At 40.7% G+C, this 105,000-nt stretch overlaps 2 protein-coding genes and 1 pseudogene across 3 annotated transcripts; all 3 read left to right on the forward strand.

Moving 5' to 3' along the window:
* Positions 1-16,911: 16,911 nt before the first annotated feature.
* Positions 16,912-59,218, forward strand: LOC143023022 (uncharacterized). The gene is made up of 8 exons (XM_076181470.1): positions 16,912-16,981; positions 17,445-17,490; positions 31,044-31,228; positions 36,608-37,511; positions 39,807-39,916; positions 47,485-47,576; positions 52,820-52,963; positions 59,085-59,218. The coding sequence occupies exons 1-8, from the start codon at positions 16,912-16,914 to the stop codon at positions 59,166-59,168; spliced, it is 1,635 nt and encodes a 544-aa protein (XP_076037585.1). The 3' UTR covers positions 59,169-59,218.
* LOC143023021 (uncharacterized) lies at positions 53,605-54,587 on the forward strand (annotated as a pseudogene).
* A 10,403-nt stretch (positions 59,219-69,621) lies between the features above and the next one.
* Positions 69,622-97,093, forward strand: RpL23A (ribosomal protein L23A). Of its 2 annotated transcripts, XM_076181469.1 has the most exons (6): positions 69,622-69,759; positions 80,389-80,534; positions 81,188-81,315; positions 92,152-92,287; positions 92,380-92,508; positions 96,885-97,093. In XM_076181469.1, the coding sequence occupies exons 1-5, from the start codon at positions 69,702-69,704 to the stop codon at positions 92,503-92,505; spliced, it is 594 nt and encodes a 197-aa protein (XP_076037584.1). In that variant the 5' UTR covers positions 69,622-69,701; the 3' UTR covers positions 92,506-92,508; positions 96,885-97,093. The 2 variants fall into 2 exon arrangements, with proteins under 2 accessions (XP_076037584.1, XP_076037583.1); XM_076181468.1 differs by lacking the exon at positions 96,885-97,093 and having other exon boundaries at positions 92,380-92,545.
* Positions 97,094-105,000: the final 7,907 nt, after the last annotated feature.

Here is a 105,000-nt window from a genome sequence, read left to right on the forward strand (position 1 = left end):
AGCAGCAACAAAAATGGCATCTGCACTTGCAAACCTAATCATATGAAGGAGAGATTGGCTAAACTAGAGTTTTACCGACACTGGAGCAAAGAAGAGAGAGAGGTGACCTATTGACCATCTACAGGAATCATGAAAGGCACAGAGATAACTCGTGACTAGAGAGGACTTACCTAAACTGGGACAAGAGAAACACAAGAGGACATGGAAACGAAAATAATAAAACATAGCTACAGAAGAGAACTGAAAGAAAAATAACCAGTTGTCCACATAGAGTAGTGGATACTTGAAACAAACTGGTAATGAAATAGTAATGCGCCAAATAAAAACCATTCATGACTTTTAAAAAAGTATAAAACTAGACACTGCAAGATGCAAAAGGTTGGGGACACCATGAGCATAGCTCCCCTTCATGCAAAATACACATTAGGTAAAATACTTCCAAACTCAAAATTTTGCCCTCTTCCCCTCTCAACTTAGTTTCACTCAATACTAACACATCCATCATTCTTCCTCACAAACACACTGCCTATCTCTTCCCGTAAACCTTTTCAACTCTGGTGGCACAGTTCGCAACCGTCTGCAACCACTAGGGACGAGATCTGGCAGAAAAAAATAAAAAAAAAAACATTAGCTGCCCGGACAGTGTGATGTTTGCGTCATAATAACCGCATTATAAAAAATATAAGTCCAGTTGACTCAATCGTTCGTTCTCTTCACACCCGTGTATTTTGATAACCTTTAGAAAATTGATGAAGCCAGATTTAGAGAGGAAATGGAAATTAACGGTAGGTACGACTACATATAAATATAATTACAAGATTGGCGACGTCACCATTATCAAGTAACCCACTTGCTCCTCATGCTGCCCTACGTCGGCGTCACCATAGTGGATGTGGTTAAAAAAAATGAGGGTGGATTCTAATACACCCAAATGGTTTTGACAGGTTGAAAAAATACGTACAAACCAAAGGCTTTTGTCCCCTCTTAACAAGGGAGGTAGCTAAAAAACAAAGGTCTTAAAAAATCCACTCCCACCCATTCCATCCCTGCATACTCCCACTGCCCATTCACCCCTCCACCCCATCCATCCCTTTTATCTTGGCTCCTTCCTGGATGACAGCTCATCCCTGCATCGTGCCCACTGTTCCTGGGTCAAGAAGTAGTGTTGCAAGACATGCTCAAATCCCACAGCAAGGCCAACTTTATTTAATTGGCGACCCCTCTCTCCATTCCCTCGTGCAGAAAAAGAGATGGGGAGAAATACCCTTTGGGCTGCATCAAATTATTTTTCACTACATACTCCCTCACCCCCACCCCCCCATCCCTTCCACCCATCTCCCTTTACATGCATCACAGCATCATCTGTACACAACCATTCTCTCCATTCACCTCCCCTATCTTCTTGTCTTCTCCCATCCTTCCTCAACAAGACATTCCCACTCTTTCCCAGTGCCCCTTTTACCTCATCCATCCATATTCATCCCATGGTTGCCCCCTCATGCTTACTCCTTTCCATCTCTGCCTTCCATACCTCTTGTACTAGTCTTTCTTCACTGATTCTTTCCATGTGTCCCAAACCATCTCAATCCTCTTTTGTCATCAATCCTATCCCACAACTCCCTTTCCACCCCTCAGTCTCCTCCTCACTTCATTTCTCACTCTTATCACAGCCTCAGAACCCCATATCATACTTCTCAGGCACCTCATCTCAAACACAATTCAGGGGACACCTCACTTCCTTTCATTGTGGGTCCAGACACAAATTTTTCTGAGAGTGCTTAGAGTGTAATAAGTCAAGTAGAGCTTTGGTTTTGTGTTTATTGCTTGGGGGCATGGCAAATGTTTGTTCAAAAAAGGGAGATAAAATTTGTCTATATGCAACTACAGGCCAGTTCAGTTTGACATCAGTTATAGGTACAAATATGCTTGAATATCAATAATAGTTAATAGACTCAGAGCAAACATATTGAGAGAGAAATTTGATAATCAATGACACACAAGCATGATTTTCTCCAAGGTGTAAGTCACCATGTGTGGACTAATACTTTTATTATCCTTTTACACTAAAGTACATAAGGCATCACAGGATAACAATGAGAGTTATGAAATGTTATTTACCTTGACTTTAGCAAAAATGTTTGACAAGCGTGCTCCCCACCAGAGACTTTTTTTTTTATACTAAATAAAATTCAATAAGGCCATGGGCATAGGGAGGGAAGGTGCTAGAGATGGATTAGAGCTTGTATCAATAACAGAAAAACAGCAGGTCACCATAAACTGGTGTAAAAATTCAGGTGGGGGAGTGTTTCTATGTGAGGTCCCCCCAGGACTCAGTTTTGGGTCTCTTCATTGTTCTTAGTGTATTTTCAACCTCTGAGGGAAAGCAAATAAGATTGTAAAGGGACTGATTTGCATGATTCTTTTGATTTCAAAAGTACATCTCTCATTAAACAAGCTATATAAATCATTAGTTTGGTCCCACATTTGGGAATAATTACTGTCTCCATCATGGTCACCGAATCTCATTAAAGACATTGGATAGATTGGAAAAAGTGCAACGACGAGCCACAAAATTGATTCCAGAATATTAAAAAATAACATTCATTGAAAAATTGACTAAAACATATGAATCTCTTTTCCCTTAAAAAAGTTGTATTTAGACTTTTAGTATTCTAAAGGGAATTGACATCAAAAGTGACAAAATTTTTCACATTGAATGAGGAGTCCAACAAGAAATAATGGTTCTCAAACCTGTCAGGAAATAGATTTAAATTTGGAAGTGAGTAGAAAGAACTTCACCAACCTGTGTAGTTAATGAATGTGAACAACTTCTTGCAGATGCAGATGCAATGTAGTTCAGTTTTGAAAGCTTTAAGATTTTGTTTAGTGTTAAGCCACCTAAGATGCTGTAATTTACCTGACCATTTTAATTTATATTATTTGTTTATTTGTTTTGTTATTATTTTGTTTTGTTTATTATTTGCTTGATTATTCAATTTATTATTATTTATCTGTCCAATTTATTTTATATATTTACTATATACATGTTTGTTTATTATTTATTTATTAATCATTTATATTATAATTTTTATTTATCTTATTTTATTTATTATTTATGTTTTTTTTCCCCATCTGACATAATGTTATGAACCAAAAGGTTCTCACTGTTTGGCATGCTCCTCCCTTTGTGATTATGATCCTTTGAAATTATGTACATAAAAGACTTGGACAATGGGTATTAACAGTGATGGTTAGTAAGTTTGTGGACAACAACTAAAATAGGGATGTCAAATTAATGTCAGGAGAAGGCACTGAGATTCTGCCATTATTGCAATTCTATTTCAATAATTCCTCCCATCTAACTCACCTTGTATGCTTGCTCTCCACCCTCTTTACTTCTATTGGCCTTTCTTTATATATATACTTCCCCATTTCTTCTTTGTTGCAACTATTTCCTCAAATCTTTTTTGCCACTGCAGTCCTCACTGTCTCTCCTGTTCCCTCTCATCCTTTTCATCCCACACATAATTTTTGTGCCAATTCAGCACTTCCTCCTTTGGAAAATTACCCACTTTTCTTCATCTGCTCTTGTTTTGCCTTTGTCTTTTAATTCACTCTTACTTTGTTTTCCAGAAAAGAAACAGACCAAGGAGGCTCAATGTGTTTTATCCCTGTCCAGCTTGTAGAAAAACGTAGAAAATCGCCTTGCACAATGAATTTAGTAAAGTAAAGGGGCTTAAGATAATTATATGTGGAATCCTATGTACTTTAAACTTGTAGGATATGGATGGTTGTGAACTGAATCCATATGATTTTATTTTCTTAAGTTCTGTTATCAGATATAAATGTGTTAAACATTAAGATAATCTGTTTTATGTGCAGCTACAATTATCAACTTTTTCATTGAGGAAAAAAGGAATGGCTGCATGCTAATAAAAATATGGCACATGGAAGACTGAGAATGAGATGGATAGGAGTGAAGGGGTCTTGGGTGCAAAGGGGAATGTTTGTTGAGCAAAGAAGGGAGAGAGTAACAGGATCATCTTTAACTGTATTTCTTACACTTTTTCATTTATGGAGAGTTGAGAACCAGTAACTGCTCTCCTTACCACTTTGAGCTGGTGACATAGAACAGTAACTATATTTGGGTTGGTTATACCTGGACCTAGGAAAGAGAGCTGTTTGGCAAGGATGCTTCCCCCCCAACAAAAAAAAATAATATGGAAGTTGGAAAAAATGTAAGGAGGACTTGAAAATGAATGGGTAAAACGATTTACAATGCAATGATAGGTACATGTGAACTGAAGGGAGAGAGGTGGAACTGGTGGGGTTCTCATGGGATTGGGACTGGCAACTAATATTTTTTTATTTGCATATCAATAATATTGGAATGGAATAAGTTACAAGATAGAGTAAAAATCTGAAAGGGTGTTGTGAACCAAATGAACAAATGAGGGTTTGTTAATATTGGGTGATGAAAGGACAACAAGGAGGTTCCATGGCAAAATATTAAAGAAAGACAGATTAACTAAAAGAGGTTAGGAAGCAGTAGCTTTCCAACATCTATGTATCAAGTTTGTGGGAATCAGTTAGAACAGTAAGTCTTAACATTTTTCAGCCCCTGATACCCCCAGAAAGCTAAACTCCCAGGTCAACCTGATATACCTCTCACAATATTAAGCCTATTGACTCCTGAAGTTTTAAACTTTTAATTTACTGTAAACAAGAGAAACCAGGACAGCAATGAACAAAACAACCTGATTATCTAGACTCTCATTTTTATTTAATATTAAATATTTTCCAGGATGCCTTTTTTTCAAGTACCCCAAAGGAAATCTGGTTTCAATGCTTCCCTAGGGGTATTGAGGCATTACTTTAAGAAGCACCTGAGTTAGAATAAGAAATAATTCAGGCCAACAACACAAATTTTAGGAATAGTATTTGAGAAGTGGGAGAAAGAGATGAGGCTCCATAAGCAGAGCTCTAACCCCTTTTTTTACCCTACAGGTTTTAGGTTAGAATACATTTGCTTCATGTCTTGGGCCTCCCATACCGTCTTTGCATTTTGCTTTCACCCCCTTTTTCTCTATACCTTCTCAGAATGATTCCTTCCTCATTTCTTATTTCCCCAGCTATTTTTTCATATGCTTTCTTTCCTGCCCACCACTGCATTTCACTTCAACCTCTTCATTTCTACCCATTTACTACATTTCCCTTTGTTCCTTCAACTCACACAAACCACATCCTCTCTTGAAACTTAGTCCCATTCTTCCTATACTTCCGCACTTCTTCAATTTTGACTGGTATGCTTTCTCTTTCTCCTTTTCATTCAACTTACAGGGAGCTCCAAAAAAGATGTAACTAGTTTGACTTGGTCTTTATTCAGATAGACTTTGAATAACAAGCTTAATATGCTAGATATCATAAAGTCAATAAGGTTGGATTATGTTCTTGAAAGTTCAAAACAAACTTCTGGTAGTCCACATGCTCAAGTATGGAGCCCTCATTTCTGTTGAAAACATGCTTTCATGGTGGACGCAGAAATTCTGGCCATCCTCTTTTTCCATGTTTCAGTGGAAACTTCCAGCTTACATAAGCTGCCACATTCTGCTCTTTAGATCAGGCCTGTTTGTTTGGAGGTACTGTTGGCATAGACCTTCCCCTTTGCTACTACCCCAAGACACCAGAAATTTCCAAGTGGATTTAAGTCAGGGGCTAGTGGGGGGCCCACTCATGATCTGTGTTGAGTGCTGATGAGACGATTCCTGGGAAGAGTCCCCCAAGATGATCCAATGATGCGTGGGACTGTATGAGGTTCTTGCACCATCCTGCATGAATCCAAGCAAGCCCTTAACCCCTTCCATACGGTGCTGCAACACTTAGGCACGGGCATGAGGAGCACGTGGAATACGCGAGGCTGCCATATCGGCCGTCATTAATTATATTTATTGTAGTTGCCCCTATGTAATGACATACTCTCTAAACTGTCTTCAATCACATTTTCTATGGTTATCAAGATTCACAGGGTGGTAAGTAGAGAACGATCGATATAGAGCCGGTAGGTTGACTATATTTTATGATGTGAGTAATATTGCGTACACACCGACTCGTAGGTTCTGACAGCTAAATGCTGCCCGCGAGATTTTGAACAGTACTGAAGAGTTTAACTGTCCTTGGGGTTAGCTTCTGATGTCAGGTCACCGATGAAACTGATCAAGAATGGCGATGTATAACATTCACTGTTGATGGTAACGGTGTGCCCCATTTATCCTCGAAAACAGTAAGGTCCCAAGGCAGACCATAGCTTTGCATTGAACGCCACAAATGCAGTGGACCTTCGGACCTTTGAGGCGCTTCCTCACTGATTTCTTCATGGCTTCCCTTGCTCCCCAAAACCACATTGTTGTGGTTATTCAACAGCTCCATTAAGATGACAGTGTGCTTCATCAACTAAACCAATTGTATTGAGCCAGTTGGGAGTTTTGGCTCGAACTTTTTTCATTTTCAGGTGCCAGATCGCACATCTTCGATTCTCTTCATTTTTGTCCTGTTGCTGCCAAGCAACATGGTGAGTGTTGAATAATTCTAAATTGGAACAGCTTCAGGTCCTTCCTCATTAACTCTCAAAAGTGTAGTTGGAGAGAGAGCCAGCTCTTTGAGCGCGGATTCGGTAAGATTTTCTTCGGACTGCATAACCACTGACTCACGGACTTGCTCCCTCTTCTCAGAAGTGATGATCAGTTGCCGGCCACTTCTTCCCTTGTGGACGTGATCCAGGGGTTTTCCCCTTTCTCCTTTTCAAAATGCTGCGTAACAAATCCTCTGTATTTTCAAATTTGTAAGTGTTGTAAGCTCTAGACTTAGATTTGTGACCCTGGTGTGTAAATGTGTTGAATCCGATGGCGGACCACTTCTGCAGGTGACTTGGTTTCATACCAGAGGTTGGACGATTTTTTTTTTTCAACTTCTGCTCTGAGCGTGTACTCTTTGACATACAATCTGGAATAACCAAGAAAAACAAAGACCATGTTAACAAATCCAAATCCTAGTTGAACTATGTAACCTGAAAAGGAAAAATCCGTGCATGCCCCAACAGATTTAGTTATAGCCACTCAAAGTAGTTTACAATCCTTTTTTGGAGCTCCCTGTATCACTCAGTCACCTCTACCTCCCTCAGTTTTCTTATTCTGCTCCATTTTAAATCTATAGAATAGGCTCCTTCCACATATATAATGTAATTTTTGTATGCACTTATTTTAGATGGATGCTATGAAGGAAGGGAACCTGTACTCAAGCATGCTGATTGGAATATGAGGAGGTCACAAGAATCTTTAAACCACCTGGGATGGAGTAAGGAAACTTTATTCTTCAAGGGACTTATCTTGTATAATATTTGTGATTGTATATTGTTGGTGGAGCATGAAAATAGCTGTGGACACAATAATATTTTAATATATTTTTTAGGGCAGAGTTGGTAGTTTCAACCTATGCTAGAATTTTGATATTCCAGGTAACTTTTGAATGAGTAATATATTAATCAATTAATTTTTGCCTTGAGGTTTTTCATTTGATGGAAAACTCAACAGCCCCACAGTGGCTGGAAACAGTCCTCAGGTCCTCCCACAGATCTCTCTGAAAAGAAACGTTGGACTGTTTTCCTGTCATGTTTCCTGTTGACACTGGCTGAAAGTAGTAGAAGGACAGGAGCAGCTTTTGGTTGTTACTTTTTCATGTAAGAAAGAGTTGTAAGAAAATACAGATGGAAGTTGGATAGAGATCTTGGGCCTAGTCAAGAGTCTAAATGTGAGCCCCCTCAAAAGTACCCCTTGATTGGGAGGTGAAGGGAAAAAAAATTTGAATGGAGTTTTGAAATATCATACTTGAGAGTTTCCAATTTATAGGAGCTATATCACCTTCTGGGCTATTCCAAGTGGTTTTTATACTTCTATATAGAAATTTTATTTGAAATTTTTTGAGAGATTGAGAAGAGAAATTTGGTGGAAAGCTGTTTAAGAGCAGTCTTAAATTTTATTTATGAGCATAAGTAAGAGCCTGTGTTTAGAATTGGGAATTGAGAAAGTGGTCTAAGGAAAAAAGGTGGGGCTGCATCAGGACTGTTTCATCGTTGCCATGGCTGTTCAATGTGTACAATGTGCCAGTCCCCTGCCTATAAACAATGGTGGCAAGTTGTAATAGGCATGGGGACTGGAGATGGTTAAAGAAATGTGTGAGGTGGGCCAGTTGTTTGCTGACAAACACTGCACTTGTGGCAGGGTTAGAGGGGCGGGATTAAGGGAGTTAGTGATGGAGTTAGGGAAGTTATATGATAGGAGAAAGTTGAAGATAAATGTGGGTAAAAATAACGGTGATGAGATGTACAAGAGGAGAACTGGATGACAGTTTGGAAGTAAGTCTACCTAAAAGGAGAAGAGGCTGGAGGAAGTGAGATAGTTTTAGGTATTTGGGGTTTGTATGTGGTGAGTGGAGGAGGAGGTAAACTGTAGATTGAGAGAAGCAAATAAATGCTTTTGGGGAATTAAAAGTGTCACTAGAAATAGGTATCTACGGAATGAATGTAAAAAGTAATGTTGTATAAAGGGGTGAATTGTGTCTGACAACAATGTTATGGAGTAGAGACCTGGAATTTTAATAGAGGTGGAGAGAAGTTTACAATGTTATTTTGAGATGAAATGTCCTGAGAAGTAATGGTAGGATTTACCAAGGTTGGATAGTATGAGAAATAAGGAGGGAGAATGGGGTGGGAAAAGAAGATGGCAGGTTAGGGCTGATGAAAGATTAATGGGATGGTTTTGAACACATGGAAAGAATGAGTGAAGAAAGATTTAGTAAAAGGGTGTGGAAGAGCAGATGTGGATGGCGGCGTGAACTTTAGGGGGATGACTGAAGTTTGAGATGGATTTTGATGGGAGAGAAAGGGACTTTGAGCAAGCAGGAATGTCTGTTGAGCAAGGAAGGGAGAGGGGCAGGATATAAGGGGTGAGGTGGAGAATGGCTGTGTATAGATGATTAATTTTTGATGCAAGGAAAAGGGAGTAGGCAGGGGATATCGGGGGGGAGTAGGGAGTGATTGTGTGTGAAATGATATTGTGATGCAGTCTGAAGGGATTCTCCTTGTCGTCTCCTTATTTTCCACATGAGGGAATGGATGAAGAATGGAGAGTGGAGGGGTAGTCACCAATTAAGGTGAACCAGCCTCAAATGTGGATGCAATGTCTTGCTTGCATTGCTTCTGACCCAGGGCAGTGGGCGGCAGGATACCACAGGGATGACCCTTCATCTCAACGAGGAGCCTAAAATGAGAGGGAGGAAAGGAGTGGTGGTGGAGGGGAGTGGAAAGGGTGGTAATGGGCTATGTCCGCCCCCCTCCCCCCCTTTTTGAACTCTCCCCCCCCCCCCCCCTCCCCCCCCCCCCCCCCCCCCCCCCCCCCCCCCCCCCCCCCCGGTACACTTCCCTTGTAAAAAGGGAAAAAGCCCTTGCTATATAGATAGAAATACTATTTCTTCTTCATCCTTTAGGCATTTAGTCCTAACAACTTGTTCTTTATAACCTTATGAAGCCCTCCCATCCTTAATCAAGAGATATTCTTCTGTGAATTGTAGTCCACTCCCATTTAGCAACTGGGACCATAAGATATCAGCATACACTGCATTCTCTTTGCGCTCTTCACCATTTTAGTCTCTCCTTATATTACTTATCTGACAGGTTGAGAATCAGTTTGGTTATTGTCAGTAGTATCCCTCAGTGGGCACTATACCACTGATGCATAGTCTTTTATTTTTCACTGTCAGAGAGGACCATATTTCAGTGATAGAAGGATTAGGGTTACTATGAGTTTTTTCATCATTTTTTCATCCATGTAGTGGAAAAGTCACCTTAATTGTTTTCAACAGTCCATGTCTCCTTCACATTCTTACTGATGTCTGTTGAGTGACAGCTTGTCTTTTATTAATATTCTTAGATTTACCTAGTTGTATTTACCTAGTTGTAATATACGAGAAGGGAGCTATGCTTGTGGTGACCAGTCTTTGTATCTCTCCGTATCAAGTTTTATCTTAAAATCTTGGATAGTGTTTGCACACACTGTTTCGTTGTCTAATTTGTTCCATGTATTTATCGCTCTGTGCGGGAAGCTGTTCCTTTTCAAGTTTTTTCTTTAACTGTCCTTTTTCAGTTTTTTCTGTGTCCTCTCATTTTACCGTTGTCCCACACTAACAAGTCATTCCTGTCTAAAACTTCCATTCTTTTCATTATTCTGTAGATAGTCAGCAAATCTCTTTCTCTTCTCTGTTCCAAAGTGGGTAGATTCAATTTGGACATTCTTTACTCGTATGTTAGTTCGGCGAGAGTTGGTGCTAGTTTGGTTGTCGCTCTTTGTATTCTTTCTAGTTTCTTAATATTCTTTTTGGTACTGGGTGTCCGAAGTGATGCTGCGTACTCAATTTTTGGTCTCATTAGTGTAGTTAGTATTTTCTTTATCATTTCTTCATCCAAATAAGCAAATGCCACTTTGATTGACCTCAATAAATTGTAGGTTTCTCCGAATATATTCTATTTATATGCTTATCTGGTTTCATGTCCTTCCCAATCATCACTCCAAGATCTTTTTCCGAGTTTGCTTTCTTTATTTTTTCTTCCCCAACTTTGTAATCTTTTGATATTCTGTTTTTACTCTTTCAAATTCCATTATACTGCATTCCTTTATATTAAATTTTACTTCCCATTTTTGAGTCCAATTCCAGATTGTGTCCTCTTCCGTTTTTACCTTTAGTAATTTTGCGTCATCTGCAAAGAAATTCATATAGCACTCCACACCTTCATTCATGTCATTAATGTATACGGCAAACATGATCGGGGCCAGTACTGATCCTTGCAGGACACCACTCTTTACTTCTTCTCAGTGGGAGAATTTTTCTCTAATTACAACTCTCATTTTCCTCCCAATCAGGAAGTCTTTCATCCATTCCAATAAATTTCCTCTGATGTATCTTCTTTATAAGTTTCCTATGTGGTACCTTATCGAATGCCTTTTGCAGGTCCAGAAAAGCACAGTCTGCCCACCCATCTCTTTCTTGTATTATGTCTATTAATCTTGAGTAGAAGCAGATCAAATTTATTGTACATGATCTCCCTTGTCTGAATTCAAATTGATTTGGATTCAGTACAGATTTTTCTTCCAGGTACTTAACCCATCTGTTTTTGACAACTCTTTCACAAATATTTGCTATTGTGCTTGTTAGTGAGACAGGTCTGTAGTTAGATGGATCTTCCTTATTACCTCCCTTATAAATTGGTACAATCTTTGCCTTCTTCCAGTCCAATGGCACTTTTCCTTCTTTAAGTGAGAATTTAATTATATCATATATTTTGTCAGTTAATTCTTCCATACATTCCTTCAGTATCCAGTTTGCAATACCGTCTGGGCCATGTGATTTTCTTACATCAAGGGTTTTTATTTGGTCACTGATTTCTTTTTGTGTTACGTTTATTTCTTTCATTGCTGGCAGGGTTCCCACGGTCCTTGAAACTTCTGGAAAGTCCTGGAAAAAAAAGTGATCCTGGAAAGTCATGGAAAAGTCCTAAAATTCTGCCAAAAATCAAGTGGTCCTGGAATTAGGACTACCAGCTAAAACAGTAATTGAAAGTCCTTGAATTCAGTGTTGCATGGATGTTGGTTGTGCTCAAAGCTGCCTGTGAGGACCCACTCTCCATCGTAAAGCTACAATTCTTCATCTCTGTAGCTAAACAACTCCACCCATTCCTTCAGAGGTTTCAAACAGATGCACTCATGGCACCGTTCTTGGGACAGAAGCGAAAGGAAGTGGTTGTTGCGATCATTGGACGTTTCATCAAAAAAGAAGTTCTGGACAAAGCAGACACCATGCAGAAACTGGCCAACCTGGACCCCAAGGACCAGAAGAACCAGATGCTGCCAAAACTTGGAGATCTGGGATTTGCTGCTCGAGAGTCTGTGAAGAAAGCTGAGAAGAAACTGGTCAGTGATTTGAAGGTCCTGGCATTCAAGAATGAGTGTGTTGACAAGAGTCCCTTGAAACTGTCCCTGGTTCGATATCTCTCTGCACTGGCTCCAGATAAACTAGTTGCTCCTTCTACAGATGCGGCGACGAAGTTCCAGAAAATCCTCCAGATGCTTCTGAATGCCAACAGGCTGTCCGTGCGATGTGCTCCTTGCTCAGTACAAGGCGTTTGGTAGTGAGATGAGGCAGGAACATGCATCAGATTTCAAGAACTTCACCCCAGATAGTGAGAGGCTGGACATATTTCTGGGCCAGTACTTTAAAGACCACAAGTACAGCAAGCTCTGGTCTGTTTTCAAGATGCTTCTCACAGTCTCCCATGGTCAGGCATCAGTAGGAAGGGGTTTATTCTGTGAACAAGGACCTCCTGGTTCAGAACATGCAGGAGAAGACTATTGTAACTCTTCGTACAGTCTATGACAGTACCCAAGCCACGGGCCAGCACTTCACTGAGTTACCCTTCAATCCCAGACTGGAAAGGCATGTCAGGGCATCGAGGATGAGATACCAACAGGATCAGAAGAAGTCACAGACAGATAATGAGAAATCCTCAAAGAGAAAGGCACTACAAGAGGATATCCAGTCAGCAGAGAAAAAGAGGAAGCTCTTGATAGATAGTATGGAGTCAATAACCAAGGAAGCAGACCAGCTGGCAAAGAAGGCAGAAACAGAGCATGACTTCACTTTGCTGTCTAAGTCCAATGCTTTCAGACTGAAAGTTTCTGAGAAGGCAGATGAAAATCTCAAACTGGAAAAGAAAACTACAAGACCTCAAGCAGAAACTGAAATCAATGGAGTGACTATTTTCAAGAAAGAGCAAAGAATGAATTATACCTGATACTCTTATATATATATATAAATATATATATATATATATATATATATATATATATATATATATTGTAATCTAACAGAGGAAGACTGCATAGTGTAATAAAGTGGGTGGAATCGGCTGGCTGTAAGGGGTGGAGGAGGCCAGAAAGGTCAGTTTGTATTTGAAAATTGTTTCAGATATTCCGCTCAAAGTCCTGGAAATTTGATGATTTTTATCCTGGAATATCCTGGAAAAGTCCTGGAATTTAGTTTTCAATTTTCTGTGGGAACCCTGTGCTGGGGATAATTCTCTCTCTTTTTCTACACAGTTAGGCGAGTTTTCTGTTGTGAATACTGATTTGAAGTGGTTCATAATTTCAGCCATTTCCATTTCTTCTGTATATTCCTTTTTGTCTTGGTGCAGTTTTTCTATTTCTTGTTTGTGTTTCATTTTTCAATTTACATATTTGTAAAATATTTTGGTTTCTTACTTACAGTTATCTATTATCTTTTTTTCATGGTTTATCTTTTCATATCTTTGTATTTTTACATATTTGTTTCGTAGTTTTATTTATGTTTGCAATTTGCTTGTTTTATTATCTCTTGTCCATTTTTTCCTAGCTTTGTCTCTTTTGTCCTTAGCTTCACTACATCTTTTGTTGTACCAGCTTTTTATGTATGTTTTTTTTAATTTTTTGTTGTACATGTTTATTTACTCCTTCATTATAAATTTCTTTTAGTGTGTTCCATTTTTCTTCTATCCCTGTATCTTCATTTTGGATTTTTTCCCAGTTTGTATTGCGAAAGAATGTTTTTAGTTTCTCAAAGTTTGTTCTGTTATACATTGGTCTTCCTATTCTATGTTTATCATTTTTGCTTTGATCCATTTGTTCTTTCAATTCCATATCTATTAGTACGTGGTCACTTTTTCCTATTGGAGTTTTGTAATAAAAAAATTTCGACAATCTCAGGTTCTGTCGTAAGTATTAAGTCTAATTTTGAAGGTTCTTCATTTCCTCTATATCTAGTATTTTCTTTAATCCACTGGGTCATTGTGTATTCAATGGTCAAGTCAAGGAGGGCAGTGCCCCAGTGTTCCTCTCCCCCCCTTCACTGTCATTTCTTCCCAACATATTTCTTTTGAATTAAAGTCACTCCGTCTTTCAGTATTTCAATTAATTCATCTTTTGCATCTTCGAGTAACTTGGAATGATCCCTTTCTGTCCAGGCTTATGTTTTTGGGGGGACATATACCACTGCAAAATTTTCTTTTCTTCAGTTGTTTGCCTTCGACTTGTATCATAAATGATTCTTCATTATTTTTTCCTTCAGTTATTTTTGTTACATTTAAATCTTTCTTGATCAAAATTAGAACTCCTCTGCCCTGTTTGTTCTTTCTATTCTTTGTCCAACAGTTGTATAAGTCTTGTCCCACAGTGTAAGGAGTTAGGGTATACTTCAATTTAGTTTCCACTATTCCCATTATGTCTGGTTCTTCTAAGACTACATAATTGTTTAATTTGTTCATTCCTGAGATTATTCCATCTATATTAGTATAAGCTATTTTTAGTTTCTTTTCTCCTCTTTTTTTTCAGTTTTCTTTGTTTCCATTTTCCTTATATATCTTTTTCTCAGCCTCATATCTATCATTTGGGAATGGATGCTAAGAGGAGACTGTATGAAGGAGTGATTGTGCCAACAGCACTGTATGGAGCAGAAACATGCAACATAAGAGAGGAAGAGAGAAGGAGTTTGAATGTGTTTGAGATGAGGTGTCTGAGAAGTATGATGGGAATTACTAGGCTAGATAGAGTGAGAAATGAGGAGGTGAGGAGGAGAACAGGGGTGGAAAGGGAGATGGGAGATAGGGTTGATGAAAGAGTATTAGAATGGTTTGGACACATGGAAATAATGAGTGAAGAAAGATTGGTAAAAGAGGTATGGAAGGCAGATGTGGAGGGAGTAAACATGAGGGGATGTCCTAGGATGAGATGGATGGATGGGGTGAAGGGGGCTTTGGGGAACAGGGAAATGTCTGTTGAGGAAGGACGGGAGAGGACAGAAGACAGGGGAGTATGAAGAATGGTTGTATATGGTTGATGTCGTGATGCATGAGGTGGAATGGGTGGGGGGATGGGGGGTGAGGTAGTATGTGTGAGTAAATTTTGACGCGGCCTGAAGGGATTTCTCCGTCTTCTCCTTTTATGCAATGGGGGGATGGAGAGGGGGGTCGCCGACTTAATGAAGCGGCCGTGCTGTGGATGTGCTTCGTCTTGCGACATTGCTTCTGACCCAGGGCAGTGGACAAGGTGCAGGGATGACCCGTTATCCAGGAGGTGCTAAGATGAGAGGGAGGGTGGAGGGGTGTGGAGTGTATTCAGGGATGGAATGGGTGTTAATGGTTGTATGCCTTTTCCTTTTTGGCTACCTCCCTTGTAAGGGGGAAAAAGCCTTGGTATATGTATGTATGATGCATATATAACACTCCAAAAAAACTGTTTTTTTTTCTTTTCAGTTTCTTTTCTCATTCTTTTTGTTCACCTCATTCCTAAGTTCTTTTTCTTTCTCTTTTTCTTCCTCACTCATTTCTTTTTTTTATCCACATATTTTTGTACTGTCCGCTATTTGCTAATCTTACTGTTCTAGATAATATTTCTTCTGCACTTGTTTGCGATCTAAGTTTAACTTTTAGTGGTCTACACTGTTTTTCTTTGGAGTACCTGCCCATTTTATAGGTTTCCTCAATTTCCCGGTCCCAGCCTAACTCATCTGTTTGTAATTCTTTTAGTATTTCTTTGGCAATCTCTTTTTCTTCCTTTTCCCTCTGATATCTAGGTACATCGAGCTTTTCTTTAATACCATAGATTACTATACATCAATGGCGCAGCGGACTGGCTTGTTATACACAGGAACGTGGCACTGGTTGACCTGTTATGAAATTACGTAAGATCATTTCACACGGGAGGGCAAGAATGCACTGTTACTTGGTGCCACGTTTATTTGACGATAGAAAAGAGAGGGGGGTTGCCCCTTTACAAGAGGCATTTTCCTCTTCCCATTAGAGGTGCTGCCATTGAAACTTTGGGGGCAGAAGGGTGATAGGAGGAGATGAAAACTGCAAAACATGGAACGGCACTAGTTACTAACACAGCTACAAGCCAAACGTAAAAATATAAAAAAAATTACAAAGAATCTGAACATAAAATATGAGCAGCTTAAGACTAATTCATTATGAACATACGGATAATGTAATATAACAGATTTTCTCAAACTAAATTTGGCTCAAAAAACTTACTGAGTTGGCCGCGAAAAGAGGGTGTTAGCACCTTGGGTTTCAGACCTAAACTAAAGCCTAGACGTGAGTCGTGACGTCACAAACGGCAACAGGTCTTTACACAGTTTGCTTATTCCTAATTTTAAAGCAAACATTGTACAAATAATGGGATGTTATCTTGCAACACAGCTTGCAGACAACTTACAAAGGTAGAGATTCAAACAGAAGTGGTCTCTGTTCGAAATACACTTAAAATTATAACATTACAGAAAACAAAACTGATACCCTTTCCATGGGGAAACGGGCTTAAGACAAAATATATGTAAAAATGGAGATACACAGCATTATAAAAAGGCCCCGTTACTGCTCGTAACGGCACAACATCTTTTTCTATCCACTGTGTCCCTAACTAGGTTACTTTTCTCTTAATAATCTGAATCACAGTTTCTTTGGTATTATCTTTTACTTGTTGTTCTATTATTTTCTTTAGGGATATTTCTTGACTTTACTGTTAAATTTTCTACTGTTTTTTTTTATTTCCTGTAGGTCATTCTCCTTGATTTTTTGTTCCACCTTTTCAGTTACTTCTTTTATTTGACTTTTAATTTTGCATCTCAAAGCCTTGTTCCTATTATTATCCTCACTTTTTAACCTCTCATTATCACCCTTAAGCTGTTTTAATTCCTTTTTCAACTCGTCTATCTCCCTATTGTTTTCTTCATTAGCTTTTCTTAGGATCGCTTTTAAACTCTAATAATTCATCTACAATGTCATTTATATCTCTATTCCTCATTATATTCCTGTACCTAGGCTCTCTATCCATCTCTATTCCTCTAAGTATGCCATTGTTCTCTTTCAAATCCAGAAAATCTACTTACGTCTAGCCTGTGATACTCTCTTGTATTTTCTATTTTAGTCTTTTTGTAATGGATGTGCTTTCCAAGAAATAGTTCAATGTTTATCTTTTTTAGCTATTGCCTATTCTCAATATTTTCCATTTTTTTAGTATTGAGGCTCCATGCAAATATAGTGTTTAGATTATTGTGCAAAAGCATATATTCCTCCTTATTCTTTACTCATCCTATGGTCTGCATCATCTGTAAACATGGCTATATCACCTTTTATCATGTCATTAACATAGATAAGAAACATTGTAATACTAGCACTGAACCTTGTGGGACTCCTTTATTATTAAAATTAGGTATTGTATAGCCCCCATCTCCCTGTTGCATAACTGCATTCAGTTTTGATTTATGCTGCTTAGGATTCAGAGATCAAATTCTTTCTTTTATTTTTTCAGGTTATGGAGAGGATATTACTGAGGAATTGTTTGACATTCGAAGAAGGTTTGAATATAAGATGCTTCTCTACCTGTATTTTCCTAACCAGAGGTCTAAAAGTCTCATAATACTAAGTATTACCAATTGTCTTGAGAACAGTAGAGCTTGTGTTGAAATTGGAAATGGGGAGAGCAAGTGGATTGAGGTAAAGGTGGGACTGCATCAGGGCTGTGTCATATTGCCATGGCTGTTCATTGTGTACATGGATGGAGTGGCTCAGGAGATGGTTAAAGAAAATGGAGAAAAATGGGAGGTGAGCCAGTTGTTTGCTGACAACTCTGCACTTGTGGCAGGGTCAGAGGGGGTGTTAAGGAAATTAATGACAGTGGTTGGGAAGGTATGCAATAGGAGAAAGTTGAAGGTAAATGTGGGTAAAAGTAAGGTGATGAGATGTACAATGGGAGAGGATGGTAGCGAGTTGGATGTAAGTTTTAAAGGTGAGAGAAGCTGGAGGAAGTGGATACTTTTGAGTACTTGGAATTACATGTGGCAGGAAAAGGAGTAGGGATGGAGGTGAAATGTAGATTGAGAGAAGCAATTAAGTGCCTTGGGGGATTAAAAAGTGTCATGAGAAATATGCATCTAGGAATGGATGCAAAAAGAATATAAGAAGAGGTGATTCTGCCGATAACACTGCACAGGCTGAAAACTTTGAATTTAAGAGAGGGAGAGAGAAGTTTAAATGTGTTTGAGATGAAATGTCTGTGAAAGTTAGGGGTTTATAAGGTTGGGTAGAGTGAGAAATGAGGAGGAGAGAAGGGGTGGAAATGGAGATAGCAGATACGGCTGATGAAAGAGTATTGGGATGGTTTGGACATAAGGAAAGAATGAGTGAAGAAAGATTAGTAAAAGAGGTGTGGAAGGCAGAGGTGGATGGAGTGATTTTGAGTGATTTTGAGGGGACAACTAAGGATGAGATGGATTGATGGGTTGAAAGGGGCTTTGAGCAAGAGGGGGTCTTTTGGGCAAGGAAGGGAAGAGGCAGGAGATAATGATGACTGGAGAATGGCTGTGTATAGATGATACATTTATACATGAAGGGAGGAGGCAGGGTATGAGGGCAGGGGTGGTTGTGTGGATGATATTTTGATGCAGCCTGATGGGATTTCTCACTATTTTCTCTGTTTTCCACACTAGGGATGGAGAGGGGGGTTGCTGATTAAGTAAAGCAGCCTTGTGGATGTACTGTGTCTTGCTGCATTGCTTCTGACCCAGGGCAGTGGGCATAAGATGAGGATGACGCTTCATTTATGAGGATCTAAAGGGAGAGGGAAACAATGGTGGTGGATGGGAGTGGATACATGCCTTTTGACATGACTATTTCCCTTATAAGGAAGAATATATACTTGGATTTCCAAAAAGCATTTGATAGAGTCCTGCATAATTGGCTACTCATTAAAGGGATGGATGGGCAGAAACTGTGCCTTCTTGGATTTGCAGAAAGCATTTGACAAGGTACCACAAAAAAATTAATAAGTAAAATTGAAAAAATAGGAGGAATTCAAGGCAAACTGTTGGAATGGGTGAGGGATTTCTTAACTGGGAGAAAAATAAGAGTGGTACTTAGAGACAAAAATTTGAAATGGGAAGATGTAAAAAGTGGCATCCCCCAAGGCTCTGTTTTTACTCCTACTCCTACTTACTCCGCTGGTCTTCGGGCCACTTAGTGATCCATAACCGCTTTTGAAGCGTCTCGCCATGTCACTGTCCTGTGTCACCTCCTTCCATTCTCTTGGTTCTATTCTACAAATCTGCACATCTTTTTCAATGCATCTCCTCCAGTCTTTTCTAGGTCGACCAAGTGGTCGTCGTCCACGCACTCCACTATTGAGCACTGTCTTTGGCCATCTATCTTCTTTCAACCTTGTGACATGTCCTGCCCATTTCAATCTTTTTAATCTTATTACATTTTTAATATGGGGTTGATATGTTTGTTCTCGAATTTCCCAGGTGTGTCTTATCCTCCATTCTTGCATTTGTTTGTCATACACAGGTCCGTAAATTCTCCGTAAAATCTTATTTTCAAGAATTTCAAACTTCTTCTCCATAGCTTTCGTAAGGGCCCATGTTTCGCAGCCATACAATATGACTGGTCTCACTATTGAGTTGTGCAGTCTCAGTTTTGTTGCTCTTGATCTTGACCTTTTTTTTTAAACAATTCTATTAGGCTGTAGTAACATCGATTATCTGCTCCGATTCTGGCTTCCACTTCCTGTTTCATTCTTCCGTCACTGGTCACCTTTACTCTTGAGTATTTAAAATCTTTAACAACATCTATGTCCATCCCCGTAATCTGTACCCTTTCTGGCAAGTTAGACTCTGTTGCTATCTTTATTATCTTTGTCTCTCATTGATCATGAGTCCAACACTTTCTGCAGCTTCTTTAAAGAGCGACGCCAGGTTTTCAATTTCTGCTTGATTCTCTATCATGATGTCAATGTCGTCAGCATATGCTAATAGTTTGGTTATATCTTCCAATTTTATTCCTTCGTCTCTCCTATTCATACTAACTCTGATTACTTTTTCCATTGCCAGATTAAATAACAGTGGTGAGAGTATGCATCCTTGTTTTAAGCCATATCCTATCTGAAAAGGTGATGTAGTTTTATTCCCACATCTCACTACACTATTTGTGTTTTCATAGCATGCTCTTGTGAATCTGATGTACTTGTGTGGTATTCCTAATTCTTCCATTTTCCATAGAGATGTTCTGCTCTCACTCTGTTATAAGCCTTTTAAAAATCGAACAGGTGTAGTTGTTCCCTATTATATGCCCAATATTTTTCTATAAGTGGTCTTACAACAAAAATTTGATCTTTTGGTGACCTCCCTCTTCTAAAGCCGCATTGGTACTCTCCTACTATACTGCTCCATGTATTCTTCCATTCTGATTATACAATCTCTTGGTGAAAACTTTATATGCAGATGATAGTAGGCTTATTCCTCTGTAGTTTGTTGCACTCTAACTTATCGCATTTTTTGTGTATTGGGAACGATTATTCCCTCCAGCTATCTGGTATGCTTTCTTTTGCCCAAATTATTATCATCAGTCGGTGTAGTCTTTTCGTTAAAAAATCTCCCCCTCCTTTTCCATATTTCTGATGGTATTCCATCTTTGTTAGGGCTTTTATTGTTTCTTAAATGTTTAACTGCTCGTTTAACTTCCTCGAAAGATATTTCGGGCATCTTTTTTTCTGGTCCTTGGATATTTCGATTATCATTGTTGTTTGGTTGTTTTCCATTGTCGGATTTGATAATTTCTTCAAGGTGTTCCTTCCATATATCCATCACTTCTGACTCTCCTGCTATTATTTCTCCATTCTTATTTTTTATCATTCTCTCTCTAGCTTGGTACCCAGTTCTTATTTTTTTTATTCCCTGATAAAATTGTCTTATTTTTCCTCCATGCCTATTTCTTTCGATATTCTCTACTTCCTTATGAAAAGCTTGTCTCTTTTTTTTTTTAATATCCTATTTGCCTCTATTTTCTTTAGTCTGTAAATTCTCTCTCTGTACCTCTTTACTATATGTTGTCCTATTACCTGTTGCCTTGCTCTATTCCTTTCTTCTAGTGCTACCTTACATTCATTATCAAACCAATGATTCCTTCTTTCTTTAGGTGCGAAACCAATTTCCTGCTGGGCCACTTCTCTTACTATATTTGACATGTCTTCCCAGGTCTGATTTACACTTTTCTCTTCTGTTTCTTCTTCTAAAATATCCAATATTCTGAACCTATTGATTAATTTCAGCTGAAAATTATCCTTTACTTCTGGTTCCTTCAGTCTTTCTAAATCAAATATTTTCCTCTTTTCCCCTGGTGTCGATTTCTTTATTGATAGTTTAGCTCTAATCCTTCCCAGAACCAGGAAGTGATCTGTGTTGCAATCTGCTCCTCTGTAGCTTCTTACATCCTGCAATGCATTTCTGTGTTTTCTATTGATTATTATATGGTCAATTTGGTTTCTAGTATGTCCATCTGGTGATACCCAAGTCTCTTTATGTATGTTCTTATGTTGAAAGTATGTTCCTCCTATGACTAGATTATTACTTAAGGCAAGTGATGCTAGCCTTGTCTCATTATCATTGGTTTCTTCATGGAGGCTTTCTTTTCCTATTGATGGTCCGAAAGCCTCAACTTCCTGTCCTACTCTGTTTTGGCTCCTTTAATGTTTGCCATATACATAAATGATATGGATGAAGGAGTAAATTGTTACATAAACTTTTATGCTGACGATGCCAAATTACTCAAGAGAGTGAAAATAGAAGAAGATTGCAGATCGCTGCAAGATGACCTGGATAAAGTATGGGAATGGAGCCGGAGACACAAGATGAACTTCAACATCAAGAAATGTAGCATAATGGAATTTGGAAGAGGTAAAAATAGAGTTTTGGGAAAATATACAATTGGAAACAAATAAGTCAAGAAAGTAAACTCTGAGAGGGACCTAGGAGTAATCATCTCTAGTGACTTGACACCTGACAAACATGTAAATAAATTATTTGGAGACTTCAACTTATCAAGATTAGTGAAAGTGGCCTTTGATTACATGGATAGAGGAGATGGTTAAGAAAATATTTGTTACACTGATAAGAGAGAAATTAGAATATGCTGTACCAATGTGGGCACAAATAACAACAAAAAACATAAGAAAAATTAGAAAGAATCTAAAGAGCAGCTACAAAAATGTCACCCACACATCCACTTGTTGTGGATGTGATGTGTCTTGGGACACTGCATATTACCCAGGGAGGTGGGCAAGGTGCAGTGATGACCCGACATCCAGGAGGTGCTCAGATGAGAGGGAGGGTGGGAGGGGTGTGGAGTGTATTTAGGGATGAAATGGGTGGGAGTGTTTTTATGCCTTTCCCTTTTTGGCTACCTCCCTTGGAAGGGGGGAAAAGCCTTGGTATATGTATGTAAGTACACTATCTAATCTGATATATGAACAAAGATTGGAGAAATTACAGCTGTCAACACTAGAGCAAGAAGGGAAAAAGGCGATTTGTTGACCATTTTCAGAATTATGAAAGGGATGGAAGTTCTCGATAGAGACAACCTATTAAAATGAGACAAAAGAGAAACAAGAGGTACACGAAAAGAAACTAAAGAAAGACAGTTACAGAGAGACCTGAAAAAAATAGCTTCCCACACAGAGTGATTGATGTCTGGAACAAACTGAATAGAGATACAGTGAATGCCAGAACCATACATGATTTCAAGAATAACTGGATGTGGAGAGATATAAAAACGGGTCACTACAAGCATCGCTCCCATCCCGTAAAAATACAACTAGGTAAATTACATGGCATCGGGTTGAAGATTGGCTGATAGAGAACAACGGGTTATATTCAATGGAAATTCATCTGACTGGTGTGATGTAGTGAGTGGTGTTCCTCAGGGATTTGTGCTTGGTCCAGTTCTCTTTTGATGTATGTAAATGGTGTGGATAGGTTGTCTGGTTTTCTAAAATATAAAAAATTATGAATGACACTTAAAATTGTTAGTAAAATCAGTAGTGCAGCAAATAGGGATCAACCACAGCCTTACATAGATTGTTTAGTTAAGTGGTACAACAAATGTAAAATTTTGTGTATAGGCAACAAAAACAACTCCAACAATTATTCCATGAATGGTAATCAGCTTCAGAATTCAGATCAAGAAAAAGAAAAAGGTGTCATAATATCTAAGGATCTAAAACCAACACAACACTGTACAAAAGCTGCAAAAACTGCCTAGCAAATTGTAGGATTTACAGGAAGAACATTTGAACATTTGTACACAGTGATACCTCTCATTAACGGACGTTTAATTAGCTGTGTTTGTGGTGTTTTCGCTGTGTTTTCGGTGTTTTGGAGTGGTTTTTGGGTGGTATAGTGATTGCACATACTAAAGAACAACACCAAAAACACCGAAAACACAGCAAAAACACCCCAAACACAGCTAATTAATGTCCCCTTAATAAGAGGTCTCACTGTACCAAGGGCTTTATTCCCCATTATAAGGGAGGTACATACATATGAGTGAACGTGAGGGGATGTCCTAGGATGAGATGGATGGATGGGGGAAAGAGGGGAATGTCTGTTGAGGAAGGATGGGAGAGGACAGAAGACGGGTGAATGGAGAATGGTTGTATATGGATGATGCTGTGATGCATGAGGTGGAATGGGCAGGGGGATGGGGGTTGTGAGCAAAATTTGACGCAGCCCAAAGGGATTTCTCCCCATCTTCTCCTTTTATGCATGGGGGGATGGAGAGTGGGGGTCGCCGATTTAATGAAGCAGCCTTGCTGTGGATGTGCTGTGTCTTTGCGACCACCGCCTTTGACCCAGGGCAGCGGACACGGTGCAGGGATTACACGTCATCCAGGAGGTGCTAAGATAATAAGAGGGTGGAGGGGTGTGGAGTGTAATTTAGGGATGGAATGGGTGGGAGTGGTTTATATGCCTTTTCCTTTTTTGGCTACCTCCCTTGTAAGGGGGAAAAAGCCTTGGTATGTGTATGTGTGTACATACAGATACCAAAGCCTTTTTTTACCCCTTACAAGGGAGGTAGCTAAAAAAAGAAAGGCATAAAAACCACTCCCACCCATTCCATCCCCATCATACAAAGGATTACAAAGGTGGAGCATGCTAACAGGAGACCTTTTGGTCCATATCTAGGTCGGATGCAAAAAAAAAAAAAATAATAATAAAATAAAAACTATGATAATGTAAATAACAAATAAAATAAATAAATGCATAGGTATAGTTAAATAATAAACAAACAGGTAAATAGTAAATAATAATAAATTGACATATAACTAATAATAAATGAAAATCAAACAGACAAATGATAACAAAACAAAAACAAATAATATAAGATAAATTATAATCATTACAGCATCTTGCTTAGGTGTTTATCGAAATGATTCTTAAAGCTTAGAACTGAACTACATTGCACTACATGTGCAGGAAGTTTATTCCATTTATTAACTACACGGTTGGCAACAGTTGTTACTCTACCTACTTCCAAATTGAATCTATTTCCGGACAGTTTGAGACCATTGTTTCTTGTCTGATTCTCATTCAATGTGAAAATTTTGTCCACTTTTGATGTTGTCAATTCCTTTTAGAATTTTAAAGACCTGTATCAAGTCACCTCTGAATCTATGCTTTTTTAGGGAAAAGAGATAGTATGTTTTAGTTGATTTTCATATGATTTATTTTTCATATTTGGAATCAGTTTTGTAGTTCACTGTTGTACTTTTTCCAATCTGTCAATGTCTCTAATGAGATTCAGTGACCATATGGAAAAAGCATATTCCAAATGTGGACGAACTAACGATTTACATAGCTTGTTAATGAGTGGATGGACTTTTGAATCAAAAGATCGCGCAATCAGTCCTAGAGTCTTATTTGCTTTGTCAGAGGCTTAAATACACTGCTTAGATGATTTGAGATTCATTGCTGATAAGTACACCGACATCTTTTTCACTATCCACTTTTGTTAACGAATTTCCAAATAACTTGTAATTGTACATACATACATCTACCAAGGCTTTTTCCCCTTCCAAGGGAGGTAGCCAAAAAGGGAAAGGCATAAAAAACACTCCCCACCCATTTCAATCCCTAAATACACTCCACACCCCTCCCACCCTTCCTCTCATCTGAGCACCTCCTGTGATGACGGGTCATCCCTGCACCCTGCCCACCGCCCTGGGTCAGAAAACAGTGTCGCAAGACACTGTAAATCCACAGCAAGGCCGCTTCATTTAATCGGCGACCCCCCTTCTCCGTTCCCCTTTGCATATAAGGCGAGGACGGGGAGAAATCCCTTCGGGCTGCCGTCAAAATTTACTCACACATACTACCCCACCCCCACCCCCCCGCCCATTCCTCCTCATGCAGTCACAACATCATCCATATACAACCATTCTCCACTCACCTCTGTCTTCCGTCCTCTCCCTTCCTTCCTCAACAGACATTCCCCTCTTCCCCAAAGCCCCCATCACCCCATCCATCCACCTCATCCTAGGACGTCCCCACAAGTTCACACCCTCCACAACTGCCATCCATACCTCTTTTACTAGTCTTTCTTCACTCATTCTTTCCATGTGTCCAAACCATCCAAATATTCTTTCATCAACCCTATCTCCAAAATCCTTTTACACCAATGTTCTCCTCCTCACCTCCTCATTTCTCACCCTATCCAGCCCCCACCATACTTCTCAGACACCTCATCTCAAACACATTCAAACTCCTTCTCTCTTCTTCTCTTATGTTCCACGTTTCTGCCCCATACAGTGCTGTTGGCACAATCACTCCTTCATACAGTCTCCTCTTCGCATCCATTCCCAAATGTCTATTCCTCATTACACTCTTTAAACCACCAAGGCATTTACTCGCTTCTCTCAATCTACATTCTACCTCCACCTTCACTCCACCTTTTCCTTCTACACTTGCACCCAAGTATCTAAAACTATCCACTTCCTCCAGTCGCTCTCCCTTAATGTTCACTTCCAGTCTACTGCCACTTTCACCCCTTGTACATCTCATCACCTTACTTTTACCCACATTTATCTTTAGCTTTCTTCTATCACATACTCTCCCAAACTCTGCCACCAGCTTCCTCAATCCCTCCTCAGACCCTGCCACAAGTGCAGTGTCGTCCGCAAACAAGAGCTGGCTCACCTCCCACTTTTTCTCCATTTTCTTTAAACCATCTCCAATCCCTGACTCACTACCCTAGCATTCACCTCTCGCACCACCCCATCCACGTATAAGTTGAACAGCCAGGGCGACAATAATGCATCCTTGACGAAGTCCCACCTTTACTTCAAACCACTCACTCTCTCCATTTCTAATCCTAACACATGCTCTACTACTCTCATAAAAACTCTTAGCTCCCAAAAGCTTTCCTCCTATCCCATAAATCTGCATAACCTCCCACAGTGCCTTTCTGTCTACCCTATCATAAGCCTTTTCCAGATCCATAAAAGCCCAAAAAACATCCTTCCCCTTTCCTATAGCTTTCTCACATATCTGTCTTACCACAAAGATCTGATCTACACAACCTCTACCCGTCCTAAATCCACACTGTTCCTCACCAATTACTCCTTCTGTTCCTCTCCTAATCCTCTCAATTAAGATCCTCCCATAAGCCTTCCCTACTACACTCAACAGGCTAATCCCTCTGAAATTACTACATTCACACTTGTCCCCCTTTCCCTTGTAAAGAGGAACTATACAGGCACTACTCCAGTCCTCCGGTACTCTACCCTCTCTCCAGCAAACATTAAATAACCTCACCAACCAGTCCACCATCACTGAACCTCCCTTTTTCAGACATTCTGCATGACATCCATCCAGACCAGGTGCCTTACCTCTTTCATCATCTTTACAACTGCCTTCACCTCATCCTTCCTTATTTCTCCTCCATTCTCCTCACTCATCACTCTCATTTTCTTCACATTTCCCACTGCAGCTATCTTTCCTTCCCTATCCTCCTTCACATTCAGCAACTCCCTAAAATATTCTGCCCATCTTCCCCTCACTGCCATCTCTTCCATTATCAACTCTCCATCTGTACCTTTTACCTTTTCTTCCCTACTTGATTTGCCTCCTCTTCCTCTCTTAATTTCTTTCCAAAACATCTTTTTATTACTTTCAAAATTTTCTTTCATACTCTTTCCCCATTTCACATCTGCTCTCCTCTTTTGCCTCCTTTACCTTTTGCTTTACTTCTCTTTTCTTTTCTTTGTACGTCTCATATGACTCCCCTGTCCTCTTTTGTAACCAATCTGTGAATGCTCGCTTCTTCTCTTCTACAACCTTCTTTGTTTCCTCATCCCACCATTCACTACCCTTTCTTCTATTTTCCCCTGTCCTTCTTGTTCCACACACCATCCTTGCACACTCTAAGACTCCTCCTTGAACCATCCCCATTCCTCCTCCACACCCATCTCTGCTCTATCCTTTACTCCCTCCCACTCCTCCTTCAGCTTCTTTTTGTACTCCTTCTCCTTTTCCTTTTCATTCAAGGAGTTCACTCTAAGAACCTCCCTACCTTTTGTCCCTTTACTCCTTCTCCATCTATCCTCCACTCTCAGCTTACCTTCCACCAAAAAATGATCTGATATTCCCCCACCCTCTCCCCTTAGCACATGTACATCCTTAACTCTTCCTATCATAATCCTATTTACCACTACATAATCCATTAGCGCTCTATCTACCACCCTTCCCTCCACCACCCTCTCCCATGTGTACTTATGCTTGACTTTCTTCCGAAACACTGTATTTGCTATCATCAACTCTCTTTCTAGACACATTTCCACCATCAACTCTCCACTACGATTCTTTCCTGGAACTCCACACTTCCCAACCACTCCATCGATTGGACCATTTCCCACCCTAGCATTAAGGTCTCCCAGTACTATTACATTGACATTTCTTCCTAAACCCTCTATGCACTCATTTAAAATCTATCCAAAAGGCCTCCCTTTCTTCCATGCTCTTCTCACTGCCCGGCCCATATGCACATACACAGACCAACATCACCTTTCCCAGTATCACATACATCAACATTATCCAAGAGGAAACCTCAGTCCACTCCACAACCCCTTTTACCTATCTCCTCACTTACTTGAATAGCCACCCCTTCCCTCCCTCGCCCTCTCTTCACTCCTGATAACCTCCTACTTACACTCCCAAACTTACACTCACCCTTCCCTTTCAACTTAGTTTCACTCAAAGCCAACACATCCAACTTTCTTCTCACAAACATACTACCTATCTCTTCCCTTTTACTCTCATCTGTACCACATCCACGCACATTAAAAGACCCAAACCTTAGGGTGCTGGCCCGAGGCCCTCCAGCACCCCTTATGCCTTTCCTTTGCTTTTTAGGAATCTGCCCCTTGGGGCTACAGGGAGAAGGATGCCTAGTCCCTCTCCCCGTCCCTTTCTTCTCGCCTCTTACGATCCAAGTGGGAAACTTGGTGGCAGTATTCGTTTCCCCCACCACATTGCTGTAATTTATCTAAATCTTCTTGAATATCTAATTGGTTTAAGTGATCATTTGCCATTCCGCACAGTTTTGTATCATCAGCATATTTGGAAACAGTAGATTTTAGTCCATGGTCTGTATTATTTATATATACTATGAATAGAAGTGGCCCAAGAACGGAAGCCTGAGGAACTCCACTTGTAACATTTTTTCATCTAGAAGTTTTTCCATTTAAAACAACTCTCTGTTTTCAATTATTCAACCAATTACTAGTCCAACTTAATAGGCTACCATTTATTCCGTGCGAAGCTAATTTAGTAAGTAGTCTTTCGTGTGGGACGGTATCAAAAGCTTTTGCAAAGTCTAGATATATTAAATCTATATTGTTTCTTTTGTCATAATTCGAGATAACTGTGTTGTAGAATTCGAGTAAGTTAGTCACGCAAGAATTTTTCTGTCTGAAACCATGCTGGCTATCATTTATCAAACGGTTACTTTCTAAATGATGTTCGATAGCATCTCTGATGATAGTTTCCATTATTTTTCCTACAATTGAAGTCAAACTTATAGGCCTATAGTTATTTGGATTCTTTTTGTCACCTTTTTTGAATATGGGAGTAATGTTAGCTATCTTCCATTCTCTTGGGACATCTCCGGATTTCTTGAAAATAATCTTTAATGGAACAGCAATCTTATTTTTCATTTCCTTTAAGATTCTATGATGCCAACTGTCAGGCCCTGGTGTTTTATTAACTTTGAGTGTCTATACACCTTTTAATTTTTTCTTTTGTTATATTTACTGTAGTAAGTTTACCCTAGCCTTTCCACAGGTGTTTTGTTTACGAATACCGAGCTAAAATAATTGTTTAAAATATTACCGAGTAGGTCGTTAAACGAGGAGTGCCTGTATGTAGTTAACCCCTTCCATACGGTGCCGCATACGTAGGCGGCATGAGGAGCAAGTGGATACGCGAGGCTGCCATATCGGCATCTTGATTATATTTATTGTAGTTGCCCCTGCGTAATGACATACTCTTAAAACTGTCTTCATCACATTTTCTACGGTTATCAAAATTCACGGGTGAAAGAGAGAATGATCGATATAAGCGGTGACTATATTTTATGATGCGAGTATTATTAAGACACATTGTATGTCTGGCAGCTAATGCTGCCCACGAGATTTTGGCCCGTACTGAAGAGGTTAAACCAAGAGGTACTTGTGTCAGTAATTTCAGTACATTAAGACAAAAGAAGGTATGAAAACATATGAAGGATGATGATACCCAAAAAGTATGTATGATACATATATCTTTCAGTATCATACATATTCAGCTGTAACACTCATTCTTGTACCATACTTGTATCAATAAGGTTTATTTTCTCTATATTTATTGTTTCCTTTCAAGAAATTTGCCTAAACTTCTTTTATTAAGTATTTTAATTTTTTGTATGTGCAAAACTATATACTGTATGTAAAAAAAAATCTTCCATTATATTTTTTTTATTATTAGGTTTGTTATAAAGTACAGTATTTTTGTTTTTGAAATGTACTTATCACATATTTGCAAAGATATATATTATTCCAAATGTCTTACATTATAGAATATTTTTTTACTGAATTTTCTTCAATATCCTTTCAAAAATCTGTCTCTACTTCAGTTTTAAAGTATATATGAAGAGGTCAAACATAGGAAAGCCACACTATAACATATATCTTTATTCTTTGATATAAACCAGTTATAATAATACAAGTCTACTCAAGATTGGAGTGTATGTGTGTTGTATAGGCTTTATAAAATATGTAGGCCATAATCAGTTAATTACATGAAGAGGAGGCTGAGTTGGAGTTGGAGTCAGTGGTGCCAAAAATAGAGGAGTCGGAGGTTTTGTGTTCCGACTCCACAGTCCTGGGGTCAGAGGAGGGATTGGGGAAGTGATGGAGTTTGGGAATGTGTGCAGAAGAAGAAAGTTGAAGATAAATGTGAGTAAAAGTAAGGTGATGGGATGTGCAGGGGGAGAATGTGGCAGCAAATTGGAAGCGAGTATTAAGGGAGAGAGACTGGAGGAAGTGAATAACTTTAGATACTTTACTCAGATCACTAAAGAAGCCCTTCAAGAAAGGCCACCCATTTCAATACTCCACCAACAAACCCCCACAGACACCACAAGCATAGCTTCCCTTCCCGCAAAATACAACTAGGTAAATAAGCCCCACATCTGGTAAGAACCACACTTGCATGCATGCATTCAGGACACCATCTAGCACTGAAATGGTACCAATACAGAGTAGGCCTGACCACAGATTCAAATCACCCCAGATACAACCACCACACAGAGAACACAAAACACCTCATACTACAATGATTCACATTAATAATCCCTACATAACACAATATATCTTTCCTGAGTGACTTGTGTACCCACCCAGAGGCTGTTGTTGGTTACCTGAAGGAAACCAGGCTAACACATTTATTGATACTACAATGTAATTTTGACATCCTTTTACAAATCACTCCTTTATTTATTCATTTTATTTTATCTATTTATTTTTAATTTTTTCTTTCTTTTCCAGCCACTGGGATTCAGGTTCTCCATCTGGCAAAAGTCAAATTACAAGATACCTCAGAGAAATACAGGAAGGTGAAGGAATGGTAGAGATGATAAAAGAAGTCAAGATGAAAGGGAAGTGCAAGAAAGAATGTGAGAGAAAAGAAAAGCAAGAGAAAAATGATGTAGAAGATCATTCACATCAGTGTTGTAAGTTTTTTAAATGATTGGTTTCTCTGAAATACATTCAAGAATATTTATTTATCTATAAAGGAGGCAAAGAGTATGAAATTTTTTTGAAAGTAATAAAAATATGTTTTGGAAGGAAATTAGAAGAAAGGGAGGTGAGTCAAGTGGAGAGGATAGGTGGAGGTGACAGTGGTAGGAGGAAAATGGGCAGAGTATTTTAGGGAAGGAAAGGTAGTTGCAGTGGGAAATGCTTAGAAAATTACATTGATGAATGAGGAAACTGGAGAAGAAATAAGGAAAGATGAGATGACTAACAATTATTAAAATTATGAGAACAGGTAAGGCACCTGAGTTGGATGGGTGTCATGTGGATTATCTAATAAAGAGATGTACAGTGATGGTGGACTGGCTGATGAGGTTGTTTAATGTTTGTCTAAAAGAGGGTAGAGTGCTGGAGGACTAGAGTGCCTGTATAATCCCACTTTACAAAGTGCCTGTATAATCCCTCTTTACAAAGGAAAAAGGGACAGGTGTGAGTGTAGTAGTTTCAGTTTGTTAAGTGTAGTTGGGAAGGCTTATGGGAGGATTTTGATTAAGAGGATTAGGAGAGGAACATAGTAATTGGTGAAGAACAGTGTGGGTTTAGGACAGGTATGGATTGTGTGGATCAGATTTTTGTGGTAAGGCAGATGTGTGAGGAAGCTTAAGGAAAAGACAAGGAGGTTTTTTGGACTTTTATGGATTTGGAAAAGGCTTATGACAAGGTGGACTGTTAAGAACAGTCAAGAATTTTTACAAGAATTAGAAATGGAGAGAGTGAGTGGTTTGAGGAAAAGGTGGGACTTCACTAGGGATGTGTTATGTCACCTTGGCTGTTCAATTTATATATGGATGGGGTGGTATGAGAGGTGAATGCAGGGGTAATGGGCCAGGGATTGGAGGTGGTTAAGGAAGGTGGAGTAAGATGGTAGATAAGCCAGTTGTTTGCTGATGACACTGCTCTCATGGCAGGGTCAGAGGAGGGATTGGGGAAGTAAGTGATGGAGTTTGGGAAAGTGTGCAAAAGAAGAAAGTTGAAGATAAATGTGAGTAAAAGTAAGGTGATGGGATGTGCAGGGGGAGAATGTGGCAGCAAATTGGAAGTGATTATTAAGAGAGAGAGAGTGGAGGAAGTGAATAACTTTAGATACTTGGGTGTGAGTGGGGGGTAGGGGTGGGGGTGGAGGTAGAATGTAGATTGAGAGAAGCGAGTAAATGCCTTGGTGGATTAAAGAGTGTAATGAGAAATAGACATTTGGGAATGGATGCTAAGAGGAGACTTTATGAAGGAGTGATTGTGCCAACAGCACTGTATGGGGCAGAAACATGGAACATAAGAGAAGAAGAGAGAAGGAGTTTGAATGTGTTTGAGATGAGGTGTCTGAGAAGTATGATGGGGGTTACTAGGCTAGATAGAGTGAGAAATGAGGAGGTGAGGAGGAGAACAGGGGTGGAAAAGGAGTTGGGAGGTAGGGTTGATGAAAGAATATTAGGATGGTTTGGACACATGGAAAGAATGAGTGAAGAAATACTAGTAAAAGAGGTATGGAAGGCAGATGTGGAGGGAATGAACATGAGAGACGTCCTAGGATGAGATGGATGGATAGGGTGAAGGGGGATTTGGCGAAGAGGGGAATGTCTGTTGAGGAAGGACGGGAGAGGACAGAAGATGGGTGAATGGAGAATGGTTGTATATGGATAATGTTGTGATTGCATGAGGTGGAATGGGCATGGGGGTGGGGGGTGGGGTAGTGTGTGTGAGCAAAATTTGACGCAGCCCGAAGGGATTTCTCCCCGTCCTCTCCTTTTATGCAATGGGGGGACGGAGAGGGGTGATCGCCGTGGATGTGCTGTGTCTTGCGACACTGCTTCTGACCCAGGGCAGCGGACAAGGTGCAGGGATGACCCGTCATCCAAGAGGTGCTCAGATAAGAGGGAGGGTGGAGGGGTGTGGAGTGTATTCAGGGATGGAATAGGTGGAAATGATTTTATGCCTTTCCCTTTTTGGCTACCTCCCTTGTAAGGGGGAAAAAGCCTTGGTATATGTATGTACTTGGGTGTGAATGTGGCAGAAAAGGGAGGAGTGGAGGTGGAGAAGGAATGTAGATTGAGAGAGGCAAGTGGGTGCCATGGGGATTAAAAAGTGTAATGAGAGGTGGACATTTGGCAGTGGATACTGAGATAAGATTGTTTGAAGGTGTGGTTGTGCAGACGGCACTGTATGGGGCAGAGACATGGAACTTAAGGGAAGTGGAGTTTGAGTGTGTTTGAGATGAAATGCCTGTGAAGCATGGTAGGGGTTACTAAGCTGGATAGAGTGAGAAACAAGGAGGTGAGGAGGAGAGCAGGGGTGGAAAGGCAGTTAGGAGTTAGGGTTGATGGAAGAGTATTGGGATGGTTTGGATACATAGAGAGAATAAGTGAAAAAAGATTAGTGGGAGAGGTGTGGAAGGCAGAGGTGGAAGGAGTGGGATGGATGGGATTGTCTGTTGAGGGATGAAGGGAGGGGACAGAGGGTGATGGGTGAGGGATGTGTGAATGATATTTTGACATGGCCTGAAGGGCTCCACATCTTCTCTTTTTCTGTATGAGGGGACAGAGAAGGGGTGGTCGCCAATTAAATAAAGCGGCCTTGCCATGGATGTGCTGTGTCTTGCTACATTGCTTCTGACCCAGGGCAGTGGGTACGATGCAGGGATAACCCATCATCCAGGAAGAGCCAAGATAAGAGGGAGGGAGGGGGGTTAATGGGAGTGGAGTATGTGGGGATGAAATGGATGGGAGTGTATTTTATGCCTTTGTTTTTTGTCTACTTCCCTTGTTGCAGAGTGTCTTAAAAAGGGAGGTACAGTGATGGTGGACTGGCTGGTGAGGTTGTTTAATGTTTGTCTAATAGAGGGTAGTACCAGAGGACTGGAAGAGTGCCTGTATAGTTCTGTTTTACAGGTGGAAAAGGGGACAAATGTGAGTGTAGTAGTTTCAGAGGGATCAATTTGTTGAGTGTAGTTGGGAAGGCTTATGGGAAAGTTTGATTGAGAGGATTAGGAGAGGAATAGAGAGAGTAATTGGGGAGGAATAGTGTAGGTTTAGGGCAGGTAGGGATTGTGTAGATCAGATTTTTTTGGTAAGGCAGATATGTGAGAAAGCTTTCGGAAAAGGTAAAGATGTTTTTTTGGACCTTTATGGATTTGGAAAAGGCTTTTGACAAGATATTGCAGATATATGGGATAGGAGGAAAACAGCCAAGAATTTTTACAAGAGTAGTAGAGTGGTTTGAGGTAAAGGTGAGACTTCATCAGGGATGTGTCATGTGACCATGGCTGTTCAAGGGTAATGGGCTGGGGATTGGAGATGGTTAAAGAAAATGGAGAAAAATGGGAGATAAGCCAGTTGTTGTTTACTGATGACACTGCACTTGTAGCAGGATCAGAGGGATTAAGGAAGTTAGTGACAGAGTTTGGGAAGGTTTGTGAAGGAAGGAAGTTAAAGATAAATGTAAGGTGATGAGATGTACAAGGGAAAGGATGGCAGCAAATTGGAAGTGATTATTAAGGGAGAGAGACTGGAGGAAGTGGATAGTTTTTGATACTTGGGGGTGAATGTGGTGGGAAAGTGAGGAGTGGAGGTGGAGGTAGAATGTAGATTGAGAGAAGCAAGTAAATGCCTTGGTGGATTAAAAAGTAATGAGAAATAGACATTTGGGAATGAATGCTAAGAGGAGATTGTATGAAGGGATGATTGTACTGACAACACTATATGGGGTAGAAACATGGAACATAGGGATGAAGAGTTTGAATGTGTTTGAAATGAAATGCTTGAGAAGTATGGTAGGTTTACTAGGCTGGATAGAGTGAGATCAGAAGAGGAGAGCAGAGGTGGAAAGGGAGTTGGGAGATAGTGTTGATGAAAGAATATTGGGATAGTTTGGACACATGGAAAGAATGAGTGAAGAAAGATTAGTAAAAGAGGTGTGGAAGGTAGAGGTGGAAGGAGTGAACATGAGGGGGGTGAACGTGAGGGGCCAACTGAGGATGAGATGGATGGATAGGTTAAAAGGGGGATTGAGAAAGAGGGGGATGTCTGTTGAGTAAGGAAGGGAGAAGATGGAAGATAGGGGTGAGTGGAGAATAGTTGTGTATGCATGATGCTGTGATGCATGGAAGGGAGCGAGTGGGAGATGGGGTGGGGTGAGGGAGTATGTGTGAATGACGTTTTGATGCAGCCTAAAGGGATTTCTCCCCATTTTCTCTTTTTCTGCATGAGGGGACAGAGGGAGGGGGTTGCCAATGAAATGTAGATGTGCTGTGTCTTATCAGATTGATTCTGACCTAGGGCATTGGGTGAGATGCATGGATGATCCATCATCCAGGAAGAGCCAAGAAAAGAGGGAGGGAGGAGTGGTGAATGGGAATGGAGTATGTGGGAATGAAATAGGTGGGAGTGGATTTATGCTTTTGACTTTGGCTACCTCCCTTGTAGGAGGGAAAAAAACCCTTGGTATATGTATGTATTTGTCTTATTTTATTTGGGAATGGATGCTGGGGGAGATCGTATAAAAGGGTGATTTAGCCAACAGCACTGTGTGGGGCATAAACATGGAGCATGGGAGAGGAAGAGAAGAGGAATTTGAATGTATTTGAGATGAGGTGCCTGAGAAGTATGATAGGGGTTGCTAGGCTGGATAGAGTGAGAGACAAGGAGGTGAGGAGGGGAGTTGGGAGATGGGGTGGTTTGGACATATGGAAAGAGTGAGTGAAGAAAGATTAGTGAAAGAGGTGTAGAAGGCAGAGGTGGAAGAAGTGAACATGGGGGAGGGTGACCGGGGATGGGATGGATGGATGGGGTAGGGGAGGGGGGCATTGGGAGGGAGGGGAGTGTCTGTTGGGGAAGGACGGAAGAAGACAGAAGGTGGGGGTGAGTGGAGGGTGGTTGTGTGTGGATGGTGCTGTGATGTATGAAAGGGGGTGGGTGGGGGATGGGGGGTGAGGGAGTATGTGTGAAGAATAATTTGATGCAGCCCAAAGGGATTTCTTCCTGTCTTCTCTTTTTCTGGATGAGGGGACGGGAAGGTGGGGGTTGCCAATTTAATGAAGCAGCCTTTCTATGGTGCTGCTTCTGACCCAGAGCAATGGATGAGATGCAGGGATGGCCTGTCCTCTGGGAGGACCCGAGGTGGGAGGGAGGAAGGGAGTGAATGGGGGTGGAGTATGTGGGGATGGAATGGGTGGGAGTGTATTTTATGCCTTTGCTTTTTGGCTCGTAAAAGGGAAAAAATCTTTTATAGATGTATTTATTCTTATTAAGTCATTATTTATTATTTTATTTTACTTTATTTTTTCTCTCTCTCTCTCTCTACAACAGTCACTGATAGCAATGAAAGAAATAACTTCCACTCAGACCCACACCTAACCAAAACTCCAAAGACTTCAAGACTGCTGGAACCAATATGTCCAAGAACACTGATAATTGATCCATTGTCTTTCTTAAGGAAGTGTGAGGAACACAAAATGAATCACAAACTTCAGAGCACTGAATCAGGTGGAGCAGTGCCCCATACTCCACAACAAGAAATTAAAGATTTAAAGAAAAATAATTCAAAGACAGTTGTAATAAACCCATTAGAATATCTAAAAAGGTGTGAGAAAAATCCAGTTGGTGATAAAGAGAACAATACTTTCTCAACAGTCTTTGATAAAGACTTTTTGTCAAATTCACAGACAAGTAAAGATGTAAATGAAAGCTGTCAAAGTAAATTAAGTGACGTTGACAATGTGTTGCAAAATCATAATACAAATAATGTGAACTCATTTATTAAGGCCAAATGTGAACCTGAGGTCAAAATGAATATAGACTCAACTCAGGAAGTGTGGTTACCTTCTCTTGTAACCCAGCCTTTATACTATGTTGATGTACCCAATCTTCATCACAAAGCTGAGAAAAGAAAATGGCAAGATATGAGAACATTTTATCCCCAGAACCCAGAAATTACTAACTTTCCTCAAAATGTTATATATAATGCACCATCCCCTAGCAACCCATCCTCACATAATAGTTTTTATGAAGCCAATGCTCAACATCCATCAAGATCGTCTACAGGCAGAAGTTTTCTCCTTGTTCCAAATCATCCAGCCAGTTGTAGGAGAGTCTGTCCTTCTGAATCACTTCAGCCTGTGACTTTAATCCCAAGATACCAGACTGGCCATCTGTCTACTGTAGGACCACAAACTGAAATTTCAGAAGCAACAAATTTTCAGTTCTATATCAGGTATGAAGAATAAGTTGTAAAATATTTACTAATTCCTTAATAGGGAAACTGCATTCCATTTTTGTCTTCTGTTAACTGCACACACCTTTTAAATTGAGACCTAGCCTCTTATGTTTATATTATTCCCTTAATTGTAATACCTGTCAAGACAAATATATAGCTAGTAAGGTGTTTGATGTGTATCCCACTCCTACCCATCTCCACCTTCCCTGTCCAGTTTTATGCCCCCCCCCCCTCATCTTTCTTTCAGAGAGAGATAGGGTGGGGGGACATGGAGTTGAGCCTCTGGGAGCTGATGTAGTAGGTGGTATGTAAATATTTGTAATATTGTTTTTTTATGTTTGAATTGAGACTATTTTTTAAATAGTGTATGCTTTTGTTTGTTTGGGCATGTGTATGGGCTTGGGTTGGTTATTGTGTCCTTGTTATTAGGTGTGGGAGGGAAGGCATCAGGGTACTGACCTTATGTGAAAAAACAGGATTAAGAGGGAGAGAAGTGATAATGTGAATAGTGTGAGTTTTTGGACCAGATCTGGAGACAAAGTACTGGCCCATCCAGGGCTGCTGCTTCTTGCAATAGTGGGGTTCTTGTCTTGTTTTACATTTTGGATTTGGCAGTAGTTTCATCGAAGATCACAGGGTTTTCCTTCCATCAAAGAACAACAACCAAATATTGTTCCCAGACTAAATATATGAAGGAAGGAAACAAAAACTGGGAGGAAGAGAAAATGGAGGATGTATTTACCTAGTTGTACCTTATGGGAAGGGGAGCTATGATCGTGGTGTCCCATCTCTGTATTTTGCCATGTCTTATTTGCTCTTAAGTTTGTGTATTGTTTTTGCACATACTATTGTTTCGTCTAGTATGTTCCAGACATCATCCACCACTCTGTGGGGAAAGCTGTTCTTTTTCAGGTCTCTTCTATAACATTCCTTTTTAAGGTTCCTTCCATATCCTCTTGTGTTTCTCCTATCCCAATTTAGTCTTCTCTATCAAGGACCATAGCTTTAGATGCATGGGAGTGAATATGGTGGGAAAGGGAGGAATGGAGGTGGTGGTAGAATAAAGAGTGAGGGAAGCAAGTAAATCCCTTAGGGGATTAAAAAGTTTAATGAGAAATAGACATTTGGGAATGGATGCTAAGAGGAGATTGTATAAAGGAGCAATTGTGCAGACAGTGCTATAGGGCAGAAACATGGAACATAAGAGAGGAAAAGTTTAAATGTGTTTGAGATGAAATGCCTGGCTGGATAGAGTCAGAAATGAGGAGATAAGGAGGAGAGTAGAGGTGGAAAGGGAGTTGGGAGATAGGTTTGATGAAGAGTATTGGGATGGTTTGGACACATGGAAAGAAAGAAAGTGAAAAAGACTAATAAAGGAGGTGTGGAAGGCAGAGGTGGGGGGAGTGAATATGAGGGGCAGACCAAGGATGAGATGGATGGATGGGCTAAAAGAGGCATTGGGAAAGGGTAATGTTTGTTGAGGAGGGTAGGGAGAAGGGGTGAATGGAGAATGGTTGTATATGGATGATATTGTGATGCATGGAAGGGAGGTGGGGGGGGGGATGGGAGAAATATATGTGAATGATGTTTTGATGCAACCCAAAGGGATTTCTCCCCATATTCTTTTTCTGCATGAGGGGACAGAGAGGGAGGGTTGCTGATTAAATAAAGTGGCCTTGGTATGGATGTGCAGTGTTTTATCACATTGTTTCTGACCCAGTGCAGTGGGCAAGATGCAGGGATGACCCATCATCCAGGAGGAGCCAAGAAAAGAAGGAGGGGAGTGGTGGCGATTGGGAGTGGAGTATGTGAGGATGAAATGGGTGGGAGTGGATTTATGCATTTGACTTTAGCTCCCTCCCTTGTAAGGGGGAAAAAGCCTTTGGTAATGATATGTATGTACAAAAACTGGATCTCCCCTCATTAAAAGAAAAACGAAAATATGACAATATTGTTGTGTTCAGAATAATAAAAGGAGTGAAGATGTATTAACTTCTGGAATAACTTAATAGAGGAAGTAGTCTAATAAAAATTATGAATTTAGAGCCATATATGGGGGATAGAAATGAGGAGATCAAAATCTGTGAGTGGAGTTCTGTTCCTGTAAATGATGAGATAAATATTTGTCTCAATCCCATCTCTACTATAAACCATTCATTATCTTTTCAGTATTTTCTGGCACACAGCTTAGCAACCTAACATGTGCTGTTTATACTCCCTTCAACAAAATATATGTATAAATACTTAACATTGTAACTTTGCTTGGTATTGATTTTTACATTTCTCTTGAAGTCGAGATAATGAACTGAGCAGTCAGAGTAGTGGTCATCAGTCTGGTGGATCGCAGCCAAATTCACATGACATGATTTTGCATATGTCACCAGCCCAACAACTTGGCCAAGGTATAGGATGTTGCATCTTATTTAATTAATGATTAAGAATGTGTGAGGGTGGAAGTTGTAATTTGCTTATATTAGTGAATTTGATTGTGCATTAGCAGTAACTGTATGGATTGGATAGTACATATACAGTACTTAACATACATAGCAGACTTCATCTGTCCTCTTTTCATTCCTATCCTTGGCTTTTACAAGTTTCCATGTCTTTGCAAGTTCATCCTCAGTGGCATTTCTCCCAACTCAAATGTCTTTAAACATGTCATTACCCACCTCCAAAACCTGGTGATTATCTTATTTGCTGTGGCTTATGATTTGAATTCAATTTTAAATGGACAAGAGGCATCCCTTTGACCTCATCTGTCAATTTCAAGTTATTTCTAGTAATTGTGAAAATAACTTTTTTTTTTAGCATTTTGCGACTCATGTTCCTGATGTTCCCTCTGGAACATAATGTGATCCTCTTTCTTGCTAACATCAGTGACACTTTTGACCTTGATTACTACATCCCTAACAAGATTTATTTATGAATTTCTTTTCTTTTATTTATTTGTTATCTTATTTATTTTTTATTTTTATTTATCTATTATTATTATTATTATATTTAATTTTTGTTTCTTTATTTTTTATTTTTATTTATCTATTATTATTATTATTATTATATATAATTTTTTTCTTCACCATATCTTCTTCTACTCTCACATAATCTTTTCTGCCACTTCATGATCTCTGCATCCTTCTGTTGTATAGAAAACCAATCTTCAATTTTTTTTTCATTTGACTTGATCCTGATGTTGTTTTCCTTTATTGTACTGAGAAGTTGATGCTTCTTGTCTTGGTGTGATTTTTCTTGTTTAAGTTTGCTCTCCAAATTATAAAACTGAATTTCAAAAGATGAGATTACTTTGTTCTATATTTGCATTTCAACTGAAAATATGCAAACCTTAGATAAATCCTCAAAGTGTGGGAGACAGTATCACCAATTTTTACCAGCTTCAGCCTCATCCTGGATTTAACCAATACATCATACCCTGCCTTTCTCAAGGAGGTGGAGCCATGAGGCTGTTGCAGGTTACCTTAGAGCCATGGGTCTTCTGCAAGAGAGACCAGGGGCAATGGATTGATTGATTGACCAATAATGAGATATCTGAAATCTTCAGGTTGGAACCTATGAAGTTCAAGTGTAAATATAATCAACCTCTTCCAGTCAATCAATCAGTCCTTGGTCTGTCTTGCAGAAGACCTGCAGCCTTCAGGAGGTGGGGTGGGTATTTAGTGCCTGTGGCAGAGCTTGGATAACTACTGTCTATTTTCTTGGGGGTGGTGCTATCCTCTCTTCATCATCTTTACACACAGTCCAGCTGCTTGTAAGCTGGACACTGCAGCACCAGCTCTTTCTCTTCTGTGCTCTTTTATTTTTAGAGGCAATAAACATAGCCTCCCTGTTTTTCCTCCTATTCCTCTTTACACACCTTTACACATTTTGTGCTGTAAGAATAACCTGTTAAACAAACTACTTATATCCTGTGAACCCAGTGGGTGAAATGCATTCTTCAAAGGCAAGTAAACAGCTTAGATTGTTCATCACCACTATAACCAATATTAGCACCCACTTCTTTCTTAGGTTTTGAGAATAGCATTAAAGGTTATTTCTTACAGCCTTTTTCATGTAGCTTAAAAACAATGTTAGTACCCACTTCTTTCTTAGATGTTGAGAATAGCATAAAAAATTATTTCTTTCAGCATTTTTCATGTAGCTTAAAAAAAACACTGAGACCTAGTCAGTGGTTGGGAAGTGTAGAATACATGTATACATACATACACCAAAGGCTTTTTTCCCCCATATAAGGGAGGTAGCCAAAAAAAGAAAGGCATAAAAACCACTCACAACCATTCCATCCCTATCAGACTCCACTCCCCTCCACCCTCTCCCTTCATTCTTATTTTGGCACCTCCTGGATGACGGGTCATCCTTGCATCTTGTCCACTACCCTGGGTCAGAAACAGTGTTGCAAGACACAACACATCCACAGCAAGGCCACTTCATTAAATCGGCAAAAAAAATAAAAAAAAAAAAAAAAAAAACCTCTGTCCCCTCACACAGAAAAGGAGATAGGGAGAAATCCCTTCGGGCTGTGTCAAAATTTTCTCATACATACTCCCTCACCCCCCATCCCCCACCCATTCCACCTCATGCATCACAACATCATCCATATACAACCATTCTCCATTCACCCCTGTCTTCTGTCCTCTCCTGTCCTTCCTCAACAGACATTCCCCTCTTCCCCAAAGCCCTTTTTACTCCATCCATCTCATTCTAGGTCGCCCCCTCATGTTCACTCCCTCCACATTTGCCTTCCACACCTCTTTTACTAGTCTTTCTTCACTCATTCTTTCCATGTGTCCAAACCATCCCAATACTCGTTTCATCTACCCTATCTCCCAACTCCCTTTCCACCACCATTCTCCTCCTCACCTCCTCATTTCTCATCTATTCAGCCTAGTAACCCCTATCATACTTCTCTGACACCTCATCTCAAACACATTCAAACTCTTTTCTTCCCTTTCTGAAGTTCCATGTTTCTGCCCCATACAGTGCTGTTGGCACAATCACTCCTTCGTATAATCTCCTCTTAGCCTCCATTCCCAAATGTCTATTTCTAATTACACTTTTCAATCCACCAAGCCATTTACTCGCTTTTCTCAATCTACACTCTACCTCCACCTCCACTCCTCCCTTTCCTGCCACATTCGCACCCAAATATCTAAAACTATCCATTTCCACCAGTCCCTCTCCCTTAATACTCACTTCCAGTCTGCTGCCACTTGTATGTCTCATCACCTTACTTTTACCCACATTTATCTTCAACTTCCTTCTTTCACACACTTTCCCAAACTCTGTCACTAACTTCCTCAACCTCTCCTCTGATCCTGCTACAAGTGCAGTGTTGTCCGCAAACAACAGCTGGTTTATCTCCCACTTTTCTCCATTTTCTTTAACCATCTCCAACCCCTGACCCACCACCCTTGCATTTACCTCTCACACCTCCCCATCCATGTATAAATTGAACAGCCAGGGTGACATAACACATAACAGGAAAAAATTGTAGTAGAGATGTGTCTAGAGAGTTAATGATAGGAAACACTGTTTAGGAAGAAAGTCAAGCATAAGTACACATGGGAGAGGGTGGTGGACAGAAGGGTTGTAGATAGGGGTTTAATGGACTATATAGTGGTAACCAAGAGAAGAGAAGGAAGAGTATTGGATGTTCATGTTCTTAGAAGAGAGAATGGGGGAATATCAGATAAATTTTTGGTGGAATGTAAGTTGAGAGTGAAGGATAGATGGAGAAAGAGGAAAAGGACAGGAGTACAAGAAGAAGATGAGAGAGGAATGGGAGAGAGTGAAGGATAGAGTAGAACTAGGAGTGGAGGAGGAATGTAGATAGTTCAAGATAAAACTAAGATCACAAATGGTAGTAGGAGACATATTTGAAAAAGTAGGTAAGTTGGCAAGGAGTGAACATTATAATAAGATATGGATAAAAATAGATATGAGTATTGAGGAATTAGAAAAAGAGAAGACACTAAGAGATGAAGCCAAGGGAAAAAAATGCGAAGAGAACGGAGACCGAAAGCAAGGAATTCTATTGGAGAGTAATCAACATGAGACTGAGAAAATGGTACATCAGAATGGGCAAACCAAAGACAGAAAAAAAGATATATACATACATATACCAAAGGCTTTTTCCCCCTTACAAGGGAGGTAGCCAAAAAACAAAGGCATAAAAACCATTCCCACCCATTCCATTCCTAATACACTCCACTCCCCTCCATCCTCTACCCTCCCTCTTATCTTGGGACCTCCTGGATGAAAAAAGATTGAGAAAGGAAAAAATCAAAAGTGGCCTATATTAACTTCTACAGATTAATTTCAGAACTGAATGAACTTAATGATTACCTGTTAGAAGAAAAACCAGACATAATGGGAATTGTGGAGACTAAACTAAGGGGTGCAATACCATCAATGTTGGACATGGACTATACAATTACTGGATTAAAAACAGAGACAAGAAACAGGGAGGAGGAATAATGTTCTTAGCCAAGAAAAACTTGAATGTGGCAAAAATTGAAGAGGGTAAAGGTAATGTAGAACTGATCATGATAAAAGTCACATAAGTTTGTGGTAACTTATGTGACCCCAAAAACGAATGCTTGGAAAGAGAACGAGCATATGAAAATGCTAGAAGATACAAGGCATTCATTGAATGAGATACTAATGGGTGGAAGTAAACTGATAATTATGGGGGACTTTAACTGCAGGGAAATTTGTTGGGAGGACATGATAGTGAAAGGCAAAGAAGACTTGTGGAGTAATATGTTACTGGACATGACCATGGAATATACAATGACACAGTGGGTCAGTGAAAACACCAGATACAGAAATAATGAGGAGCCATGGAGGCTAGATTTGATATTTACAACAGAACCTGAAATTGTAGACAAAATCCAATGTAAGACACCAATTGGAAAGAGCGACCATATGCTTATTGAGACTAAACTAAAGGAAGAAATATACATGGAGAGAAATGAAAAACATAGGAAAGGAAGATTGATGTACAGCAAAACAGACTTTGTAAAACTAAAGAAATTCCTTCCGAATGCAAATTGGGAAAAATAATACGTGGAAGAGACAAAGTGGAAGAGAAATGGGATATCTTGATGGAAAATTACAATGAAGGGGTGAATAGGCATGTACCAAGACAGAAGCTAGATAGAGTTTACATTAAATGCTGGCTCAACAGAAGATGCAGTGAGGCAAAAGATAGAAGGGACAGAGCTTGGAAAAGATGGAGAAAGGATAAAAAAAAATTGGAAAATGGCAAGTATATATGAACTATAGAAATGAGTATGTAAAAGTGTGAAGAGAGGAAAAAAGGAACTATGAAGAAGACATTATAGATAAATGCAAAGAGCAACCCAAGCCATTCTATTGATATGTGAATGGTAAACTTAAAAATAAACAGGAAATGGTGAAACTATGCCAAGGAAATATAGAATACACAGAAGATTGAGAAATGGCTGAAGTCATGAATAATCACTTCAAGTCTGTTTTCACTAGAGAAAAAGCACAATATTGGGATGAAGGAAATGAAGTGTGATTTCCCCCCATGAGTGAAAAAAAAAAAAAAAAAAAAAAAAAATGGAACATCTATCAAACTTTGATGTCAGGAAATCACATGTCCCGGACATAATTGCAAATTAGATTCAAAAAGAATGCAAAGAAGAACTAATGGACAAAATACATAACATAATAAGTTGCTCATGTAAAGAAGGAAAAATACCAAAAGACTGGGAAAATGCTAACATTGTACCAATATATAAAGGAAGAAACAAGGAAGTACCAACTAACTATAGACCAGTCTCACTAACAAGCACTATAGCCAAAATTTGTGAGAAAATCATAAAGAATAAATGGGTAAAGCACCTGGAAGCAAATGATATAATAAACCCAAGACAATTTGGGTTCAGACAAAGATCATGTACCTCAAAATTAATATGTTTTTTCTCAAGATTAATAGACATAGTGCAAGAAAGGAATGGATGGACTCATTGTGCCTTCCTGGACCTACAAAAAGTTTTTGACAAGGTACCACAGAAAAAAAAAAAAAAAAAAAAAAAAACCTGGAACATATAGGAGGGATACAAGGGAACCTACTAAAATGTATGGAGGACTTCCTGATTGGTAGAAAGATGAGAGTGGTACTCAGAGAAAAATATTCAGGTTGGAAAGAGGTGATCAGTGGAGTTCCGCAAGGATCTGTATTGGCTCCAGTAATGTTTGCTATTTATGTGAATGACATGGATGACGATGTGCAATGTTACATGAGCTTCTTTGCAGACAATGCTAAATTGTTAAGGAAAGTAAAAACTGAAATGGATTGCAAATCACTACAGGAAGACCTGAGTCAGAAATGGGAACTGGACTTCAGCATTAAGTGTAGTATAATGGAGTTTGGAAAAAGTAAAAACAAGAATATCAGGACAATATAAAATTGGAACTAAGGAGGTAAAGAAAGTGGGATCTGAAAAAGATTTGGGTGTAATTATCTCAAACGACTTGTCCTATGATAAACAGATAAACAAAATTGTCGGAGAATCCTAAAACTTGCTAAGATCAATAAAAGTGGCATTTACATATTTGGATAAAGAATTTATTAAAAAAATATTGGTCACACTGATAAGGCCTAGACTAGAATATGTGGTGACATTGTGGTCACCCAGACTGGCTAAACTGGAGTTACCGACTCTGGAGCAAAGAAGAAAGAGAGGCGACCTACTCACCATCTACAGAATCATGAAGGGCACAGAATTACTCGATAGAGAGGACTTGTTAAACTGGGACAAGAGAAACACAAGAGGACATGGAAAGAAAAAAAAAACATAGTTATAGAAGAGATCAGAAGAAAAACAGTTTTCCACATAGAGTGGTGGACACTTGGAACAAACTGAAAAAAAAAAATAGTGTGCGCAAAAACCATTCATAAATTTAAGAGCAAACTAGATATTGCAAGATACAAAGGCAGGACACCATGAGTGTAGCTCCCCATCCCATAAAATACAACTAGGTAAATACAAGGTGTGCAAAGATGGTGTGTGAAACAAGGAGGACAGGAGGAAATTAAAGGAAAGGTAGTGATGATGGGATGATGAATGATGCATGGAAGGGAGTGGGTGGGGGGATGAGGGAGTGGGTGTGAATGATATTCTGATGCAGCCTGAAGGGATTCCTCCCTGTCTTCTCTTTTTCTGCATGAGGGGAGGTCACTAATTAAATGAAGCGGCCTTGCTGTGGATGTGCTGTGTCTTGCTTCAATGCTTATGACCCAGGGCAGTGGGTAAGATGCAGGGATGACCTGTCATCCAGGAGGAGCCAAGAAAAGAGGGAGGGTGGGGTTGTGAAGTGGGGAAAAGCTGGAGCTATTCTGTCTCTATTCCAAAGTCTTCTTCCCCCATATAAGGGAAGTAGTCAACTGGAGCTATGATTATTTTGTCAACTGCTCACAGTGTAGACACCTCTTCCACTATTGCACACTTCACACTTCTGTTTTGAGAGATTATTCCTTCTAGTCCTTTTTACATAGCATGGAACTGTGATTTAATGATCTAAGAATAACCCCTTATCCTAACACCTCTCTTCCTGGAAACCTATGTGGTGGTTTCTATCCTATGCAAGCAGAGTAACTGTTTATTTTCAAAGACCAATAATGCCCACAATTTCAAAGTTTGACAATCCCTGCCCACTTGCTGACAAGTCATCCATGACCCACACTCCCAGATCCTTTTCTTGTGCCTTTATAATTGTCTCATTTTTCATTGAGTTGTTCACAGCATGTTGCCTAATGGTAGTGATGGCATAGATTTTGGTCACTTAAAAGTGCAAGTGAGCTGGTAATGGTGATAGTGTAAATTTAAAGTAGTGATGATGGTGAGGAAGAACAACACATAAACCAATAGTGAGGATAGTATAGAATTAGCATTGGCATGAATAAAATGTGATTATGTTTTATCAGGACAGCAAGAGATATGTAAGTTGGCTGTACCACCTTTGTGGTCATCTACACAACCTGCAGGAGTGCCTCCATATGTCCCTAACAGCCAGCAGGTTTGTTATGATAAAGTTTTGTAATTGTTTAATCTATCAATCTATATACCAAAAGTTTGTTCTCTCTTACAAATGGGGTGGCCAGCCAAGACATGCACTCATCCTCACCCATCCCATTCCCATCTGTCACCCAACTGTTTCCCTTTTATTTTAGCTCTTCATGGATGAAAGATCCCAGTGTCCTACATTGTGTATTTACCTAGTTGCATTTTATGGGAAGGGGAGCTATGCTTGTGGTGTCCCTTCTTCACATCTCATTTTATCTAGACTGTTTTTAAATACTTGTATTAATTTTGCACACACAATTTTCTCATCTGACTTGTTCCAAACATCTATTACCCTGTGGGGAAAGCTGTTCTTTTTCAGGTCTCTTCTATAACTGTCTTTCTTGATTTTCTCTCTGTGTCCTCTTGTATTTCTACTATCTCATTTTATTATATCCTTTTTATCAATAGTTTCTATTCCTTTCATGATTCTATAAATAGTTATCAAGTCTCCTCTCTCTCTTCTTTGCTCTAATGTCTGTAGCTCAAGTTTTGCTAGTCTCTCTTCATATGATAGTTCTGAAAGTGTTGGTGCCAATTTCGTAATTGCTCTTTGTATTTTTTCAAGTTTTGTTATACATTTTTTGTACTTGGTGACAACATCATCGCTGCATATTCCAATCTTGGTCTTATCAAAGTGACTAGTATTTTCTTCACCATTTCTTCATCCAGGTATGTAAAAGCCACTTTGATTGTTCTTATTAAATTATAAGTTTTGCCAAAAAAATTATTTATATGTTTCTCATGAGACATATTATTCATAATAATGACTCCCAGGTCCTTCTCATTTTCTACGTTTTTATTCCTTCTTCTCCCAATTTATATGATCCCACTATTGTTTTTTTTGCTTCTTCCAAATTCCATTATACTATACTTCTTAATATTGAATTCCATCTCCCACTTCTTACTCCATTCCCATACTTTATTGAGATAATTCTGTAGTGACTCACAATCTTCTTCAGTGTTCACTTTTTTCAATAATTTTGCATCATCCGCAAAGAAGCTCATATAACTTTCACTTCCTTTATCCAAATCATTAATATATATAGCAAACATTATTAGGGCCAGAACTGTTCCTTGTGGAACTCTACTTATCACTTCATCCTTATTAGAGTGTTTGACTCTTATTACCACTCTCATTTTTCTTTCATGAAAGAAGTCTTCTATCCACTTCAGTTGTTTGCCCTGTATTCCTCAGTTTCCAATTTCTTAAGCAACTTCTTATGTGGCACCTTATCAAAAGTTTTTTTCAGGTCTAGAAATGCACAGTCAGCCTATCTATCTATTAGCCTTGAATAGAAACACATTAAGTTTATGATGCATGATCATCCTTGTCTAAATCCAAATTGCCTTGGATTTAGTATGTTGTTTTTTTCCAAATGCCTTACCCATCTACTTTTGATCATTCTTTCACAAATTTTAGCTATCATACTTGTAAGAGAGACTGGTCTATAGTTAGTAGGGTTTTCCTTGTTTCCCCCTTTATATATTATCATATGAAGAGAGACTAGCAAAACTCGAGCTACAGACACTAGAGCAGATAAGAGAGAGAGGAGATTTGATAACTATTTACAGAATCATGAAAGGCATAGAAATTATTGATAGAGAGGATCTAATAAAATGGGATGAAAGAAATACAAGAGGACACGTAAAGAAAATCAAGAAAGACAGCTATAGAAGAGATCTGAAAAAGAATAGCTTTCCTCACAGAGTAATAGACATTTGGAACAAGTTAGATGAGAAAGTGGTGTGTGCAAAAACAATACATGAATTTAGAAATAGTTTAGATAAAATGAGATATAAAGACGGGACACCACGAGCATAGCTCCCCTTCCCGTAAAATACAACTAGGTAAATACACACACACGCACGTACACATACATACAGTTTTCGGTATTTAATATGGAAAGTCAGCATACACAGATTTGGTCATATGTGGTAATTTCAGGAACCTAACCCCCGCGTTATTTGAGGGACTCCTGTATAGGAAATGGAATTGGTGGGAGTGGTTTCTATGCCTTTTTCTTTTTGGCTACCCCCCGTGTAGAGGGAAAAAGCCTTTGGTATATGTATGTATTATACGGGAAGGGGAGCTATACTCATAATGACCCGTCTTTGTATCTCATAACATCTAATTTATTTTTAAATTCTTGTGTGGTGTTTGTACACACTATTATTTCAACCAATTTGTTCCAGACATCCACCACTCTGTGTAAAAAACTTTTTTCTTCAGATGTCTTCTATAGCTATTATTTTGAGTTTCTTTTCATGTCCCTTTGTTTTTCTTTTATCCCACTTTAATAAGTCTTCTCTATTAAGGACCTCCATGCCTTTCATGATTCTGTAAATGACCAATAGATCTCTTTCTCTTCTTTGTTCCAGGGTTGGTAGTTCCAGTTTAGACAATCTTTGCTCAAATGTCAATTTTGAGTGTTGGTGCCATCTTTGTCATTGCTCTTTGGATTCTTACATTCTTTTTTGTACTGTATGTATATACAGAGTCAAATAATTCTGACTGTCATCCCCGGATTTGAACTGGTCTCGTGAAATCATGATGCCATCGCCCTCCTGACTGAGCTATTGAGCCTATAAAGTTCTCTAACCTGAAAGTTAATCTAATCCCAAGGAACTAAGTTGACTGCTAACTGCCATCTGCCATCAGAGAACCTGGCCAACTATTAGTTAAGCTGGTACATTTTCTTAATGGACTTATCGTCATTGTCATGCCTGAATAGAATCATTAGTGACGGTGATGTCGATCAAGTAATTCCAACTGTCGTCCCCAGATTCGAACCGGGCTTGTGAAATCACGATGCCATCACCCTCCCAACTGAGCTATTGAGCCTATAAAATTCTCTAATCTGAAAGTTAATCTATTCCCAAGGAACTAAGTCGACTGCTAACTGCCATCCGTACGTATTTTTACAGAGAACCAGGCTAGTGGTTAAGCTGGTACATTTCCTTGATGGAATTATCGTCGTTGTCATACTTGAAAAGAATCACTAGTGATGATGTCGATCAAATAATTCTGAGTGTTGTCCCCTGATTCGAACCGGGCTTGTGAGCCTATAAAATTCTCTAACCTGGAAGTTCACCTACTTCTGAGGAACTAAGTCAGCTGCTAACTGCCATCTGTACTTATTTTTACAGAGAACCAAGCAAACTGTCAGGTATGACAACGACGATAATTCCATCAAGGAAACGTACCAGCTTAACCACTAGCTACAAGATGGCCTGGTTCTCGTAAAAATAAGTACGGACAGCAGTTAGCAGTCGACTTAGTTCCTCGGGAGTAGATTAAATTCCAGTTTAGAGAATTTTATAGACTTGATAGCTCAGGAGGGCGATGGCATTGTGATTTCACAAGACTGGTTTGAATCTGGGGACAACAGTCAGAATTATTTGATCGACATCACCGTCACTGGTAACATGACAATGATGATAAGTACATCAAGGAAACGTACCAGCTTAACCACTAGCTACAAGTTGGCCTGGTTTTCTGTAAAAATAAGTATGGACAGCAGTTAGTAGTTGGCCTAGTTCCTTGGGAGAAAAACTTTCAGTTTAGAGAATTTTATAGGCTCGATAGCTCAGTCGGGAGGGCGATGGCATCATGATTTCATGAGCCTGGTTCGAATCTGGGGACAACAGTCGGAATTATTTGATTGACATCACCATCACTGGTGATTCTATTCATGTATATACAGTGTTTGGGATGAATTTGACACTTTTTTGGAAAGGAAATAAAAACATATTGTGGCAAAAAATTTATGTTTTCTCAAAATTCAAAGTGCATCTCTTAGAGGATCTTTTTGCCAAAAACAGCTCACTCAAAGAAGCTGCCCTGAGCCTCCACATGGCCTCCAGGTGGGACCTGAACCTGCTGCATGTGGCCTTCACAGTGTCCTTTGAGAGATGCCTGAATACAAGTTTGATCCTGGCAATCAGCTCGTCCTTGGTGTTGCAGGTGTTATAATTGGTGTCTTTTTTAACTGTGACCCACACATAATAGTCCATGGGGTTGCAATCAGGCGAGTTGGGGAGTCAGATGTTGAGACTAGTGAAGTCAAAGTTCTCAGACAGCCACTTCTGGGTTTTCCCTGAGGTGTGAGTCCTGCTGCCACACATATGGTCTTCCTGTAGCCACCCTTTCCACCCATTCAACACCTTCATCCATGTCATTTATATATATGGCAAACATTATTGGAGTTAGTACAGAACCTTGTGGGACTCCACTTATCATTTCTTCCCAGTTTGAGTTTTTGTCTCTAACTACCCCCCTCATTTTTCTCCCATTCAAGAAATCTTCCATCCATTTCATTAACTTTAATTGTACACCTGTTGTTTCAAGTTTTCTTATTAGTATTTTGTGTATTGGCTGCATGTTACTGTGGCAAAGTAGCATGCAGCTGATATTTTAGGGTCTGTGTGGAGTGCTGCTATGGACTAGAGCTACACATTATTTTGTCTGTGGTAGAGGAAATAGCTGTTCATAGAGAAATGATGACACTTTTATTATACTGTGACTGTCCCTCCATTATGCTGTCCCCCCACCCATTGTTACTGTCCTGTACCATTTCTCTGAATATTCATTTCCTTTTTTTGCCTAACCCTGTGGTGGGAGAAAAGAATGTTACCACAAAGTCTTCCCAGTTGAGTCACTTGAGGTGACAAAAAATGGGATAGGGATAGGACTAGGAATCCTGCTACTTGTAGCCCCAAAGGGGACATTCCTAAAAAAAAAAAAAAAAAAAGTACAATCAGCCCATCTGCCCTTTTCTTGTATTATATCTATTAGCCTTGAATAAAAACAAATCAAGTTGGTGGCACAAGATCTTCCTTGTCGAAAACCAAATTGTTTTGGGTTCAATATCTTATTTTCTTCCAGATGTTTAATCCTTCTACTTTTTATAACTTCTTCAAATATTTTATCAAAAGTAGATGGATTAAAATCTGGAAGAAAATAAGATACTGAAACCAAAACAATTTGGCTTTAGACAAGGAAGATCTTGTGCCACCAAATTGATTTGCATTTATTTTGTGTCTATGCATGTAAGTAAAGATACAAATTATGTAGAAATAGAATTTAGGTATTGAGATTAGTTGGAAAAATCTGCTAGTATACATCCAACCTCGAAATAATTTTAATTATAAATGTAAACAGGGTTGAGTCTTGAAATTAAAAAATTTGTACCACAGACTGCTCACAGTTTTACCAATATGGTAGAATGTACAGCACCTAGGACATTGTGGGTGTCAAGCCATCAAGATCTTATTGACACCCTTGACCAGGAACAGACTCAGCCTTCAGTTCCATTTGATGCCACCAGAAAGCCACTATGTGTAAGTTGTAACTAGTAACATATCAATCTATGCTATGTAAATAGCTATATACTTCATGGGTACCAAATAATTTTACCTTGTCAAATCACCTTCTGCCACATGGAGCGTTTCACATGAGATGTCGCTGTAGCGCTCCAACTGTCAGTTGTTGGAATGCCCCTGTGCTGTTTGGACGTCTTTCTCATCAAGCTTTCAGAGGTTGTTTCACCAGATTCGGCAATTGTCACACAGGTACATTGCCTTATACTCATGTGGATCTATGGTAAGGATGGGCCTACCATAGGGCATTGGTATGGGTTGGGCCTGCCAATTTGCCAATAAATGTGAATAATTTTGAGTTAATAGGGCTTGTTTACTGCAGGTCGGCAGTCATGTCTGGCTCTGAGAATCGCAAAGCCCTTCCACATGAGGTTTCTTGTCCTGGCCCCAGTTGGAGGAGTACCAGCAGATCCTCATGAGATAGAGTGAGGTCTAATTCCCGGGGTAGAACTGGTAGCTCCAGTGAATCCCCGGTGAGGCAGGGAAGGCGGCATGTGGGTCATGAATGCCGCCATATTGTAAATAAATCACCCCGGCGCATCGAGTCCGGGGGGGCCAGAGGCAGCCAAGCTAGGCCCCAAGCAAACCCTATTCAGGATGCTATGCCTGAACCTTCCTGGAAATTAGTATTGGAAGAAGTGGCACTCTTGAAGGCTAATGTAGCAAAACTGACTGCTAGCAGGACCCTTTCCCCACAGCTTCATCAAGTGAATTTCCAGGCAAGCACTTCAGGCATTCAATCACCAGCTTTGGCTGCTGCATTTTCAGGGTTTGTGGACTCCAGTAGTGAGGACGGAGAAATCAGAGGTATTACTCCTAGGGGTAGTGTCCTGTTGCAGGCTGCAAAGGCCTTGGAGCCCCCTGACAATGCAGGTGGCTGCTATGGTTAACTGCTTTTTTGAAAAACGTCTGCAGGAGGACGACTACAAGGCAATTTCAGAGGACCCAATCACCAGGTGTCCCAACAATTGCCCTGCACTGGCACCAGTGGAATGCAACCCACAGATCTTGGGAGCTTTGAAAACGGATGCAAGGAAAGCAGACTACAGGTTAAAGGAAGTAAGCAATGATATTATTTCTGCATGATCCATTATTGCTAAGTCACTGTTAGCTTTAGATAGGGTGGCGCAGGATGACAGTAACCCAGTGGTTATGCCAGAAGTGAGCAGGATTAACAGTGCCTTGGCGATGATTGGTCATGCTAATCACAGGACCAACTTGGCAAGATGCTTCATTATGAAACATGATGTCAACCAAAAATACTTGCATTTGTGTTCGGATAAGGTGCCTATGTCCAGTTTTCTGTTCGGCGATGACGTCTCTCAGTCAGCCAAACAGATTGAGGAAACGGAAAAGCTGAAAAATAAGTTTGGAAACAAGAAGTCTATTTTCCCATGGAAATCCACCAGTGGCAGGTCTAGAAGCTTCTGGGGGAAAAACAAGTTTAGGAACCACACAGAGAGGTTCCAGCCCTACGGACTGCAGAGGTGGGGCTTCCGGGGGGGGCCAGTGGCAGCAATCGTCACGCCAGGACACAGACCCAAAAAACGCCAAGGGTCGGGGTTATCAAAAGCCCCGACAATAAGCCAGGTTAGTAACACATTTGTAGCAGGTAAGCTACACTATTTTTTACATGAGTGTCAGAAAATTACCAAAGATCCAGTAATTTTGGACATGGTGGAGCACTCATCTGGACATAAATTTTGATAATGTAGGACACTTATTTTTACGTGAAGTAACATATAAGTTTAATTGTGTGAAGAACAAGCAATTGTTAATGATGAGATTACGAAACTTTTGGAGCTCGGAGTCATTATTAATACACCAGAGGAGGAAGTGTCAAATTATTTCCCCCATATTTGTGAGACCGAAAAAGGATGGTGGATATAGGATGGTGCTCAACTTAAAAGAACTCAACAAACATATTCCTTATAAACATTTTAAGATGGAGAACTTTGAGCAAGCCATTAGACTGGTCAATGCAGAGGACTACCTTGCCTCAGTGGACCTTAAATATGCTTATTACATAATGAAAATTGCAGAAGAAGAACAACAAAAAATTTTGTCTTAAATGGGAGGACAACATTTATCAGTTCACTTGTCTTCCCAATGGTATTTCAGAAGGTCCTAGAATTTTCACCGAGTTGATGAAACCAGTTTTTGCTTCCCTGAGAAAAAAAGGGCTTCTCTTACCAGTTTTATTGATGATACTCTGATATGTAATAAGTCCAGGACAGGCTGTCTTGCTTGTATAAATGATACTATGGAATTATTGCAGAGATTAGGTTTTTGCATTAATGTAGAAAAGTCAGTGTTGAAGCCCACAAAGTCCATTGAATACTTGGGAAACATTATTGACACTAATGATATGACCATTTCTTTACCTGAATGCAGGATTCTGAAAACCATTCAAGCCTGTAAAAAACTTAGGAGTAAAAGTAGAGATAAAATTAGAGAGGTAGCCAGGGTTACTGTTCTTGGTGGCTGCCATTCCAGCAGTAGAGCTGGGGTAAACTGCATTATACAGTTAGAAGCAGAAAAAATTGCAGCCTTGCAGGTTGAAAAAAGGAACTTTAATAGTTATATGACAATTACAGAAGGAATGAAGTCAGACCTTCAATGGTGGATTGATAACATCTCAACACAAGATAAGAAAATTTTTAGAACTGGCACTGACATTGACATCTACACTGATGCTTCCAACATAGGTTGGGGGGCCATATTAACAGTCAGTCTGCTTCTGGTAATTGGTCCATGGCAATTAATACACATTAATGCTATAGAGCTTAAAGCCATTTTATTAGTGTTGCAAGTGTTTACACCAGTATTGAAAGGGAAACATATTAAAGTACATTGTGATAACACCACTGCAATGACTTATGTAAATGAAATGGGTGATACAAAGTCTATTGCTTGCAATGAGATTGCCACCAAAATCTGGGATTGGTGCCTCACTTACATTGCCTGGATCACGTGTTCCCATGTCCCAGGCAAGATTAACATGCTGGCAGACATGGCATCATGCTTAGTTAATGATAGGCATGAATAGAAACTTAATGTATATATTTTCCACCAGTTGTGTGAGGTTTTTGGTACCCCAGTTATAGACTTGTTTGCTTCAAGGCTTATTAGGCAATTACCTTGATTGCTAGGTGCCTGCAAAAGATAAAAGTGGAGGGGCGAAAGTGTGGATGGTTGTTCCACTATGGTTATCACAACCATGGATGGGCACATTGCTTGGGATGCTGATCGATCACCCTAGCGCCATTACGCAGAAGAGGGGGGTGATAATGCACTCATCTTCAGGGGAGGAGCATCCAATCATGCGCCACACACAAATGATGGCGTGCCTACTATCAGGCACCACTTGCGAGAGAAAGGAATTTCTAAGGCGGGTGCGGACATCATCCTGGCCTCTTGGAAACCAAGTACAGGGAAACAATACCGACTGCACCTTAAGAGATGGACACAATTTTGAGATAGATGGAACGTTAATCCCTTTAATCCCACTGTTTCAAACATTATAATTATTTTGTCTGAAACTTTTGACAGGAACGTGGGTTATGAAACCATCAATACAGCAAGAAGTGCTATCTCGTCTCTAGGCATTGTTGTGGATGGCTGCAGAGCTGGTAATCACCCATTGGTCATCAGATTCATGAAAGGGATATTTAATCTGAGACCACCCTTACCTAGATACACGGAAACATGGAACGTTCAGCCAGTTCTAAAGAAATTGAAATCTATGTACCCGTTGCACACTCTGACCCTTAAGGATTTGACGTTTAAACTCGTTATGTTAATGGGACTGACCCATGCTGCTAGAGTTCAAACATTGCATCTGTTGGTTACATATGGAATTCACATGGAGCAAGATTATATTTTAGTTCAATTACAGGGTAACATTAAGCAGTGCAGGCCCAAGTTTAATGTCCGTGCAGTGAAGTTTCAAGCTTACTCCAAGGATGCTAGTTTATGTGTATGTGTAACATTACAGCATTACCTAACAAGAATGGAGGAACTTAGATGGGGCCTTTCCCAAGATAAGGATAGATTACTACTTAGCTACATTAAGCCACACAAGTCTGTCATGAAGGACACCATTGCATGGTGGATTAAGACAATGCTTAGTAGGTCAGGAGTGGACACAACAATATTTACAGCAGGTAGTGTTAGGCCAGCAGCAGTATCAAAGGCCAAGGCTATGGCAGTACTTATCACTTGTATTATGGCAAAAGCAGGATGGACACAGGAGAGTACTTTTGCAAAATTTTATGACAAACACATTGTTTCAGAAGTAGACCCTTTTCAGGAGGCAGTACTAGTGTAGGTACTGTTACTTTTCTAAGATTATGTTACATCTTAATTTGTGATGTAAAATGATTAGCATGCAGTGTGGATATAGTAAGGAAATCAAGGCCACTTATGCAGGATTATGCATATTTGGATAAAAGTTGGTTTTGATTATGCATATTATGCAAATTGGAGGAAATGTTTAAGTTGTAATGGGTATTGCATATCATGTGTTAAATGAAACTATATGTACAATAATGATTACAGTTGTGGAATCATTGGTTTTTCGACCCATTATTACAGTTCTTATGCAAGGTCAAAGTGTACAGGCACAACACCCACTGGCTTCAAAGCCTCATGTGAAATGCTCCACGTGGCAGAAGGTGATTTGACGAGGTAAAATTAAGAAGTACATGAGACTTAGTTGTGGTCAAGTTGACGTGTAATTGTGATTTTGGGAGTCAAATCACCTCTGCCATAGTGGAAATTTCACATCCCCTCCACTTCCCACCCCTTTTCTTTTTATTTTGTGTATATAACTTAGTTATGATTGGTTAATTGTTAGTTTGGGTCATGTGGGTGTTCATTGCTACAAAGTCTGATGGCTGGAGCACCACAGCAACATCTCATGTAAAATCTCCACTACGGCAGAGATGATTTCACTTCCAAAATCACAAGTAAATGTCTACTTGACCACAGGTTAGTCTCGTGTACTTCTTAATTTGTATGAAAGTGGCAGTTGCCAACAAGTCTACTGAAATAAACACCACAAGTGAGGACAGAGCCTTTATTAGTATGACATTTTGCTTGTTACAGCTTTTTCAACAACATAGTAGTTATTTACATGACTGAGACTAAATAAGAAGAACTAGGGGAATGGGGGAGGGAGGGAGGGAGAGAGGAAGAGAGGTAGAAGGGAGGGGGGTCACTGAAGGAAAGGTTAAGGTGGACCAAATGTCTGGGAACAGGAAAGGTTAAGGATACGATGGAACAGTTGGCTGGGTGAAAGACATTAGCTCACAACTGAGGAACAAAAGAAAGAAGAAAATAAGATGGGTGGCAGGGAAATGTTTGCTGGGGGGGGGGTTTGGAGGGCAACTAGGGATAGCTTAGAATTTTGGTGGCAATGTTGGTTCCTTGTATGATGGCTGCTTCCAAACATTTTCTATGGATCTATGAAAAATAAATTGATGCAGCCTGAAGGGATTTCCCCCCATCTTCTTTTCTGCATGAGGGGATGGAGGTGGGGGTTTGCTGATTTAATGAAGTGGCCTTGCTGTGGATGTGTTGTGTCTTACTACACTGCTTCTGACTCAGGGCAGTGGACAAGATGCAGAGATGACCCGTCATCCAGGAGATGCCAAGATAAGAGGGAGGGAAGAGGGTAGAGGGGAGTGGAGTACGTAATGTAGGGGATGGAATGGGTGGGAGTGGTATTCATACCTTTGTTTTTTGGCTATCTCCCGTGTAAAGGGGAAAAATCCTTTGGTATATGTATGATGTATACACATATACCAAAGGCTCTTTTCTCCCTTACATGGGAAGTAGCCAAAAGACAAAGGCATAGAAACCACTCCCACCCATTCCATCCCCTACATACTCCACTCCCCTCTACCCTCTTCCCTCCCTCTTATCTTGGCACCTCCTGGATGACGGGTCATCCCTGCATCTTGTCCACTGCTCTGGGTCAGAAGCAGTGTTGCACGACACAGCACATCCATGTGTATGTATTGTGGTATATATATACTTGCATAAAATAACTAAGTTTTATTTTCATTCTTTTTTCTAGTTTGTAGAACTGCCTCTCTCTAGAATGAGTCAAGCTGATGTTTGTTTGCAACTATCAGATGCTGTGAACAGAAAGCTTTTTTAATTATTTTCACCAAATTTGAGGCACTGGTTGGAATAAAAAGGAGCTTTCATTTTGTATGTCATGTTTTTCTTTATTAAAATATAATTGAACTTACAATTTTTATTTTCCTTCTATTCTGAGTATGGAAATCTGTAATGAGTGGAGTGAGCTTAAGAGGAAAACTTAAACTGAGATGGCCAAATGAAGTGAGAGTACCTGGTTGTAGTAGTCCTGTAAGATGGATAGTAGATAGAAGTATCACACTGCTGTCCATTTTCATAACCCCAAGGACTGACACTCAATTCCTTGATTGGGCCCAAGATCTGTTAGCTTGAACTGTATTATTTCTTACATTTTTCCATATTTGGAGAGCTGACAACCAGTGACTACTCCCCTATTCAGACTATTTTCACTCAGTGACACAGTAAAAGTCCCACACTGATACACCATAGCATTCCAAAGGTTCTGGAGAGATCAATGAAAGGACCCAAGAACCAGTGCCAACTGTGGGTTAGGGGAGGCTTGTATTTGCCTTGTTGTATTTTATGGGACAAGAGCTATGCTTGTAGTGACCCGCTTTTGTATCTCTCTGCATCCAGTTTGTTCTTAAAATCTTGTATAGTTTTGGCACTCACTGTTTCCCATTTAGTTTGTTCCAGACATCAATCACTTTGTGTGGGAAGCTATTCTTTTTCAAATCTCCTCTGTAACTGCCCTTCTTTAGCTTCTCGTGTCCTCTTGTTAATCGTCTATCCCATTTTAATAGGTCATCTCTATCAAGAACTTCCATCCCTTTCATAATTCTGCAGATAGTGAGCAAATCACCTCTTTCTCTTATCTGTTCCAGTGTTGATAGATGTAATTTATCCAATCTTTGTTCGTATGTCAAATTTGAGAGTGTAGTTGCCATTTTTGTCACTGCTGTTTGAATTCTTTCTATTTTTTTTATTTATTTATTTATTAATTTTTTTTTTACTAGGTGCCCATAGTGTTGCAGCATACTCCAATTTAGGTCTTATCAATGTAGTTAATATTTTCTTTACCATTTCTTCATCCACGTAGCTGAAGGCCACTTTCCATGATCTTAATAAGTTAAAAGTATCTCCAACTAGTTTGTTGACATGTTTGTCAGGTGTCAAGTCACTTGAGATAATTACTCCAAGGTCCCTTTCTGAGCAGATTTTTTGACTTCCTTGGTCCCAATTTTATTATGACCTCTTATTCTATTTTTGCTTTTTCCAAAGTCCATTATACTGCTTTTCTTAATGTTAAAGTTCACTTCACACTTCTGACTCCATTTCCATATTTTGTCTACGTCGTCTTGTAGCGATCTGCAGTCTTCTTCAATGCTTACTCTCTTAAGTAGTTTGGCATCATCAGTAAAGAAGTTCATGTAACATTTCACTCCATCCATATCATTTATATATATATATATATATATATGGCAAACATTAAAAGAGCCAATACAGAGCCCTGTGGGACGCCACTTATCATATCTTCCCTGTTCGAGTTCTTGTCTCTAAGTACCACTCTCATTTTTTTCCCACTCAAGAAATCTTTCATCCATTCCAGTAGCTTACCTTGTATTCCTTCTATTATTTCAATTTTTCTTATTAGCTTTTTATGTGGTACTTTGTCAAACGCCTTCTGCAAATCCAAGAAGGCGCCATCTGCCCAGCCATCTCTTTCTTTATTTCTATTATTCTTAAATAAAAACATATTAAAGTTGTGGTACATGATCTTCCAGAGTGCATCCTGAGTAGGGCTGCTCAGTAGTGTAAGCTGCCGTGAATAAAACCACCAGAATCAAAATGCCATGAATAAAACCACCAGAATCAAAATCGACGTGTTTAGAAAAATCACGGAAAACCAGTTGTCAGTGTGACTTAGTGTAGAATAACAATCTGATGAGGACCACAATGGAAATAAGTGTATATGCTTTTGTGTTATCCTCGGCAATTTGCATTTATTATTCCGAACTATGTGTTCTTGTCATTATTTGCACTTCATGTACATTATTTAATTGCCAAATAAAGTCTATCTATCTATCTTATTGATCACATGGTTTCACTTTATAATGACAAGAACACATAGTTCGGAATAATGCAAATTGCCGAGGATAACACAAAAAGCATGTACGCTTATTTCCATTGTGGTCCTCATCAGATTGTCACACTGACAACATACGTAGGGGGTTAAGGGGACCAGAGACAATTATGAGTAATACCAGTCAGAACACATATGGCACATAAACATTGTTACAGTTTAGCTAATATTACTAAAATGATTGTACACACTGTTATAGTTTAGCTAATATTACTAAAATGTTTGTACACATAGGAATATTGAGACCAAAAATTTGAGCACCATCACAAAAAAGAACATTGCAATAAGCAAAGGAACAACAAAATAATATTAAACTGTAACAAAACAGTATGAGTGAGTACTATATCAGAGTAGTACCATTAATGATATACTGCATTATTCTACAGCTGTATCAACATGTATGAGTGAGTACTATATCAGAGTAGTACCATTAATGATATGCTACGATATTCTACATCAGTAACAACATGTAGTTATAGTGAATGCTACACTGCAGCTAGGGTCACCTATTAATTAAATCTAACATTTAACCTGAATCTCAGGACGGAGTAGGCAATTAGTATGAGCACTAGGGAGTAGTACATTATAACCGGAGGCATCAGGGGTAGGTTACAGGGGACCAGTACTCGAATGAGTAAAATAACAAGGAGAACAAGGAAAAAGGTCAGATCATAACTGTTCTCGAACCCTGCCTGAGACATATACCATATTATGACTGGTAAGACAAAGGTGAAAACCAATTTGTAAACATCAATCATTGTTATACTAAACTAAACTTCTGAAGACCAAAAAAATAAGGGGTGGAGGTCAGAACAGTTATGAGTGAACACAGAATTAGATGGTATTACTCATAGAATCAGGTATCCCTTACTAAGTTAGTAGTAACCCTTGACTTTTTTCTTGAAGGTAACCTTGCTATTTGACTTTTTAATGGACACAGGTAGTGAGTTCCATAGTTGAGCACCTGTGAAGTGAAAACTGTTTTTGGTGAAGGGACCTGCATGAGGGACAATAAGAGACTCTTGACTGTTCCGGGTTCGGTTCTCAGCCGATAATGTAAAATTACAGTTGAGGGAGCGGAATTATGAACCACATTGTAAACCTGGTTTAGTTTCAACTGCTGGACACGATATTTTACAGGTAACATTCCTACCTTGCTAAATTCTTCAATACCAATATGACTACGTTGAGGTAAATTTAGTATGAATCTAATTATCTTATTTTGTGTAACCTGTAGCTGGGACTGGTTTTTTCTGCTCAGACTACTGTACCAAGAGCTACAAGCGTAATCAAAGTGATGTTGTAACAAGGCTGAGACCAGGAGCTTCTTTGTTTCCAGATCAAAATTTCTGGCTTTTCTGTACAAAAATTTGACTTAATGTGAACACTTGGATACAATCTTATCCGTTATGGCATTCCCTGAGAGGGACTGATCTAAGGGTATTCCAAGATAGGTTACCTCTTGTTTTGACTCCAAGACATTAACTCCACATCTGACCTGTACATCACTGTGTTTCCTGAGGTTGGGTTTTGATGCGAAGACAATACTTTCTGTTTTACTGAGGTGTAAAGACAGCCTATTTTCTATGAGCCAGTCCTGGACCGATGACAGTTCGACACTCAGTTTCTTCTCTACTTCAACTGGGTCCCTACCAGAGGCAATTAGAGCGGAGTCGTCTGCAAATAGCAGTAACTTACAGTTCACCGCACCTGGCATGTCGTTAATATAGACCAGGAACAGTAGCGGTCCTAGAATTGAACCTTGTGGTACACCACAAGTTATCTCTCTGTCATCTGAGCAGGCTTCATTTACCTGTAGTAGTTGTTTGGGACCTGTAAGGTAGGACTTGAACCAGCCAATATTCGCCACTCCTAATGCCTGAAGTTTTTTTAATAAAATATCATGGTCCACTGTATCCAGTGGCGGATCCAGGATAAAAATTTGGGGGGGGCTAACCTGAATTCCTTCCTCTGAGTAGTCTGATGTATCAGAAATCTGAGGTATACTTAACTTAATGATGTTTTTTCAGATTTTTCTGTATTTTGACATATATAATAGAATGTATATTCATTTTATATTGTTACACGCTTGTGCTAGTCAGTAATAAGGCACTGGCACGCATATACTCTCGCATAGAGAGAAATTATTGCAGGATCCGTGTGTAATGTTAGTGCACATGGACTCATGGAAGTAATAAAAAATAAAAGTAGCTTTAAAAAACAGAAATACAAACAAAAAAGTATCTAAATTACATTAATAACACACAGTATTGTTCATGGGATCTCAAACGAACATCAACTTCCTGTTGTTGTTTTTTTTGGGGGGGCAAATACATTGATTACACTGTCTATATCAATATTGATTTCATTGTGAACGCCGAGTAGCGCCAGGCCGTTGAGGCGATCTTGACCCATAGTATTCCTTAGGTAGGCCTTTAGTCGCTTCAGGGTTGAAAATGAACGCTCGGCCTCTGCGTTCGAGACTGGGAGCGTGATCAAAACTCGGAGGAGCTGGGCCAGGTTCGGATACATTCGGGTCTGGGCGTGGGCAAGGGCATCTCCAATGGATTCGAACTTCATTGTTGTTGAATACCAGCGCTCTGCTTCCGCCTTCACGAGGCTCAAGGTCTCGATGCCAGCCTCATAAACCTTTGCCGCTTCCAGTATAGCAGCAACATCTCCGTCAGCGCTGCTGAGCAGATTCTTGATCTTGAAGCCAACAGGACTAGTATCATTCCCAAACCGGGTCTGCAGCTCAGTCAATACATGGTCGAGGAATGGGACATATACAGATCTTCGGCAATATTCCTCAGCTGTCTGGAAGGGTAAATTCGCTCGCTGCGTTTGGCGCTTGCAAACTCGAGGTACAGGAATGGTGTCGTGTGATGAACCGATCTCCTGGAGGAGCCCCTCTGCCTTCTTGAAGATGTCCTGGAAGCTGGTCAGTGGACCTTCCCGGGTCTTGTTTAGATGCGTCATCACATCACCAATCGTAGCGTACGCTGAGACTAGATCGACCATAGAGGACTGCAGGGCTCGGCTCCACAGTGTGAGCTAGCACAGACTCAGAGACGGCGAGACCAATCAGAAAGCGCGGCTCTCGGATTGCTATTCTGGATTCTGGATTCCTAGGAAAGACCACTCGCTTGCGCGGGATCGTTTTTTTTTTGTGGGAGGGGAACAATGTCTGTACGAAAATGAAAAGACAGTAGCGTATAAAAGAGGGCTATTGCCACCGGGCTCGGGAGAACTGGACTGGGAGCTTGGACGGCGGCGTCAACGCCGGGAGGAAGAGCAGATTATATCACCAGAAGTTCAGAAAATGGTAGGAGGCGTAGTTGGAGAGAAAGGTGGAAAAACGGAAAAATCTTTAGTGGGAGGTAAACTGAAATGAGAAGATGTAGTATAAGAGAAAGTTAGAAAGGAAGCGAATTTTAGTCGAAGAAAAAGTAAGTGTAGATGTTTGTGCGTGGGACGTGGCTATGTTCGTGAGAGGTGTGTGTGTGTAACTTACGGGAAGTGAGTAGATTTCACTTCCCGCGTGTAGAGGGCGTTCCTGATTAGCCCCAGGTAAGGCATGAGAACTCCTGTATTACCCCAGGTTGGGTTTGAGTTGTTTGTATATTCTTGTAGCCTGTCAGTTAATGGGCTACATGCGATATTATTATTATTATTATTATTATCATTATTATTACTATTATTACATCATTATGGCTATCACCAGTCAAACTGGTGAAGGGGTGTATTATTGGTAGGTACGGTTATACACGTCTTATCGTGTACACCGCACGTGGGACGGGCGCAGCTGACAGATAGTCTGTACGGTGTGGTCTAGGTGTAATGTGTTGTATCAGATGTTTGTGTTTGTCGTGTAGTTTTTCTAGGTGTCTTGAGTGAAGTTTGTGTTTGTGTTGGTTGAGTGGACGGATGTTGGAAATTTGGTGTAGAGACTCAGTGGTTCTGAAGTCGCTCCATCGCGAACCCGTGATGAACTGGACAGCGGCATTCTGAACCTTCTGATGCTCGTAGTTATTAGTGGGACATGTCAGCTGGTTTAGTCCCGGGGACTGGCACAGAATCGGTCTGACGAGGGCTAGGTACAATCGACGTTTGGTTCTCAGTGTTGCAGTTTTGAAGTGTCTTAGCTTACCCAGCACAACCCTAGCCTTTGCTCCCTGCTTGCGGAAGTGTGGGGTCCAGGTAAGGCCACTATCAAGTGTGCTACCCAGCACACGGGTATGGTCCTTCACTGGGATGTTTGTGCTGTTTATTTTAAGAGGAGTGTTTGTGATTGTACTGTTGGTTCGTTTGCAGCAGAAGTATACAGCATTGCATTTCGACGCGTTGGTCTTAATGCGCCACTGTTGCTCCCACGCGTGTTCCCCGTCTAGGATGTTTTGCATTACGTGTAACGCTCCCTGCAGCGTTTTGTGTCTGCTTATGTGGTTTGTGTCGTCCGCATACGAAAGAGTTATAACCTGGTTTCGTGGATAAGCTGGCTCTGGCAGGTCATTCGTATATAGATTGTACAGAGTGGGGGCAAGGACTGACCCTTGCGGTACTCCAGCCTTCGGCACAAAAGGTTGGGACAGACAGCCCCGCCACTTTATTCTTATTGTCCTGTCGTCCAGGTAGTTGCAGAGCAACCTTGTGAACGGCAGGGCAAAGTCGAAGTTGTGGTACAATTTGTACTTAAGGTCTTTATGCCAGACAGTATCGAATGCCTTCTCCACATCCTTACAAACCAAAATGGCCTTACCAGGGCGACCGTCTGGCGGTCTTTGAACCCATTGAGTGATCATGGATATTACGTCGTCTGCACCGCGCCCCGGCCGAAAACCAAATTGGCAATCCCTCAGCACATTCTCCGTCTCTAGGTACACGGTCAGGCGGCGGCATAGGACGTGCTCAAACACCTTACCAAAGTACTCCAGAAGGGAGATGGGCCGGTATGAAAGGGGGGCGGAGGCGGGTTTCTGGGGTTTAGGAATGAGGATGGTGTGGGAGGCCTTGAATAGTTGTGGGAAGTACCCAGAGGCTAGTGAGCTATTATATAGCTATTAGTAGTAGTCCCGCCGTCGCGTCCGAGTTGCTCTCGTTCTCCAGAAAGACGGCAATAACTGGCAGGAATTCCATAAACACAAGATTGAGTCGTGTCGCTCAACCCATCTAGTAGCGAGGAGGGTGACCAGCTTCTTCCGCTTCGTGGACGTGTGGTCTTTTACGAGCGCATGTTTGAGGAATAGATGTAGTTATACACCTCGCTGAGAGTCTGGAGAGCGAGCTTTACCTCCTTGGTGTCACAGGCCTTGGTCAAGACGAGGTTGAGACGATGACTGAAACAATGAATCGTCTTTGCGAGCGGGTATTCTCGCACTACCACAGCTGCGCACCCGCGAAACTTTCCCATCATGGCACTGGCACCATCAAAACAGAGGCCACGGCAGTTGCCCATGTTGAGGCCGACACTCTTTACTGTGCTAAGTAGGAGGCGAGCCAGGCCTTCCCCAGTCAGCTCCTTGGCGTGAACAAAGCCAAGGAAGTCCTCCCTTAACTGACTTCCGCAGATGACACTTCTTGATTGATTGCTTCAACAACACAAAACAATCATATAGGTGACAATACAGGTATGTTAAACGGCCAACGAACGTGGTATATCTCCTTTCTATCCCTTTTCAGCGCAACTGAGACACAACCCTGGCAACCCTACAACACGCGCAGCACAAAACAGATAAATGGAATTAAACAAATGCCAAACACAGCACAATTCCGCCCAAATACCGCACACATGCTGTCAGTTTATTTAACCCCCGGACCTGGCAAAACATCAGAAAGTACTAAAATCGATTAAATGACATCCTTACAATGATTCATGGAAGAACAAATTTGGGGGGGTGGGCTTCAGCCCCCTCAGCCCCCCCCCCCCCCCCTGGATCCGCGCCTGACTGTATCAAATGCCTTTTGTAGATCCAACAAGACTAAACCTGTGTAATTACCTCTGTCGCATTCCTGTTTTATCAGATCGTACATACATATACCAAGGCTTTTTCCCCCTTCCAAGGGAGGTAGCCAAAAAGGGAAAGGCATAAAAACACTCCCACCCATTTCATCCCTAAATACACTCCACACCCCTCCCACCCTCCCTCTCATCTGAGCACCTCCTGGATGACGGGTCATCCCTGCACCTTGCCCACCGCCCTGGGTCAGAAGCAGTGTCGCAAGACACAGCACATCCACAGCAAGGCCGCTTCATTTAATCGGCGACCCCCCCTCTCCGTCCCCCCTTGCATATAAGGAGAGGACGGTGAGAAATCCCTTCGGGCTGCGTCAAAATTTACTCACACATACTACCCCCCCCCCCCCCCGCCCATTCCTCCTCATGCAATCACAACATCATCCATATACAACCATTCTCCACTCACCTCTGTCTTCCGTCCTCTCCCTTCCTTCCTCAACAGACATTCCCCTCTTCCCCAAAGCCCCCTTCACCCCATCCATCCACCTCATCCTAGGACGTCCCCTCATGTTCACTCCCTCCACATCTGCCTTCCATACCTCTTTTACTAGTCTTCACTCATTCTTTCCATGTGTCCAAACCATCCTAATATTTTTTCATCAACCCTATCTCCCAAATCCTTTTTCACCCCTGTTCTCCTCCTCACCTCCTCATTTCTCACTCTATCCAGCCTAGTAACCCCCATCATACTTCTCAGACACCTCATCTCAAACACATTCAAACTCCTTCTCTCTTCTTCTCTTATGTTCCACGTTTCTGCCCCATACAGTGCTGTTGGCACAATCACTCCTTCATACAGTCTCCTCTTAGCATCCATTCCCAAATGTCTATTCCTCATTACACTCTTTAATCCACCAAGGCATTTACTCGCTTCTCTCAATCTACATTCTACCTCCACCTTCACTCCACCTTTTCCTGCTACACTTGCACCCAAGTATCTAAAACTATCCACTTCCTCCAGTCGCTCTCCCTTAATGTTCACTTCCAGTCTACTGCCACTTTCACCCCTTGTACATCTCATCACCTTACTTTTACCCACATTTATCTTTAGCTTTCTTCTATCACATACTCTCCCAAACTCTGCCACCAGAGATCGTAAATGTATATTAAGCTGGTGTCTGTTGAGTAATTCGTTCTAAAACCAGATTGCATACCGTATAGTAGATTACGTTCCCTGAGGTAGGTATCTAACTGAATGTATACGGTACATTCCAAAACTTTGGAAATAATACCTAGAATTGAAACAGGCCTGTAGTACCTGCCTCAGTTTTTGCGTTTTTCTTATAAAGAGGTGTCACCCGAGCCCTTTTCATGTCGCTTGGGATAGATCCTGAACCAATGGACAGGTTTATTATGTGGGTTATTGGGGGAGTAAGAATTTTGGCTCCATCCTTAACAAACCTCGCAGGAATGTCATCTAACCCTGTAGCCTTATTGGCACTTATGCTAGCCAATAATTTGAGCACTTCTTTTTGAGTGGTCTTATGTAGTTTGAAACACTTTGTGGACTTGTCTTTATAGTACTCCTGAACGTACCCCTGCCTAAACTTCCCAGAACCCGTTGGGAGGGATTTAACTAGTTTTGTGGCTATGGTTGTGAAAAAGGTGTTGAAGTGGTTGGCTATGGTGTTCCTATCAGAGTTAAGTTCGCCGTTTATCATGAGTCCTATCCTGTCTACTTTGTTACTAGGCTTTGTGTGAACTTCTAGGGTCTTCAGATGGAGATGGTGAAGTTGCGTATTGACTACTGGAAGAAACGCCAGTCGCAAAATGTGTTCTACAAGAGGCAACCCGAAAAAACACGTGAAAGGGCGTAAAAAATGACACACAATTATAACTAAGGACTGGAAGTAACTATCATAACAGATGGAGCCAGTGAGCAGAAACAGGACTGGAGGAAATTAGTTGTGAGGCAAGACCGCCGTGTTCACAAGCACGAAGTGTGTCATAGAGATGCACTTGGCCTTCTAGAATATTCATAAAATGTATGCGAAACAAAGTTTATGAATGTACCATGTTTATCAGGATTAAAAATCTCAACAAACCGCAGAAATACAAGAAAGATGCTATTCCAGTTATCTTTCAGGAAAATTAGTACATCGCTTTGGTCTAGGGTAAATTTCCAATCTATCACATTGCACATTCACATCTCCACAGGTAGAATTTTTGCAATTTGTGTTCCATAACTATCTAATGTACTTTCATTTATTTTTAGGAATATATATATTTAAATACGTAATAAATCGCGATATAGAATAACCGTGAATCATGAATGAAAGTAATTGGTTATGTCAAGACATAAAATTAAGGAAGTCCGTTTGAAAATGATACATATATACTGAAAAAGGACCGCAACAAATCTCTAAAATATAACATTCAGTACATTTAATTTGCGCTCTTTGGTAATTCATTTGTTTGTTGAGTTTACGCGCATGCGCTCTGGCGTTCCTAGGTCCTTTGGAAAGACAACAGTGAACATGGCACCGAAGGGTGAGTGCGCTCTACGAAAAAGTAAAATATAAATGTTTTCCAAATAGACTAGTAGGGGTTGGTTTTGTCAAGTGGTACCTAAGAATCGAATGAGATGAGTGGAAAAAAATTGAAATGCCAATACCTTAGCAGTACACCACAAATTACATTATTTTGATACTGCCCTGCTCCACGTGAAGTGTCAGCTTGTTGGTAGTATGTATTACCGACATTCAAAACACCAACTGAACAAAAATGATATAAGGCGATTAATCGGATTGTACGCCTTTTCAGTGAATATTTTCCTTGTTTTTTTCAATACTGTCGTTCTCTTGTGAGAATCATGTATTTACCTGTTGTATATTACGGGAAGGGGAGCGCTCGTGTACCTTTGTAACTCGCAGTGTCTAGTTTGCTCATACATTACATTCGTGTATGGCTTTTGCACACAATTGTTTTGTCCAGTTTATTCCAAGTGTCCACAACTGTGTGCAATGTGGTTTTTCTTCAGATCTCTTCAATAACTATCCTTATTAATTTTTTCCCATGTCCTTTACCGTTTCTCTTGTCCCAATTTAATAAGTCCTCTACCAAGTATTTCCATGCCACTCTCCTTTGTTCCAAAGTTGGTAACTTCAATTTAACCAGTTTCTCTTCATATGAGAAGTTTGAAAGTGCTGGGGCAATTTATGTTGTTGCTCTCTGGATTCTTTCAATGTTCTTTATATTCAATTTTGATACTGGGTGGCCATGAATCATGATAATGTTGCAGCATACTCCAGTCAAGGCCTTATAAATGTGACTAATATTTTAATAATTTCTTTGATTTAATAGGGAAACACCACTTTTATTTAAGTTACAGGATTCTCCGATAACTTTGTTTGATTATTAGGGGACAAGTTGTTTGAGATAATTACTCCCAGGTCTTTTTCAGGTCCCACTTTCTTTACTTTGTTCGGTAAATATTTAGTTTTGACCATGGGAGGAGTATAGCAATAGAAAATTAAATATTAATTTGGAAATTAAAATGTATCAACGTAATATGCAATTTTGTGTGCAGAAAGAAAATAAAAATACCTTGCTGCAAACTAAATATGCTAATGAATGAAGTTGGTAGCATAGGATTGGGACGCTATGTTATGGTAGATGCCGACGTTGAAGAAATGAAAGGATGATGAATTCATCTAAGGTAAACTAAACTAACCTAACCTAACCGGCAAACCTTTAGTTTCCACCATGGGAGGAATATAGTAATAGAAAATTAAATATTAATTTGTATACTCCGGAAGCTGAGAGAGTGGTTGAAAAGCCCGCCAACGTCTCACGACGACGAGCCGGATGACATCTAATTTGCAGGTAATGATTTATTAAACACAGGTTTGGTTGGTTTAGTTTACCTTAGAAGAATTTATTGTCCTTTCATTTCTTTGTCGGCATCTACCATAACAAACATGGCGTACCATTCGTCGTACATGACTTCGTTACTTAAGAAATGTGTTTTAGCACTTTGTTTTTCATTTCCGCACATAAAATGCATATTACGATACATTTTAATTTACAAAATTATTTAATTTTCTATTGCTATATTCCTCCCATGGTTGAAACTAAATATTTACCATTTGTTCCAATTTTATATTGTCCTGATATTATTTTTGTTTACTTTTTCCAAACTTCATCATGGATGTGAAAGTCTACCTCCTCCTTTCGACTCCATTTCCAAACCTCTGTAGTAATTCACAATCCATTTCGGTTTTCACTTTCCTCAATTCAGCATTGTCTGCAAAGCTTGTGTAACATTCCACACCTTCATCCGTCATTCACAGAAATAGTGAATGTTATTGTAGATATATAGGACTACATCATTATTATCATTATTGTTAGGATCTGGTTAAATGAAAATGTGTAGTGGGAAGAAGAGGGGTCATTTTGGTATTAATTTAGTTGTGTGCACCTACGCAATATACCAATAGAAAATTAAATATTAATTTTGTAAAGTATAATGCATGAACATAATATGCAATTTTCTTGGTGGAAAAAAAATGGTCAATTTATAGTTTCACCCTACCATAGAATTTGATATGTGGTTAATGTGTTTCTGGTGAGAAATGTTATGATATGAACGATGGTGTACATTGTTTCCGTCACAAATGCGTACTTTTGAAGTAATTAAGTATTGAAGTTATGCACTTAAGCCTACATCTCGTGAACGATGTGAGGGCATGTGTGGGAAATCGGTGTTTTTGGGTGGGGAAGACTAATAAATGGAGTAATGCGCGTTGCAAAACAGGTATTAAATGAAGAAGAAGACTAAAGAAAAAAATCCCATTTCAGCGGGTACCGTGCGTGGTAACTGTAAACTAAACTAACCTAACCTAACCTAACATAAGTAAAGTTAGTTTACGGTTAGGAAGTTTTGTGCGGTTGGAGTGGACTTCGCTAAATATAGCTGATCTAGCGAGACATTTTTCAAATCGATGGGAAAAACAAACAAGGCTACCGCTCGTGTTAGGCGGGACTCTGGCCCAAAGATGTGATTTTTTTTAAGTGTTTTTTTTTTTTCATTTTATACCTGTTTTGCAACACACATTACTCCATTTATTAGTGTTCCCCACCCAAAAACCCTGATTTCCCACATGTCCCTCCCAGATCAATAATTAATTACTTGAAAAGTATGCATTTGCGACAGAAATTATGTACACCATCATTCATATCACAACATTTCTCACCAGAAACACATAAGCCACATATCAAATTCTATGGTTGGGTGAAACTATAAATTGACCAAAAAGAAAAAAAAACTTGCTACAAGTAAATTTACTAATGAACGAAGCTGCTAAGATATGGTACAGACACCATGCCAGTCCAGTCAGTATCAGACAACGGCTTTCACGTTGTGGACTGGGTGTTCTCCAACTCAGGGTTACATTAATAAGTGCTATGAGAAAACATGGGGTTTATTGTCATCTGTTAATTGCCGTAGGTACAAAAATACTCAGGTTGTCAGTATCCGTGACAACCCGGATGATCTGCAGAATTTGAGGTGAATTGCTAAACATTGGTTAGGTTATGTAGGTTAGAATAGACTAATTTATCCTTTCATTTCTTTGACATCGGCACCTATCAGAACAAAAAAGTGTATCATTCAACTGCTGAGACTGTTAGAAAATGGTTTTTAGCAACTTTTTTATTATTGATTTCTGCCATGAAAATTGCATATTATGTTGATCTATTATAATCATATGAGTAATATTCTATTATTATCACGTATGTGCACACTAAAATTTTACCATTGTTTTTCATGTCTATTTGCTTGTTGGTCAGCTCGGCCCATGGGCCAACTTGGTTGCTAAATAATTTTTGCTGTATTTTGCACCAAAAAGTTTGGGAAAGAAATGTACAGTGGTCACTGTAAGTGCCGGTTTACGTGGTATACTTACTTTCTGTATACTTTCGGTAATTTTGTCTGTTAATGACACAGCTGAAGTCTGCTTCTGCACATTCCAATTGGTCCTACTATCTTCTCTCTCTCTTGGTTCTGTATTGCTTCTGGCAGGGTGTTGTGGTGGCTGTAGGGGTAGCTTGGTATCCGTGGATGGTCTGATAGCCCATCCAGCCATTTGTCCAACTTTCTCTCGAAGGTTTCCGGGCTAGTATCAGTCTGGTCTCGGAGATCTCTGGGGAGGCAGTTGAACAAATGGGGTCCATTGTGAGTGAAGGAGTTCTGTTTTAGTGTCCTCACTCATTGTATGGAGCCTACAGTACCCATTATGAAGCAGAGTACTGTATTCCTTTTCTAGGATGATAGTTTGATATGATGATTGGTAAAATAGGTGGTACTTGAGATGTTTCTTTTGGGGGAATAAGTAGCTATTTATCATTTTATCATGTATGATGCTTTATGTACTATTGTTGTTTGTGATTATGTAATTTATAAAAAGAAATTAAGGTAAAATATGGGTAAATTTTTAGAAATTCACACCTACACGATGTAGCGATAGAAAATTATCAATTTTGTAAATTATATTACATCATCATAATATGCGATTTTCTTGGCAGAAATCAATAACAAAAAAGTTGCTAAAACAAGATTTATTAAATGAAGTTGCAGCAGTTGAATGATACACCATGTTTGTTTTGATAGATGCCGTGGTCAAAGAAAGGAAAGAATGATATATTTGTCTATTTCAATCTAACCTATATTTAGTAATTCTATACCTTAAACTCTAGAGATTATCTGGATAATCATTGTCGTCATGGATGCTGATGGCCTGATTATTATTGTACCTTGGGCAATTAATAGACAGTGGGAGAACCCTTTGTTCTCTCGGAAAGGCCAAGGAAGCCCTGTTTTCTTTGTAACAGTGCTTATTAGGATCATCTGGAGTTGGAGAACACCCGGCCGGTCCACAAAGTGAAAGCCATCGTCTGACAGTGACTGAGCTAGACAGATTGCAACATGGCGTCTGGAGCTTTGTTCGTTAGTAGATTTGCTTGTAGCAAGTGTTTTATATTTGCCAAGAAAATTGCATATTATGTATGTATTATAATTTACAAAATTAATGTTTAATTTTCTAATGCGTAGGTGTGCACAACAAAAATAACCTTTACGTGTTAAAAAAAATTGAACTTCTAAATATGTATAATAACCAAGAACCCAAAATCAGAATAAAGGGAATAATATGGAGTAAACAAGATTGATTGTGGACTTTGCAGCAATGTATGGGCCCAATGTACCCAGGGAGGACCTGATAGACTTGTCATATGGTGTTATTATTGTTGTTTTTTAATTGGTAAACCCGAGTGGGGGCAATACATCCTGAATCTAGGACGTTTGGGCCATGGATGTCCCAGCCATGTGCCTCCAACCTAGGATGTTTGGAAAATATAATACATGGGCCTTCACGTAGCTACAAAGTGGGAAATCTATAAATTTGTCCTCTACAAATTTATAAGTTCAAATTTTCATGGTCAATTCAAATTGGTAAGAAATAATAAATGTGTATAAGCCAAAATATATTTAATAAGAATAGGATAAACAGTATATTGTGATTGGGCTTTTGTATAGCTGCGAAGTAGGAAATAGATTACAATTTTGTTCACTTAATATTTAATTTTTTTTTTTAGAAATTCAATACATATTCAACAATCAAAAACAACAATGAAAGTATATAAACAATAATACATCTGATAACATATATACATTGGGTCTTCACATAGCTGCAAAGTCCACCTTCTTATATATATATATATATATATATATATATATATATATATATATATATATATATATATATATATATAATTTATGAAATCTGTACATGTTAATCAATTGGAAGCAACATGATAAATAGGTACATCAGGTCCCCCCAAGAAATGCCCAATGGACCAGGATTTTCATATAGCTACAAAGTAGGCAATTGATCAATTATGTTTGCTACATATTTATAAGTTGAATTTCTTAAAAAATAAATACATGTGTATCAGTCAGAAGCAACAATAAGCATATATGAGGCATAAAACATAACATTATAAATAGCTACACAGGGTCCCCCAAAAGAAACACCCCCAAGTACCACCAGTTTTACCAGGTAAACCAGTCATTTTATGGTAACCCTCCAGACAGGCCCTACAGGATGGTGGGCACCAGGAGTATAGTGGTCCTGGCCATCAGCATAGGTTGCTCCCCCACCCCATTATTTCTTAACCCCTTCCATACGGTGCCGCACACGTAGGCGTCATGGACTTAGATCTCGGTGGCAGCAACCAATGCCAGCCGTACGACGTGTCGTAATAATACTCGCATCATAAAATATAGTCACCGCTTATATCGATCGTTCTCTCTTCACTCGTGAATTTTGATAACCATAGAAAATGCGATTACAAAAGAATTAGAAAGAATGTCATTATGGAGGGGCGACTACAATAAATATAATCAAGACGCCGATATGGCAGCCTCGCGAATACACTCACTCCCCATGACGCCTACGTGTGCGGCACCGTATGGAAGGGGTTAATATGGCAAAATAAAAGGTGAAGTTCCAGAACTACACAAATATTGCATTGTCCTATAGCTCCTAATCTAACTTAACCTAACTTGACCTAATGGAACCATTCCTTAGAAAAATATATTTTTTAAATGCATTAAAGATAGAAATGAAAAATACATTTGTGAGATCCATAATTTTTATACACTATATGGAAACCTGCAGAAATCCACTCGCATAGCATGATGTGTACACTGAGTGGGGAACTTTAAGGTTAGGAACAAAATGGTTGGGTTAAGGGTGAAAACGGAGAAGATCCACATTTGAACAACAAGGGTGTGGGAGGTGTAAATTTGTTCCCATTTTGTCTACATGCATTAACACCACTTCCTGTTGACTTTTTTTCTTTTTCTCGCATATTTATATATATAATAGATACTGGAGTTGACAATATAAGGGATAATGGACTTTTTATTGTTATTGTCAACAATAATATATATATATTGTGCTGGTAACCACCAAGGAAGTCAGAAGAAAACGGTAATTCCCAAGCGCTTTCGTGTAATTCACATCTTCAGGGGAATACAGTATTCCCCTGAAGATGTGAATTACATGAAAGTGCTTGGGAATTATTTTTTTTTCCCTTGGTGGTTACCAGGAAAATTTATGGATCATGTGTTTTTAGTGATCTTTCTGCAATATACAGTAGAAGCCCGATTTAACGAATCTCAATTTAGCGGAAGCTCAAATTAGCGAACTGCAAATACCAATAATGAAAATGCTCAACTTAGCAGAAATGGTCCGTTAAGTTGACCATTTTCCGCTAGCTGGCCAGACGCGCGTCTGCGTAAATAGCTCAATTTAGCGGGAACGGTAAGCTAAGTTGAGCATTTTCCGTCAACTGGCCACATGGGTGTCTCAGAGTACAATGTTACCAGATGTTACCAGATTGTGGTGGTGGAGTCTAGGAAAAATTTATAATTTAGTACTTTGGAGGTATATAAATATACAGACGCTACTCTACTTACGTTCATTCGTTTTACGTTTTTTCAATTTTACATTTGAACTGACTTTAAAAGAAATTGTATTTTTTTTTTCTTTTTTTTGAGTGAATTTTTTAGTTTAGTGCGCGCTCTGTAGTTCAAACGATACTTAAGGGGGTTAACTCTCCTTTCGGTGATTCGCTCGATCGGATTATGCATTTCTGGTCCTCCCAACCTTATTTTGTTATGTATGACAGTGGAAATTTAACACAATGTGCAGGAAAATGGGATGCATCTGTGACAGAAATTTCATTGAAATCCATTAAGAAATTTTTACACAACAGACAATTTACTTGCAATTTTGAGTTATTTTTGAAAGAACGTTTATTTTTCCAAAAGTATGAGGAGAATAATGATTTCCTTTGGTGTACAGTTAGTAGACATCCAGATGTTTCATTATTTTGTTTTCCTACTATACCGTCTATTTCTACTTGAATATATTTCTGCTACAATTATACTTTATATATATATATATATATACATACATACAGACGCTCCTCTACTTACGTTTTAGTTACATTCCGAACGGCCGAATGTAAGTTGAAAATTAACGTTTTTTGTTACTGTACTATACATCCGTAAATTCTATTACCGTATCTTATAAAACACCCCTAAATCATTAATTATACACATAACATTGTAAAATAATAACATTAATTTCAAATAAATTAAAATCAAGCAACATAAATTGAGATGGGGGAGAGGGAGGAGGAGGTGGATGAGGCAAGGCATGTTCAGTTTGTCGTTTGTGCAATGTAAACAATGGAGGCAGCGTCATGTGCAAGTATCGTTTGAACTATGGAGAGTGCGCTAAACTAAAAAATTCACTCGAATTTTTTTTTTTTTTACAATTTTTTTTAAAGTCGGTTCAAACGTAAAATCGAAAAATCATAAAACGAATGAATGTAAGTAGAGGAGCGTCTGTATATACAAACACCAATTACTGAAATTACACATTACAAGCCATACAAGACAGATCAGAAAGTTTGCAATGGATAGTCGACAGTATAAAATTAACGGACAATTTTTTAATTAATAAGAAATATCTGCTTTGCCCTCTCTTGTCTAGGTACCAGTGCCCTAGTACAGTTAAAGATATTTAACTATCAGGTACTGTATGCCAACAGTTTGAACTTTTTATCTGTTTTGTAATTATCATTTCTTATAATAGATATTTGTATTTTTATAAACTTGTATTTAGGGCAAATTGGGAGTAGACCAATTGGGAATTTTACTGTAGATGAAATAGAAATATTGGAGTAGACCAAATAGGAAGGATCTAGGGATAGGGTGATGGTGTGGGATCAAATTGTAGACCACTAAACTGCAGTTTGCTTTGTAGAAATTTGCCAGTTTCAGGTACAGGTGAAGTTGGCCTCTCTTGATTTCAGAATGTTCACATTTGAACAAATACTAGAGTACCATGTTTTTCACATGCTATGTTGTGGGTGTTGTGGTAAAATTCTGGAATTATGCAAGCATGGATATTTAACATGAAACTTTCATTGTCCAATAGCTCCTAACATGACCATTCCACACAAAAATGTATCTTTGAAATGCAATAAAGAAAAGTGAAAAATGTGTGCATGATTTGGAATAAAACCAGTATTGGAGTTGGAGTATGCTGGTGTTGTTAGCTCATCTGGTATTTCATATTTCACAACATTTGTCAAGTGCTCTTTTGAAGTTATGGAGGTGTCTGTGTGTTCTTGGGATATCTCGGGAGGGAAAATGTGAAGATGGAAGTACCATAGTATGTGAAGGAATTGTACCAATGTGCATGTCTTAAATTTTCAAAAGTACTTGAGTTTAATGTTAGTCTTCTGCTTGTTATTAGGGATAGTCATCTCAACATGAAATGTACCAAATCTTGTTCATCTCCTCACTATTTGTGTCTTGTATCATGTAAATGAAGAGTTCTACTTTATGCCTTGTACACTATTCATTGCTAGGTGGTCGTGTATCTGATCCTCAGTTTTCATATTCTATATTTGTAGGCATTTATTCAGTTTTCCTTGATCTTTGGACATGCATTATGCTATCTTGTAGATTTTATTTTACTTTCCTCATACTAATGGAATGTCCAATTTATACAGCAGGTGGCCATGATTGATAGATCAAAGTTCATTGCATAATAGAAGCTTTGAAACAGATTAAAGCTCTCGTCCCCTTTTTCCTCTCTTCTCTCTCCTCTCCTCTCTTGTCTCCTCTCCTCTCTTGTCTCCTCTCCTCCCTCTCCTCTCTTCTCCTCCCTCTCCTCTCTTCTCCTCCCTCTCCTCTCTTCTCCTCCCTCTCCTCCCTCTCCTCCTCCCTCTCCTCCTCCCTCTCCTCTCTTCTCCTCCCTCTCCTCTCTTCTCCTCCCTCTCCTCTCTTCTCTTCTCTTCTCCTCTCTTCTCCCCCCTCTCTCTCTCTCTCTCTCTCTCTCTCTCTCTCTCTCTCTCCTTTGACCTTTGAGTCTTGAATTTTTTCTTAATCTAATAAATCTTATAGTTTTCAAGTAACTCAGCTGAGTGCATAGAAAATATCCAGTATTACATTTGCAGCAAGTTCAATTATAAAACCATGATTATTATTTTGGACTATTCTAACACTAATATGGTATTTCCATAGTAAATTGTGCATTTTTTATTTATGCCTATTTTCTCTCTAGCCTGTCATGGGACTTTTTCTGCAGGGCCACTAGATTTTGCATGTGTGGGATTGGGTAGGCTAGGTTTGGTTTAGTTGGTTAGATTAGAATTACCCACTTATCTTTTACTTCCCACCCAGAAAAAAAAATATTCCCAGCTCCCAGGCTTTTGCTCCCAAAATTTGGTATACCTTGAAAATGAGGCATTTTTAATAGAAATTTCATAGAATTAGAGTTGTAGAATTGTCCACAACCCCATTTGTATTTCAGATTTATTAATATTTTACTGGTATAATTGTAGGGGGTGCATGACTCAAAAATGAGACTTGTGCAGGTGCTCTGGATACTTTCCAACCTGTAATTTGTAATTTGTTATATACGTTCAGTATGAAGCCAGTGATGGGAGCTGGACTCGTATCACATGTGTAGGGAGTGAACGTTCTGTTCATGTTACTGGGAAGCTTGGCTATCGGTCTGTTTAGCACTTGTTCTGCCAACATCTTAGTGTCACTTGTGATCATACATTTACAAAAAAACACACAAAAAAAATGTAAGAAGACAAATCACCGTAGAAGTGAAATGTGAAATCATTGAGAAGCAAAAACAATGTGTGAGCATGGCTGACTTAGCATGCACATACAATCTGACTACATCAACAATTTGCACTATCCTCAAGAACAAGGACAAGATTAAGGAGATGGATGCTTCAAAGGGAGTGACAAGAATATGCAACGGCCACATATTCTAGACAACTCCCAGGCATTGATCCCAAATGTAAGGTTATTTTTGTAACAAATGGAGAGGAAAGATGTACCAACAAAACTCATGGCTGGAGTAAATCTACCAATCCTATTAATAGCTGTCTGAAATAGGAAGAATAACTGCTTTATGGAGTTTAATTTGGAGAATGGCATTGGTGTGGAAGCATAGTGATGTTCCCTGGCATGTAGATCCCATTGCTGATGATTGTATATATCCTACTGTTGCCTTTCAGAGAAAGCCCCCAAGAAGCCCAAAGCTGAGGGAGAGGAGAAGAAGAAGGAGAAGGCCCCAGCTGGTGAGAAAGGCAAAGTTGCAAAGGTGGGCAAGGGAGTTAAGAAGAATAAGGCTGTCCAGAAAGCCTTGAAAGCCCAGGTCAAGGTAAGCTTTCATGGTTTCGTTTTATGGAGGATGACAGGAATGGATGTATTAATGACTTGCCTCATGTTTTGCCAAGTGAAAACCCCCTTAGCAACATTCCTTGGACCCTACTACAGAGCTCTTTAGAATGCTGTCTGTGTTTTTTGTGGTGTGGGTCTATTACCATGTCACCTGCTGAGAGCAGTAGGAAGAGGAGAGCAGTCACTAGTTGTCATTATTTCATGTGTGTAGGAAATGCAATTGAAGTCGATAGAATCTTAGAATCAGTCCAAACTGTCACCCTCTCAAGGCTGGACCTTCTGGTGAAGGTGTGAAGTTGATGAGTTTTGAAAATGGCTTGCTCCCACATTTTTGAAGATCAGTGGGGAGAGAATTTGGTAGTAAATTTTGTTTTGGGGGAATGGGGGGGAAATGGGAATTATACATGCATATGCCAAAGGCTTTTTGGTAGCTAAAGTCATAAGGCATAATTACACACCCACCCATTTCATCCCCTCCCTCCCTCCCTCTTTTCTTGGCTCTTCCTGGATGACTGGTCATCCCTGGGTCATAAGCAATGCACTAATATTAATAACTGTATGTAATGGTGCATTCCCTTGAAGCACTAATAGTATTTATTTATGGATAGAAGTTAACGAGTTCTTTCAATCCAGGTTGTGAAGGGACTGCATGGTACACGTATAAAGAAAGTGAGGACCACAGTTCGCTTTAGGAGGCCAAGAACACTCAGGCTACCCAGAAACCCAAAATATCCTCGTCGTTCTGTCCCACGAAGAAGCAAGTAAGTGGCCTCGAGTTATGATTTTTTTATAGATAGTTAACAAGGCACTATATGCACTCTTCCAGTGTGGCAAAGTTTGATCAAATATTTTATCAATTGGGAGCCTACACTTGGGAGCACATTGCTTCATTTGTACACATTTGCCATTCCTGTGTTTTCACATTTTCTTACTTAGCTTTCCTGTTTTTGTTAATGTCTCTTGTGCTACCATTTTTGATCTTGATATTTTTCCATTCTATGCACTTCCTTTCCTGTTTCATGCTCTTCATCTTGTATTACTTTCAAAACTTGCTAATTCTTTTGCAAGGACCTATAGGCAATTCACTCAAAGAATCTGTCGATCCTGCATTTTAGGTTAGCAGCCCTGCTCACCCTTCACTTCGATGCAATTTGTGAACTTTTTCTTATCTACATATTTCAATTTCTGATTTGAGTGTCACTCTTCTGACCATATTCAAAGACTCAAGAAGATAGTGAATACGAGATGATGAAAGCCCTAAAGTAATTGAGATGCGAAAAATCATGAGTATTATGTAATGAAGTTATGTTCAATTTTGACTCACGAGATTGATTGGGGTTGAGGTAGGGAGTGAGAGAGGGAGAGGGGGGGGAGCAAGACATTGCTTTCTGCCACCTGTCTAGTATCAAAAGACAATCATATAAACCTTTCATTTTCTCTTTTATGTGTCACTTTATGGGATATGTGAAAGCACAGTCATATGACTATTTTATATCATAGAAGACATGTTAGATTTTATAACCAACCTTGTAATAACTGGACGCAGCAATAATAAGTAAAATGCTGTATAAACATTAAAATTATATTACTTATACTCTATAATTACTTTCTTAGTACTATTGAAATTGAAAGCTTTGAAATAGGTGAACAAGGACTGCTTCATCCCTAGATGTACATGAAATTCGTAACTCGTAGTCCCTGAGCTAAGTTAAGAAATACAAAAAATATTTTAAGAAGGTTTGAAGGTTCAACCAGCCAACCAAAAACACAGGATCAACTGAGATTCTTTGTGTGAGTTGCCTATAACTAGGTTGTATTTTTCCTTTAGACCATATACTGTATCTCGTACCAAACTTTCTTTTTCTTAGATTACCTGAATGCCTGTAAACTATCTTAGCATTTTCTTGATCTTTTTTCTATCCTTTCTTGAGCTGCAGTAAATATTCCTCTCCTACATTTCTTCCAGTTTTCTTGATCATTGCCTATATTTGTTCATTCACCTCTTATGGTTGCACTATTAGTGGTATCTATTTTTCAACCTCTCATTTTCACATTTAATTTCAGCCAGTTCTTTTTTTAATGCACTTACATCCCTGTTTATTTCAACATTTGCTTTTAAGTCACTCACTTCATTATTTATTTCAAGATTCACTTTCTTTATATCTTTAATATCTTGATTCCATGAATCCCTCACAAGTCTCATCTCCCTCTCAATGGCTATAATTCTACTCAAGTTTCTTCTATTGTACATACATATACCAAGGCTTTTTCCCCCTTACAAGGGGGGTAGCCAAAAAGAAAAAGGCATAAAATCATTCCCACCCATTCCATCCCTGAATACACTCCACACCCCTCCAACCTCCCTCTTATCTTAGCACCTCCTGAATGACGGGTCATCCCTGCACCTTGTCCACTGCCTTGGGTCAGAAGCAGTGTCGCAAGACACAGCACATCCACAGCAAGGCCGCTTCATTAAATCGGCGACCCCCCTCTCCATCCCCCCATTGCATAAAATGAGAGGACAGTGAAAAATCTCTTCGGGCTGCGTCAAATTTTGCTCACACATACTACCTCACCCCCCATCCACCTGCCCATTCCACCTCATGCAATCACAACATCATCCATATACAACCATTCTCCATTCACCCCTATCTTCTGTCCTCTCCCTTCCTTCCTCAAGACATTCCCCTCTTCCCCAAAGCCCCCTTCACCCCATCCATCTATCTCATCCTAGGACATCCCCTCATGTTCACTCCCTCCACATCTGCCTTTTCTTCTATTGTACCCAGTAAATCCAGAAAAAGCCCTTCTTCACTGCTCTGAAAGTTTTTTTTTTACCTAATGGGGATTGAAAGTTCATGTTTACATTTCATTTTGCTACTGTGCCACTAGGGGTCTTCTCTGGCCAGATTTCAATTCCTTCATTTTTTCTTTTATACTCCCTATTTCCACAAGCATTCCCCTTCTGATTATGTATTTCTTGGGAGCTCCAATTTTTACATGTGGTGTGTGTCGATGACCTGCTGTTTAGGACCTAAGCATGGGTTGGGTCAGGTCATCCATTGGTGTGAATTCATCCCATTGGGTTGTTGGAGCTGAGAAATTTGACTACTAGTAATTCCCTGTGGGGGATTTAGACTGACAAGGATTGACAGATCAGTAAGGTGGGTCAACACTACTTATTGGCGTGGTTGCTGTTGGTGGGTAATTGTACCCTCATTTCAATTTATATTGTAGGGTTGGTGCAATGGCAGTGGACATGGTGCAGGGATGACCCGTCATCTAGGAGGTGCTAAGATAGGGTGGAGGGGTGTGGAATGTTTTCGGGGATGGAATGGGTGGGAATGATTTTATGCCTTGTCCTTTTTGGCTACCTCCCTGGTAAGGGGGAAAAAGCCTTGGTATATGTATGTATGTATGGTACAATGGAGTGTGTGTGTGCATGCATGTGTTGCACTTAGGCACAGATGAAGCCAATTCCTGCCTTGTATTGTTACAGCAATGGGTTGACTCAAGAGGAATGATTATGTAAAAATACACATACATATACCAAGGCTTTTTCCTCTACAAGGGAGGAAGCAAAAAATAAAAAGGCATAAAATCATTCCCACCCATTCCATTCCTAAATACATTCCACTCCCCTCCCTCTTATCTTAACACCTCCTGGATGACGGGTCATCCCTGCACCCTGTCCACTGCCCTGCACAGCACATCCACAGCAAGGCCATTTCATTAAATTGGTGACCCCCCCTCTCCGTCCCCCCATGCAGAAAAGGAGATGGGGGAGAAATCCCTTTGGGCTGTGTCAAATTTTGCTCACACATACTACCTCACCCCCATCCCCCTACCCATTACACCTCATGCATCACATCATCATCCATATACAACCATTCTCCATTCACCCCTGTCCTCTGTCCTCTCCCATCCTTCCTCAATAGGCATTCCCCTCTTCCCCTAAGCCCCCTTCACCCCATCCATCCATCTATCTCATCCTAGGACGTCCCCTCATGTTCACTCCCTCCACATCTGCCTTCCATACCTCTTTTACTAGTCTTCATTCATTCTTTCCATGTGTCCAAACCATCCTAATACTCATTCATCAACCTTCTCCCAACTCCCTTTCCACCCCTGTTCTCCTCCTCACCTCCTCATTTCTCACTCTATCCAGCCTAGTAACCCCTATCATGCTTCTCAAACATCTCGTCTCAAACACATTCAAACTCCTCTCTTCCTCTCTTATGTTCCATGTTTCTACCCCATATAGTGATATCAGCACAATCACTCCTTCATATAATTTCCTTAGCATCCATTCCCAAATGTCTATTTCTCATTACACTTTCACACACTCTCCCAAGCTCTGTCACCAACTTCCTCAATCCTGCCACAAGCGCAGTGTCGTCCGCAAACAACAGCTGGCTCACCCCCCACTTTTCTCCATTTTCTTTAATCATCTCCAATCCCTGACCCACCACCCTTGCATTTACCTCTCGCACCACCTCATCCATGTATAAGTTGAACAGCCAGGGCGACATAACGCATCCATGATGAAGTCCCACCTTTACCTCGAACCACTCACTCTCTCCATTTCCAATCCTGACACAAGCTCTACTACTCTCGTAAAAACTCCTGACAACTTCTAGAAGCTTTCCTCCTATCCCGTATGTCTGCAAAACCTCCCACAATGCCTTTCTGTCTACCCTGTCATAAGCCTTTTCCAGATCCATAAAAGCCTAAAAAACATCCTTCCCCTTTCCTATAGCTTTCTCACATATGTCTTACCACAAAAATCTGATCTACACAACCTCTACCCATCCTAAATCCACACTGTTCCTCTCCTAATGCTCTCAATCAAGATCCCCCTATAAGCCTTCCCAACTACACTTAACAAGCTAATTCCTCTGAAACTACTACACTCACACTTGTCCCCTTTTCCCTTGTAAAGAGGAACTATACAGGCACTCCAGTCCTCCGGCACTCTACCCTCTCTCCAGCAAACATTAAATAACCTCACCAGCCAGTCCACCATCACTGTACATCCTTTTTTTAGATATTCTGCATGGCATCCATCCAGACCAGGTGCCTTACCTGCATTTATCATCTTAACAACTGCCTTCACTTCATCCGTCTTTATTTCTCTGCCATTATCCTCACTCATCATGGTCATTTTCTTAGCACTTTCCCTCCCTATCCTCCTTCACATTTAGCAACTCCCTAAAATACTCTGACCATCTTCCCCTTACTGCCTTCTCTTCCATTATCACCTATTATTCTCATACCCTTACCCCATTTCACATCTCTCCTCTTTGCCGCCTCTACCTTGTGCTTTGCTTTTCTTTTCTTTGTATCTCTCATATGATTACTTTGTCCTATTTTGTAACCAATTTGTAAAAATGCACAGGGAAGAAAAACGGAACTGAAAAAGACAATAGAAAAATGTAAGAATCGGCCAAATCTATCCTATAGATATGTAAATAGTAAACTAAAAAACAAACAGGAAACTGTGAAACTACACCAAGGAAATATGGAACACAACGGAAGATACAGAAATGGCTGACGGCATGAGCAAACACTACAAGTAACATGGAAAGAAATATTACATCAAATAATGAACCTTGATGTCAGGACATCACACAACCCGGATAGAATAGCAAATTGGATGTTAAAATACTATAAAGAACTACATACATACATATACCAAAGGCTTTTTTCCCCCCATACAAGGGAGGTAGCCAAAAAAACAAAGGCATAAAAACTCTTATCTCGGCACCTGGATGATGGGTCATCCCTGTATCTTGCCCACTGCCCTGGGTCAGAAGCAGTGTCACAAGACACAGCATATCCACAGCAAGGCTGCTTCATTAAATTGGCAACCCCCCCCTCTCTATCCCCTCATGCAGAAAAGGAGAAGACTGGGAGAAATCCCTTCGGGCAGCTTCAAATTTTTCTTGCACATACTGCCCCCCCCCACCTCATGCATCACATCATCATCCATGTACAACCATTTTCCATTCACCCGTGTCTTCTGTCCTCTCCCGTCCTTCGTCAACAGACATTCCTCTTTTGTAATGCCCCTTTTACACCACCATCCATCTCATCTTAGGTTGCCCCCCTCATATTCACTCCTTCCACCACTGCCTTCCATACATCTTTTACTAATCTTTCTTCACTCATTCTTTCCATGCGTCCAAACCATATTCTTTCATCTACCCTATCTCCCAACTCCCTCTCCACCCCCCATTCTCCTCACCCCCTCATTTCTCACTCTATTCAGCCTAGTAACCCCCATCATACTTCTCGGACACTTCATCTCAAACACATTCAAACTCTTCCTCTCTTCCTCTCGTATGTTCTATGTTTCTGCCCCATACAGTGCTATCAGCACAATCACTCCTTAATACAATCTCCTTAGCATCCATTCCCAAATGTCTATTTCTCATTACACTTTAATCCACCAAGGCTTCTCTCAATCTACATTCTACCTCCACCTCCACTCCCCCCTTTCCTGCCACATTCACACCCAAGTATCTAAAACTATCCACTTCCTTCAGTCACTCTCTCTTAATGCTCTTTTCCAGTCTGCTGCCACTTTCACCCCTTGTACATATCATCTTACTTTTACCCACATTTATCTTTTATTTACTTTCACACACACTCCCAAACTCTGTCACTAACTACTTCAATCTCTCCTCTGATCCTGCTACAAGCGCAGTGTTGTCCGCAAACAACAGCTGGCTCACCTCCCACTTTTCTCCATTTTCTTTAACCATCTCCAATTCTTGACCCACCACCCTTGCATTTACCTCTCGCACCACCCCATCCATGTAGTTGAACAGCCAGGGTGACAATACACATCCCTTTACCTCAGTTCACTGATTCTCTCCATTTCTAATCCAGACACATGGTCTACTACTCTTATAAAAACTTCTGACAGCTTCTATAAGCTTTCTTCCTATCCAGCATATTTGTAAAACCTCCCACAGTGTCTTCCTGTCTACCCTGTCATAAGTCTTTTCTAGATCCATAAAACCATTACTCAAAGGCTACTAGATATAATACAAGAAAGGAATGGATGTGCCGATTGTGCATTCCTAGATCTACGAAAAGTTTTTGATAAAGTCCCTTACAAAAAAGTATTAAGAAAACTGGAAACCACAGGAGGGATACAAGGTAAACTATTGAAATGGATGGATGACTTAGCATGGAAGAAAAATGAGGGTAGTGCTCAGAGATGAAAGTTCTACTTGGGAAGAGGTAATTGATAAAAGTTCCACAAGGATCAGTATTGGCTCCAATAATGTTTGCTATTTATGTGGATGAGGGTGTGAAATGTTACACAAGCTGCTTTGCAGATGATGCAAAATTGTTAAAGAAAGGGAGTACTGAAACTGTGACTCACTACAGAGAGATCTGAAGTATTGGCTCCAATAATGTGTGCTATTTATGTGAATGACATGGATGAGGGTGTGAAATGTTACACAAGCTGCTTTGCAGATGATGCGAAATTGTTAAAGAAAGTGAGTACTGAAACAGACTGTGACTAACTACAGAGAGATCTGAACAGGGTTTGAGAATGAAGTCAGAAGTGGGAAGTGGACTTCAACATTAAGAAATGTAGCATAATGAAAAAAGGATATCAAGGCAGTATAAAGTTTGTGAGAAGGAAATAGAGAAAGTGAGATCTGAAAAAGACCTGGGGATAATCATCATAGAAGATACGTCCCCTGGCAAATGTATAAACAAAATTGTTGGCAAAACATATAACTTACTAAGGTAAATAAGGCTTATACTTGGATGAAGAAATGGTAAGACAAAATTGGTGTGTGCAGTGGCACTATGATCACCCAGTACTAAAAAGAGTATAAGGAAGATTGAGAGAATCCAGAGAGCAACTTCAAAGATGGCACCAACACTATCAAAACTTATGAAGAAAGATTGTCAAAACTAGAATTATGAGAGGTATGGAAATCCTTGATAGAGAAGACTTACTAAATTGGGATAAGAGAAACACAACAGGACATGAAAGGAAGCTCAAAAAGGACAGTAATAGAAGAGATCTGGGGGAAAAAATCAGCTTTCCCAACAGAGTGGTGGGTGTATGGAACATACTAGACTAAACAATAGTGTGTACCTTAATACAAGAATTTAAGAGCAAATTAGATATGGGGAGATAAGAGGTGGGACACCATGAGCATAGCTCCCTTTCCCGTAAGATACAACTAGGTAAACATGCATGCACACACGCTACAGAATTATGTATAGATGAACTAACAGGGAAAATATACAAAGAAGGAAGATTACCAGAAGACTAGAAAAGGGCCAATATAAAAGGGGGCAAATAAAGAAGACCCAACAAATTATAGACTGGTGTCCCTAATGAGAGACTCGTCAAAGATAGATGGACAGAATATCTGGAGGAGAACAATATACTGAACCAGAGGCAATTTGGATTCGGACAGGGAAGATCATGTATCACTAAATGTGAAGGAGTATAAGGAGAGAAAGAAAGTGCTAAGAAAATGGCCTTGATGAATGAGGAAAGTGGAGACACAGAATGAGTGCCTGTATAGTTGCACTTCACGGGGAAAAGGGGACAAGTATGAGTGTAGTAGTTTCAGAGGGATCAGTTTATTGAGTGTAGCTTGGAGGGTTTTGATTGAGAGGATTAGGAGAGGAACAGAGGGAGTAATTGGTGAGTAACATTGTGGGTTTAGGACAGGTAGGGATTGTGTGGATCAGATTTTTGTGGTAAGACAGATGTGTGAGAATGGTAAGATTAGATTGATTTTGGGCCTTTTATGTTTTTGGAAGTTAGTGATGGAGGTGTGTGAAAGAAGAAAGTTAAAGATAAATGCGGGTGATGAGATGCACAAGAGGAGAGAATGATAGCAAATTGGAAGTGAGTATTAAGGGAGAGAGAAAGCTTTAGGTACTTGGGTGCAAATGTGGTGGGAAAGGGAGGAGTGGAGGTTGAATGTAGATTGAAAGAAGCAAGTTTTGGGATTGAAAAGAGTAATGAGAAATAGACATTTGGGAATGGATACTAAGAGGAGATTGTATGAAGGGGTGATTGTGCTGACAGAAGCATGGAACATGAGAGAGGAAGAGTTTGTTTGAGATGAAATGCCTGAGAAGTATGGTAGAGGTACTAGGCTGGATAGAGTGAGGAATGAGGTGAAGAGGAGGGCAGAGGTAGATGGAAAATGAGTTGGGAAATAGGGTTGATGAAAGTGTTGGGAGGGTTTGGACAAATGGAAAGAAGGCAGAGGTGGAAGGAGTGAACATGAGGGGGTGACCAAGGATGAGATAGATGTATGGGGTAAAAGGGGAATTGATAAAGAGGTGAATGTCTGATGAGGAAGGGAGGAGACAGAAGATAGGTGTGAGATGAGATTGGTTGTGTATGGATGCTGTGATGCATGGAAGGTGGGTGGGGTTGGGTGAGGAAGTATGTGTGAATAATATTTTGACATAGCCCAGAAGTGGCCTTGCTGTAGATGTGCTGTTTGTTGCTACATTGATTCTGACCCATCATCCAAGAGGAGCCAAGAAAAGAGGGATGGAGTGGTGAATGGTAATGGACTACGTGGGGATGAAGCGGGTGGGAGTGAACTACGTGGGGATTAAGTGGGTGGGAGTGGGTTTTATGCCTTTTGCCTACCTATCTTGTAATGTCCTACAGGTGAGGCATCCATGGATTGATCTAGGGTTTCCTGTGGATTTAGGATTAGTTGGCAGAGTTCTGGACACAAATGCTTAAAAGAGTGCAGGTGATTGTCAAATGGTTAACAGGAGACCCATGGCTCCCAGGAAGAAATGTTGTCTGGGAGTGTTGTGTTTCTTCAGTGATAGTTGCATCTGTGGCCAGGCTGATTCTGTGCAGATATTTCTCCTGGGTGGCAATCTGAACAGTCATGCCATAGGGGAGTTTGGTGGTTGGTTGGTCTTAAAGTGCCTCTCTGTGTCCATTGAAGAAATCGGGTGTTGTGGCATCTACATACCTGTCAAAACTTGCGTGTTTTTTGCAAGTATTATGTAATTTCTATGATTTTCAAGTCTTATGGCATTAGTTGAAAATTTGAATTTTTTTCTCTGCATATAATGAGTGCATTCAGCATTTGTTTTGAAACAAATATTGATTGACAAAAATATATGGTTTTCTTGTGATTTCAATACAGTTTTATATACAAAGTTGTGGTCTTTCATGCAAAATCTTTTGGCAAGATACCATAGTAGCTTGACAGGTCTGCATCTATGTCTTGCCCAGTTTTATGTATTCCAAATAATTTTACCACTCCAGAGTAGTGGGTACACAACCTGTTTTAGAAGTCTGTTGATGTGAAAACTTTTCAATAGTAGTAGCCTGTGTTATAGTTAGAAATGGAGAGTGTGTGTGGTTTGAGGTAAAGGTTGGACTGCATCAGGAATGTATCATGGCATTGTGGCTGTTCAATATGTGCATGGATTGGGTGGTGTGGGTAATGGGCAGGAACTGGAGGTGGTTAAAGAAAATAGAGAAAAGTTGGAGGTGAGGTAGTTATTGTTTGTGGCATGGTCAAAGGGAGGATTAAGGGAGTTATGGAGTTTGGGGAGGTATGTAATAGGAGAAAGTTGAAAATAAATGTGGGTAACAGTAAGGTGATGAGATGTACAAGGGGAGATGATGGCAGCGAGTTGGAAGTAACTTAAGAAAGAGAGGCTAGAAGAAGGGGACAGCTCTAGGTATTTAGTGTCACGTGTGGCAGGAAAGTGAGGTATGGAGGTAGATGTAAATTGAGAGAAGTGAGTAAATGCTTTGGAGGATTAAAAAGTGTCATGAGAAATAGGCATCTGGGAGTGGATGCAGAGAGGAGATTGCAGGGGTTATTGTGGCAATGGCTTTGTATGGGGCAGACATGGGATTTAAGAGTGGCAGGGAAGAAAATTTTAAAATGTTTTGAGATGAAAGTATGGTAGGGGTTACTTAGGTTGAGTAGAATGAGAAACGAGGTGAAGAGGAGAGGGGAGTGGAAAAGGAGATGACAGATAGGGCTGATGAAAGAGTATTGGATGGCTTGGGACACATGGAAAGAATGAGTGAAGAAAGCTTAGTAAAAGAGGTGGAGAGAGTGAATTTGAGGGGACAACTGAGGATGAGATGGATGGATGGGGTGAAGGGAATGTTGACAAAGTGTCTGTTAAGCATGGAAGGGAGAAGGCAGGGGATAGGGATGAGTGGAGAGTTGCTATGTATAGATGATACTGTTATGCAAGGAAGGGAGGGGCAGAGGGTAGGTGAATGATATTTTGACACAGCCTGAAGGGGACGGAGAGAGGGGTTGCTGATTAAATGAAGCAGCCTTGCTATGGATATGTGTCTTGCATTGCTTCTGAGCCAGGGCAATGTAAAGAGGGAGGGAGGTGAAATAGGTGGGAGTGGAATTATGCCTTTTGACTTTGGCTCTTCCCCATGTTAGGGGGAAAAGGCCCTTGGTTTATGTAATGGCCCCCTATGTGTAAAGGCCACGTTAAAGTAAGATGTTATTTGATGAGGGAGAAGATGGGTACATGTGCTTGTAGTGCTCTGATAGTAGAAACTGTATTTCAATTTTTTTTTCCAGACTTGACGCATTTGCCTGCATCAAATATCCACTGACTACGGAATCTGCAATGAAGAAGATTGAGGACAACAACACTCTTGTCTTCATTGTGGACAGAAAAGCCAATAAACACCAAATCAAAGCTGCAGTAAAGAAGGTAATTATTTTAGCTTGACCAGTGCCTGCCTGTACTGAAGAATAATTTTTTAAATTTGTGGTTTTCAAATGGTATTCTTTTTTCCTTTACAGTTGTACGAAATTGATGCTGCTGGTGTTAACACTTTGCACAGGCCAGATGGCCTCAAGAAGGCATATGTAAAGTTGGCTACAGATTTTGATGCATTGGATGTTGCAAACAAGATTGGAATCATCTAATATGTATGTTTAATAAATGAAAAAAAAAGATGAAACAAGATTGTATGTTTTTTCATGACCTGTGCTTGTCATGATTTGTGTTTTGAGATAGGTGCTTGTGATTCACTGTGGTCTTGGAACGTGCTAGATTTGCGATTGCCCTCTCACTGTAATGGTGTAACCACACATACGCTTTACAATGCAGTGGCATTCTTCAAGCAGGGTTGGACCCAGGCTTTGTGTGTGATGGGGTGGGGGGGGCAGCACTCCAACTCTGGTGGGCATGGAGTGGGTGGGGGTGGGTGGTCACAGCATAACCATTAGATCAGGCCATACAAGCTTTTAAGCCCACATCTGGGAGATATGTTGATTACAAAATCCATCATGTGATCCAAAACCATGGTGTGCTGAAGATTTGTGTGGGAAAGCCATGAACGCTTAGGGGCAGTGGAGAAGCAAAATAAAACTCAAAATGAACTAGAAATGACAATCGGTAGGTAAGCAGAAAGGATTTTTGAAATGGGTGAAACGGGTAAATGTAGAGAGATACTCGAGAAATTGCCAAGTACAGTAAAACCCCGATTATCTGAAACGAAAGGGGGGAAGCCTCTTTTGGATAAGCCAATTTTTCGGATAATCCAGATTTATCAGAAATATATTTCATGTTGACATACTTTGTGTGTGTGTGTGTGTCCTGTGCCTTCCCCCCCCCCCCTCTCTCTCCATCAGTCTCAAGTTGTGGATGGAACACAATTTTTTTTTTTTCGTGTTGACGTACATACCTTATACGTAACAGAGAACAAGAATTATTCTATACATATATCTTCCACTATCCTGACGAACACAATAAAACAACTCCGCCACTCCCCGTCTCCGTCACCATTACTCCACAACCCTTCCACTCCCCACCTCCTGGTGGTGGAGTCAGAAGGAAGGGTCGTCCATTGCTCCATCTTCACTGTCCAAATCAAAGGTAGACAATGAGGATGAGGCACTTGATGAAGGACGAGAAGACTGGGTGGACAAAGGTGTTCTTGGCCGAAAAAACAAGGTGATAGAAGTCTTTGTTGCAAGACAGCTGTTTCTTGATGATGTCACTCAGTGTTGCTCGCATCATCGGGTACAGTTGATTGCTATTTGAAATGTCCCTGGGTCGCTGGTCAAGAAACTGAAGCACTCCTTCGATGTGGGACCGGACTGTTGCCAAAGACATGGAAGTATCAGAAGGATCGTCGTCATCATCATCGTCATGGTCGTGCATCACTTCCTCAGCTATTTCTTTGGTTGATTGGAGAGCGTAACCTGGGTCCCCCTCATCCACAGTGAGCCACTCCTGGACGTCCTCCTCTGTAACTGTCTCGTCTAGGTTTTGGTATTTACCCAGCTTCATGGTTCTCGGTCCTTAATCTTTGTACTTGTGGTGGAAGACAGCTGGGAGATGCTTCTGAGTGAACTGCCTTAACTGTGGCCCTGCCTTTTTGATGTCCGTAACAGTAGCATTCCCAATGTCATATTCGTGGGCGATGGACGTTCCTGATTGACCCGCCTTCAGCTTGTCCAATATCTCCAGCTTCTGCTGTATGGTAAGGACGACTTTCTTCCTTTTCCCGGTTTCTTTCGGTATGGTAGAAAGAAGTGAGGTTGAAGCACAGGTAGAACACGACTGCCCAGTGTGAACTCTGACGCGACTGCCGCCGACTGATGATGTAAACAATGAAACCAAACAAACAAACACACGCTACGCTAAACAAAGTAGTACGCTTAAAACGTATTCATTTTAACTGTTCTTATCAATTTTAAATGTGTTAATATAGTTCATATATAGTTACTTTGATTTATTTTAATGTTTTTGATGTTTTATAACATTTTAGTATAGAATTTTTTTAAATTTTAATTGCATTATCCAAATCAATTTCGGATAATTGGGGTTTTACTGTAGTTAGGTCTTGAAGGTGTCAGGTCCGGCACAAATAGTATATCCCTACAAAGGAGGTAGCCAAGTCAAAGGCAGCATACACCCATCATCTTGGCTCCTTGTGGATTAAAGGTCATCACTATCTCCTGCCCACAGCTTGGGTCAGAAACACAGCAAGGGTACATCACTTAATTGGCAATCATCCCTTTGTGTCCCCTTGTGCAGAAAATCAAGATTTAAAAATATCCACATACGACCACTACCCTTCCCCAGCCCCCCTCCCTTTCTTGCTAAACAAATAATAATACATTATAATGACACAATTTCTGTACATTAAACCATATCATAAAGATTCAATCACATATTTTGTATATTCACCAAGGGCTTTTTCCCTCTTGCAAGGGAGGTAGGCAAAGGCATCAAACTACTCCCACTCATTTTATCCCCCCATACTCCATTCCCATTTGTTACCCCTCCCTCTTGGCTCCTGGATGACAGGTCATCCCAGCATCTCGCCCATTGCCCCGGATTAGAAGCAATGCAGCAAGACAGCACATCCACAGCAAGGCTGCTTCATTTAAACAGTGACCTTCCCTCACCTCTTCATCCCCTCATGCAGAAAAATGAAGACTGGAAAAAATCCCATAGGGCTGTGTCAAAATACCATTCATACACACTCCCTCACCCCCCACCCACTCTCTACCATGTGTCACAGCATCATCCAAACTCAACCATTCTCCATTCACACCAAACTTCTGTCTTCTCCCTTCCTTCCTCAATAGACCTCCCCCTCTTTCCCAATGTCCCTTTTAACCCATCCATCCAACTTGTCCTTGGTCACTCCCTCCACTTTCCTCACCTCTTTTACTAATCTTTCTTCACTTGTTCTTTCCATGCATCCAACTTGTGCTAGTAAAAGATTAATGTACTAATATACCAGTATTCTGCAATTACTAGTGTACTAATACTCTACCAGTACTATTGTACTAGCAGTAGTTTACTAGTGCTGTAGTACTCTATTACTAGTGTATTAGTACTAGTTTTCTAGTACTGAAATACTAGTTATATTGATACTAGTGTACCTGTACATTGTACTAGTCCCCCCCCGGGGGGGGGCAGTACTTTGATGTAGTTGAGGGGGGGGGGATTCCGTGTAGCAAGGACGGGCTGAGCTGTGCCAGTCAGGTGCAATCATACTGCAATGAGGATCAACCAAATGCTGAACCCAAGCCTCAATGTGAAAGAGTCACTACTAGACCTAATCTTTCTTCTCCACAACTTGGAAATTGTAGTACTCCTGAACCCTCCTCTGCAGAGGTTTTCCCATCCCCAGTTGAGGGAATGTCTCCTGCCCCATCTAGAGGGGCACCTAAAGTTCCCATTGCTGAAACCCCACAGGGTTCCTTTAATAAAGCCTCCTCTCAATCAGTCAACCTTCCAAACTTGGGGGCTCCCCAATAAAGGGATCACGGACTGACGTGCCTCACTCAGTTGAGGCGCACAGAAGCAAAGCTATGGAGTCTGAAGCTGTGCACCGTAAAAGACTCCACAGTCTACCCTCATCTCCATCTTCTTCCCCAAATCGTGATGTGCAATCTAAGAAAGGAACTCGTAACCCAAACTCTACATTGTCAGAGAGGAGGATGCCACCCGCAAAAGCAAAGAAATTAGAAAAGAACCCATCTTGTAGACCCTCTCTCCCAGACTTCTTTTGCCAGACCAGTAGACCCAAAAAAGAAAAAGAAAACGGTATAATGTCCATAATTCAATGGAATATTCAAGGTTTTAATTCTCACCGAGAGCAGTTTCTGATTCTCTTTAAAGAACATGATGTGTCTGCTATTTGTCTGCAAGAAACTATGCTTGGCGATTTATCCCCTAATGTTGGACTTGATTATAAATTTTACAGATCTCCTATGATTGGGGGCCGTGCCCATGGAGGTACTGGTATCATTGTTAAGAAATCTGTAAACCACAGAAGTGTCCAGCTACATTCAGTGTTGCAGGCTTGTGCAGTACAAATCTTTACCACTAAATGGATCACTTTGTTCTTTGTATTTGGAACCTGAACTGGAAGATCGACTCGTAGACATTTATAACCACCCCCGTCAGTTTGAGGTAAATGACAGACAATCTTTGGTTGACCAGCTCCCTGAGCCTTTTATTTTAATGGGTGACTAACGCCAAGCATCCTCTATGGGGTGAATCAAGGTGTGACCCCTGGGGTAATATAATTGAAGAATTTCTTGATGATAACGATGTCATTTTGATGAATGACTGTTCCAAAACTACTGGCCTATCCATATCAAGTATTTAAAGAACACTCCCTCCTCTTGCTTACCTAAATGGAAGACAGGAGAGGCTAATTGGGAATTATTTAGGAGATCCAGAGATTAATTATAAGACTAGTGATTTTTGTAGTAACTGATGCATATAATTACCTGGTAGACTTGATACTTTCTGGTGCTTTCTCTTCCATTCCTAGGACAGCTGGTAAACCTCAATGCCCAGTAGTCCCCTGGTGGAACGATGAATGTGCTTTAAGCAGGAAGATTGCAAGAACTTGCTACAAGAGATATCGGAGATATCCTTGTTTAGTCAATAAGATAACGTACAGAAGAGCTCGAGCAAAGCAGAAGAAAATCTTCAAGAAAGCAAGGAGGGAATCCTTCATTAAATATATTAGCGAATTGATATATGACTCTTCCTCTACCTTAGTATGGAATAGGATTCGAAAATTACAAGGAAAGTTTACTCAATCTCCTTTACCCATTCTGAAGATAAATGACTTTTATATCAGATACAAGAGAAGTAGCAGAGGCTTTTGGAATACATTATGCTGATATTTGAAGCCCACTACATTATTCACATGATTTCAGAAGAATTAGAGCCAAGACCACGATTATTCCTCCTACCAATACGAACTCTGAGGCATATAATCTTCTCTTCACCTTGGATGAAATGGATCATGCTTTATCTTTATCCTCCCCAACCTCTCCTGGAGAGGATGACATTCTTTATTCCATGGTTGGTCACTTATCCATATCGTCGAAGAAATTCCTTTTAAATGTGCTGAACAAATTTTGGTCTTCTGGATCTTCTCCTAAATATAGCCCCCGCCTCGTCGGCTGCGTGTCGTAAGAGGCGACTAATGCCGATCCCCGGGCGGGGCTCTTGTTTCCCCGCACAGGGCTTCCTCTTAGACTTCCTTTTCTCTTCCCTTCTCTTTTCTCTTCCCTTCTCTTCCGCTTGCTGTCCCCTCCCTCCGACCTAACTTTCAACCGCCCCTCTCAGTAGCGGCGCTACACCCATCCTACGGTAATGCGTCCCTGCCAATAGGTTTGTTGGTGGCAGGGTATCATGCCACCTCGAAGGGCGCCTGCATTGCAGCACGGTAAGCCGGTGCAGTAGGATTACGATCCAAGTCCTAGCCCAGGCGTGAGGCTCCGCCTGGTGCCGTCCTCCCTATCCTCACTACAACCTGGCCCTGGCAGCCAATCATGAAAAAATCAGCGCCCCACGTCTTACGCATCGGCAACGAAGGCTCAGTAAAGGCTAACCCATCGCCCCTTCCCTCATCACATCCGGATACCACATCATCCGCCGCGACCGTCCTCGCACAATCCTCTCAATCTTCACGCCAGTCGACCTCCCAACGTGTCATATCTCGCGTCACCGACGGTAATCTCATACTTGATTCTCCCCCTCCACATCTGACAAATACATCCAATCTTGGCACTCTGGATCCAGTTAATCCTTCTTCTCGACTCGTAATGTCTTCTGATAGATCACCGAAGAAGCGCCCTGAAGCCAGTAAGTCACAATTGCCCCAGAACAACTCTAAGCCTAGCAAGTCATCAAAATCTTCAACTAAGGTCTATAGATCGCCCACACCATCCTTTGAGAAAAAGCCCCCCTCTTCGGGACAATCGTGCTCTCAGCCTCCATTGGCGCAATCTAGCGCAAACTCTTCATCAATGAGTGACTTCCCCCAGATGACATCCATTTCCACCCCGTCGTCTGTGCAGGATGGGGAGATTCCTGATACCGAATACGTTATGATGAAGAGCCCAAGCAACTCCACAACTTCGCTCTTGGACCTTCCATCATTCCCACAGTTACCTAAACATCCCCCTGCCCTTTCCGGCAAGAAGCTTCCCCAGAAACGACCCCTGCCCGACGGCGACTCGAACGACCGCGCCCTCCAACACCTCCCTTCAGCTTCCTCCCTCAGTGTCCCCCAAATCCAATAAAAAACTTACACAGCCTCACCCTATCAAAACCACGCCAGATCCGTCGAGGAAACAACCGCCTCCCAATCCCGATCCATCTTCTAAATCACCAGAACAAAGACCGAAAGAAAGAGACCAGAGAGCCAAGACCTTACCTCAAAAAACTCCTATGGGACGCGAATCAAGTAAACCCCATGATGGCCAACTTAAGCCGTCCTCCATCGGGGGGCGGCACTCTAATTAATTCTTCAAATTCTCACCACCCACTGTAACCGTTAGGTTGTGTTTAACCGTTGGATAGGTTTGTGTGGCGTAAGACGGCGCTTCTATTCAGGGCGTGGGAGCACCGCTCGCCACCAGTGTAACCGTTATGGTAGGTTGTGTGGTTACGTAGGGAAGTCTTAATGCGGCGAGATAGACTCCAAAGCGGGAGTTTTGTTATATTTATTAAAACAAGGGATTCAGGTTAAACTACAAATGGAAATGGCCCTTTGGGCTAAATACAATAAGTGCCAGGCCTTGACCTAGGGCACAATAGCTCTGACCTCTGGCCGGTAGGTTCGTGACCTACCCAGCCTCTGGCGGTAGGTTCTTCAGCTACCCCAGCTCTGGCTACGTGACATGGGTGTTAAACATTTTATAGGAGTGTTAGTGGTTTCAAGCAAGGGTGTTAGTCTTGTTATTCATTGCATGGGGTCTGTTCTATGTAAGAGGGTCAGTCCTATAATTGGTGGATATTGTTTGGTATATTATATATATATGTTAGTTTATGCTTAATATACTAGGGCAGTTATAATAAAAGGATTTATGATAGGTTAGTCTGGTGACACTGGACATCTATATCTTGTTTGTCTTCAAATGTGCTGCGTTAGGTGTATGTTGTGGGAAACGCAAGGTAAGCAAGAGGAAATTCGCTCTGTTGCAAGCATGTGGATCACGTGCGTGGTGGGTGATGGTTAGTAAGTTAGTAATGGATACGCCCACGACACTCCTTCAATGGAACATCCGAGGTATTCGTGCGAACGGGGAGGAATTGAAGTACCTCCTCCGTGAACACAACCCCGGAGTTGTCTGTCTTCAAGAAACTATGCTTCCCTCCAGTCACTATAATCTAGGTATGAACTACAGGTTCTACGGTACCGTTCCTGCAGCCGGCTCTCCAAGCAGGGGCGGTGCTGCAATAGTCGTCCACGCAAGCGTTCAACATTCTCTCATCCCTTTACGCACAACTCTCCAGGCGACCGCTGTACGGGCCATCCTTAGCAAGAGCTACACGATCTGCTCCCTATACCTGCCACCAAGCTCTAGCGTTAATGCTTCCGACATTCAAGAACTTGTCGATGCACTCCCACCCCCATTTATCATTCTTGGTGATCTGAACGCACACAGTCCTTTGTGGCATAGCTCTTCCCGTAACGAGAAGGGCCGCGCCATTGAAAAACTTTTAGAGGAGAACGAGGTCTCCCTCATTAACGATGAAAACCCGACTTATCATAACATCTTCCTCAACACTACTTCTGTCCTGGACCTCGGAATTGCACTTCAGCGGTCCTCGTGGACTTCTCCTGGAGGGTGTGTGCGGATTTACACGGCAGCGACCACTACCCGATAGTAGTCTCTCGTGTTTCTCCTCTCCCCATCTCCCAGCCCCAAAGGTGGAAGTTGAAAGCGGCAAATTGGCCACTCTTTGGGGAGCTGTGCTCCGAACTAAGTGACTTGCGAGTGGATGACCCGATTCAAGTTTATAATCAGTTCGTCTCAATTGTTCTTGACGCCGCCGGCGGTTCTATACCGGTTAGCCGCCCACCGATTGGCAGACCACCTGTTCCCTGGTGGGACAACACAGCTCGTTCCTGCTACCGGCGTTTCCGTCGCCTTCCGACGGAGACCAATAAGATGGTATACCAGAAAGCGGTTGCGACCAAACGAAAGTATATGAAGGAGGCGAAGCGCATATCATGGCAGAACTACATATCGACCATTAAAACGTCGACGCCTTCGGCGTCAGTTTGGAACCAAGTGAAGAAGCTTTCCGGCAGGTACATACCATCTCCTCAACCGTCCCTCCATATAAATAACACCGTTATCTCAGACCCGTGCGAGGTGGCCGAGGAACTCGCCACACACTTCTCCCGTATTTCCAGCTCTACTGCCCTACATCGAGAACTCCAGCTACCGGATCACGTGACGAATTCTGATGACCACGCTCCTACCGACACTGAAACTTACAATCTGCCCTTCTCCCTCCGCGAACTCAAGCATGCCATCGACCAGACGCCGAATACTAGCCCAGGGGACGACACGATTAGTGTGGACATGATTAAACACCTTCCTTCGGAGACTCTCGCAACCCTTCTAGCGATATATAACAGGATTTGGTACTCTGGTCTCTTACCATTATCTTGGCGATTGTCTACGATTATCCCCATAGCCAAGCCAGGCAAGGATCACCAGATCCCTTCTAGTTACCGACCGATCGCCCTGACCAGTGTTTTATGCAAGATATTTGAGAGGATGGTCAACCTTCGACTTACCCACTACCTGGAGAGTAGAGACTACCTCACCCCTTACCAATTCGGCTTTCGCCGACACCGCTCCACCTTAGATCCTCTACGTTTTTCGACACACGTGCAGGACGCCCTAGTGCGCAACATGAATACCATCGCCGTCTTCTTCGACCTGGAGAAGGCGTACGACACGACTTGGAGAGGGGGTATCTTGATGAACCTCCTCAAGATGGGAGTAAGGGGTAGGATGTTTCCTTCCTTCGAGCTTTCATATCAGATAGGACTCTGAGAGTGAAGATCGGTGGAGCATATTCGTCGCCCAAACCCCAGGAGCAAGGTGTCCCCCAAGGCAGCGTCATCAGCCCCACCTTGTTCTTGGTCAGCATCAATGGAATAGTCCAGGCGGTTGCTGAGGCAGACACTTCACTCCAGTGTTCACTCTTCGCTGATGACTTCCTTTTGTATCTCCATAAACCTTTTCACAGCAATCACACGCACTCAGAGCGGTGTAAATGCTGCTACTTCCTGGGCCTCTCGCAGAGGCTGCCGATTCTCCTCATCGAAGACGGTGGCGATGCACTTTTGCAAGTCTCAACAACGACCGCGCCAGAAAGTTCCTCCACATATTATTCTGGGAGGCATTCCAATACCCTATGAGCAGTCGACCAAGTTTCTTGGGGTAATTTTTGACCAAAACCTTACGTGGAACAACCACATACTCAATCTTAGACAATCTTCCCTCTCCGCCCTCAACATCTTAAAGACGGTTTCTGGACGCGACTGGGGAGCGGACCAGCCTTCGCTCCTCAGATTATACCACGCCCTCATAAGATCACGGCTGGATTACGCGTGCCAGATCTATTCCTCGGCAAGTGCGACGTCCCTCCGCTCCCTCGATACAGTACACCACCAGGCTTTGCGATTGTGTACTGGTGCCTACCGTACCTCTCCTGTCGAATCCCTCTACGTCCTCTGGCGATTTGCCGCTCTCTAAACGAAGGGAGCAACTTTTACTCTCCTTTTACTTCAAGTGCAAATCGTTCAGAAAGATACCATCTTTTGACGTGGTTAATAACGTGAGACTCAGGGATACGTACAACACCAAAAGATCGGCTTCAGTCCCAGCACACATACGCGCGCTCCGTCTATTTGAGGAGGGAAGCGACTGCCCCCTTAAGGTGTCCGAATCCAGAAACTTTGATACCCCACCTTGGTGCAAGCCCATTCCCGAGTTCTGCCCCATGGAACAATAAAAAAGTGGACACCTGCCCTACATCGTTGCTGCCTCGTTTGAGGAGCATAAAGAATCACACGCCGACTCCATCGCGGTCTATATTGACGGGTCAAAATCTCCCGCTGGTGTGGGCTGCGCAGCCGTAACATCGTCTCAAACTTTCACGGCAAAATTACCCTTCACCTCATCTGTCTTTACGGCTGAACTTTACGCAATTTTACTCGTTTTGAAGCACTTTATTCTTAATTCAGATTTTAATGATTTTACCATTTATAGCGACTCTCAATCATCAATTTTAGCACTTACCAATTTTATTCCGTCCCACCCCGTGATATCTCAGATCCAAGAGTGGCTAACGAGAACAGCAGCCAGGGAAAAAACTGTCCGATTCTGCTGGTCCCCTGGACACGTTGGTATCATTGGCAATGAGAAGGAGGACAGAGCGGCCAAATCTGCGGCGGCCCGTCCCTTACCATCGCGCGGGGGACTCCCTTTTCCGACATCCGCACTACCATCTCCTCCTGCGTGCGTAGAAAGTTTGACACCACCTGGGACAATATTAGAACGAACCAAAAGCTACGGAGCATAAAATGTTCTGCAGATCGCTGGCCACTCCTTTCCCACCACAACCGTTTCTATCCGAAACTTTTAAACCTTTTACGTATTGGACATACAAAGATAACCCACGATTTTTTATTCTCTCTTCCCCGGATTCCCCCAGATACTACGAGCCTTGGCGGCGAAAGTGGGGCCTCCCTCCTGACCTCCGTAAGATGCTTGGTGCTACACCCATGATACAACCTGCCCTGCTCGTCGTGTCGAGCGCCAGGGCCCAGGACAGCACTACACCACACAACCTCTTGTAGGATTTTTAAAAGACGTTAATTTATTCTATTATATTTAATCTTAACTGTGTCGTACGTCGAGGGCCACCAGGACTCTTGCGGATCGCACTTAGATACTGCTCAGGCTAAAAGTACGGGCGCCAGCAGGCGGAGATGAGAGGGGAAATTTACACAAACACAAAACAAATTTGGCTGGTCGCCACAACCTCGCCCTCGGGTCCAGGTTCCCCACGTCTACCTCGCTGTGCCCTGTGGACGACTCTCTCCCTCTGGAGTGAGTTTGGGCCAAATCGGAGACATGACGGTTTTGGGCCAAATCCGTGGGTTAACCCCTTTGGTGATTTTGAGGGTCATTTTGGCCACTTGTCCCGATTGGGTCACCACCCTCAGCCACAGGTCGAGGGCCACCAGGACTCTTGCGGATCGCACTTAGATACTGCTCAGGCTAAAAGTACGGGCGCCAGCAGGCGGAGATGAGAGGGGAAATTTACACAAACACAAAACAAATTTGGCTGGTCGCCACAACCTCGCCCTCGGGTCCAGGATCCCCACGTCTACCTCGCACTTCAGCATGGTAAAAGTAAGGAAGTGGGTCACTGTGACCGAGTTCAAAATGAACCAGACTTAGGGTATGCAACCCTAAGCTCCACCACAGTCATGATGGCCAAGCACTTTAGCATGGTAAAAGTAAGGAAGTGGGTCACTGTGACTGAGTTCAAAATAAACCAGACTTAGGGTATTCAGCCTAAGATCTGCCACAGTCATGATGGCGAAGCACTTTAGCATCGTAAAAAGTAGGGAAGTGGGTTACTGTTTACTGAGTTCAACATGAACCACACTTAGGGTATTCAACCTAAGCTCTACCACAGTTATGATGGTCAAACACTTTAGCATGTTGAAACTCAGGGGACGCGTCACTGTGACTGAATTCAAAATGAACCTGACTTACGAGGAGCTCCACCACAGTCATGATGACCAAGCACTTTAGCATGGTAAAAGTAAGGAAGTGGGTCACTCACTGTGACTGAGTTCAAAATGAACCACACTTAGGGTATTCAACCTAAGCTCCACCATAGTCATGATAGCCAATCACTTTAGCATCGTAAAAGTAGGGAAGTGGGTCACTGTGACCAAGTTCAAAATGAACCAGACTTAGGGTATTCAACCTAAGCTCCACCACAGTCATGATGGTCAAGCACTTTAGCATGTTAAAAGTTAAGGGACGCGTCACTGTGACTGAGTTCATAATGAACCTGACTTACGAGGAGCTCCACCACAGTCATGATGACCAAGGACGTAAGGAAGTGGGTCACTGTGACTGAGTTCAAAATGAACCAGACTTAGGGTATTCAACCTAAGCTCCACCACAGCCATGATGGCCAAGCACTTTAGCATCGTAAAAAGTAGGGAAGTGGGTCACTGTGACTGAGTTCAAAATGAACCAGACTTAGGGTATTCAACCTAAGCTCACCCACAGTCATGATGGTCAAGCAATTTAGCATGTTAAAAGTTAAGGGAGGCGTCACTGTGACTGAGTTCAAAATGAACATGACATACGGGAAGCTCCACCACAGTCATGATGGCCAAGCACTTTAGCATGGTGAAGGTAAGGAAGTGGGTAACTGTCATTGAGTTCAAAATGAACCTGATTTAGGGTATTCAACCTAAGCTCCACCACAGTCATGATGGCCAAGCACTTAACCATCGTAGAAGTAGGGAAGTGGGTCACTGTGATTAACTTCAAAATGAACCTGACTTATTGAATTCAATCTAAGCTCCACCA

This window comes from Oratosquilla oratoria, unplaced genomic scaffold (genome assembly GCF_046742065.1).
Source record: "Oratosquilla oratoria isolate Oo_2021 unplaced genomic scaffold, ASM4674206v1 SCAFFOLD278, whole genome shotgun sequence".
NCBI lineage: Eukaryota > Metazoa > Arthropoda > Malacostraca > Stomatopoda > Squillidae > Oratosquilla > Oratosquilla oratoria.

What these genes read in the sequence shown, in the direction of transcription:
- LOC143023022 (XM_076181470.1), top strand. Translation starts at nt 16,912, where the DNA reads ATGTCATTTATATCTCTATTCCTCATTATATTCCTGTACCTAGGCTCT. An exon ending in TTGTTTGACATTCGAAGAAG is followed by an intron (nt 17,491 to 31,043) that starts GTTTGAATATAA and finishes TTTCTTTTCCAG; the next exon opens with CCACTGGGATTCAGGTTCTC. An exon ending in AATTTTCAGTTCTATATCAG is followed by an intron (nt 37,512 to 39,806) that starts GTATGAAGAATA and finishes TTTCTCTTGAAG; the next exon opens with TCGAGATAATGAACTGAGCA.
- RpL23A (XM_076181469.1), top strand. Translation starts at nt 69,702, where the DNA reads ATGCGCTCTGGCGTTCCTAGGTCCTTTGGAAAGACAACAGTGAACATG. An exon ending in CCTTGAAAGCCCAGGTCAAG is followed by an intron (nt 80,535 to 81,187) that starts GTAAGCTTTCAT and finishes CTTTCAATCCAG; the next exon opens with GTTGTGAAGGGACTGCATGG. An exon ending in TCAAAGCTGCAGTAAAGAAG is followed by an intron (nt 92,288 to 92,379) that starts GTAATTATTTTA and finishes TTTCCTTTACAG; the next exon opens with TTGTACGAAATTGATGCTGC.